The sequence below is a fragment of the Hypomesus nipponensis genome, chromosome 9 (assembly GCF_054491055.1).
Source record: "Hypomesus nipponensis isolate SF chromosome 9, ASM5449105v1, whole genome shotgun sequence".
NCBI lineage: Eukaryota > Metazoa > Chordata > Actinopteri > Osmeriformes > Osmeridae > Hypomesus > Hypomesus nipponensis.
Genome location: NC_140369.1, coordinates 16,961,458 through 17,077,282, shown reverse-complemented (window position 1 = coordinate 17,077,282; position 115,825 = coordinate 16,961,458). Strand labels below are relative to the sequence as shown.

Genomic DNA, 115,825 nt, shown 5'->3' with positions numbered 1-115,825 from the left:
AATAAACAACCGTAATGTAAAGAAAAAAGTTGCGTTTTGAAAGTAAGGCTCATGAACTTTGCAATGGTTTAAGTTGACATCTATCTATATTGCCTCAAGAACGGTGTGCACTAACATGTTGAAAAACTGGGAAGTTTCACACATTTTCATTGGCCTAATTGGCCTTTTTTTGTTTACATTGTGAGATAAACAAATGACGAAAGGGAATCTTAAAATCAAGGCTATATGTGTTTAGCGTTGAAGAAATTGAAGCAGCTGTCAGGCTGTGACTGACATTCCTTTTGATCGGTTGTGATCAAACCCGATGCAATGTCAAATTGATTAGGATGACGTGCAGTCCTTGGAACTGTGTGGGGACATACTGTAGCGGTAACATGGTTTTCGTCACGTTACTGATCTCTCTTACTCAGATGCGGGATCACTGGATCAGTGCGCTTGCTTGCTCTGTCCACTCTCCTGAAACTTCGGGCACAGGTAGGACACAAACACATTATAAATACCCAGTTATGTGTAGATGAGGGCGGATGTACCCTACTCACTGCCTATTAATGTGGCACTGGCGTTTTTAATCGCTGTCATATGCCAGATAACGTAACAACGTATTCAGTTCGCCAATATGGCAATTCACTGTACTAAACGACGAGATTTCAGAATGTCATTTTAAACATAGGCATACTATAGCAATACTGTTCCCATTTGGCATGTTATAGCCTATCTGTTCTCGGACGAAAATGTTATATTTGCACGCATCGAGCCCAGCAACATGTAGACGATGCGCAACAGCTAACTGCCCTTCAGAAAACTGAAGAGATGCTTCATCCAAATGAATGTAGGCTATATGGACATTAGATTTGGGAATTTATCAAACCCAGCAGATCCTTATAGCTTTCGAATTGGCTACTCTCTCTGGAGTCATTATCAGTAGAATGATTGGAAATCCTTAATGAACTTCGCTGTTAGGCTACTGCCTGATAAGGCTTGCTTGTGTGTTGGGGTGAGACGTTATGCAAAAGCTGCACAAAAAATCAAAGGTTGGTAAATCCTCAGTTAATTAGTCAATGTAAACATGGATTGGTAATAGTAAACAAGTCATTATTAACATGTGTTGTATATTTGGTATACTATAGACACAGTTTATACTGTAGGCATTTAGTTCTAAAATCTTGTTTGAGAAACAACCAGACTGGATCACTGGGGGTGTATTAGAACTCACAAACCCTTAAGTTTCTAACAGTTATGTAATTCACACATGCAGTAATAGCTTACTGTAATTAGCTATGGGCCAGTGGACAAGGGTGTTGAGAGGTTCGTAAGGTCCAAATGAGTCACTGAGTTTTTATATTGGTTTGTCTAGTATAAAATAATGAAGTTGATATCTATTGTAAACACGGACAGGCTATTGGACTTTAATCCTATGTTGAAGTGGGACCAGTACACTTGAGTCTTGCACATGACTTCTACATTGTATGATGACAGCTGATATCCTTCAGAGAACTTTGTTGATCATTCCTCTTTTATAAAATTTGATCTGAAGGATAAGCGTTGTGATGCTTTGAAATCAACAAAAGGTTTAACCAAGACCTCTACTCAACCACCCTCCTTCACCTCGCTTTTTCAGTGGCTTTTACACAATAGCACTCAGTAGGGCGAGCGGCTTGGTCACCACAGCAACTTGGTTCTTATTCGACCTAATTCTTCCTGAAGCCATAATTTAATCGGCTAACCAATTTGTTAGTTGCCTTCTGTTAACTGCTTCGATAGAAGTTCCTCTATGCCAGTTTGGTGAATAGATTGTTGTCTTGATGCATTGGAATTATTATTATTCAAAATGATCTTTCATAATATGAGAGTGGGTCATGCATTCACTTGTCTAACCTTGAGCTGGATAGCTCAGGAAACAATGGTACATTCCTAATTTGAGTTGTGTAGGGGTCTTAACTCAATCTTGATTCAACTCAAAAATAACTTTGAACGACCTCACCTGGTCTGTTCACACGGACGAGGTGTTCAAAGCGGCCCGTAAACGCCTCTTCTTCCTGAGGAGACTGAAGAAGTTTGGTATGGACTCAGTCATCCTCACTAACTTTTACAGATGCACTATAGAGAGCATTCTGACTGGTTGCATTACAGTGTGGTATGGGAGCTGCACAGACAGGGACTGCAAGGCCCTACGAAGTGTGGTCCGTTCTGCTGAGTTCATCATCGGCAGGAAGCTCCCAGCCCTACAGGACACCTACCACACACGCTGCCTCAGGAAAGCCGGCAGGATTCTAAGAGACTGTTACCACCCATCCTTCAGCCTCTTTACCCCGTTGCCTTCTTGCAGGCGTTACCGCAGCATCCGGTTGCGCACCCGCAGACTGGACAACAGTTTCTACCCAAGGGCCATCAGGCTTCTGAATGGTCACTGATATGGACATTGATTTACTGCACACTAGTCACTTATACACGGCCCCTTTCAGTACTGGTTGCACTATCAGTAACATTGCACTACTGTACCTCACTGTACCTCGCCATCAGACTCCTGTAGGCTCATTGACATAGTCACTGATCTGCAATTTTGCACTATTGTACTGTACTCCACTTAGGTTAGAATAGGTTATAGGGTTGCAATTGGTATTATGTGCATTTAGGGTTAGTATAGTGTATTATTTATTGCTATCTGTATATTTAGGAAGTTTCACTTATTTAAGTTCAGCATAGATGTAAATTATGTTCTGTGTACTTATATGTTATGTTATGCCAGGTGCTTGCGTTGTCTTGTCTTAAGAATTTCAGTGCCCAGTCTGACCTTGTTCTGTGTACCGGACAAATAAAAGACTTGAACTTGGACTTGAACTTCAACCTGTCCCGTGAGTGACCTTGACACAAAATGCCTTGTACAGATTCTTAGAGGTACAGTCAGATTCCAGGAAAGTAAGTGTGACCTGAAACAGTATCTTAGAGGTCCTAGTCTGATCGTGTTCAGGTATTATTTTGTAGCTGTCGCCTGTTTCCAAGGTTCTTTATCAATATGCATGAACTGCTGGGTCCAAATCAATAATGTAGGCATGTGGCTCTAGGAACTGTGGTTTGTAAACACAGTATCATTTTGGATGAGTCTGAAATACCAGGATTAACTTCATTTTTGGCACGAGCCCTGACATTGGATTGTATATTCAGTATTAGGTTGATACTATTATACTATTAGTTGGCAGGCTTTTGATAGGCAGTGGTGTGTACCAGCTGGAACCTCTTGACATGGGCATTGTTTGTGGCACACTTTTCCACTGCCTCAAGTGCCACCAAGGTGACATATTTCTTGTCGCACTCTATGCTAAGTTTCATTAAGTGTTTTTTGATTGATGAGACAGACGCCAAATGTGTTTTCTGCAGCAGAGGCAGGATCAGACGCCTTTTTGCATTCACTTTAGTGAAGTAAACTCTTTGATGTTAAATAGTGAATCGTGTTCATACATTTGAATAGGGTTAGGGTGGCCATTTTCCCCTCACCTTATGCCAGAATCAGCCAAATTTGGTTATTGGCTCTGTCAATTCTCACAGCTAGCAGGGCTTCATTGTCTGACATGTAAATAATTGATTTTTTTTCAGTTTAGAGAAAGATTAAAAGATTATTGTTTCTCATAATTATATCAGTGCAGTCAAATGATCTTTGTTTTGTCTAAAACCATATAGTCGCTTTCAAACTACTGAGTAGAGGAGCTGTAGTTTCATTGCGTCAAAGGAACAGTGTCTATAAGGGAAGAGCAATCATGTACATTTGACAGCCTATATAGTCGAGAATAATTACTGTCCTACATACTGTGGTTAGTGAAGTAAACCTAATTACCTGTTCTGAAACAAGCAGATTTGTCACATGAAATGGATTCCCCCTTCTGAATAGATTGCATACTGCCGACCCTCACTTCATTAGATACAAATCTGCACATATATGATTGTCTCAGCGTGAGATTCTATATTTAATCCCATCAATGTCAGGCAAATGACATGGTTGGAACCAGAATGACAGCTCCTTATGTTCCTCGACAACAGTGGAGGTGTGCAGGTGAGCACACCTGGGGCAGAAGCTGGGGAGATATACTGGTCAGCATGTCTCACAGAGATAATAGCATACGCCTGCGGTAAGGGTTCAGTTGTTGTTCTTTGTCATATTCTGACCTCTGGACCCTATCGTCAATCCACTCTTTGTTGACATTTTCTGGAGTTTGTGTCTTCTGTGCGTACCGCATCACTCCTCCTCAGAGGAACTGTAGACAGCCAGGTCTCCGGTCGCTAGATTAAGCTGTTTATCGGTGAGCACAAGTCTCTCTCAGGTGGTGTTTGATCTCCTGTGGAGAGGCGGAGTGCTCTGAGAGGTAGCTCTTGTTCCCCCAGCAGGGTAGGGGTGAAGCAGGGCCGGGGGGGGGGGGGGGGCGGTCAACCTGATGTGCCTGGAGAACAGGGTCACCGGGCCACAGGGACCAGAGAACTCAATCGTTCTTAACCAAAGGAGATCATTGCTTGCTAAAAGTATATTTTCCGATGAAACCTGATAATACATCAACAGGTCAAAGTAAAGGATTGTAATGAGTCAAAAATCAACAAAGCATTCCCCAAAATAGAGAACAAACATGTTTCTTCCCAGGGAGAAAGACCTTTGTGGGTGGGATGGCAAGACTCGACGGTTATTTCATTGAAAGGATCAAGCATATGGACGACACGTGATGGATAGGTGATCAGGGAGAAGTTATCATAAATCAGCTTGGATACAGCTGTTGCATTCTGGGTTATGTAAGACAGCTGTCAATCACAGGTCGTTCCAGCTTGAAATGAATGTCAGTTGCAGGAAATGGGTAAGTGACGTGTTTAAGGCATCGCCTCTGATGTCATGACCTTGGCACTGACCAATGATATTGTCAGCAGCACGTCCCTGAGAGGTATTGAACTGCTCTGTCACAGACCACAGTCGCCACTTTTTGATAAAGTGTTCTGGAGACCGGTTGGTTCTCTGCTCATCGCAGTTTCCACAGGCACATTCTTATACAAGTCACTTTCGTCCAGTACAACTTGGAAATTAACAATGTAAAGACATGTAGCAAACATGCTTATTTCCGTTTCTTTTCTATTTTACAAAGAAATGAAGGATAAGCTTATCAAACATATCTACTTGATTAATCTATAGTAGTAAGTATAGTAGACTGTATAGTAGACGGTCAAAGGTTAGTGACCTTTCCATATGGTTTTACCTAGGTCGATACATACACACTGTTTGCCATCAATGTTTATTGTCCACTTCAATCAGCTTCCACAAGCCCACACAAAGTGCTCCAAACATGAATGTAAAAAGGGGTGGTACATTGCGAATATCCATCAAGCAGACTTTTCCCCCTCTCTCGTTAAAACATGAAGGGCGGAATGGGGGAATGGGGGGGGGGGGGGGGGGGGGGGGGGGTGGAGGTAGGTAGGTAGGCGATAGAAGGTGCCATGGTCCTCAGGGATTTCAGTAGGGGGCAGTGTTCTCCTGCAGCCCAGTGTTGGCTGTCATCAGGCTGGGCAGCCAAGGCTGCAGCCCAAGCTTGCCCTGGCACTACCAAGGTTGGTGTCCTGTTTACCTCTCCTGTCCAGTTGCTTGGTTTTCATCATAGGTCAGGACGTTTTAGAATTTCATCTGAATCCAAATCTGTCTATTCATTATTGGGTATATATGTCGGGGGATTCGGTAAAGGATACTTTGGCCATGTTGAAGTAAAAAGCTAAGCATTGTGTGTCACCCTGGACATATTTGTACATGCATGATAACCTAAACCGACAAATCACCAATATGGTCAATTTAGGATGCTGTTCATCCCGATGTATAGACTGGATTTTAGTCTCACACATGCTAATGTTTGTGGAGCGTGGGAGCAGAGGAGCTCACACTGAATCAATGTGATGGCTAAAAATAGTGGCTGATCATTTACAGCATGGTTCACTTCCCTGGCCTCCTCTCATTAAGAGGGGTCACAATATTGGATCGGTTGTTTGTTAATGGGTACATCCCATCAATGCTACGCGAGTAGACGAAAAGTGCTAACATGTTCTCGATTAACACGTGTGATAGCGGGTGATAACGCAAACCACTAACGCTGCAATCCGTCAAGCGAGGCTGCAAACCCCTCGCTCTTCCCAGAAGCTCCTCGCTACACGCAACCTGGTGGTTCTGTACAGGCGCCCGCGGTCATTCAAGGCACACGCGTCTCTTCCTTCCCTCTATTGGTTTTTCCATCGAAAAAGGCGTGTGTGGAACTTAAGAGAGATCCTTGTGGGCTGTAGTGGACAGATCAAGGAGACGGACCCTCTCCGGGGTCTCTGGCTCACGTGATGTCACAGCGAATTAGCGTCTGTGCGCTGATGCCGCAGCGATGCGGCTATGGGGACCAATTACCAGCCCCCTGGAACGCTATATCTGAACACAGCCACGTAGTCACTGTACACAGCTCTGAGCTGCTTTAGGTTGACAAATTGCACCATAAAACATGGTGGTGTGCTTGTGAAAGACCCTCCTGGCATTTTACGAGCTATTACAGATATATGTTTGGACGTGTAACTATTAAGGATATGGCCCGGGCTGACCATTGTTTTCTGTATTGGGGCCTCATTATGACTGTGCTTTGTCAACCAGAAGCAAGTTATGCAGTCACAGTAGCCTAGTGTACCTCGGTTATTTCACATTCTTTCCAACTATACCGTATGCATGTCTTACATGCCACAATCATAATAACTTCCATCTATGACATCCACAGACAATTACAACGCGTCTTTGTCGTAAAAAATGTGACTGAAAACTGTGGTAAATGCGCCCCATCGAAACACGTCGGATGGGCTAACCAGCATATGGTGGCAGCTATGAATAGAAGTGTTTGAGGGTGCTGTCTATTTAAAGTCTTCTCCTGTGGAAGATGTCCAACTCCAACTCAAAGGGCACGAGGGCATGGGAAGTCCTTCGCTACAGTTGCCTTCACATATCTTCCCCGCTAAGACATGAACCAGTGGCTGTGTTCTCATTCAACAACCTTTACCACAAACACACTTTTCTTTGCCACAGAACATTGTCCTTTCACTATGTCACCATTGGAGAGAATATGAATCGAGCTCTAAAACCGCTTTGCCTAATATTGTTGGTAGGGGTTATCACTTTTTGTCACGTTCGTCCTTGCCATCTTTTTAGGCTCAAGCCTCAACCTGGTGTTGTATACAAACTGCTTGGGTGGTGTAATGGCTTTTGAGCACAGATTATTCTGAAATGTGTGGGGATAAAGGGATTTGCCTCAACTGAATGCACCTGGGAATACTGGCCCCTACAGGCACATTTACTAATACATACCCTATTACCATTTGTTACTATAGAGATGGCGTTCACCCACACAGACAGCCCATAATTCTATCCTCAACGTTTTGCGCCATCTTGTTACTTTTAGTCGGTAAAAACCAGGAAGTGCCGTCCCGTCAGCGTCAGGCCCCAGGGTCCGTCTCTTCCTGCTGCGGTCACCTTGACGACAGCGCCGGGGATGATGATTGGAGCCCACGCTCCACAGCTGTTCCCCTCTGACCTTGTGCGATCTCACGGCCCCTCCTGCCCGCCTGCTCCGCGTGCTGTAGGTATGTGGCTCAGCTAGCCCAGCCCAGCCCAGCCCCTGGTCCTCCCATCCCCTCACAGAGCCCCGGGCCCCAACCGCACGGCCGCCGCTGCTGCTGCTGCTGCTCTTTCAGCCCTCAGAATGAACATTCTCATGACAAACGCATTATTGTCTGTGTGGAAAAGCTGCCAGACCTGGCTTGGCTGCTGCTGACTATTTTTAGCTGGGGGGCCACCGCCGCTACCGACCACTGCAGGGATATTTGGATACGTTTCTGGTGGCTGGGAATCTCAAAGGCTTCATAGTAAGTAACTCCATCAACATCCGTGTTTGTTTTTTTTTGGTAAGAACTACAAGTGTAGTCTCTCGGTGTTGTAGTTCCTTTTCAGGTTCTACCCAGAGCAGTGCTGTTGACATGCTGCTTGGTTTTTTAACATTTTGAATCTTTGGCATGTTGCTCTGCGAGGTTTGTTTAGGATAATACAGGTTTTTAGTTGTTTAGAAGATTTGACCCGATAAAGACAGAATGTCTCATCCTCCAGTCCCAGGGATGCCAGTTAACTTCTCTAAACAGTAGTATTCACGGTGAAATCTAAACATGTGTCATTATTAATCCTAAAAATAACTCACTATCATAAAAATGTAATTCCCCGTATTCCCAAACATGATTTGTTCAACAGTAGCAATAAGGATGGTAGTGTTTCCCTTATTTGACAGAGAACTGAAGCACACGGAAACTTTCAAAGTAAGCTCATCTCTAAACATGGAAAGTAGATCTGCTAACTGGAAGACTGTGATGGTGAGAACATCTGGAGGAACAACCACACTGCCAAACCCAGAAACATGAAGGGTCTCAATACTCCCCTGGGGAAAGTTGAATCACAAGGCTAAATAAAGCAACTGTGTACCTAGGACTTCCTTTACTCAATATGGACATAAGCAGAGTACTTTGGGTTACAGGACCCCTTTAATTGTCATAATCAAAGTATATATTTGGGTTACTGCAATCTGTATAGCACAACTTATTGTATATTTTGTACCTGAATCTGTATTGGATTGTGATGTACTCACCTCTGTCTGTCTGTCTCTATTGCTTTCTCTCCCTCTCTATCTCTCTCTGTTTATCTCTATCGCGCGCACACACACACACACACACGCACACACACACACACACACACACACACACACACACACACACACACACACACACACACACACACACACACACACTGAAGGCCGTGAGTGATGAGTGTAGGAGTGTAGGAGCCCATACTGCAGCTGGAGAGTGATGGGTCTTGGGTGAGCCAGTCCCATACCCACTGGTGACCTGACAGTGTAGCTTCCATGACACCAATTATCCTGAAGAAGAAGGCTGCTTCAGAGATTCAAGCGCTCATTCTTCACGGCTTGGCAAAAAGGAGCTTAACAAAGCACCTCACCTTCACCTCGGGCTCAGAGGTGGCCCGGTGGAGGATTTCAGTTATCTGAGTGTTCCTGAAGGCACCCCACAGCATGGATGGTGCATGTTTGCATGTTGGCGGGGATCCTTTGCCTTTGCGATCTGTTTGTTATACATTCTCGATTGCAAACAGGGAAGTAAGCTGGGCATGCGTCACATACAGAGTGACCACTCACATTTGATGTATTATTCCCATGTCTTGACAATTGGCCTGTTTATTTAAGGGGTCAGTTTCAGCTGAAGTTATACAGCCGAAATACAGAAATACAGCTGACCATGTCAAATGTGTCATTGTAACATGGGAGTGCAGGACCACTGTCCAGTAATGTGAGCGCTGACTGTGTGTTCCAGCCTAGTTTGCCTTCATGGCCTGAGGCATGCTTCAAATGGCATTCATCTGCATTCAACTGCCTTTGGCCTTGCATGCATTCAGTATAGTCAAACTCAATGGGCCAGTAAAACGCCTGCACCTCTGTGGCTAACGATTCCAACTGGCCCTGCGCTGGCTGGCTGTAGGGTTCATGTGAACATCACTAAAACACAAATCTTTCGTCAAATCTTTAAAATAATAATTTTTCAACGGTAGTAAAAGCCGCTGTACTGTATTTATAGGACGTCTGGGGGGCCTTTATTTGAAAGAGGCAAATTGATCCAAGTTTTTGGTACACGGCACTGTAGTTGGGGCGGCCAAAGTGTTACATTTCCCAATACGTTATTTGTTAATGCAGCCACTTTCTTAAATCTCGCATCACCCCAGCAGTGTTGAAAATCATGGAAAATCCCATCTAGGTGTTTCTTACACTTAAAGCAATGGAAAATACGGGCTGGCCAAGTGGAAATAGCCCCTGAGAATAAATAACTTGATAATGCAAATGGCAGACTCAACGAACAGCTCAGAGAGCCATTAAAGTGCCTCGCTAGATATTATCAATGAAACCATGCAGACAGAACAGGCCCGCTGAGGAGCTACCTGTGCTGTAGCCTTAGCAGAGACTCTGCTTCCCCAAATACACAGTAGCAGTGGCCCACTAAGCGGGGTTACTCAGTTCAATTAGAGAGCATAGTTAATTGGCTCTTTATAATGATTACGACGAGGAGGAAAGAGCTGCCCAGGGGACATGGCTCAATACTGAGCATGAAATAGCTTCAGAGTTCCCATGGGAGCTGCCGGGCTGCCTGTTTTTTTGGCATTCGGCGTTCACAGTTTATTCATGCCGTTTCAAATGCCCGCTAAAGGACAGTCGCTTTCCTTTGACATTTCTCAGTTTGCTCTACGAGAGGGATTTGGTCAAAGCGAGTTAGACAGACCTACCTTCCTGTAGGTCGTTTTGTGTGTCTTCAAACGGTACTGCGGTACTTGAGAGCAGTTATTTTTATGAATTGTTGTCTTGTATCGTGTGGCACCTTTACTTTTCTTGTGAGTTATAGCAGGCATAAGTGCTCACAAGAGAACTGACAAGCTAGCTACCACTGATACCCTCTGATATAAGGGGGACAGATGGCTGAGCGGTTAGGGAATAGGGCGATTAATCAGAAGGTTGCCGGTTTGATTCCCGGCTGTGCGAAATAATGTTGTGTCCTTGGGCAAGGCACTTCACCCTACTTGCCTTGGGGGAATGTCCCTGTACTTACTGTAAGTCATTCTGGATAAGAGTGTCTGGTAAATGTTATGTAAATGTAAATATAAGACTTGTATACAGTTGTAGAAGTGGTACTTCTACAGTTCCAAAACATGACATCTTGTTTAGGACATACACAGTCAGAGTACGGTTGTTTTTTTTAGACAGCTGAAGAATAATGAGTCAAGTGTCCTTCTGATAATAGCTGGAGGACCAAACTGTTGCGCCCAGTTCTCCAGACTGGATGACTCAACAACACTGCAAACATGCAAACAACTTATTACTGTAGATAAATCATTTGTACTTACAGTATAAGTTGTTTGCATGTTTGCATCATTTGTCAACAATGAGTTTGTTCGGGGCACCTTGGGGGCTCACCGATTAAGAGCTGGTACCACATACTTTCTGCAGGGCTCCGGGTTTGATTCCAGCCCGGGCCTGTCCTCCCTCCCCTTTTATCTCTTCCGTGTATTTCCTGTCAGTTCATGCCGTCAATATCCAAATAAAGCAGAAATGCCCCTAAAAATATAAAAACAAAAACTGTTCAAATTTGTGCAGAGTACTTCTGACTTAAATTATCATAAAAAATACAATGGTGATGTACTTTATCTTTATGTTCGAATGCCTAGTTCTCCCCTGTTTCTTTCAGGGACTGTGCAGGATGAGTTAAAGGACCTCTCTCTCTCCACACCTTGAATCATTGAGTAGAACAGAGAGGTAAGATTGACCTTAAATTAGTCTTGGATAACAATGTGTTTAAATGATGGTAAGGTCTACAGGGACACTGAGACAGGGGGAAGCCTTGGTCATGAGAGGGGAGATATATCACCTTTTGCTCGGCGCAGTTGTGTGTCTGGATCGCAGCCCAGCTTTTTTATGACCTGTTTGTTCAACCCTGGTGGGATGGGGGGCTATTACTTACTTATCCAATCTGCCCTCAACGCCGCCCCGCAACAGAGAACAATACTGAGGCAGCACTTTGACTGTTTCTGGTCGTTCACTGGGCTCCGTTTGGAGAACCAAGGAGGCAAAGCCACACTCAGACACGATGTGCTGTAAGCTGCTGGGAGCTGGGGAGACACAAGAGGCCTTGGGGTTTACCGATGCCGCTGTTTGATGTGGACATTTCGAAAGGGAACCAATCCAAAGTTGTTATATGCCTGCGGTGAGAATAATGTACTTTGTACATCAAAGGGTTTATTAGTTAACATACATTTGCATGAAAAATGTGCTTCCCCAGCTCCTTAGAAACATGTACTGTATAAAGACCTTTCTTGCCAACCATTTTGGAACAATTGGCTCTATGGCTGTTCATTATGAGCAGAAGGAGTTGACAGCTTATAGTGCTGTAGAGTTCTCTTGGACTACATGTGCCAAAGATGTAGCATAAAGTGCAGCATTTCTACTGTATATACCGTGTCATGTTCTCATATGACTCACAAAGGCTGCGTTACCGTTAACCCGGTCTTAGATGCACATCATTTGGCTTATATATATTGGCCCTAGCTGTGATCATTTTAGAATTCTGTCATGAAAGGGAATACAAGTATATTTAGCTGCACCAAATTGGTGATGTAAAAGACGCCAAACAATGAGGTCACAGCACCTTTAAATATTTCAGTTAGCCTCAGCAAGCACCTTATGCATAGAACTAGACGAGTCAAATCATTTTGTATTTTCTGAAGCAATGAGATATAGCGTTTCTTATCATGTTCTGAAAGACATACTTAGTCATCTTGTTATGTTGAACATCCTTTTATGCCAAGGAATTTGGATTAAAGAGCATTCGTTTTCATTTTTAATGACTCACATCCTCACTAGCCAATTCTACTGTAGGTATTTAACTGGGTCAGGGACACTGGACCTTCCTTACTGCATAATTCCATCACCATACAAGTTAGCGCTCGGTTTCTCTCCTAATGTAGGTCAAACAAAGTCATTTCAATAGAAGGCACTGAGCTTCCACAGGGTTACTGGAAATGGGAAATCTTTCTGGAAAGATAGATTAAATCGGATGGTTAAACATAAAGCCAATAAAAAAAACTCTCCTTGAATATACCTTTAATTTTATTATAATGTGTTAGTTAGTTGATTTAAGAGCATTTTACAGTTAATATAAATGTAAAACAATGCAGTCATTGCCTAGCAATTCCCTGCAAAATCTCCAGTTTATTACTGTGTTGTATTCCGGCAAATGTTCATTGTTAGCATCACTCTAATTTTATCATCATCGATTTATCATATGCTAATGACTGCATTGCACAAGCTTTGTGCTGTTGCATCATTAGACCATTTTCACTCTCTGATCCGATTCTTATTCCTTCGACGGATCCGCTGCTGCACTGCATCAGCACAAGCCAGCTGTGAACTGTTCGAATGATCGCCAAGCAACAGTCTTTCCTCTCCTCCCATGTTGGGAAAAAAAGAAAAGAAAGAAAAGAGCCGGGGCAGTCCTCGGTGGAGTCTCACCTCCTTCAACACATCCCGACGCTAGAGGCCCCTGCTGCCCCGCATAGGCAGCCCTGCACCGCGGGACTGGATGGCCTTCAAGTGACCTTGAAGGGGAGGCAGGCAGGCTCCGACGGAGACTCAGGCTCTGCAGCTCCCAGCTCGCTAGCCAGCTAGCGGCCTGCCTGCGCTGCCTCCGTGTGCGTGCGCGTGCGCGTCGGCGCCGGCCGGTGTTGATTGCGCAGTGAAGCTCAGCCGTCCCTGGTTAGCATGCAGTCCAGTCAGTCAGGACGAGCCAACCAGAGACGCTCGGGGCCACCCCGGCTCCCTCTAATCACATGCTTCGCTGTCACCTCAGCGGGCCCTGCCTCCACCCCTGCTCGCATCCCCTTTTCTCCCCTCCTCCTCTCCACCCCCTGCCCTCCTCCTCTCCACCTCCTCTCCTCCTCCCACCAGCTCATCACTCCCCCTCTCTCATCCCCTTTTCCCCCTTCTCTCCTGGCCTGACAGCACCTCTTTCCCCCTTTCCTCTCTTTTCCTCCCCATGGCTCCTGTTCCCCTCTCCCTATTGCCCCCCCCCCCCCCCCCCAGTGGCCCCCCAGTGTCAGTAGAAGGAGCGGACCCCCAGGCAGGGTCCAGGAGGAGCACCACTCTGCTCCCCCCCTGCCCTATCATGTCTGAGGATGAACTATCTGTCACTTTCACACCTCCATCTTCCTCCCCCACCTCAGTGACCATTGCTGAGAACTAACTGGTATTTGACGAAGAGGCTGTTGTTGAGATACATGGGTTTCATTTGAGATCGCCTACGTTTCATACGGTTTCCCTGTGCTCTGTCACTCTGCCAAGCAAGGCTTACAAATATGCAGGACATACTCTTCGAAATGTCCATTTGGAGATAGATATGATGTCAAGAAAATTGGATTGGTTTAATGGATTGGTCCTCTCGTCTGGTTCCTCAAAGACTGTGTCCTTGACCTTGATGGTGTCCTTCAAGGCCTGCATTCCTGCACAGCTTAGCTGGGCTAATATTAGACTCCAGGGTTGGCTACCCCCAGTGATTGCTGCTAATTAGACACTGTACGTGTTGCCAATATGTGGGTAAAATAGTCAACCATCATGGCGAATAATATCAGGGGTTTATAGAGATTAAGATGTTTGGGAAGGAAAGCTGTTGTTTTGACAGCGTGTACAGTAAGACAATTGCCGTTGCCGAGCAGACTGTAGTGTACAATGACTGTAGGTTTAATCCAGCAATGCAGCAGGTTTCAGTCCAGTATAGTACTGGTGACATGACTTCAAACATCAAATATAAGGGAAATCAGACACTGAGCAAAGCAATGGGAATGACTTATTTAGAAGTGAGTAATGCAGATTTAGGAATGTTAATGCTGGGTTTATGGACACAACTGCAGTATGTGGGTTAAGAGCAGTGTGAATGTGACCTAGCAGCAGTGGGGTTTTGCCTTGCTAGCTACAATCATCATTCATACTGCCTGGCGGATCTGTTGCATAGCAACTGGAACTTTTTGAGAGGAGGAAATCTTTCACCAGAGGAATGTGTCAAACCCAGTCTCTAGCAGGGATGAAAATGCCCTGAACTGAGCTTCTGTAGTGGGACAGTAGATCAACCCTGTTCAGACCAATCAAGATATAGATTTGGTTCTCTCAACATGACAAGAGATGAGGTGTCAGATTGAAAACATACCTCCTTTCATGCCGTCGGTCATTTTGTCCGGTCATTTTGTTGCAACTAGGTGTTGCGTAGCAATAAACACCCCCGCATTGTTTAGCACCGCGGGGGCGTGTGGGGTGAGAGGAGACATGCTAATGACCTCTGGTGGTGTTGATTCAGCAGTGTGTGTCTTCTACAGAGGCCCGATGATAAAATCAAGTTATCTCCGTTGCCCTCTGCAGGTGTGTGACACTGCAGCCAGAAGGATCCAGAACTCCTCCTTCCTGCCTCCTCTGCTTCCACCCTAACCCCTCCTCACTTCCTGCCTCCTCTGTTTCCATCCTAACCCCTCCCCACGTCTTGTCTCCTCTGTGTTTCCACCCTAACCCCTCCCCACTTCCTGCTACCTCTGCTTCCACCCTAACCCCTCCCCACTTCCTGCCTCCTCTGTGTTTCCACCCTAACCCCTCCCCACTTCCTGCCTCCTCTGTTTCCACCCTAACCCCTCCCCACTTCCTGCCTCCTCTGTTTCCACCCTAACCCCTCCCCACTTCCTGCCTCCTCTGTGTTTCCACCCTAACCCCTCCTCACTTCCTGCCTCCTCTGTTTCCATCCTAACCCCTCCCCACTTCCTGTCTCCTCTGTTTCCACCCTAACCCCTCCTCTCTTCCTGCCTCCTCTGTTTCCACCCTAACCCCTCCCCACTTCCTGCCTCCTGTTTCTACCCTAACCCCTCCCCACTTCCTGCCTCCTCTGTGTTTCCACCCTAACCCCTCCCCACTTCCTGTCTGGGTGACGGCCGCTTTCCCTCAACACGGGGAACTCGACTTCAACTCTCACAGCCCCCTGGTTGTGACGTTTTCTCCACTGCCATGTTAACTTTGTTAGGTTTTAACGATCCTCCTGGTAGTTCATTGAACCGTACGGAGGGACGGTGCGTTGTGTTATTATAAGAAGCTCATCTGCGTTCCCCAGCTCTGTTCCCTGGGAGGAACCCGGTTCCCTCCACTGCTGTGGTTACCCAGACCTTTGGCCTCCTGCTGTTTCCCTAGTCAGTCAGTTACCAAGGAAGTGGCACACCAGACGTCACGGATCGCTTCTTACCGAAACCTCTGGTTTCTCATTCGACATCTTTGCTTTTGTTTTCTTAGGTTTGCCTGATAGATCCTGTGTATTAGTTAGTGGTGTAACAGAACCAAGTACATGTCTAATCCCGAATGGAAATAGTATCGTGCAACCGTTCAGAAGTGCACTGTAAAACAGTTACAGAGCGCTAACAGCTTGAAAAGGACGTCCCATGTCAAACCTCTAACACTAGTTTCCACATGGTGACCCAAACCTGTGCTTGCGCGCTGCCTGGATCTACCTACCGCTACCTCGGAAAAGCCACCTGTTTATCTCCCTTGCCGCGCTGTCAAAGTGCTGAATGTTACTGTCGGCATTGTTTTGGGGGAATAATAATGAGGTTTTTAACACGTTTAGATGGAACACCGGGAGCCTCAGCCTGGGAGCTGTCGCTCTGCCCTCACTTCCCGTTGGGCCGTGCGTGCAGCCGGAGCCTCAAAATAGAGGTGTATATTAGCACCAAAGTCACCATGCTATAGGGCCTCTGGAAAGAGAGGCTGTGTGTGTGTGTGTGTGTGTGGGGGGGGGGGTTATTTTGCTGTATCGTGATACCCCAGTGGTGAGCCTCCCTAAGCACAGGGCACGAGAACAGGCGGTACATTGTCAGTTCCGTGCGACAGTTGTTTTAGAGATTCTCCGAAAGCAGGCGTGTGAAATCCCCGTCACCGCCGCCATGGATACGGTGCCCTCTCGGTCTCCAGGGAGAAGGCGCTGCTGTTCCAAACAGGACCGGAGATACGTCACTGGATCATTCAAAAGCAACGCTCACACATCTGTCCTTGTCACAGATGATAGACAGCACCGTGTTTTACATGACTAATACATCTCAAAGCTCTTTTGATGGTAATCCATTTAACGAGGCCCATACATTTTACAGCAGAGTGGAGCTGTTAGGAAGTGGACCGGAGTTGTACTCTGGTTTACCTCTGCGTGTGTTTGTGAGTTTTTTGATGATTTGTCCTGACCTGACTTGAACTGTGACATGATTAGGGTTCCTAGTGTTCCAGTGTGGAACGTCAGTACTTTTGGCTGCCAAGCTGTTCTGGTAAAGCAGCTCAGCTGGTGTCTGCATTTTGATCATTGCAAATTACAGGCTTTGGTTCACGGGGGAAACTCACTGTAGCACCAAGGAGCTGTGGAGAGCTGGGAAAGTACAGCGTGACAAACCAGTCGCTCCGTAACGCGGGGTTACAACAGGTTGCCTCAGTTCAAGTGGAACAAAACAGCCCTTTGAGACATGTTGTCTTAGGACATCTATAGTCCATGGCAAGTTTTTTTAGCTACTGTACAGTACAATATGTAAACCTGTTATTGTCTTTTGGCACCCCTTACTTGTCTGTAACATACAGAAAGTTCTACACTAATCTGGGGTAGTGTAATGCAGGTTGACCTAGCCCCAAATGGCCAGAGTTTAGGACAGGACTCTGAACTGTAGACACGTCTTCAACCTTCTTTACTTTCTGTCATATTCATACATTATTCTTCCTATCCTTACACATTCTTATATAAAAGTGTCCTTCTGTGGTTTTGTATATATTACCTCCACACTCCGAAACTGCATTCTTTGTGTTTGAAACTGCATCTTAGTTTTCAGAACAGCAGTAATGACGTTTTTATGTTGAGTGTTATAGCCATAGTGACATCCTGTGAGAGCCACTAGCTAAGAGGTCAGGTTGTGTATCTGTACCCCTCCTATCTGTACCTTCCCCAAACTCCATACTCTTAAAATCAGTGATCGATATGTGTCTGTGCTTGTATTTGACTAGGTAGACAAAAACAGACCCAGAATGGAGATTAGGAATATGGGCTTGTAGGCGTTAACGAGGGCCAGTGGAACGCTGCAGAAAATATGTTAACACGTCTAATTTTTTGGAAGGGAATGCACAAGCACAGCCATTTATTAGCAACAGCTTTTTGCTGGAGCCTTCCATCGGATTTTAGGATCGGACTGAAAGAAATGTGTTCGACGGGAGGCCAGTGCATGTTGATGCTCTGGTGACGCCGGTTCCGACAAAACCAGTGACCAATGTGGAACTCGATCGAACATCTCAATATGTAAACGCATCACGTTTCCTTCGTGTCAGTTGCAGAAGTTATCCGAAGGGTGCAAGACCGAGCAGATGCGATTGTTAGAGATTCCAAACCCATGTTGTGGTCACGTGTCTCTGTCTCTGTGACATGCATGCTGTCCCCCGCTCGGCCAGGGAACTCGATTGTTTCCTGACACTGAAGGAAATTATAATATATATATATATTCCTAGGCCTTCCCAAACAGAGTTGGTTTTCAAACACCTCTGACAGTTCCCAGTGGGGAAGCTGATGAAGTGGCAGCGTTGGTTTGCTCTGTGGCGTGAGCCTGCAGCTGCCCGCAAGGTCATCGGACTTTTGCAGGGATAGTTATTGTACCCCCTCCCCTCCCCGCCCCTCCCCTCCCCGCCCCTCCCCTCGAACACTCTTGAGGAGCTGTACATCCTGCAATGTTGTGTGATGTTTTCAGTTCAATACTTTATCGGGCCTCGGTATATAAAATACACTGTGCGTAAGATAATTGGTTGAAAAATGGCATTGCCTGTACATTTTCATTTGGTTGACTTGTTTATATTGTTGCTGTACGGTTTGTTTTCTTCACTGGTCAGCAAAAGTGGGTATTAGTGTACATAGAACACAGTCAGGTACCTAACTCTGTGGGACAAGAAAGCCAATAGTGTTCTTTCTATGATTGACTTGCCCCTGGTTGTATCTTAATAAAGGATTGTTTGTGAAGAAGTTATTAAGATAACCTACCATCGAAAGAGCACCATCCTCTTCATAAACCTTTAAAGATCTGTGTGGAGCAATGTTATTTCTGTGTGAAAAATGCAACAATCATCAAATTCTTGCCTACCAGTAGAAATGTATTAAAAAAATATATTCTCTTGCAGTGCATGAGGGCTCATTCAACTAATTCAGAGAAAGGTGAAGCAGCAACCATGTCGTAGCTTTGAGTTTGTTGAAACATCCTGTTTCTTCAAAAGATATTGGGGCACGATCCATGTTAACTTATAAACTCAGCCATTTCCTCAGAGTACGTCATTCCAAATGGAATTTTCCCTGTGATTGAGTACATTAACCATTGACAATATGGAAGGCCAGGGGAGGACGTGTGGGAGTTACTTTAGAGTGATGGAATGACTGGTTATGGATTATTGGCAGGCTAGATAATGGAGCTGACAGGCTAGCCGCAGTCGGCTCTCCCAGAGCAGAAAACAAGGACACACAGACCGACCACAGGAATAATAGCAAGTAAGTTCTTTACTGTCTCTCCTCCAATGTTAGTGCATGCGCTAATGCATATAATGGTTCCATAATTACATCATGCCAGTCTACAGATGTTCACTTGCCGATTATTTGCACTTTATGTAACGCACGTTTGCTTTACGTAAGGCATGCGCCAAATGTGATAAGCTTAATGTGCACTAAACCATTTCAACCTTTGACTGTTGACGCCAGTATTATCTGATGCTTGTTTAAATGAGAGGGGAACACACAGTAGGGAGGTCCCGTGCGAAGACAACAGTATGTGCAAGCTTTAGATGCCCTGCTTCACGACAGAGAAGATGCGTTTGATGAATACTGTGACGAGGTGGAGGGGTGACCTGTCGAGGGGAGCGGGCCTGGGAGATTAATGCGCCCTGCTTCAGAAGCAGAGTTGCTAACCTTCCAACCAAGGTCATTGTCTGTCAGGGTGGCTCTGAAGTTAACTTTTGGGGGGGGGCAAGATAAATAGGGACTGTGTAAATGATTCCACTTTCTTCGTCGATCCTTTTTTGGGGGGGGCAAGATAAATGGGGACTGTCTAAATTATTCCACTTTCTTCGTCGATCCAGTGGCTTGAACAACCCCCTCGAATTTAGACTGCTTTTGTTCATTTGTATAAGAGACCAAGTGAAATGCAATGTGCAGTGTAAATACATCCAACCATGGCTGCAGCAGTCTCAAGTCAGATTTATAAGGCTGAACAAGAGAAGGTTTATACTCTTTGAAGCCCCAAAAAAGCCTGGACAGGTTTCTTGGTGCACTTTGCCCCAGAATGAGAATAATGCTTCTGGCACAACAAAGTCCTCATCTGGGGTAGCAGTGAATTAATGTGCCTGGTGTGTAGAAAGAAGGCTAATCCACGAGTATCTAGGAGAGGAGAGGAATGGAGAGTAATGGTTTGAGACAGCCTCTGCTGCAACTCATTGAATGGCGCAGGCTGATAAGGTTTTAGAGACAGGCTTCTACGTGGGAGTATCAATACTGTGTGGCAACACAAAGAATTAGCACACATCCCAGGAGCGAGGCAATTAGTAGGACTGAACTGGGAAAACAACAATGTCCTTTGATGCCAGATGCTGACATGTCATTATGTAATCAGTCCTTTACAATCATATCTACGTTTTTATTTTTGTTTTTTTTTACACAAACATCTTCCTGTTTTAGTCTTTACCAATCAAACCAATTGATAACACTGCCTTCAGACATTTAGACACAGACATGAGATTGTATTTACACATCTAGCAATAAGACACATGCAAGATTGTGTGCAGCACTGGTTTAAGAAAACACACTCATGTTAGTCAGTCAAACTAGCATGACACTCATTGGCAGCCTGTGAGGAGGATTTTCCATCTCTTCTTTCTACATAACCTATAATCAATAACTTCCTATCTGGTCTTTCCGGAAGAGTTAGCTTTTAACTCGGTCTTAGCTTTTAACTATGTGGCAGGATCCTTCTTTGGAAACGAATGTTCCAATCTGCAAAAAATACTTCAGTGAGACCGATGATCCCACGTCTTCCCAAAACGGAAGCGACGGTCCTACACGCTCACGTCAACACAGCAAGTCGTCACGTATGCCTTTCGATCAACACACCTCTACAAACAGAGCATCCGAGGCTGCCAGTACACACCCCGTGTAATGTCCCCTCTCCACGCGGCCCCCCCGCGGCTCCACAGAGTGACAGTCGGCGTGTTTGTGCGTCCAACGGACACACCCAGACCTGAGCGTGCGGCCCAGGGAGACTCTCGTTAACACCGTGGTTTATGGCCGTCCTTGGGCGGGTGGGTATGGCCGTACATCACTCCGGGTGGGGGGGAACATCCTTGGGTTTCTGTGCGATGTAGCGGGAGAGTCGCGGTGCAGGCGCCTCCGTCCTGGTGACGCGAGCCCAAGTGTCAAGGACCAGCTGAGAACACCACCGGGATTGAAATCGCCGTCACATACATCCATCGTCAAATGAGTCACGAGGCACCCGAGTACAGCAGCTCCGGGAACCGACACCACGTACTGAAGGGGTCTCAATACCGGAAAGGGCTAGAATTGGGTTCAAACAGACTGTATGTGCGGATGCATTTTTGTTTCCTATCCCATGAGTCATTTGGCTTATTGGTTATTTTCCCAGGCGGGTAAGAGTGCGGTTCAGTTCAGTTGATGTTGTGATCTGTGTCAGCTAAAGGGAGCTGTGGTGAATTATGATGACAAATGCTTAATGCAGCCTAAGTGATGACAGCAAGTGACCCTCAGAGAGAAATCCTGCAGACCTCTGGGAATCCATCCAATTAACTAAAACAGGACCAGTCCCTTTTTATTACACAATGCACTCTGGAAATGTGTTTCAGGTTTCCTCAATTAATAATGTTAATGGTTATTGGCTCAGAGGTAGTGACCATGCTGTGACACTAGGCACGATTGGTCGGTTATCCCCGACCCCTATAAATGCGGGGCTGTACTGTGTGTTATACCATTCCCAATGAGTGGAATTGATATTTTATGCTAACCCAGCCATCACTGGTTTTAATCAGAGCCGGCAGAAGGACATTCTGCACTGCGAGAGCTTCCCCTGAGCATCATGCTAATGTTGCTAATGGCTTTCATGACTGAATGTCATTTAATTAGCAAGGGTGGTATAAATCAAATACTTTCTGGGAGGTGAGCATGCGCTCACACACACGCACACACATACACACAGGCATGGATAAACACAAATATGCACACACACTCGCACACACACACACACACACACACACACACACACACACATACACACACACACACACCAATAGAGAAGACAGGAAGCAATAAAGCATTGGCTAGTGACACAAATCTAGTTTGTCTGTCTTAATGAAGAGCTTAGTTGTAAGCCCCCCCCCCCACACACACACACACACAAGACACTTAGGAATGGGTGCTGCACGTGTTTTCACACTCACTCAAAAGAAGTTGTGTTACCCCACTTCGGACAGGATGATTGGTGTTTTGGTGTCGGTGTTTTGGTGCGCGTGCGCCTATGTTTGGCGTGTTGGGCTTTCCTCTGGGGGAGGGGTGCGGGGGGGCATGGGGGGGGCGTGATGGCTTGTGGTCACGCCTGGAGATGAGCCTGTCAGGGGACTCTGTCAAGCAGGTGACTCTGGGGATGAGTCATATATCGGTGAATAGAGAGGTGGGCTGGGTGAGGGTGGGGGGGGGGGGGGGGGGTGAGGGGCCGTAAGAAGGAGGAGGTACGGATGGACGGGGAGAGGGGAGGGTGGGGTTGTGTGGTGGGTGCTGATGAATGTGGCGGGGACACAGAGGAAGAGGAAGGGCCGAAGGTGGAGACGTCGTCATCCGGCAGATAGAGCTGCCGGTGGGAGTTACTGCCTCTGGGATTGATGTGGTGTGTGTGTGTGTGTGTCTGGATGTATGTGCGTGTGTGCGTGTGTGTGTATGTGTGTGTGTGTCCTGCAGCAGTCCTCTCCTGTCCCTCTCACTGCCAGTCAGCAGGGAGCTGTTAGAGCCACTAACACCCCCTCCTGCCTTCCCCTCCTCTCTTCCCCTCTCCTCTCCTCTCCTCCTCTCTCCTCCCCTCTCTTCCCCTCTCCTCTCCTCCTCTCTCCTCCCCTCTCTTCCCCTCTCCTCTCTTCCCCTCCTCTTTCCTCCCCTCTCTTCCCCTCTCCTCTCCTCCTCTCCTCTCTCCTCTCTTCTCCTCCTCTCTCCTCCCCTCTCTCCTCCCCCTCCTCCACTCTCCTCTCCTCCTCTCTCCTCCCCTCCACTCTCCTCTCCTCCTCTCTCCTCCCCTCTCTTCCCCTCTCCTCTCTTCCCCTCCTCTTTCCTCCCCTCTCTTCCCCTCTCCTCTCCTCCTCTCCCCTCTCCTCTCTTCTCCTCCTCTCTCCTCCCCTCTCTCCTCCCCCTCCTCCACTCTCCTCTCCTCCTCTCTCCTCCCCTCCACTCTCCTCTCCTCCTCTCTCCTCCCCTCCTCTCTCCTCTCCTCCTCTCTCCTCCCCTCTCCTCTCTCCTCCTCTCTCCTCCCCTCCTCTCTCCTCTCCTCCTCTCTCCTTCCCTCCTCTCTCCTCTCCTCCTCTCTCCTCCCCTCTCCTCTCCTCCTCCCTCCTCCCCCTCCTCCTCTCTCCTCTCCTCTCCTCTCCTCTCTCCTCTCCTCTCCTCTCCTCTCCTCTCCTCTCCTCTCCTCTCCTCTCCTCTCCTCTCCTCTCCTCTCCTCTCCTATCCTATCCTCTCCTCTCCTCTCCTCACTCTCCTCCCCTCCTCTCTCCTCTTCTCCTCTCTCCTCCTCTCTACTCCACCTCCTCCTCTCTCCTCCCCTCTCTTCCCCTCTCCTCTCTTCCCCTCCTCTTTCCTCCCCTCTCTTCCTCTCCTCCTCTCCTCTCTCCTCTCTTCTCCTCCTCTCTCCTCCCTCTCTCCTCCCCCTCCTCCACTCTCTTCTCCTCCTCTCTCCTCCCCTCCACTCTCCTCTCCTCCTCTCTCCTCCCCTCCTCTCTCCTCTCCTCCTCTCTCCTCCTCTCTCCTCCCCTCCTCTCTCCTCTCCTCCTCTCTCCTTCCCTCCTCTCTCCTCTCCTCCTCTCTCCTCCCCTCTCCTCTCCTCCTCCCTCCTCCTCCTCTCTCCTCTCCTCTCCTCTCCTCTCTCCTCTCCTCACTCTCCTCCCCTCCTCTCTCCTCTTCTCCTCTCTCCTCCTCTCTACTCCACCTCCTCCTCTCTCCTATCCTCCCCTCTCTTTCCCTCTCTTTCCCTCTCTTCCCCTCTCCTCCTCTCCCCTCCCCTCCCCTCTCCTCCTTTTCTCCTCCCCTCTCCTCTCCTCCTCTCTCCTCCTCTCTCCTCCCCCTCCTCCCCTCTCCTCCTCCCCCCTCTCCTTCTCCCCCCTCCCCTCTCCTCTCCTCCTCTCTCTTCCTCTCTCCTCCCCTCTCCTCTCTCCTCCCCTCCCATCTCCTCCTCCCCCCTCCCCTCTCCTCCCCTCTCCTCTCCTCCTCTCTCTTCCTCTCTCCTCCCCTCCCATCTCCTCCTCTCTCCTCCCCTCCCCTCTCCTTTCCTCCTCTCTCTTCCTCTCTCCTCCTCTCTCCTCCCCCTCCTCCCCTCTCCTTCTCCCCCCTCCCCTCTCCTCCCCTCTCCTCTCCTCCTCTCTCTTCCTCTCTCCTCCCCTCTCCTCTCTCCTCCCCTCCCATCTCCTCCTCTCTCCTCCCCTCCCCTCCCCTCTCCTCTCTTCAGACCCCGCTCCACCCAACCCCCTCTCACTGACGTGTGGTCAGCTTGTTGACGTACCTCGTGAGACACATGGCTGTGGATTCGAGCAGTGAAGAGCCGTAAGAGCACGCAGTTTGAAAACCCTACATATCGATTCAGTACATATGATGGCTGCGTGATGCATGGTGTTGTTAATGGTTGTAAAAGTTAGTCAGGAGTTAGTACCTTATTTTGGTGCACTGCAGCCCTGAGCCCCGTGGTTGCATTGTTATTCAGAGACTGCCTCCGAACCCCATCACTGCCTAAGATCTCTCTCTCTCCCTTCCTCTCTCCCTCTTCTTATCTCTTCTTCTCTCTTCCTCTCTCCCTTTCTCTATCTCCTCATCGTTGCCTTCACTTGTTTCCCTCCATCTCGTGTCCTCTCTGGCGCGTGCCGTGGCACACAGCCTTTACAGTGCAACAAACCCCTCGGACTCTGAGGCTGTGCACAACAAACACCTACTTTCAGACCAGGACAGAAACACCCCGACGGTAACCTTGGAGCACCGATCTGCCACTCTGTCTGCGCGCGCGCGCACCTGTACCTGTGTGTGTGTGTGTGTGTAGGTGAGGGATCGGCAATGCGTCTGGCCATCTCAGTTGTTTTGCTGAAGCTGCGTGAATGCTTATAGTCCTCCTTCACTAGCTTTCACTCAGCCATTCCTGTTTGACGCCGTTTAGTTGATCCGACTGAGAAATGACACATCACTCCACAGAGAATGTTGTTGTGGCTCGTCGGATATGGGTCCGGAGGAGACAAGCAGCCCTGTGACACACACATACACACACACACACACATACACATAGTGCATTCTGCGTTGATGTCTACAGTACGTGGCGTATACATGTGTATGCGCTTGTAAGGAAGTTAGTAAGCATGTTAGTAGAAGACAGGTTGAATCCATCCTGACGATGTGCATGTCCTTGAAAACCCCCGTATCTCCTCTGCGTCCTTCCCTCGGTCCCTCCCTCCCTCCTTCTTCTTCCTCCCACTCCCTCCTTTCCTTTCTATCCTTCCCTCCCATTCTCTCCCTCCCTCTCAAATAAGATGGCATGTTCTTGCCGGTGCTCCTGCTCTGGCAACCTGCACCCTTGGGAAGTGTTGTCACACAGAGAGAGAGAGAGAGAGAGAGAGGGAGAGAGAGAGAGAGAGAGAGGGAGAGAGAGAGAGAGATAGAGAGAGAGAGAGAGAGAGAGAGAGAGAGAGAGAGAGAGAGAGAGAGAGAGGGAGAGAGAGAGAGAGAGAGAGAGAGAGAGAGAGAGAGAGAGAGAGAGAGAGAGAGAGAGAGAGAGAGAGAGAAAGAAAGAGAGAGGCGGAGGAAGCAAAAGAGCAAGCAACAGTGAGGGAGCAACAGAGTGAGAGAGAGAGAGAGAGAGAGAGAGAGAGAGAGAGAGAAGACAAGGGAGAGAGGAAGGAAGCGAGCGAGCAACAGAGAGCGAGCAACAGGGAGCGAGAGAGATCACCTATGTGATCCCTCTCTCGTGGTAGCAGGCAGCCGTAGCCCCCTCCTCCTCCTCCTCCTCCTCCTCCTCCCTCTCCTGCTTCATCCCTCCATCTCAAGCTCCGTCTGTCTAGTTGGTGAGCAGCCTTTCTCTGCTCTGCAGCACTGCTCTCTCTCTCACACACACACACGCGCGCGCTCTCTCTCTCACACACACACACCCCCCACTGCCTCCTGACATGGTACAGGCTGTGCAGCAGATCCTGTAGCGTGGCTTATCAAGGCTCCACAGATACCCAGGAGTGATTACATCCCAGCTCTGTAATAGAAATCATATTTGGGAGGATTTTTTTTCCAGGTGCTACCGTCTCAGTGCTGCCAAGTAAGTAACCGCTTCACGTTATCTCCTTGCATGGGATTTCCTATCCAACCCAAATATTGTTCCTCTGTTTGACACAGATATTCTTTACGGGTAGGGGCTTTGTAAAGGGCTGGGAGACGGGGGGGGGACTGTTTGAGCCAGTGCTGTGCGCCGTGTGCCGTAAGCCGCTGTTTGCCGGTACGCTGGCGAGGAGCATGGCGTGTTGCCGGTGGGGAGGGGGGAGGGGGGGGGGCAGAGAAATCCGGTGAGGAATGTGTCCTGTTGTGGCGGCTTGTTGCTTTCGCCGGTCGGGGAGGCGCGTTAGGTTTCAGCTCCCAGCCCTGTACAGTGGCTCTCTCTCTCTCTCTCTCTCTCTCTCTCTCTCTCTCTCTCTCTCTCTGTTTGTGTGTCTTTCTCTCTCTCTCTCTCTGCCACACTAAAAATAATTCTCCTGCGGTCGGAGGACGCTCCGGTGACGGAGCGGTGCGCCTGCTCAGCCGCGAGCACGGGGGGGGATCAGGGCTACCTCGGCTCTCTGACGGCCGCTCACGTTACAGAGGGCTGCGGCAACACCTTTATTAAGCAACGGCCTCTCTCTCTCTCTCTCTCTCTCTCTCTCTCTCTCTCTCTCTCTCTCTCTCTCTCTCTCTCTCTCTCTCTCTCTCTCCTCTCTCTCAGTTACCCCCCTCCGAGTGGTGCAGATTCCAAAATAGCCTGGGGGGCGGCGGGGGGGTGGGGGTGGGGGGGGGGGTGAGGAGGTGTGGAGGGGGCCCCCGATCCTAAACCTCGCCGTCTGACTGTTGCTTTCTACGTGGCGGCGGCGTCCGCGGGGTCTGGAGGTGTGTGCCGCGCTGTGCTCGTGTGTGAGGGTGGGGGTCGGGTTCCCGGCGTGAGTTTTCCCCGGGGCGTACGGGTCTTTTCTTCCCCCCGTGGCAGATTGATTCTTCCCCCCGGGAGGGGGGGATGGGGGGGGGGGGGGATGGATGGATGGCGGTGACCTCTAGAGTGGGGAGCTTCACTGCGTCAAGAGAGCTGTGAGGCAGCAACAGCTGACGAGCAGGAGGAGGAGGAGGAAGAGGAGGAGGGGAGGAGAGGGAAGAGGCGGATGGAAGGGAAAGGGAAATTAGCAGCGGGAGTGTTGTGTTGGAATTGCTCGCTCCTCAGAACGGCTGAATGCCAGTGCTCCTGGTTGTACTGTACTGGTCGTATCTTAGTGCGCCGTTGCCCAGGGTGACGGACGCAGCCGGGATAGAATGACTCAGGTCTGATGTTCCGCTGTCAAAACCCGTACGTGACGGATTTCCTTCAGTCTGTCGGCGGTTGCCAGGTTTTTGAGGGCCGGTAGTGGACCTGGCGTGTCATTGGTGAGAGGTTAGTGGCATCTCCGTGGTCACGGTTGCTGGTCGTCAGACACAGATTAGGGGGCTGCCGGAGCGCTCTGAGTCTGAGTCATCATCTCTCAGCACCTCCACGCGTTCTGATCTCACTGGGCGGGAGAGGATCGGCAGCACCGCCGCTCACTTGTGTGCATGCCGACCCGACGTGGGTTGCGTCGCGGTTCCTGTGGGAAGAGTCAGGAGAACGACCCCGAGTGTTAGAGTAGAAAAACCAAAAGCACGAGGTCTCCACGCAACAGGTTGCGGTCCCTTTCCGTCGGGTCGGTGGGCAAGGTTCGACCGTAGGTGTTTCTGATAGCCGTTTCTTCGGCGCTGTCGCTTGCGCTTGGACCTTGGCATGGGCGTTTTGAACCGTGGATGGTGTACGGGCGGCAGACAAGGAGAGGACATGGAGCTGGCTGTGTCACAATGCGGAGGAGCTGCAGCTTGACCTTCTCGCCATTCATCTGGGTCGTAGCGTAGAGCACCTGTCACTGTTTCAGTCGCTGCTTTTTTTCTCTCCTCCCAATAAGGTCACTTTGCGTTCAAAATAGATAGTGGAAAATGCATTACCTTGGAGCATGGTGTCCTGATAAATAATACACCTTTGAATACAGATATACACATATTTAAATGCAGAGAATATGGACATGCAGGATGTCGAAAGGTTTAAAAGAAATCCTAATCCTTGCTGGTCGTGGTGGCTCGTCGTCAGTCCGACAGTTCAGGGGTTCCATTCTTGTCACATCCTGCAGAACACTCTGCTGTGTCATCCTCACTGCATGCAGGCTTCAATACGTTGCAATTGGATTTGGCACTTCAATGTTTTCTTACAAATGATTGTTGGAGAGGAACAGATCGGCCTTTATCTTAGACAGCGGTGATGGAGGATGAAGACAAAGGGGCCATTGTCGTGTGTAAAGTACCGTAACAAAGCCTTGCTGAACATTCCAGATTGAAGGCTGGCTTAGAATTGGGTAAAGTTGGAGAGATGCAGACGACAATAGACGAACTGAGGATTCTATGTTTGTTTATATGTCCTTACACAGGAAGGGCCTCACTACTGGATTTGTCAGACTTGATCCTGAGCAAGTGGTGCCCTGTAAGCTGTGTCATGTAACTCCACTCACTGCCTGGCAACAGATGTTCTGTTTTTCGACTGGCTTCACCTGAAGTGACACGGGGACATAAGGCCTCACGCTCTGGATGAACAGATCAGAGTTTTCACTTGTTTTCACTTTGTTTATAACTGTGCAGATTAGTCTTGGGATTCCGTGATTTTGAATGATGGGTAAATTGGGATATTTAAATTCCCATCTGTTTACATCCACACTAGTTGCCATCCAGCGTGTTCAACTACAGTTTATTCCAGACATCCCATAATATGAATTTGGACTATTACAATACAGTACTGCTCATAAAAGTCCTGCAAATCCAACCATTTCAAAGGAGTCATCCGTGTCAAATCAACACAATTCAGTGGTACATGCTCGACACATTGTGCACTGCGAGTTGATTCTCAATCAATTTGAATTGAAACTGAAAGAAATCACAGAGTTTGCGAATCTAAGTCGCCATGAAACGTCAGACCTCGCACAAACATTTGATGACATTTCCTTTTCACTCACAAGTTTTTTACTCGTTAGACTTCGTGCTCGTAATCGGAGAGTTGCTGCAAGTAAGCGGCCCCTTCTTTAAATAGCCCTCTCCAGAAGACCTGAGTTTGCAGTGTGGCGTTGACAGGATTTATAGGCCCTGCAATTTATGTGTCTTACAATGTGCTCTAAGCCCTGGGAAATGTTTGCTCTTATGTAATAGTGTCTCCCCCTTAAAAACGACACAGAGCAGCAACAGCGCCTTGATTCATTTCCAAAACCTTGACAATCACGAGGCATTTGTTTTTGCTTCACTCTGTCTGTCCTGCAAGTATACTGCACCCCGGGCTATAGACGTCTCTTCCCTCCAGTGTTCTTATCGAGCGCCCATAACTCCACGCAACACATCCTCTATCTTCCATTGTGTGGCCATACAAGCCCCCCTATTCCTCCCGTCAGCAGGAAGCCCACAGATTATCTTGGTGAAGTACTTCCAGTAGCAGCCGGCCATGTTTATGTCTGAAAATGAGCCCTGACATCAGACTGTACTTTACAGTACAGTAGAAGCCAAGCTTTTATGACTGACCCCCCCCCCATATGGAACACCACCGATACATCGTTGGGTGTATTCTGCACCGTGTCTTTACTGTGAAGCCATATCGACAACAAAAAACGAATCGTTTGCGAGTCTGTCTGTTTGCCTCTGTCCTGTAGCTGCTACTGGTGCATATATTTCCATATTAAACCGGAAGGTGTTGAGAAGCCACTCCAGTGCAGCGGACTGTAACTCTGAGGTGGAACAGGCTGACGACAGTGCTTCCTCGATGAGCAGTACCCATCAGAGACGCTCAATCACTACTGGCCATGCAGTCCAGCTCCTAGCTGTCTACATGTTGCCATTCATTAGCTCCCTAAAGCGCCCAGAGCTAGCTAGTGTCTCGCCAACACAACGGAGCAGCCAGTCTGGGGGGGGACACACACACACACACACACACACACACACACACACGGACACTGCTACACGGCTTGTCGTGTGTGTGTCTGCCCTCTACACTCACCTTCTGAATGTCTCTGTAGACGTTTTGGTGAGCAGTGCGGTTTGTACCACCAATACTTTGTGCTTTTTTTTGGAGGAGGGGAGCTTTGAGCTTTGTCAGAACTCTACCGGACATTGTCTGTACCACCAAGACAAGCCAAAAACCAGACTTGGAGTGTGGGGCCTACGAGTTAAGTCGATCCTCTGTGCCTTACCTTCATCATCATCATTATCTTCCTCACATTCCAGTATGACTCATCGTCATGTCAGCAGAGGTTAGGATGTTGCCAGGAATGTTGCCAGGGCCTCCATCTGTATCTGCTCATGGCAATAACTTTACTGACAATACTAATAATCCTAAAGTGAGGTCTGTAAATATAGAGTGATAGATGTGGAAGTGGAAAGCCAAATCACTTTGAGGCGACAGACACCCACATTGTCACTTTCAACCAAGTGTGAGCGGCCCTTTGGTGGCAGGCAGACTAGCTGACTCATGCAGCTGTTTCACCTGACTGACACCCCAGGAGTTGGTTCTGGTACTGGTTCTAGAACTGGTTCTGGTACCGGTTCTAGTTCTGCTGCTGGTTCCGGTGTTGGTGCTAAAAACTTAAATGTTGTGTACAGTACAGTGTACAGTCCGGGACAGTAATTCTCAGCATCTGACGTAGGAACTCCAGGAACAGGGAAAGTGCTATCTACCATGAGATGTTACACTCCAGGGAGTGCTTGTTGTCACACAGCCTCTCCAGCAGATATGGTATTCATAACAGGGATAGAGGCTTTAGCTCACTCTCTCTCGGCAAATTGTGCTCCCATTTAGAGATGATGCCATGGGATTCCCATTGGCTGAAACCAATGGATTTGACAACACAATGATTTCCATATCTTATGTTGTTAGTCCGGCCTGATGATTTCCCATCCCAGGGTTAATCTCTTCCTCCTCTTGTAGGGAGACTGAGGTGGCTGTCTGTCTGGCTGTCTGGCTGGCTGGCTGTCTGGCTGTCTGGCTGTCTGGCTGTCTGGCTGTCTGGCTGTCTGGCTGGCTGACTGTCTGGCTGTCTGGCTGTCTGGCTGTCTGGCTGACTGTCTGGCTGTCTGGCTGACTGTCTGGCTGTCTGGCTGACTGTCTGGCTGTCTGGCTGACTGGCTGCATCAGCGCAACAGCCTCTCTAGATTTATCTCTGTTACTTCTCTATCATACTTAGAATGTGTGCTGGATTTAATTAGAACAATGGCTCCCCGATGACTTTTACACACTGATCTGTAACAAGAAGAGGGCACACACTCTTCTCTGTGTTCTAATGACCTTGCAGATGTTAGCCACTGGAGCAGTCTGTGTGTGTGTGTGTGTGTGTGTGCGCGCGTGTGTGTGCGTGTGTGTGTGTGCGCGTGCACAGTGCCTATTTTGTGCATGCCCACTACATACTTAATGTTGTTGGTGTAGGATTGTCTGCGTGTTCTGTGTGCGTTTGTTACATGTTAAGTCAGTCGGTTATGCTTCACAAGAAGACACATTTAATACATTGTTTACAAAGTCTTCTTTCAAATGAAAACAATTATTCTTGTCATATTCACAAAGCAGCATATAACCATTTGGCCGCGTTGAAGACAAGAACAATTCCAGCCACGGCATAATTCAGTTTCACGGGCGACGGTAAAATATTGAAATCAGACGACTGAAGAGGCCCCCTTATGTCGTTGTCTTGCGGTAATTTGATGACTATCTCTTTGCCAGATAGTCAAATCAAACAGTGATGTTTGTATGTGCGTGGTTCCCACCCAGCCCCGTCGGTCTACGTACCAGCATCTGTGAATAGCCTCATCCCTCCCAGGCCGGGAGCAGGAGGGGAGAGGGTATTAGAGCAGCCAGATGCTGGGCTCTGCATTGTTATATGACAGATGTTGTGCCTCTGAGGAAAAGTGATGGGGGGGGGGGGGAAAGTGACAGATTGTTAACAAATAGCCCCACCCCCCCCCTTCCAACACACGCCAGCATGATGTCATGAAAGCACCAAGCCAGCCCGATGTGTTCAAATGACTGGATTACCCATTCAGCTCGACGCGTGTAATTATCTGATATTTGTTTCTATATTTATCTTCTAGTACGTTCTATTCCTGGGTCAATGGATCGCAAACAATGGACTTAATGAACGAAATAGTTTCCTGTCTGATCTCCTTATGCCTAATACTTCCCCTCTCATCCTTAACCTCTGTTTAAGCTGTCACTCAACCCATCCTATTTACTTGGGACCTTTGTACATACACACACACATGCACACGCACACACACACACACACACACACACACAAAACAGCTTCCCTTTAAATGCACCTGCTTAGTTGATGAGTAGCAAAGGGAGATCACCTGGCTTGGCTTCAGGCTGCTTACGGGTCATGACCTGCTGACACCCTTCAGGAGGTCACATCCTGGTCAGGAAGAGGAGCTTCCTGCTGGGCTCTTGCATCAGGGCTCCAAGCCTCGCTACACACGACACTTGGGCCATGGAATCTTTACAGTAACAAGGCCATTTGTCAAGAGTAGCTGCATGGACATCAGTAGCGTGTCTGTGACGATGTCCATGCCCACCCCTAATGATCAGCCCAGAGTTCCTGTCCCTCCTTAGGCACAGCAGCGACGTCCTTCCCCCGGGTCGTAGGGGAGTGCACTGGGACTGAGACTCCTCATATAGAAATGGAGCACAGCATCCAGCATGGGCCAGCACAACACAACACAGCACAACACAGCACAGCAAAGTAGAGCAGAGAGAGAGAGAGAGAGAGAGAGAGAGAGAGAGAGAGAGAGAGAGAGAGAGAGAGAGAGAGATAAGGTGACATCAGCAGTCAGGCAGAGCTGTGTTAGGTCAGCCACCCTGACATGTTGTTTAGGCTCTCCTTCCTTCTACATGGAGGGGCCCTTTCATAGGCGTTGTCACTGAAAGACAAGATCCATTAAAGGTTCCCTCTCTGTAACAAAGGCAGATCACTCAAGTCCCGGCCCCCCGGTCAGCGATGTGAGAGACACGGCGTGTAATCTGCAGCACTCGCTGTAAAGGCCTGGCAACCCTGGAGCAATTCTCGCTTGCCTTTCTTCAAAAGCCCCACTATCTCCGAGCAAACAAAAGGGCTTTTCTGCAGGGCGACGCGGCACGCTCTGGCTTCTCTTCAGCCTCCCCCCCCCCCGGACGCCGAAATGACTGCGAGCTCCACTCCTCCGTCCTCTGGCGCCCGTTTCCAAAATAGCCGCCTTTTGTCGGGGTTTGACGTCGCGCTTGTGCCCGAGCGTGACAGCCGCATTCATCGCAATTCGAAAGCCGACGGTTCGCCGTCCAAGGAGCTCTCTGCCGACTTACGCAAGACCTCGCCCCGGACCTGGTTCCAGACCTACTGTATCTGCGAGACGGAGACCCTCTCGGGCCTGCTCGTCTTTGTGTCTTCTCACGGTCACTCCTCAGAGCTCTTGGTTTTCATCCTGAAGCCTTTGCGCCTCCCAGACCTCTGGCATTTTCTCTCCATTAGGAAATGAGCTCCGCACGGCCGTTCTATCCGCTGAACACTCGGCTCCTTCAGATACCCCGCTGTTCAAAGCAGCTGCGGACCGTGGAGTACGGGGGGAACTCCCAGCCTCCTCCCGCTTCCGTCTGCCTTAACTGTCAAGCAGCCATTTTGTTTGGACTGCCTGAAGTTTTCTCCGTTCATTCATTTTGCGCCTTCAAACCCCTCCTCTCGGTCACCGTGCCCCTGAATCGTATTAGAGACGCGCGCGAGAGGGCGACTTGTCAAAACGTCAATTTACGTGTTTAATCGCGTTATGTGTTCCGAGTCATCCCGTTGCTCCTTGGTGGACGCGGTAACCCAAAGCCTGGGCTCCCAGTGGGGTGCGTGCCACTGAGTGGGTCTACCGACACATATGACTCAATACCGTTCGATAGCTCCGCAGTTCTGTTTGTGTCTGCTAGGAGGCGCTGGCTATCAGTGCTCGGCGCAGCGGGCTCGGTGCTCTCATGGACGTGGTGAGTAGGCTCAAGGACATTTAACAGGAGAGACGGGAAGAAAGAGAGAGACAGAGAGAGAGGAGAGAGAACAGCGATTTTGCCCCCGGAGAGCAGACACCATGGACCACCCACTGCTGGCTGCCTGCTGGAGATCAGGCTGCCGTCATCTCGGAGCAAGTAGCAATTATTTTGGAACGGGATGGATGATTAAGGTTTTCTGTGTCCCTGCTGCCGCGTGAAGAGCCAGGCCACTTCCTGGAGTGCTACCCCCCTAACTGGGTTTGGCCAGGGTGTCACATTAAGATGTTCCCTGCACCCTGTCACTGTATACCCACCCAGTTCCTTTTTTTCTCTCTCTCCATTGGACGGACACACACACACATGTGCACACTTGCACACATGCACACACAAAGAAAGAGAGAGAGAGAGAGAGAGAGAGAGAGAGAGCAGAAGCCCCCTCTAAATGGTTCTGCAGTGACTCATCTATTGACTTGGGCTGTCTTTGAATTGTGTTAAAACTGGCTTTGAACCTCCGTGCGGAGCGTCAAAAAAGGCAGCAGAAGCCCCCCTGGTCCTCCCCTGGCCCCCATGTCCCCCCTGGCCCCCATGGCCCCCAAGTCCCCCTGACCCCCATGGCCGTGCCTCCGCTCACTTGCCGGACCTCGCCCACGGTGTGTGAGGATCATAAAGAACGGCAAGGAGGCTTGGCATCGTAATAGCTCGGTTTGTCATTTACATGATTCCAACGTGCACGGCTTCATGTGTTTACGTTTGGCGCTCATTAAAACCCATTAAAGTGCCCCCTTTGAAAAGAGATTCAAAGCCCTTCGTTCATAATTCAAACTCAAACCACCGCATTATTGAACTCGGCGTGTTGACCAGCTTGCCTTTGGAGTTAATGATTTTCTTAATGTGCTAATTGTGGGCCATACACTGACGACTGCTCCCTTGCTCATGTGCAGCGCTGGCCCATGGGAGGAACAGATGGGTGGGCCAGAGCAATGGCACATCACTACTTGGAGATAGGCTTATTTTGAAGTGATTCTCTGTTTACTGTTGTGTCTGTGAGATTTTTGGGTGCCATGAGCTCTATGAGGACCACTGTAGTTAGACGTAGTAGTAGTTTGAACTTGTTTTGGAAAAAGAAGGTAGGTCTGTCGTGTGGTTTCTCCAGTGTAGTCTCTCTCCTCTCTCCTCTTTCTCTCCCCCTTTGTTCTCTCTCTCTCTCTCTCTCTCTCTCTCTCTCTCTCTCTCTCTCTCTCTCTCTGTCACACACACACAACCTCTCATGGTCTCTCTCTCTCTGTTTCTCTCCAGAGCTCTCCATCACCATTAAAGCTGAACTAGTGCAGACCAATCTGCACTTGATACGCTTGTGGTGCATTGTGGGAAAGATAAAAAAAAAAAAACACCTGGCCCTAGGTAGAGGACTCAGCCTCTTGTGCTGGATGAGCCTCTGTGATTGCGTAACATCCGTGACAGCAGCAGCCATTTTTTTTACAGGTCTAATCAAAAGAACAGTGAGGATATTTCTCAAAAGCCACTGACTCACCCATTCCTGTCTCTGTCCCACTCTCCCTCCTTTCTCAGTCCCCCATCCCCCCTCTTCCCCATCCCCTCTCTCCCCCATCCCCTCTCTCCCCCCATCCCCTCTCTCCCCCCATCCCCTCTCTCCCCCCATCCCCTCTCTCCCCCATCCCCTCTCTCCCCCATCCCCTCTCTCCCCCCATCCCCTCTCTCCCCCATCCCCTCTCTCCCCCATCCCCTCTCTCCCCCATCCCCTCTCTCCCCCCATCCCCTCTCTCCCCCCATCCCCTCTTACCCCCCATCCCCTCTCTCCCCCATCCCCTCTCTCCCCCATCCCCTCTCTCCCCCCATCCCCTCTCTCCCCCCATCCCCTCTCTCCCCCATCCCCTCTCTCCCCCTCTACCTCCCCTCTACCTCCCCTCCGTTTACTCCCCAGTCTGTCCCCACACCCCTCCTCCTCTCCTCTCCTCTCCTCCATCTCTCCATCACCTTGATTCTCCCACCCTTACACAGTGCCGTGGCTCTAGATGGCCTCCATATTAGATTCTATGTACCACAAACACACTAATGTGCATCAACAGCGTCCTAGAAACATGAGTGGCTCTGCTCTTGGACCGAGCGCAGCGACGTTTCAAACACCTCTGGCCCCTTGCTGGTCCACATCATCATCAGCCTATCGGCCGATCGCCAATCGAAACGCTTGAGCTTTCGCACCGTCTGCGAGCGCGTTATCCAATGAATGACCCGTGTGCGGCCCGTTTCTCTCCTCGCCCCTTTCATCGCTCCCCTCCTCACCCCTCTCCCCGCCCCCCTCCTCGCCCCCCTCCTCGCCCCTCTCCCCGCCCCTCTCCTCGCCCCCCTCCTCGCCCCTCTCCCCGCCCCTCTCCCAGCCCCCCTCCTCGCCCCTCTCCCCGCCCCTCTCCCCGCCCCCCTCCTCGCCCCTCTCCCCGCCCCCCGCCCCCTTCCTCGCCCCTCTCCCCGCCCCTCCCTGTCCCGACGGGGTCCGTGCGTCGGCTTCCATGTGACAGCAGCTGCCGGGGTTCAGAGAGCGGGGGAGACATTGATTCGTCCTGATGGCCACGTAGGGAGACTGTGGGAGATCTCCCGCCCCCCACCCGCCCCCCCACCCGCCCCCTGTCGTCTGAGCCTATCCAGCGCTGCCCTGTCGACCCCTGGACAGGAGACGCCGGTCTGGGGAACGAATGGCGTGTCGGACTTGCGTGTTGAACATGTGGAGTTTCACCGTTTTCTTGCCGGTTAAAAGCAGCGACCAATCAATACTTGTATTGATGTGGTTGCCATGATGACTGTACTACTGTTGCTCTGCTGCATAACCTCCCATGTTTGATGTGAGGGATTTAGCCCATTTGGAGGTTGGGTAGACTGGGATAGAGTGCGTGGGGGCTGTGCATCCTGAGCACGCCCACAGTGAGGAGGCCCAGCCAGCACAGCTGACAGCCAGGAGAGCTTGCTCTGCCCTTTAATATTCATGAGGAGCTGTATATAGCCCAGGCTTCTGGGAGGGATCAAAGTGTGGCATGCTGGGGCTGGGGCAGGGGATGAGGCTGGGGTTGAGGCTGGGACTGAGTCTGGGGCTGAGGCTGGTGCTGAAGATGAGGCTGAGGATGAGGTTGAGGCTGGGGATGAGGCTGGGGTTGAGGCTGGGACTGAGGCTGGTGCTGTGCCTGGTGCGGAAAATGAGGCTGGGGATGAGTCTGGGGCTGGGATCAAGGCTGGGGCTTAGGCTGAGGCTGGGGCTGAATCTGGTGCTGAAGATGAGGCTGAGGCTGGGGCTGAGGCTGGGGCTGAGTCTGGTGCTGAAGATGAGGCTGAGGCTGGGGATGAGTCTGGGGCTGAGTCTGGTGCTGAAGATGAGGCTGGGGTTGAGGCTGGGGCTGATGCTGGGACCCATCCCCAAATCAATTTCCAACCACATCCCCATTCCTAACCCCACCTCCAAAACAATCTCCTCAGCCCCTTGGTTCTCTCCATTTCTTGAGCCTCTGTCAGCCTCTAACACCTGTATTCTGACTGTGACTATGGTCCTTGCTTCAGCACTGTGACACTGGCACTTGTGACTGTGCACATGTGACACGACCGTGAGATAGCGAGAAAAAGCGTCAGAGAGGGAAAGGGAGAGAGCATGCTCGAGAGAGAGAGAGAGAGCGAGAGAGCGAGAGAGCGAGAGAGCGGAAAGAGAGAGAAAGAGCTAGAGAGGAAGGGAGAGAGAAATCCTCCCAGTAGCTACGCTGTGCTGCTGTCGCTGGCGTCAGAGCCCCGGTGAGCTGCCTGCCTGGCCGTCCTCGCCCCCCTCAGCTCTGGCTCAGCTCCCCTGCAGACAGACAGACGCATCCTCCTCCTCCTCCTCCTCCTCGCCTCACGATGAGGCTGGCCACAGCAGCAACAGCAGCAGCAGCAGCAGCAGCAGGCAGCCCAGGCTGTCCTCTATCAGGACCGCCACACTCTCCTCTGCTTCTCCGTCTCTGAGTCCGCATTCTCATCCTTATCTCCCTCTCCCTCCCCCGACCTTCTCTCTCATCCCTCTCTCTCTATCCCTCTCGCTCTCTCTCTCTGTCTCTCTCTCTCTCTCTCTCTCTCTCTCTCTTCTCTGTCTCCGAAGGAGTAACGGGGAGAACCACCATGTAGAAAGCAGCAGCGAGGACTAAGGAACGCAGAATGGGAAAGTCCACATGGAGCGGCTCTGTACTGCAGCCGTGAGAACGGGGATCCTACTTGCCGGGACCTTTTCCGCGGGGCTGTCCTAACCGTGACCTGGATGGTCTTTCTTCTCCCGTCCTCCCAGACTGATCTGCGCATCGATTTCGCCATATCCTGGACTGGAGGAGCACTCCTCAGACCCAGATATTAGTCTTTTTTCGTCTGTGTTTCCCCCCTCGCCGGTCACCACAGTGGCACCCTTGTCTGTTTTTTTCCCCCCTCTCGATTTGAAATAGTTTTCCCCCGAAAAAGAACGCATCTTCGACCCGGCTCTCGATTGACGCTCTGAGCAACACTACCCACCGCCGTTCGCCATGGGGGAAATGACAAACAGTGATTTTTACGCCAAGAACCAAAGAAACGAGGGCAACCATGCGGCGGGCTTCGGGTGCTCCGTCCTGGAGCTGCGCGCCCTCATGGAGCTGCGGGGCCCAGAGGGGGTGGTCAAGATCCAGGAGGACTACGGGGACACGGAGGGGCTCTGCGCCAGGCTGAAGACCTCTCCCACGGAAGGTGAGTCCCAGTCACCTCCTCCTCCTCATGTTCGTCGGTGGGGGCGGTTTACTGTACCCAGAGGGAGCATGGGAAGCACACATGGGGTGTTTTTTGTTCCTCGTATATAAAAATGTATCGGAAATAGAATATATTTACGACCAGCAGTGGCGTTATTAGAGAGAGCGTGTATGAAGGTGCTGACAGTGCATGCTCTACTTTGTCACGAAAGAGCCGCGAGGCAGTGGCGCGAGTATACGATGAATGTTTGAGGACAGATTTTAAGAAAGAGTCTGGCCAGGGAGACATTTTTGAGGCAATATTCCCCAAAGGCTCTCTGTGACACACGTTCCCCTTTAAAAATGTTCAAGATGGATCTATTTCCTGTGCCCTTCTGGACATTTGAATCCCTTTTCAGTATTTATGGGCTTGCTCCCTGCCACTGCCCTCTTGGTTTTCTGTAAAGTGATAGGACAACAGCGACTGACGATTGTATATCCTGCTCCTCCCCGTCTATACTCCACACCAGCTGACACAGCTGCTATGTTTCTTAGTGTGACTGTACCACACGCAGGAGAGAAGTCGAATAGTATAAAATATGACACAGAAAACTGAATGTACACTCCATGATAAGACAGATACGGCATGAAACTGAAATAAACCTTCTTTCCTTTTACCACCTTCTGCATATCCTTATCTGTCCCACAGAGACTCTGCACTGGAAGGCAACTAAGAGAGATATTATTGAATCCTTTTTTTGCATTGTGACGGTTTATGCGCTGCAGTTTTGTGTCTGTAGAGAAATTGGATGTCCAGGTCGTGGGCATATTAGCATGAGTGGTCTCTTTGGTTTATTGCTCCAGTCAGAGGGGCTTTGACCTGCTCAGTCACTCCATACAACATATGTGACCAACGAAATACGATCGCTGACATTCACAGTGCTTGTCAACACACCGGGTCTGTATGATGTGAATAATCCCCATGGGCCCTGCCTTTCAAGTAAAAGCCCTTTGACAGTAAGTCCAATGAACTCTCTCTGCTAGCCCCTAGCCCCATGCCAGCAACACATTAGGGTTAGACCAGGCCCTGAGATGACCAGGCCTTAGGCCCAGCCATGGTCATAGGGCGGTCTAGACGGTGTAGCTGTGTGGTGAGGGTGAAGTGCGGGGGATGACACAAGAAGTGCTAGGCCTTAATGAAGACAAACGGGCACATCTAGTGGTGTTAATACGCTGGGTGGTTGGATCTACGCTCTCTCTCTCTCCCCCCTCTCTCTCTCTCTCTCTCTACCTCTCTCTCACTCTTTCTCTCCCTCTCCCTCCCTCCCCCTCTCTCCCCCCCCACTCTCTCTCTCTCTCTCTCTCTCTCTCTCTCTATACCTCTCCCTCCCTCTTTCTCTCCCTCCCTCCCCCCCCCTCTCTCTCTCTCTCTCTCTCTCTCTCTCTATATATATATATATATATATATATATATATATATATATATATATATAGAATTTATATATATATATAAATCTCTCACTCATTATCTTCTCAACCCCTCCACCCCTCTCTTCCCCTTCACCACGTTCTCAGTTTATTTCTGTCCAATCATTCTCCCGTTGACTTTCCTCCACTTCCTCTGCCCCTTTCCTCTCACCTGCTGTATGGTGATGGCGTTTCACAGGCTCTGCCTTGCCAGCGGAAGAAGCCCTATTTATTTGAAGAATCAACACATAAAACAATATATATGTATATTACATTAAATGTAATATAGAATTTACATGATGTAGAATTCCTAATTTGGGCCTGTATTCCTAAACCAAATTCTCAATGAACCGAAAACAGAAGTTTTCAAGGGACCTGTGTTTTAGACCAAGAGTTTGGTCCTTTGAAATATCCCGAACCTATTAATACCCCGCCACACATGTATGTTTGCATCACTGTGTGTAAAGTATGCCGCGGGGGTCACGTACGGATGTAGTTACCTCTCTCCTGTTCTGTAGGTGACTTCTGGGTGAACCAGCTTATGTTTCCCAGAGGCACCAAGAGTCTTTCTGGGGGTAGCTGGGAGCCTTGGGCAGGACACAGTCCACATGGAGGGAGGTTGGACATATTCCAATGCTGGGGGGGGGGGGGGGAACACAAGCTTTTTTATTCTTTTCCCATCTGTTCACGCAGCACTAAAATAACCTGCACCTTTTTCAACATGAGTCATATAGAACAAAGGCAGTGCTTCACCGAACCCTTTTCCAATACTCTGCCCGTCACCCTGTGTCCTCTTGTTCTGCTCCCCTGTCATCCCCCCTCCCCCCACACTCATCTTCCTGACTGTCTCTCTCGTCATGCTCCCCCCCCTCCTGCTTCCTCCTACCTCACATCTCTCCACCCTCCAACCTGTCTCCTCTCCTCTCCTCTCCTCTCCTCTCCTCTCCTCTCCTCTCCTCTCCTCTCCTCTCCTCTCCTCTCCTCTCCTCTCCTCTCCCTCCCTCCCTCCCTCCCTCCCTCCCTCCCTCCCTCCCTCCCTCCCTCCCTCCCTCCCTCCCTCCCTCCCTCCCTCCCTCCCTCCCTCCCTCCCTCCCTCCCTCCCTCCCTCCCTCTCCTCTCCTCTCCTCTCCTCTCCTCTCCTCTCCTCTCCTCCCCTCCCCTCCCCTCCCTCTCCTCCCCTCCCCTCTCCTCTCCTCCCTCTCCTTTTCTCCACCTCGGCTCGCCCCTCCTCCTCACAGCCACCCTCTGCTCCCATTTCTATTTCCGTTTGATGACCCATTATGTCTCAGTGGAGCACACGGCCTAGCCTAAATGGACCTGCTCTACATGTATAACCTTCATTCCCGCGGCGCACACTTTTCCTTTTCGACCGAGAACAGTCTGAGATAGCGGTTGCATTCGACGTCTGGAACAAGGTTCGCGGTTTGATTGCCACGGAGAACAATCCAAAATACTGTGCTTCAATGAGTCGACCACAACGATCCACATCATACCGCTTTTCTGTTGTGGTTTTCCCAGTGCTCACCAAAGGTTTCCTCCACAAATAACCTCAATTAAAAAACAACAACATGCAGAACAGATAGCAGTCGTGCCCATGTCCCTGGCCCGGCATGAGTGGGCACTTGGACTTGGCCTCAAATCAATATGGCTGATTACTGCCCTCGGAGTAAGGACTGGAGGATGCAGAGGAAAAATGGCATTGGTGGACATTCGAGTGTGTGTGTGTGTCGCCACTCCCAGCATGACGTCCAATCACGTGACCAATAAAGGATTCCTTCTGAATCCAGTATGTGGTCCGGAACCGGTGATTTAGATGCTTGGATCCATTTTCGTCCCAAACTGTTTGGATCCTTTCTGACATTGTTGTCAAGGACAGCGTTTCTCTTTGGCTGTCCGCGGTGCATGGAGCCGGAGAAGCTACGAAGAGGAGGGGGGCAGTTGAAGGAAGGTGGAGGAGGAGGAAGAGGGGGAGGAGAGAGGGGTAGAGAGTGGCTACAAAAGAGCAAGGGACGTGTGGCTACAGCTCCACACACCGGTTGACTCCATTTCCTGTTGCGAGGCCCCTCCGCGTGCCGTTAAACATCGTCCTCCTGAAGACTCATCCCTCACTCTTATTGGCTCTCCACTCCCCCAACCCCCCACCCCCACTCTCACACTAATCTAGTCCTCAGCCCGTGCATCTCTCGTTCCCCCCTGACACATCCTATTTAATCTCAGCCCCACCAGGAATTGCTCGGATGGAGCACAATCTCTTTTAATAAGGACAATTTCTCCCGCTCGCAACTTACGCTGTCCTCGTTCCGCCAGCGGTTCTTCAAAAGGAGAGCGGGATGGGAGCACTGGGGTGAGGGGGTGGGGTGGCTCTCGGAGGACACATTACAAAGGATATGTGGCCAATTTTCGACGGAGAAAGATGACGCTCGCATGCAGAGATGACCTTGAGGGTTCTGGGGGGGGGGGGGGGGGGGGGTTTCGGGGTTCCTTCTCTGACACAGACAGCACCGCGACCTGGGCTTCAGCGCTCGTGGATAGGAGCAGACACGCTGCTGTGTCATATGGCAGATTTATGAAACGCCGAAGAAGGTCAATGGTTGATCCAATGAAATGCGAAAACACGAGGCGCGCGCGTGTCCACTGGAGAGATGGGTGGATACATGTTCCTTGGATGCAAGTACAGTCATTGTAATTGAAGTGTTGAGTTCAGCCCAGTGAACAATACTCAGAAAACAATATCATTCAGATTTCATGGTTACACACACCCATTAAAGCGAGCGAACCTCGTGTTATCTAGTTATCGTCCCACACTTCAATTATGGAGTAATTATTATTAAAACAATTGCGAAAATAAAGGCGTTCAGCAATTTGTTAGTAAGTGGCGCCTAATCCACTTAATGGGCGACCTCAATGCTGCTGATGAACAGTGCTGCGCTTCCTATTCATGGTCCCATCAGTCATCTCTCCCCAGTCTTCCTGACTGGATCCCTTTTAGTCATGGTGGAGGGTCTCTCCCCCGGGTGGGACCGGCCACGCTCCCCAGAGCGGAGGAGCATGAAGGCTCTGGTGGGACTCTGGGAAGCAGTCTGGACAGAAGCATGCACAGTCCCTGGGAGGACTGATAACTGATTCCCCCCTCTGCACTGCATGGCTTAATCCTCTTCCTCGCCTCAGTGTTCCCATTCATCCCCACCGGTCACCATGGTACCTACTGCTGCCCGTCGCAACTAGCAGAAGTGGGACTGGGGCAGTATGTAGAGGCTGGGGCAGTATGTAGAGGCTGGGGCAGTATATAGAGGCTGGGGCAGTATGTAGAGGCTGGGGCAGTATATAGAGGCTGGGGCAGTATGTAGAGGCTGGGGCAGTATGTAGAGGCTGGGGCAGTATATAGAGGCTGGGGCAGTATGTAGAGGCTGGGGCAGTATATAGAGGCTGGGGCAGTATATAGACGCTGGGGCAGTATATAGAGGCAGGGGCAGTATATAGAGGCTGGGGCAGTATATAGACGCTGGGGCAGTATATAGAGGCAGGGGCAGTATATAGAGGCTGGGGCAGTATATAGAGGCTGGGGCAGTATGTAGAGGCTGGGGCAGTATATAGAGGCTGGGGCAGTATATAGACGCTGGGGCAGTATATAGAGGCAGGGGCAGTATATAGATTCTGGGGCAGTATATAGAGGCTGGGGCAGGGACAGTATATAGAGGCTGGGGCAGTATATACAGGCTGGGGAAGTATATAGAGAACCAGCATTGCGGTTGACCAACAGGTTACTTCCTGTTAGTGAGTAAAGACAGGAACGAACACATCATTAGCAGTAGCAGCCTGTACCCGTATCGCACCTGTGGCTACAGGATGTCCAGGTGACCGCCCACTCGCCTGACAAGCAGGGGTTCTAGGGATACGCTCTGGACTTCCTTTATGGCAGCCTTATCTAGTCAGTGTGAATGTCATGTAAACCGCTTTCTCCATGGAGGATCCTAGTACATCACATAAAAGTGCAATGCCTGGCCTCACTGTATATGTTCGTATGCTTATACAGTATCTAGCGCGTCGAAAGATAAGATAACACGTTTATTGCAGCGAGGTCTTTCCGACGATGACGAATCGAAGGTGACCGCTCAATGAGAGGGGCTACGTTGACCTGACTTGACAGCGATGGCATTATAGCTGATATGCAAAAGTCCGTTTCCTCCTCTCAGCAAGATCCCATTCGCCTCTAGCAGTACTGTGGATTAGGCCGACTACCCCTGTTCAACCTAACTACCTAACTGTCCACCCAAACTACCCCTGTCCCAACACAACAGCTCCTGTCCCCAGGACCTGCCCCCTTCAGGCCAGCGCTTGCGTCTTTCAAAGCTGGTGAAAGTACGACCTCGTGGCCTGCACTCAGACACAGGCGGACAAACAATGGAGACCATTACCCCGTATGTATATTTCCCTTACCTGTCCTGATTCTTTCATGAGCCTCTCGGGTCGTTTGCATTTAAATGCCCATCCCCATTGTGTCCAGAGCACAGCGAGGAAACATGATCATGACACCCATATGGGACCACAGCACAGGGCCACGTTCGCTCTCCCTTTCAGCCCGCTGGCTTTCCTCCCAGTACCCAGCGTGTGGGTCGGTGGGGGGCCGGCGCGAGACAGAGTTTCGGTCCACAACAGCTTTCCTCTACGTCCCTTTGCTCTCGCGGCGGTGGGGCCCAACCAGGTTTCACATGAGTGGACCTGACAACGGGTTAGTTAGGAAAACGGCGAGCACTTTGAGGACAAATGATTATTTGTTCATTGCTCATTGCAAAGCGCGATGGATTCATTGCGTGACTGACTGAGGGGTTAACCAGGCTGAGGTTACCGGCTGAAGTTACCGAGGACACTTCAACTTGACAGCTCGACAACCATGCCGACACACACACACACACACACACACACACACACTCTGCACTCAGCACTCACACACTGACGACAGATGTCTCATTAGGCCGCAGTGTGGACATCATCAGCACTACTGGGTCTCAAGCATCAGGGATGAAACAGATGTAGGATGTCTAACGAGTCATTAAAACTCTGTTCTCCTCAATGACCTTTGTTTTTATTAAGAGGAACTACATTCTCACAAGAAAAGAAATGAGGGCCTCATACAGAACAGTACAGAAGAACTTACACATCCTACATGGTATACATATTTAACATCTGAGTAACATAACGATATTGTCATTTCTTTTACCTTACACACAGTATATATACGTATATATACAGAACACGTCTCAGTAAATGTATATCTAAATCAACCTGAACTTTCAACTCCTCAACTCTTGACAGTCGAGCTATTGAATAATAGCTCATTAGCCTACGCTCTGAGCAACGTTTCTCTCACCTTTACTGAGATATTTCTCACATGATTCAGACTACAGCACCTAAAGCAAACACTGCAGCTCACCCACTCATCCATCAACCCCCACACAGCCTCTCTTTCTCTCTCTCTCTCTCTCTCTCTCTCTCTCTCTCTCTCTCTCTCTCTCTCTCTCTCTCTCTCTCTCTCTCTCTCTCTCTCTGTCTCTCTCTCTCTCTCTCTCTCTCTCTCCCACCTCTCTCTTGCTTTCTCTCTTTTGCTCTCTCTTTCTCTCTCACTGTATCTTTTGGTCTCTCTCTCTGTCTCTCTCTCTCTGTCTCTCTGTCTCTCTGTCTCTGTCTCTCTCTGTCTCTCTCTGTCTCTCTGTCTCTCTCTCTCCTTCCCCAAGCTCGTGCACGGGTGGCTATGCTTGCTCTTTCTTGGGCCGCTTCCTCCTCCAACGTCTCCTGGACGTCTCGCTGCTCATTTCTCTGCTGCTGCCGCCGCCGACACCTCCTGATGATGGAGACCTTCGTGCCAATCACCTCCACTCGCACAAAGGAGCTGGAGGACCGGCGTCGCCGGCAGGCAGTCGCCATGTCATCGTCATCATCTGCTCGCGTGCTGGAGACTGGGCGATTTGTTTGACGTCATGCCAGGGTCGCTCTGGATCAAAACGACGTGAATGCTCCAGACAGTCTCTTTCCTGAGCAGCAGAAAGACCAGTAGATTGTAACCCAGACCTCAATTCCTGTACATTACCTCGCCCCTTCGCAAAGCAAAGCTGCCATATTCATTTGTGTCAACTGTCATTTGTTTTTACCATGGCGACCACTGACCCAGTCCCGGCACCGCAGGCTCGGGTGTGCGGGGCGCGTGCGAGGCTCTTCCCCGGTGATTGCACCGGAAATCGCTTAGCGTCACTTTCCAGCCCATTGCATCCAGGACGGTGCTGGGGCCCTGGGGGGGTGGGGGGTGGTGGACGTCTCCGCCCGCACTGCCCTGCCCGCCTGAGGGATCAATTACACCGTGGCCCCGGTCACTCGGAGGAGAACGATGAGCCGGGGGGGCGCAGGGGGGGCGGCGCGATGTGGTGCAGCGCTCGTGACCGGCATGGGCCGACAGCCATATCGCTCCTACAGAGCTGGCTGACTGGCTGGTTGAAGAGGTAATTGTGCCCCAGCCCTCCTACTTCCAGGCTTCTCTTGACAGTGTCAGCAGAACAAAGAGGAGATTTTCACATCTGGCTCCGTCTGGAGACAGATCATGGCCCCACACTGAAATGAGCTGAAGATGCATTGTGGGTGATGTAGTGCATCCCAATGACTAGTGTACCTCAAGCTGTCAAGGGCTGTCCTAAATAATCATCCACAGCAAGCAGACAGCTCCCCCCACCTCGCTAGCCCGAGACGGAGAAGGAATAGAAATGGTTTCCAAAGGACATTCTCAAGGAGACAGTCAGAAATGTATCGGCAGCCACAGAGAGTCATTCTAGAAACTCCTGTAATTAGTGACCTATCAAGTGTGAGATTGGTATTTCTTGAGTTGGTAGGAGGATTTCATGTTCTACCTATCCTGTGCTCTTTTTCGAAAAAACGACGTGGGCTTCACAGTGCAAGTATCGATTCGGGAAAAAAACAACGTCAATATTTTGTATCATCACTTCCCTGTTTCCATGGAAACTAGTTTTGGACATGGCGCCGCATAGTGAAAAATGTGAATCTGTAAATCTGACATTTTGTTCCGGAGACAGCCCACTGTGGTGTAATCAATGCTGTGTTTGTGACTCGTACAGTGAAGGGGCTACGGTTTACGCCATCACCGAGTTAAATATTCAAAGGACACTGCCAGTGGAGAGGAAGAACCCTTACTCAACGCACCCTGCGTTTCCTTCCAGCTTACCCCAGGACTAGTTTAACCCCACGCCTTACCACCATACCTGTTCTAACACGTAAACCCTGTGTTACAGGAATACCTGTGGTTATTTAACGCCTAGAGTTGCATCGCAGTTCCAGATGGTTGCATTGTGTTTCGACAAAGGACATCTGAAGGTCACCTCTCTCTCTCTCCCCTTCACGTTCCCTAACAAATCCCAGGCTCGTTCCCCCAGTAGTCAGAAGCTCGTGTAGCTGTCTCTCGGAGCTAAGCTGCCCCTCGCGCTGTCAGGTTCACGGCTACTGACAAGTCTTTAAATCCAGCCAGCAGGATATATAGGGTTTCCATAGCAATCCATTTTTAGCTCTGAAAAAAAAAAGCACAACCGCTAAAATATGCAATGCTGTTCACTCTCACATTGAATAGAATTTCTCCGCAGCTGTCAAGAAAGACAACTGCTGGGTTTTAAGTACACCGTTCATTACCATTTTTGCTGGTGCGTCTGTGACAGTCACGTGACCGATTTACATACAGTATTATTGCACATAGATGTAATTGAGCAAAAAAGTTCTTGGATTTAGGTTTGGTTTTAAATATTCAAATTGCTTCAAATGGTCGGGGATGTCGGTCTTTGATCCTTCCTAAATACTGCCACCCAGTTCCACAGCTCTCTCTACATCTTCTCATTAGCAGCAGATGAGTGTCCTGGTATTATTACAGGCAGATCAATGAGGGGATTCTGTTGTAGTTTCACTCCCTCAAGTCTAAAGACCCGCACACTCTCTCCCACTCAGTAATGAGGTCTGCTCAACTCCTTCCCTTTTCATTTGATAGTGAGGCGCAAACCAGCACTCTGGCCGACCAATCCTCATTTCCCTGTTTGCTCTCCTCTTCTGCCGACTGCAGAGAGCTGAGGGGATTGGCAGGAGAAGGACATGAACTGGAAGGCAGAAAACGTCCCATCCTTTTATAGTACAGTGTCTGTTCTGTTGGTCCTCCAACCCATCTCTGTGTACTGGAGCCAACTGCTCGGTTGTGGTTATATGGGATGGGAAAACAGCCAGTCAGAGGAGTTGGCTACAGTTTATACACTGCACAGTTTGCGGTCCTTGAAATCTCATGTTCTTGATGTGTCACAAGATGACTAATTGTTAGTGTTGTAGCTCACGTGGTATATTGCAATGCATTCCTTGTAAATTATTGTGCTTTTCGAATTATATTGCAGGCTATAATGCTTGGTACATAACATTGTTTGAAGAGTGTGTTGTTTCATTCCACTGTGCCATAGCCATACAGTACAGTAAGTAATGATTGTAATATGCAGTGATTTTTTGGGATTGATGAGAGCAGAATATATATCTCGAAGCTATTAAAAAGCACAATATATTTCATAGGTTAAAGGAGCTGCAATAAACCTTCCCATATGCTTTCTCAGATGAAAAGAAAGGCTGGGAAAAACAACATGTTGTTCGCAATATGAAATGTTTATTCTTGCACTGGGTAATTTGCATTCAAAACGAACATTCTGCAGGCATCACTGGGCAGATTTGAATAGAAATTGGTTTGGAACATGTGCGTATTTACCGCCACTGTCTATAGTAAGCGTCGTTTTGGAAAGAGGAGGAGAAAAAAAAAGTCTGAAATGAACGCTCATGCCAAAAGGGGGTAGAAAGCCCCGCTTGTGACGTGAGCCTGTGTTAGCTGGTGAGTGATGCTGGTGGGGACCTGACGTCGAGCGCTGCTCGCTCGCTCGCTGCTCGGCTGGCCGAACACAAGCCCGATTACGCAAGCGGGGCTGCGTCCTGCGATGCTGCGCTCAGCCTCCGCCAATGACGAGAGAGGGCGGTTCCCCGAGGCGAGGGCCTGGGAGACACGGTGCGCGGGATCTGACGCTGTGCTGAGGAGATCAATGGGAGAGAGCCTCCATCCTCACACTGAGACAATTAAAAGGGAATTTTTAACGAGTCTATTTATAGCCGTCTGTTTCTATTTGCAACCCGGGGCATTCTTATACGACACGCAGGGACGGTTTCTCTGTGGCCCCCCCTCTGTCCTCCTGCTCCCCAGCACCAGTGTGCTTCTCCCTATCTCTCTCTTTCTCTATTATCCCCCCCGCTCTCTCTTCTCCCTCTCCATCTCTGCTTTCCTCTCTACAGTTTATCTCCCCCCCCATCTCTCTCTCTCTCTCTCTCTCTCTCTCTCTCTCTCTCTCTCTCTGTCTTCCACCTCTGTCTCTATCTCTCTCTTCCCCCCATCTCTAGCCATCTCGCTTCCCGCTGGGCTAGCTGTGTGTCTGCTGTCATAATGTTAAGCATTATCTGTCACCACAGTAACACACCCGCAGCATTCCTTCTTATCATCAGTTTAGGAAGCAAATCAGGGGGAAAATCCTTCCAGTGACTCACCGTGCAGAATATAGTGACATACCAGTTAAGGAAAAGGCTGTAATCTGAGATTTGAAAAAAGCTTTTCATGATTATGATTATGATAATTCATTTCTTAGACACAAGCAAATGTTATCATGGATGCACCGTAGATGACAATTGTTGTCGTGCTTTCCCCTCTAAAGTCGAAGCACTGTCGAATTTGCGTCTTTTTTTCGAGTGTCAAATTGGCCAGGGAGACTACAGTCTATCCCTCGTGTCTGTCTCTCCTATGTCTGATGGTATGTAGTAAAACACAAACGTTACTGAACCAATACCTCGGATCCCTGAGCTGTTAGGAAGTTAGCAGCAGCCCGACATGGATCTGAACTGGGCCTGCTTCCCGCCTCTGGCATCTAGGATCTGGCCCCAGATCAGTAGGTGGTAGGAGGAAACCACCCAAGCAGAACACACACTCCCAAACATGTACACATAGACACCCATACATAGATGTTGCACATGCCTGCACACGCACGTGTACAAATACACGTATAAAGTGCACACACACCTACACGCCAACACACACACACACAATATTTAGAAATCCTGCTAAATCCTGTTTACCCAGCTGGTGGCTCGTATACAGGGCTGGCAGTTGGTCTGGAGATCTGTCCCAATATGGAAGGCTACTGGGCCATGTCACTGCTGTTTTCATCAACAAGTGCCAAACCACTGGCATCATTGTATTACATTCGTGTGGACAACAGTGTGCTCCCTGGTCTCCAATTACAGGAAATGACATTCAGACATAGAAATATAACAATTTTAGCAAGTTATTATAGACAATCCCTCTGTCTCTCCTCTACGGGTGCTGCTCATGAAAGTTAGAACACTTGCTTATGCTGCTGGCTGTACTGTAAATGCTGCACTGTTCAGTAGTAAATGAGTCCGTTTAATTGCTGTCAGGACAGCATCTTATTGTAGCATAGCTGCAGTGTTCCGAAAAGGAACATTGCTCCCTTGGTTCTGTTACGTTCTGTAAGGAAACTGGCAGTGATAAAGTCCCAGGGTAAGAGTACAATACAGAACCTTCTAGATGTTCAGGTTAGAGCTAATGAACGGATGTTTTCTTCCATGCGCAGGCATGGAAGAAAGGAAGGCGTTCACCATGTTGCTGCTTGTTTACGTCGGCTCATTCATCTTCCTTCCAGGAGGAGTAATCCTGGTTTATTGCTAAACAAATATTTTAAAAAGCAAAGTGTGGAATGCAAAGCTTGCCGGAAACAAGACAATGATTTATGCTACACTGCATTATAGTCCTGTGGCAAGCAGAGCCAATCTTACGTTCGGATAAATGTCTCAATATTGACGGACTCTGTGATTTTCGATGCCTTTTCAAGATGAAACAACATTTGCGTAATAGCCATCATCCCCTCCTGGAAAATAGACTATAACACAACCACAGTGGGAGGGAGAAACAAAGCATAACAGCCGTACAACATGAACAGAGTTGGTTCTGACCATCTGAAGGCGAGAACGCAGCAGCAGACAGTGTACCGAGTCGATGCTTGTCACCTATGCTGTCAAATCAGCGTGTGAAGATTTCTAGTATTTTAATTGGATTGCCAGTCAGGCACAATGTGTGTCCCTGGCACTATAATGATGCCTGCAGCTGACTGTCAGCTGTGTGCTTTGAAGTTCTATCGCCTCAGCTGGCTTTGTCCATTTGTTGATGTTTGGATGATAAACTCGAGCTATCTACATCTAAATCGGCTGGAGATGGGGGAAGTGTGCAATATCAACCTTCCATGAATATACAGGCAAACTGTCTTTGAGGAAGGCCCCCACTGTATGAAAAGAAGCAACAACAAAAAACACTTTGTTTGCACGCAGCCGTTATATATTCTGACATTTCTCGGCCATTTTGATCCTATCGATAAAGGCTATTTATTTTGCGTCGGAGCGTTTTTTTTTCTTCTTTTTTGATGCAAAAGGTCAGCCTAAATATATAACGCCTCCCTTCGGAGGCTCTGCCTCTGTCTTTGAGGGATTACTCTGCCATCGCATTGGCACATCATCAGTAAAGTAGCCGGCTGGTTCTGTGGTTGCCAGCGAGGACGGCGTCGGTGCGATGCGTCTGTGTGTCGGCCTCGGCACAGGAGCTCTGGCTGCAGCCTGCTGCCGGAGTCTGGAGAGCTCATGTCAGAATCATTTGCATGGTGCACGGTGTGTGGAGGAGTGGAGGCCACAGGCCCGAGGCCCACTTCTCTACTAAACTGCCTTACGTAAGTTGGAAGAAGGCCTGTCAGTGACTCAGCAGAGTAATTGGAGGCTGTGGGGGAGGGGGGGATGGAGGGGGGGGTTCTGAGTCGAGAGAGATGTTCCGGGTTGTTCTGTTGTGATGCTCCTTTCTCCGCCTCTTCCCCTTGCAGGAGAACGTAGAATGCTAGAACACGCGAGGCCTGTTTGCATGGAATAGAGGGCGCCATTTTCGGTTCATCTTTTCCTTTTTTTGTTATCCCCCCCGTGAACAAATGATTGAATGAGTGAATGACAATTGTCTCTTCTGTCATTGTTTTCCACAGGTTTGGCAGGAGATCCGGCCGACTTAGAAAAAAGAATAGAACTCTACGGGCAAAACCTTATACCTCCAAAGAAGCCAAAAACATTCTTACAGTTAGTATGGGAAGCCCTACAAGATGTGACCCTCATCATCCTGGAGATAGCAGCCATGATCTCCCTGGGGCTGTCCTTCTACCAGCCTCCTGGAGAGGGCAGCGAGTGTGAGTACCACTGACATCACTTCCTTTTACCCAGCCCCTCAGCTTCCTGTTACGGTTCCAACACGGTAAATGCTGGTAATTATGCTACTATGTTATCGATCTTCAATAAGATGCCATTGGCCCATACCATATCATAGAAGGCCTGTACAACGATCTTATTGTTTTTAGCCTTGTTTATCTCAGACGGAGAATTGAACAGGAAAAATCGACTCCTTCAGACGGCAGGTGATGAGTCACATCCCCCGCCGTCCCGCCGCTGCCTCTTGGAAGACGTGACTTGTTCAGCTGTGGACATAATGAGCGCGTGCATGTAGACATCCGCCTCGTAGGAGCTAAACAGCCTCACTAAGGGTCCTGTTAACAAGAATGACGGTGCAGTCTGAGCTGCATCAAACGAGGGGGTACCCAGCGAAGGAGTGGTTACCGAGGGGGGGGGGGGTTTAATGAAGTGTGCCGCAGAGGAATAACCTTTAGGGGAGGGCCATACATCAAGCTGCTCGGCTGTAAAACGTGAAATGAAGACACAGCCATTAAGCAGGGGGTGGAGAAGATGCTGAGTAAGCCGTATCCATCATCATAAGCGTCGTGGAATTCAATTACACATCCGATGGAAAATGATCTTTAGATCTCAACATATTTAGAGGGGAGCACTTTCAGGTCGTCGTCCCCCCCCCCCCCCCCCCAACCCCACCCCCGAGCTTGGGGGGGCGAGAGTCTCCTCCCCCAGCTCTCCCATCTCTCTCACTCGGTGTGCCTCTCCAGCACAGCTGAATCCTGCAGCGAGTGGCATGAATTAGCTCCACGGGCCGCCTAAATAAAAGAGCCAAATGCCAATAGAATCGTTATTATGCAAATCGCTGCGTCCATCTGCGGATGGATAATCACAGTTCCATTTTAGCGAAGCGCGACTAACGCCGCAGAGGCTGTACTCCTCACATCGGAATCGAAATCCCCCCCCCCCCCTCCACCCCATATTTTAACACGGAAGATTTTCTCAAGGCTTCGCTCGTACCAACGGGGAACGCGTTCGAATCGTCCAGTGACGAACATGAGTTCTTCCGTCGCCACAGGCGTGAACATCACATTTGGAATATATCCCGTTTCACTGTCGTCGTGAACAGTTCTCGGAAACGTGTGAGCCTTGGGCCCAGTAAACGTCCAAACCATCTCTAAACACGACAGGCTGTACCAGCGTTTCCGTTGTGGCATTGCGGTCGCTGCCGGTGTTGACGCAGGGTGTCTGCGGCCCTGGCTCCGAGTGACATCGTCTTGTGTCTCCAGAGACAGATTAACGACAGTGTCTGTCTGGGTTTCCAGACCTCCCCAATGTTGTCAAGATTGAATTAGAGCCCTCCACATCTCCGGCCTCCAGCCTGCCGCCACAGCGGGCCAGATAAACGGGCCTGGCACCCCTGCACCAGCACTAGGAACCCCAGCTGAACGCTCTCTCCGCACGAGGCCAGCGGGGGAGGGACGACGTGTGGGGCAGCCTCCAACCGCACGCTTTCAAATTGTATTTATAGGTCAAAAGCTTGTGAGGGTGAGAGAGAGGGGGATGGAGTGGTGGGGTCGGATTGATTCCGATTTGCATATGAAAGGACTGGCTGTGGTGAAGGGGCGCGTTTTAATTGTTTTCATATCAAACGACGCGGGGATGAAACCGCCGCAGACAAATAGCCAAATAACTGTAATGTTGATGAAAGCTCAAACAAGTCTCCCCTGTCACATTTGCATTTCAGTGAGCCAAATGGCTGCCAGCCCAATACATTTTGTTACTTACTTCAGACATACAGCATCAGTTGCTCTGGCTTGTTCCATTTTATAAAGGGAACGCCTGCCTCTGTGCGACACACTGTGTTTCATCCAAATGAGCAGCCATATTTAGTGCGTTTCAGTTGCTTGAGTGCGATGCCATAAAACTTCGAAAGCGGTTCGGGTTGGCAGTTCAGGACCACGGACAGCTTCAAATCATCTGCATGGCGTCGTACACAGCCCATGTGCCGCAGGTGATGAATCGAAACCATCGCATCCATTTGAATTTGATTCAACCGAGAACCAAGCCGCGTGAAGTGAAGTAGATTTCGGCAAGATTTGCTAGATCGATTTTCATCAGGTGGCATAGTTTGTGTATCGACTTTGGCAGAATAACAGCTCCCTCCTCTCTCCTCAGAGAGTTGCTGCTTTACTGAAAGTCAGTGTGCATCCACTCTGCTCTAGGACCAGCAGCACACCAGCCTCACTGCTCAGTGGATTGGTAAATGGTCTGGCCACCAGCTCCATCTCAAGACAAAAACATTTACAACATGCAGCAATCCACCATGCAGCTGCAGCCAGCAGCCAGCATAGAGAACCAGAACCGGTTAAACCCAGGGGGTTCTCCCTGCTCAGCTAACACCGGGCCTGGGTCTTAACAAGCCTCTCCCTCACCTCAGTGGTTCCCCGCCCTGCCGAGGCCCATTAGACCCTCCAGAACAGGCCTGCAGGGAGCCGACACGTGGTCGATCTGGCTGATGGCAGAGGCATCCAGTGGAGTTCTAGTGCGTTCTACTGAGACGTAATGGCTCCACTGAGGGCTGTAGGGCCTGTTCTGCCTGTGGGAAGGCAGAGAAATAGAGGCTTTCCGGAGAAATAGATGGAGCAACGTTAGCCTGTGATGAATGTTTATCCATTACGAAGTAGACTGCAATCCCTCAAGCAGGACTGAGAAGAGTTAGGGGAAGGATCAAACCCTGAAGGTCTTTCCTCTGCCGGGCAACGTCAAAATGTTTGGGACCAGTTTTACAGTATGTCATTGGGGGGGAAATATATGTTCAACCATTTTCTCTCGTAGCCTTGCAGAACAGACGTGTGGGTGCACGCGTGTTTCCCCCCATGTGACCCCCCATGTGACCCCCCCATGTGACCCCCCCATGTGACCCCCTTGTGACCCCCCCATGTGACCCCCCATGTGACCCCCCCATGTGACCCCCCATGTGACCCCCCCATGTGACCCCCCCATGTGACCCCCCATGTGACCCCCTTGTGACCCCCCCATGTGACCCCCCATGTGACCCCCCCATGTGACCCCCCCATGTGACCCCCCTATATGACCCCCCATGTGACCCCCGTTGTGACCCCTGTGTGACCCCCCATGGGACCTCCATGTGACCCCCTTGTGACCCCCCGTGTGACCCCCGTGTGTGTCCCCACAGTCTGCGGCAGTGCCGAAGCCGGGGCGGAAGACGAGGGCGAGGCGGAGGCCGGCTGGATCGAGGGCGCCGCCATCCTGCTGTCGGTCGTGTGCGTGGTGCTGGTGACGGCCTTCAACGACTGGAGCAAGGAGAAGCAGTTCAGGGGGTTGCAGAACCGCATCGAGCAGGAGCAGAAGTTCCAGGTGGTGCGCGGCGCACAGGTCATACAGCTGCCCGTGGCTGACATAGTGGTCGGGGACATCGCCCAGATCAAGTATGGTACGTGTGGACGGGATCTCCAAATGGCTGGCGGACGATTCCCAAGTGGAAGATTCAGTCCGTCTGCTTAATGCTGCGGTAGAACTGTGGAAAGTTCTAGACACGGAAGAGTCATACTTTCATGTTAGGATGTCCCTCACGCGTCCCTGAACAGATGCCAGGCATGTCAGGAGCAGCTCTTCCTCTCTTGTTCCCCAGGTGACCTGCTTCCCGCCGATGGGATCTTGATACAAGGGAACGATGTGAAGATCGACGAGAGCTCTCTGACCGGAGAGTCGGACCACGTCAAGAAGGCTGCGGACAAGGACCCCATGCTGTTGTCCGGTAGGTTCCTGCCCTTCTGGGCTGCAGAAGAAAGGAATTTGGTGTTCTCTTGAGACACACTGGACAGTACAGGCAAGAGGGAAGGAGGAGTCAGTAGAGGGGGAAGTCAGTGTTTCTAATGCTCGATGAAGTCTATTATTCCAGCCTGTCATCTTCATGGTAAAGAAGGTTCTTAATTATGATTTGAATATCAACGCAAAGAGAAACATGCTTCATCTTGAAATGCTGTGTTCTATTATTTTTTTTCTCGCTTTGTTGCTTTCCCATATACAGACAGATAATTATTGTATGCCGTAGGATTCAGGGAAATTTTATTTGACATCTGTCACCAGTTATTTTATTCTGGGTGATAATTTTCCTATCTGCCATGTGCTCTAATTGCATTTTTTTTCTTCTTTTTTTCAATCTGACATCGGTTAGCCTTCCAATTCATTATATCTTCAGTGTTTGTTGGGTTTGCATTATTCAGGCTGAAAATATTTGATCCTATTAGACTTGTGTCAGTGTTTTGACCGGTTTTCTCTTCCTATCTGCCCCTCCTCCCCTCCATCCCCTCTCCCCACCGCCCAGGTACCCATGTGATGGAGGGGTCAGGCCGCATGGTCGTGACAGCCGTCGGGGTCAACTCTCAGACGGGCATCATTTTCACCCTGCTGGGCGCAGGAGAGATAGGGGAGGAGGAGAAGAAAGAGAAGAAAGGTGTGTGTGCTGTGCTCCAACATGACCTGCTGCTGAGACTGTACACACACACACACACACACGTCTTCACAAGCAGGAACGTGTACACCATCACTCGCACGCACACACAGACACGCACACACGCACAGAGACGCAACAAACGACTTGCGTGGGTTCGAAAAGTGTGTTTCTCCAAGGGGACTGCGTTGTATCTGCACTGCTGTATTTCTAACCGAGATTTAACCGTAGCGTTTTCTTCACACCACCCTGTATGAATCTGAAAAGACGACGTCTAAATTCACCCACCGTCATTATAGACACCGACCTTCTCCACGGAACAGTGTTTCCAGAAGGTCATCATCGTATCACGGAACCACACGTCGGAGCCGGTTCCCTTTGCTCCAGTGTACCACTGTGGGGCTGTGGGGGGCTGTGGGGGGCTGTGGGGGGCTGTGGGGGGCTGTGGGGGGGCGAGGCCAGGTGGCCGACAGGTGGCTTCTTCTCCTTACCGTCTCCTCATTCTGACGATCACTATGCAGGTCAGACAGCGGAGGATGGCCACCTGAACGCAGGTAGAGTATGACGCCCGCTGTCGCTCAGAAGCAGCTCCTCGTTTCACCAGGAGAGGCTCTGTGACCCCCTCTACTGACCCTACTAAACCCCTCCTCCTCCCCCGCCGCCCCGACCGCACCCCGCACCCCACACCCCACACCCCTCCCTCGACCCTGCACCCCAGCCTCTGCCAGGGCCCCTCGGGCCACGATTCACTTAAAAAGAGGAGCTTGAGCCCCACGCATCTTTTTAAGTATCGAATGACACATCTTTTATCCATATCCGACCCTTACATAGACATGCTGAGCGGGGCTGGGACTGGCAAAAGGCTACGCTCTCTTCATAGAAGGGTAGGGTTTACCCCAGAGGTTAGCAGTAGATGTGGGTATGCGAAGACAGCTCGCCGAATCGCTTATTCCCACCTTAAACGGAGCGTCTGTGTACTGCCTGTCCCAGTTCGAGCTCTTTGAACAGCGCTTTTAACATGCTGCTAGGCCAGACAGCCTCCTCCAGGGTGCTGCATTATGGATAACAGAGCCGCCTGCAGTCTAAACAGTGTTCGTTTGAGGCTTTTTTGAACCGCACTGGTTCTTCTGGCCTGTCATACCATACTAGGTTGGTTCCATGGACCCTAATCAGGCTGAAGACGAGACCAGGTCTTTGAGTGCCGGATCTGATGATGCTTGTCAGGTGTGGGCTTCATCCGGGAGCCATGAAACATGACGATCAAATACACTTTACAGCTAACTGGTGTGAAGTGTATGCGTATGTTAACTGCCAACTAAACAAGCAGATAACCACAATGCTGATTTCTGTTCGAATTACAAGACCTCGGTTATGATTTTCTAATGCTGAATGACATGATATGAATAACATGGTTGAGATAAACGCACCTAATCGATGTACTTTGTTGATATCTCTTGGTCGTACTTTAAATGTGTCAGATATACTCCCATGATGACATGGAGTTGTTTTCTTTATTTAAACCTTACATTTTTTCACTTTAATTAATCTCCGCAAAATTTCCTGTTTTTGTTTTTTTGGGGGCGGAAATTGGTAATCATTATCTTTCTGATCAATTGATCATTGTATTTGGGGTATGGGGATTTAAATTAACTTTTTGATCATAAACCTTTTAATTGTTGCATATTGAATGTTACAACATAATACAGTACCTTGCATCCCTCAGGCCCACACAGCAGGAAGCAGGGTGCTACAAAAACACTAACTGTGGTCTCACTGAACCATGTGATAACCATGTTATTTATTCACTGTTGTGCCCTGTATTTTTATTTTTTTTACCCATTATGACTTTGCTAGACTCCCATCCCTCTACCAACCCCATCGCCACTATAACTACCGATGGTGCGGCAGGCGCAAATGCCCCTGGTAATGCCAGCCTAGTCAATGGTAGGTTGACATGACGACCTGAGCTCCGTTGTCACCTTCTCCATGGGTGCCCACTTCCCTCTCCGACTGTCTTGACCTCCCTATCTACCAACTCTATAAACCTCACCTAAATGCATGTCTCCCTCAGGTTGTGAACAATCCGCTTCCTGTTTCCTGTCCTGTTCCCTGTCTTATTTTCCTCCTTTTTCTTAAGTCTGAATCACTGAGTAAGGGATGTGGTAGTGGGGAACCAGAACTGAACCTCTGTTGCACAGTGTCACAGGCTTTGTGATGTGCGTTTGTGCGCATTATTCATACGGCCTTCACCGATGCTCGTCAGGTTATTTGATTGAAAAACGCATGTTTGTAAATCATCCCTAAAGAGCGGCTAACGTGTTCTTCACAGACTGTGTTTGTGACAGGGAGGGTTTGCTGTCGTGTGCGTTACCTAGCACGTTTGCTCACACACGATATTCTCCCCTACATGTGGAGTGTTTATGGACGTGTCCATAAAGTGACGGTATACATCGCTCAGAGTGGGGATTGCATTTGCTGTTACGGACATCCTCTGTTGATCTGACGCCCGTGTGCTGTGTGTGGGAGTGTGCTGGGCGCTGGGGGCGGGGTCATTTGAGTCTAGGGTCAGCGGGGGTTAATCCAGCAGATCCGTGGGCCTCGACAGCGTTTCGTGACTGATAACTAAAGGGGAATCATCCGCTGTGCTTGCCCATTGGGGCCTGTTCAGCAGGCTTTTGTAAGCCCAGGGAGTCATCTTATAAAGCCCTTTAGAGGGTCAGTGACCGGTCGTTGTTTTGCTCAGAACACCTAGCGATGTGTTACGACTGTTGACGGACAGCACGTCGGCGACAGCGCCGCGCTAAACGTAACGCCGTGACTGGGCGGATCAAATGACGCTCGCACGGCGTGAGCTCGGCGACGAGCGTCGACACGTGCTCAGTCCGAATCCCCAGTCGTCCCTCCTCCAAACTCAGACTTATCCGGTCCCCTGTGTTCCATCCAACTGTCGTCCCTCTGGCTTTCCCCCTGACAACGTTTACATTCCAGCCTTCCTCCCTAACCCTGTGTGTCCCTCGCATGCCCCATTCTGACGTGCGTGTGCTCCTCTGCATGCTGCGTGTCGTTACCGTGTGCGTGTCTGCGTGCCTGTAGCGCTCACTGTTGGTGTGTTGACTTTGTGATACTGCTGTACCTGTGTCTTGATACCCCCGTGACAATGTTCAGTGGGTTTTTGTGTACTGTTGACGTGTGGAATTTTCCTGTAACCCATTCATGTGAGTATGTCACTGACCTCCTTCGTCTGAAGGCCTGGCCAAAAGAGCCCAACCACACGTAGAACACATTCAAATACGACCGTACATTATTACAGTAACTGTAGAGGGCTTCCGACGCACAAAACTTCACACGCACACACCCATACAGGGAGAGAGTAGAGAACGGCATAGCACAATGTCTCACTGCAGCCTAGCTGTATACAGTCTACGACATTGGAAATATGACTTCCACTAATCGTATGTTTAATGTTTCTCTAAACATTTGCCAATCACATGACTGTATTTACTCAGTTTGTGAGTTTTTATCGTTTTCTAGTGGTAAGACGCACAAGTGCAAAATACTCCTACACATATTATAACACTGCATTCCAACAAACAGAGTACCAGTATGTGCAGCTTCTCTGTTATGTGACTGTCACAGAGATGTTGAATAAAACTCATTTTTCTGTCTTCCTTTTTTATTTTTGATTTGACTGTGAATGTCCTTGTCATGAATGTTTTTTTCTGTCTGCTTTGTTTATTTGTGTTATGTGTCTTGTATGTCTCCATCATAGGTCAAATGCAGGATGGCAATATGGAGAACAACCAGACCAAAGGTAACCAACCCACTTTCCCTCTTCCCCCTCTGGTTCCTCCTCTTCCTCGTCCTCCTCCTCCTCTCTGGTCCGGCCCGTAGGCTAGCTCAGACCACAGTCCCACCATCCGGCCTGATTGCCTGTCTGTCCACAGTGTTGTCACTGTTGTGTTGTGGCTGTGTCCTGTTCACTGTGAGCTTGTCTTAAGTCCCTCAGCTAGCTGCCTCTCAGGCCCCTCCCCCACCCCCCCCTCTCCCCTGATCTTCGCTTGTGTTCCAGGGGTAGCGCACCACGCCACAGCCTTGGTGTGGAAACCATTTATGTCGTGGGGTTGGAAGTGTTTATCGGTGAAATGGTTAAGTAAAAGGGCTGACACCACCTTCATTGCGTTTATCCAAAACAGGGAGGATTACTGTTGATAATGGATTGCGGTCATGAAGCTCTCTGTGTCTGATATAGGTTTGTATTGTTTACGAGTAAGCGAGGGCAAAGTGGTTTGTGACTGTTGTGCATTTGTGAACTACCCGAAGGTAACTGAACGAACATAGAAATTTAGACGCGACAATTGAAGCGGGGTCATTAAAATGTGAAGAGTTTAGCAAAACAACCTGTAGAATAGTCAATCCCAGAAGATACGGCAATCGAAGCATGGTCATTAAAATGTTAAGAGTTGAGCAATACAACCTGTAGAATAGTCAATCCCAGAAGAGCCTCCAGTATGTATAGTCATGTTCAGTAGAGGGCTCAGTGATGTGAAGATCTATAGCTGTCAGATGTGGTGCACATATATTTATTACAGTTCATTACAGTTGTGGGGAATTGTTTTCTGGCTGAATGCTGAGATGGACTGTTAACTTGACCACTGGACCGTGAGATCCAGAGCTGTTTGATGGATTTTCACTTTTCTGCACAGGACTCGTCTCTTGTAATATACCATCCCTCTCCCAGACTGTAACGTTAAGGGCAAACATATATAGTAGTCTGTTAATGCCCCTCAAGACTCAGCTTGGTTTTATATGTCCTTGAGATAATCGGAAATAACATTTTATAAAGTATACAAAAAAGATAACAGGCTTTGGGAAGTGGGGATGCTATGGTACCGTCTGACAGGATCAGCCAATCAGGATCCAATGATACGTCCGCTTCTTCCTCTTTCCCTGTGATCCCGACCCCCCCTCGGTCCACCACGGTACGTTACTCCGGAGCCATTCACAGAGCCAGGGCGTGTGTCTTCTCCCTTGTTGCAGTCAAAAAGCAGGACGGCGCTGCCGCCATGGAGATGCAGCCCCTGAAGAGCGCCGAGGGCGGGGAGACGGAGGAGAAGGAGAAGAAGAAAGCCAACGTCTCCAAGAAGGAGAAGTCGGTCCTGCAGGGGAAGCTCACCAAGCTGGCCGTCCAGATCGGCAAAGCAGGTAAAGGGTGGTGTCCTGGAGGTTGTTTTTTTTTTACTAAGAAGGTCTTTGAGAGATAGATAGAGACAGATAGAGAAAGAGGAGATAGAGGGATGAGAGAGAGAGAGGTGGTGAGAGAGAGAGACACAGAGAGAGAGAGGTGGTGACAGAGAGAGAGAGAGAGAGAGAGAGAGAGAGAGAGAGAGAGAGAGAGAGAGAGAGAGAGAGAGAGAGAGAGAGAGAGAGAAGGGGTAGAAAGAGAGAGAGAAAGGGGTAGAAAGAGAGAGAGGAGGAGAGAGAGAGGAGGAGAGAGAGAGAGAGAGAGAGAGCGAGAGAGAGGAGGAGAGAGAGAGAGAGAGAGAGAGAGAGAGAGAGAGAGAGAGAGATATAACTTTGTAGTATGGGACTTGGGTTCCTCATTTATGACGCTCTTCCGAGACATCCTTTTTTTCCGAGGTCACATTTGCACCATTTTCCCCTCTCCGCCCCGAGCTAAGCCTTCCCTGTTTGGTCCTGGCAGGTCTGGTGATGTCGGCCATCACGGTCATCATCCTGGTGCTGTACTTTGCCGTCGACAACTTTGTGCTCCAGAAGAGACCGTGGATGCCTGAGTGCACGCCGGTCTACATCCAGTACTTTGTCAAGTTCTTCATCATCGGTGTCACCGTGCTGGTGGTGGCCGTACCTGAAGGCCTGCCACTGGCTGTCACCATCTCCCTGGCCTACTCGGTCAAGGTGCGGCGCCTTCAGCCTCTTTCTGCACACACACGCGACCGTCATCACGCCCATAATCCATTTGGGCCTTTTCGATTTGCATGAGCGGGCAAGCAACCGGCTTCACTTTTGACGTTTAACTCTCTCGAAAGGGATCCCATTTGATGCATTCACAAGTCTATCGTCCAGTTTCACCTACGTTACACACAGCCTGCCTCCGTCGGCCCTCCTGCCTCCAGCAATCGAAGGAGGCGGGGCAGGACGGCCGACTCCTTCGCGTTTGCGCCGTCGCTTCAAATTCATACGTGTTCTGTCCTTCTCGTTTCCTCCCCAGAAAATGATGAAGGACAACAACTTGGTGCGCCATCTGGATGCGTGCGAGACAATGGGCAACGCTACGGCCATCTGCTCCGACAAGACGGGCACCCTGACCACCAACCGCATGACGGTAGTCCAGGCGTACGTGGGAGATGTCCACCACAAGGTGGTCCCTGACCCCAGCAGTCTGCCGCCCAAGACACTGGAGATCCTGATCAACGCCATCGCCTTGAACAGCGCCTACACCACCAAGATACTGGTCAGTTGAATGGTCCCTTCATTACTGTGCGTGCTGTGGATCCATTTGTACTGATTTGGATTTCTCGGCCCCAGTTTCCCAGAGATTGATTCAACTTAGTCCTGCAGTAAGAGAACATTTTCAGTGAATCTCCTTTGAAAACGTTTTGAATCTAGGACTAGGCTTAATCCAGGTCTACTGAAACTGGGCCCTTATCTTTAGAATATATCTAGATCCTATGAAGAAGATCTAGATCCACTTGATGTGCTTAGTAGTGCTGTGTGTTTCAGCTGGGGCTGGAGCTGGAATATCTTAAACAGGGTCCCAGCTGGACTGCTCCAGTCTTGTCTTAATGAAATAAACCTTGTTTGACTTCCGGAAGGCATGGATGGAGCCACTGTACCACCACACAACTTCTGCTAACCACAAGTCCTTCATTTAGTTTTAATATAAGAGTCACTCCTTAATTAAACATGGATCTTTCAAAATCACATTATAAAGTCAAATGTATGTGCAGATGCTAATGCGATTAGGCCCCAGAGCTTTCGAACGTTCGAACAGGCAGTAGATGAAGGTCTAGCGCAAGCCACGATGCACCGAAACGAGCCACAAAATGGAAGCTGGCCTACATTTAGCAGCCGGCACAAAATGGTGCTAATTGGAGTGATGGTTTCCTCGCCATCTGCCTCCCAATTGAGAGTGTCAAGTCATATAGTGGGGAGGCAGAAGTCATTAAAAACCCATCGTCTTAAATAGTCTGCGAGTTCCATGAATGCTCAAAGACATTCATTCGCTGTTCATTCAGTTGCCTTAGTGTGAATGTATGTCTTGAGACTTGCTGTAGGCTTACGTTGACGATTCTGACTGGAGACGTCACTAATGCCAGATGCAATTACTTCATCTTCTTCCAGTGGGGAACAGGTGTTTTGCAGCCATGATCCAGTAAATTAAATATGAGTTAAAATAGACGGAGATTAAACCCGAGCAAAGGGACGCTCGACAGAGAATGGAACGCGTTGTGGTGGAAGACAACAGAAGGTGTGTGTGTGTGGAGGCCTGCAGGTTGGCGGAGTCTGACTTCTCCAGCTGGTCTCAGACAGGTAAGTCCAGGCTGACCAGCGAACTGGCTTGCCAGAATGAAGACCCTCACAGTTCACACGTAGTCAGAATAATCCTCTTACTGGCACTGCCCAAATACAACGCACACCATCTGCCTGACCGGCACCCGCTCTACCTTACCTGCTCTAATACCTGGGTGAACAGTACCTGCTTGCACGTTCCGTACTGTAAGTTGGTTGAGAGTGACACCAGCGATTGAGTGCACTCTTCGAGATCAAATGGATTCACTTTACTCTACCTCGTATTTATGTTTCTGGGGGAATGTTCAAAAGAAAAACAAGATATTCAGTGTCGTAAAGTCACAGAAACATTCTAGGAAATATCTGTTATATCATGACACGGGATTGTAACTGCTGAACTGGATGGAAACAATTGGCTCGGATCAGAGTAGCAGTAAAGAAAGCAGCTTAGACCAGAGAGAGGGAAAAATGCAAGTGGGTTTAATGAAAGGATTTGTAATTTTAATCTCCTTATACTGTACATACAAAAAGATGTTGTATCATGAAGCTGAGTGGTCTAGCCAGTCCTACAGTAGAGGTCTGCACTCAGGCACAACCTTATGGTTATAACATATACAAACTTCTGCATGCGCTACATAAGGTTTGCCACAAGGAAACATTTGAGCCTTTTAAAATACGTTCAAATGCTTGGTGTGGGTGTTAACTGGATTGTTTTGAGTGATGAAGCCAACTGGAAGAAATTGCCACCCTCTCCGTGCAGAATGAATCTGTCTACTGTATGTTTTGGTGTCGCATATCTTAGCTGTGTTTTACGTGTTGTGTAGACTCTGGAACAGACGAAATGGAGAATCTCCTTAAGGTGTCCTCTACTCTACAAGCCCCAGCCCTCCATCTCCCTCTCTCTCAATTGCTCTGCCTCTCCCCCCTCTCTCCCTCTTAGTCCTCCCCCCCCTCTTCTCCATTACTCTCTCTCCTTTTCTCCCTTTTGCATCCTCTGTCGTCCTCTGTCTCCTCTCTCTCTCTCTCTCTCTCTCTCTCTCTCTCTCTCTCTCTCTCTCTCTCTCTCTCTCTCTCTTTCTCCCTTTGTCTCTCTCTTCCCATCTCCCCCTCTCTATCCCGCTGCATTGATCCGTTTTGGCTTAAGAAGTCAACAGCGGTCTCCTTAACACCCCCCCCCCCATCCCCCATCCCCCCAGGATCGCTGGGCTGGGATTACGCAACACCACTGCACTCCTGGGACCGCCACAGAAGCCTTTGATAACCAACAAACAAAGAAAGGCTTTGATATCTATCTCATTTCAGTTTCCCTCTCATGGTTAATGGAGCCGGACCATTTCTGGGCACGTGCACCCCACGTGTGGGATTGCAGCACATGCGATCCCACACCCCTCCCTCCCTCCACACACACACACACACACACACAGTCATCAATCCCACACCCCTCCCCCTAACCACACATACACACACACACACACACACATTCTCTCTGTGTCTGTCTCTAATTACTGTGATCCTCTGCTCACACACAGCTCTGCATGAGCCCCATGGTAGGTAGTGCTACCTTAGTTAGCCTCACCTGTCTCCTCACTGGCCTGCACGATGGGCTGTACATGACTACGCTAACCGGGACGACGGAAATGGCACAAACATTTCTCCCCCCCCCCCCACAGAATTGGGTCTTCTTTCTCATCTCACTGCCCATTTCCTGTCTAACATAACTCATGACCTAGAACCCGAGACAGTAACCGGACCCCGGTTCTGAGACGGAGGGATGGTGTGGATGTAGCTCAGCCGGCCACCGCGCGTCGTGTTGTCAGACATCACCGATGCCACAGGAGATGGTATCCAGATCTGGGCTCTGTCTTCCTCCAGGGCCACTCTCATGTTGCCTCCGCCACCTGCTCTACTGACCTCCGTGGTCACAGGCCGGAAAAGGTCATTGGTTCGGACACCGGCGCGTGCTGCCCTGGACCCTATGACTGACTCGTGACATCAGGATGGCCGGTGCCACTGTGTGCACGTGGTAACAAGGAGCCATGTTGGATTAGTGCTGTTTGACACGATCACTGCACTTTGGTAGGGAGGGCGTGTTTTTGTGCCGTTACCTGAGAGGTGGCTCAGGCTTGGTTCAGTACGGCTGCCTCCCAAGCTCAGGGAGATAAGAGACGGGAGAGGCAGGTGCGAGGCCGGGGGCAGGGAAGGCAGTGGGCAGGAGAGGCAGGCGAGACAGGAGGCAGGAGAGAGAGGAGAGGCAGTAGAGGCTGAAGGAGGCAGTAGAGGCTGGAGGCAGGAGAGGCTGGACAGAGGCTCATCAGTGTGCACCTAGCTCGTCTCAGACCGGAAGACTTACCGAGGCTCCGTGTGCCAATGGCCGGGCTTAAGATCAGCAGGCTTAGCGCAGTCTCGCGGTGTTTAGGATAGCGCTTTGTCACCCCGCTGAGAGAGAGCAGGCGGGGGAGAGGGAGAGACCCCAGGCTCAAGAGGAAGTGCGGATGCCAGATCTCCCCTCGGCATATGTCCCTGCCCGTGGGAGTGGCCAGTGTCCAGGGAGACGGCGGCTGTTTCCCCGCCTCAGCCACGCCACAGTGTGCCAGCTCTGCCGCTAGTACGCAACGTCCACGTCAACACTCATACCAGAGGGGCCTCCGGAGGACTCGAACTTGATCTTGAACTACAGAACACCACGTCAACCTTCCAGTGCTAAGCTTACCCTCTGGTGTGGCTAAGCCCGAATGCTTCCAACACTGTCAAAATATTATGACATGGACTTGTCAGGCTTCCCTCAGGTATTAAAGTTGCAGTTAGACCTTTTTTTTTCCGTTAATAAAACGAAGCATTGGGACCAGTAGTTGACATAACCTAACAGCATTATCACCTTATCGCCTAGGTCTTTGGTCACAGACGTACACCAAAGCAGCCAAAAGAGGACACATAACACATGCCGGTGTATGAAGCCTGAGAATAACCCTGATTATTCAGGTCGTGCACACTGCAGCCAGTGAAGCCTCCGGGGCAGGTTTTTATCTGTCTATCCAGCCCTTCAGGGGCCAACGGGGGCCCACTAATGAAATAACCATGGACCAAATGGTCCAAGAAATCACATCTGGAAATGGAGGGGTAATGACAGCAGACAGGAGAAAACATATTTTTAGAGTCGGCTTCCTGGACTTAGATTATGCATTATCCCTGGGCTAAAAATAACCCCCTGACTTCTCATTGGATGCGGCCCAGGATTGGCTGTGCGTTTCCATTTGTTTAATGATTGGATTGATGTCAGTGTTCAGACTGGAGGGCATTTCTCCATCTCTGTCAGGTAGAACCCCCGTCCTTACCCACAGTGTCTTGCATGTCCTCGGGAAGGGGATGTTTTGAACGCTGGCTGTTGCTAGGAGATCCTGCCTACTGGGAACCATTTAGGCGGCGTTCAAATGAGGCCATTAATATGATACTCTCATTAAGGAAAGACAGGTAATGTCTTAATGTAATGCGCTCATTAAGAAAAAGACTGCTTATTCTATTTGCTGCCGCAAACATGTCGTTAAGGATGTGTAATCCTGCCGGTCTGTTACGTACGTACATTCTAACACTATCCAGACATATCTCATTATAAGACCAGTTCGCAGATGATTCGATTTGAATGATTAATGGCATTTTATACAACTCCTCTACTTTCTTGAGCTGGACCCAGCAGCTCGAAGAAGAACTTTTTTTAACATCAGCGACCGGCATATAGGCTTTGAGATCTCCAAGCTGTTGGTATTCATTGGATATTAATTCCAGTTAGGCTGTGGCTACATCCTGAGGAAATGCTCTTTTGAAATCAAGGAAATGAACTCATCTTATATCAGAGTACAAACTTTCTGTCAATATTTGGGGGGTTTGTGTGATAATCCTTCTAATCAGTTGCTAGGTGCTGTTGTTTCTCTTCATATCTCTCACTACAGAAGTACCTGTGGTGTGTGTGTGTGTTCCTGTGTAAGTACGTACATGCGCTTGAGTTCCCCCTCGTGTTTATCAGCGAGCAGAGAGCCCACGAAGATGTTTATGAGATACTCTTTCGAAGTTCCTCGAATAAACCTCGTGTTGACATGTACCATGCAGTACAGTAAATATTTGCCGGAGCGTCTAAGAGAAAGTAAGAGTGAGCAGCCAATGAGCTCTGTTCAAACCGCTCAGAGCGGGATCCCTTACTTCTCACTTTCTGTCAACCACCAAACATTTACAGTATTATTGGAAATTCCAATTTGCAAATTTGTCGTGCCGACTGAGGTTGGTTTGCCCAGATTCCTTTTGAGGTTTGTGGTTTGTCTGGTGACATGATGGTGTGTCCTACAGCACTCAACGTCTATTTTAAGGCCCACAACAGCGGGGTTGTCCTGTTAGCTAGCAGTACGTCACAACCGCACAGCTCGCAGAGCTGACAGGCTGCGCTGTGAACACAGGTGAAAGACACAGGCAATTTGGTGGAGAGTCTGCAGTAGAATGGTACGGAGAAAAACATGTGAAGGGAAGGCAAAAAGAATCCCAGATCCGCAAGCCACTTGCATCTGTACAAATGCATCGCACACGCCTGTGAAGATAACTTAACGGGATTTTTCATGACAGAATGTCACATGGGCTGCATTATATGATATCGCCCCAATAAGAGAAAGGTAGTATGGCCCTGCAGTGTTATAATGCCACCATGCAATATGATGATAGGATAAGAAAGAGATAAGAGCATCTTATAAGAGTATATGTGATAGAGTAGAGATTCAGGAAAATAGGTGAGATGAATAGAGGGCGCGAGAGAGAGAGAGATGGTTGAACAAGAAAGAGGACAGAGGGAGGACAGATACAAAAAAAGAGAAGGCGAGAGGAGAGAGAGAGAAACCTTCTCTCGCTGGAGAGCCCCCCTCTCTTCTCCACGTCACTCTGCGGTCGGCCCGGCGTTTCCACGGCAACGGCGGAGTCAGAGCGCCGTTCCACCGGCTGGCCTAGTGGAAGAGCCCAGGAGAGACTGGAGTCACATTGTCCACCTCCAGCCTCGTCCCCGCCTCCTGATTGGCTCCCCTTCCCAGCAGACGCTCCGTTTGAACATGTGGACGTACAGGAGATAGATGACAGCACAGCGTTGCTACAGTACAATAACCATATGGGTGAAATGAATTCAATGACCACAACGGTTTCTTCTTTCACTTCAAGGACACACCACATTTTCCAGCTCAGAGTCGCCGCTCCCTCCCTTTGTAACTCACTCCCCAAACCCTTCAGAGACGGCACCAACCTGTCAACTTTTAAATCATTAGTTAAAACGCACCTTTTTCGATCTGCTTTTAATGTGTACAAAAGCTGTGATTTTACATGATGTACTTGTTTTATGTTTATTTTAACCATGTAAAGTGACTTTGAATATTTTGAAAAGCGCTAAATACATTTCATGTATTATTATTATTATTAGAGTTCCTCCTCCTCCTACTTACTCCCCCCACTACTCCGCAAACCTCGCCCTTATTGGTCCATTGACACATTGTGGAATGTCCTCTTGTGTCCACAGCCCCCCGACAAGGAGGGAGGTCTCCCCAAGCAGGTGGGCAACAAGACGGAGTGCGGCCTACTGGGCCTGATCATGGACCTGAAGAGGGACTACCAGCCCGTCAGGAACCAGATCCCGGAGGAGAAGCTCTACAAGGTCTACACCTTCAACTCCGTCCGCAAGTCCATGAGCACCGTCATCAAGCTGCCCGACGGAAGCTTCCGCATGTACAGCAAGGGAGCCTCCGAGATCGTCCTCAAGAAGTGAGTCGACCCCCGCGCGTGTCCACATTCAGGAACCCCCCCTCCCCACCCCATGGTAGACGTCACTAAGCCCCTTCTCCACTCCTCCTCCGCCCCCCCCCCCCCCCCCCCTTCCAGGTGCACCTGGATCCTGAACGAGGTCGGCGAGCCGCGCGTGTTCCGCCCCAGGGACAAGGACGAGATGGTGAAGAAGGTGATCGAGCCGATGGCGTGCGACGGCCTGAGGACCATCTGCGTCGGCTACCGCGACTTCCCCGCCGACCCAGAGCCCAACTGGGACGACGAGAACGGCATCCTGAACGAGCTGACGGCCGTCTGCGTCGTGGGGATAGAGGACCCGGTCAGACCAGAGGTAAGACAAAGCCCGGCTAACACAACGCCCACGCGGAACGGTGTCGTGCCCTACAGCGCGGCCTTCACATAGAATTTTTGGAGGGAGACAGAGACTCGGCGTCGCCTTGACAGGTACGGCGCTCAATTAGATGCTTCACGTCAAAAAAACGACGCAACGGCGAGAATGTACTCAATGGAGCCACTTCAGTCCGGTGCGTGCTGAGGAAGGAGAGAGCAGCTGTGTTGGTGATGCTATAAATAGATTTTGGAAATCTATTCAAAATGTGTTTTTTACATATCCATGACAGTCGCTGGTGCAGGAGATAGTGTGTTCAGGAAGAGGCGTCCTTAACTGGCAGTTATTTTGCACCCAGCAAGTAAGACAGAAAAAAAACCCAACCTCCTGCATTAGTCAACCAGCTCATTTGATCTTCTTTTTCCATTTCCCCTTACCTCTCTCTTTCTCTCTCCCTCTCTCTTTCTCTCTCTCTCTCTCTTTCTCTCTCCCTCTCTCCCTCTCTCTTTCCTCTCTCGGTTTTTCTCTTTCTCTCTGGGGCAACATTGTAACACTGACAGTTTGTGAAAGGCATATCCAGGAAACAGCTCCTGAGCATGAAGTACAAGAAAATAGAGTCCCTATGTGTCTACCAATTGGTGACCTTTACACAGGAAAAGTAATCACGTTTCTAAAAGTCTTGTCCCAAATACCACTAGTTGGTATAACTTTGCAACAACACATTTGCATAGATGGAGTTGGATAGATAACTTTTTAAAGCAGAGAGGGAAATACCAAAAGGACTGACAAAGATACAGATTGGCAGAGACAGATAAAGAAAGAGAGAAGAGATAGAGGTATGAGAGAGCAACGAGGTGAGAGAGAACCCCAAAGTTTACCATAAAAGGAGACTTCCCTCCTCCTTGTGTATTTCATGAAGTCAACTTTTCTCCCTTTGGCTATCTCTGATCTGGTGGATAAACATCTCTCAGAGATCGCCTGGGAGACGGTCTACTGAACTATCCAAAGATTGCCTACCATCTCCCCCAGCTCCTTCTCTTTTCATTTTCTCTTCAAAACCTCTTCATGTGCAGGAGTGGGATTCAGCGGCTATTTGCATGAAACACAGTCCTGGTCTCCATGGAATACATTATACATGTTATTACACAGAAAACGGGGTGAACGTCAGTCAGTCAGTCACCCTGCTTCCACCTGTTGTTGAAAGTGTTTTCCGAGTCAAGCCCTCTCAATCTGGACGTCTCCTCTTATTGCTTGGCTGGTTCCAGATGCTCCCCCCCCGGCTACAGCATCTCAAAATGATTGTTTACTTTGTAGATTCATTAACTTTGTTTTCATGCTAAGGTAGTCGAAGCCCGCCCAACCCCCAACTTTATGGATCTCATTGTGTAAACCGCCCCCTCGTTCTGTCTCTCAACGTGTAAATGAGTGTGTGTGTGTGTGTGTGAAACATCTAGCTGTTGGATGTGTTATGTATGCATACGCATTGCGGTGGTGTTCTCATTTAGCGGTGGATCGTGCGACGGGCCCGCCGAGTTGCAGGGTGTGCGTGGGTTTGGAGAGCGAGCTCGCCCACGTTGACCTTCGCATTCAGAGGAGCGACACAGCGCTCAGAGTGAATGCCCCGCTCACTCACTCCTATGGATCCATGCGCAGCCCTGGGCCGGGAGCCGTGACGCTGCACTGCAGCAGAAACGACGGCCGTCCCAGATCCGTGTTCCTCAAACGCTTCCGAGAGCTGCTCCTCGGAAACGGCTACGGATTCATGGGCTGTGTTTCGACGCTGCCATTCAAGTTAACAATGGTACTATGCGTGTGTGTGTTTGTGCCCCCCCCTCCCGTGCGTGCAGGTGCCCGATGCCATCAAGAGGTGCCAGCGCGCGGGCATCACGGTGCGCATGGTGACCGGCGACAACATCAACACGGCTCGCGCCATCGCCATCAAGTGTGGCATCATCCACCCCGGAGAGGACTTCCTGTGCATCGACGGGAAAGAGTTCAACAGGAGGATCCGCAACGAGAAAGGAGAGGTAGGAGAGAGACGCGTCCGTCCCCGTGGACTCCGTTCAGACCTTACGGACGCGCGCCGTTGAAAAACGTCGCGGGCGGGCGGGCGGGCGGGACTAAAACGTTCTCTCACCGTCCTCTGCAGGTTGAGCAGGAGCGTATTGACAAGGTGTGGCCCAAGCTGCGAGTCCTGGCCCGCTCCTCTCCCACTGACAAACATACGCTGGTCAAAGGTGAGCCCGGACACAATAGTCTCTCAGGACGACAGCATATACCACTCCCTGTTCCGATTTCCGATTTCTTTACGACTGTATGCGGTTATGTTTGGTGTGTTGGCTTGTACTGCAGTAAACACGGAACAGAAATGACCTGTGCCATGCCATGAACTGAGAGTCGTTCTTCTCCCTCACGTCACACAAACTTGAATGGGGGACGTGTGTGTGTGTGTGTGTTTGTGTCAGGTATAATTGACAGCTGTCTGGGAGACCAGAGGCAGGTCGTAGCTGTGACAGGAGATGGGACCAACGACGGGCCTGCTCTGAAGAAAGCGGACGTGGGCTTCGCTATGGTAGGAACTTGACGACCACACGGCCACTTCACCCACAACACCGGGCACATCTTCAATGGTGAAATGGGAAAATGTACCATTGCAATGCTTGCGTTGCCATTCCTTGCATGTGATGTAGGGTTAGCAACGTTCTCCCGTTATTGTGGATTGTAACGTATTTTTCTTCAGTGACACAACACTATAGGTGTGCTGTAGTATTACAGTAACCAACCCATCCAACTTGAGTGCTTTTCAGTCACCACTGGGCAACCTTCAATGGAACAAGGTCGCCCCCTAATGCTCAAAAATGGTTTACAAAATCTCTCACACTGAGTCAGCCAGTTAGCGTAAATGAACTCAAACCTATTTATTAGTGCAGAGAAAGGGTAACATTTGCATTGTATTCATTTAGCAGACGCTTTTATGATTTCCCCACTCCACTAGATAGCAATTGTTCTTTCGTTTTAATTAAACGGTTTGTGTTAACGCATACATTAACACATACTTAGTCACAAGTCTGGATATAGCTTTATTCTGACACTTCATACCGTACTCATCTATGTTCTATTTTTACAAGCCTGCATTGAACCTTGATTCAAAATACCTGTTGTCTCTGCACTTCAAACACATCTTCTTTGCCTGAAGCTCCTCTCGTGAGCAGAGCCGTATGTTGACAAGCTTGCAGCCAGCCAGGTAGGCAGGCAGCAAGCAGGCAGGCAGGCAGGAAAACAGTCAGAAAGGCGGACAAGTAGGCAAGTGGCAGACAAGCAGGCAATACCGCGGGGGAATGAAATCTCAAAGGCGAGTCTTTGTTATTAGGAGAGAAGCTCTGGGGATTGACTTGAACTCAAAAACACACAAACACACAAACACACAAACACACACCAAAGACACAGGCTCTGGCGTGGTCCTTTGAGCAAGGGTCTGTTTCTCCTTCCTGCCAAAAGGGAATTGCTGGGACAGACGTGGCTAAGGAGGCCTCGGACATCATCCTGACAGACGACAACTTCTCCAGCATCGTCAAGGCCGTGATGTGGGGGAGGAACGTGTACGACAGCATCTCCAAGTTCCTGCAGTTCCAGCTCACCGTCAACGTGGTGGCCGTCATCGTGGCCTTCACTGGGGCCTGCATCACACAGGTATAGGGGCTGTTTCACTGGGGCCTGCATCACACAGGTACAGGGGCTGTTTCACTGGGGCCTGCATCACACAGGTACAGGGGCTGTTTCACTGGGGCCTGCATCACACAGGTACAGGGGCTGTTTCACTGGGGCCTGTATCACACAGGTATAGGGGCTGTTTCACTGTGGCCTGCATCACACAGGTATAGGGGCTGTTTCACTGGGGCCTGTATCACACAGGTATAGGGGCTGTTTCACTGGGGCCTGCATCACACAGGTACAGGGGCTGTTTCACTGGGGCCTGTATCACACAGGTATAGGGGCTGTTTCACTGGGGCCTGCATCACATAGGTATAGGGGCTGTTTCACTGGGGCCTGTATCACACAGGTATAGGGGCTGTTTCACTGGGGCCTGCATCACACAGGTACAGGGGCTGTTTCACTGGGGCCTGCATCACACAGGTGTAGGGGCTGTTTGAATGTGGTGTGTGCTTTTGTATGTTGTGTGTGTTTTAATGTGGTGTTTGTGTGTTTGTATAGGGTGTGTGTTTGTGTGTGCGTGTTTGAAAGCGGTGTGTGTGTGTGTTTGTATGTGGTGTGTGCGTGTTTGTATGTGGTGTGTGTGTGTGTTTGAATGTGGTGTGTGTGTGTGTGCTTTTGTATGTTGTGTGTGTTTTAATGTGGTGTTTGTGTATTTGTATGGGGTGTGTGTGTTTGTGTGTGTTTGAAAGTGGTGTGTGTGTGTGTATGTTTGTATGTGGTGTTTGTTGGATTGATTGAATGCAGTATGCAGTATTCACCAGCTCAGACTTAGTTGACAGCCATAGGCAAAGTTGCACTCTTTGAAGACGGCGGGCGTTGAGTGAACCTATCGGAAGGGTGTCCTGGCGGTCTAACAGTACGATGTTGTGTGGCTCTGCAGGACTCTCCTCTGAAGGCAGTGCAGATGTTGTGGGTGAACCTGATCATGGACACCTTCGCCTCCCTGGCCCTGGCCACTGAGCCCCCCACAGAGTCTCTTCTAATGAGGAAGCCCTACGGCCGCAACAAGGCCCTCATCTCCAGCACCATGACCAAGAACATTCTGGGCCACGGAATCTACCAGCTCACCATCATCTTCACCCTGCTCTTCGCGGGTATGTATAGTACAGTGCCACACCGCTGCCGGACTTTCAGAAATTCAATAACTAGACAGCAGGACTGCATTCGAAATCAATACACACAGTTCACGGCCCATAGGGACTGGACCCGCGCTTCTCAACCCACTGTCCTCAGGGCTGGCTGGTTCAGACGTGTAGACGTCTGCAGAGCTTGATGACAAATCCATTCATTTGAATCAGGTATATTGGAGCAGGGAAACCTCTTGCACATACGGGACTAGTGGGCCCTGAGGACCAAGGTTGAGAAACATGGGACTAGAGCAACCTATGACCGTGGCATACACCGGGACAAAGACACTGAGTGGCTTGCTGTTGCTGTGCACCTCCCCAGGCGAGGTGATCTTTGACATCGACAGCGGCAGAAACGCCCCCCTCCACTCCCCGCCATCTGAGCATTACACCATCATCTTCAACACCTTTGTCATGATGCAGCTGTTCAACGAGATCAACGCCCGCAAGATCCACGGCGAGAGGAACGTCTTCGACGGCATCTTCCGGAACCCCATCTTCTGTTCCATCGTGTTCGGAACGTTCGCCATCCAGGTAGGGCCGCGCAAAGAGGACGCGAGTCCACGGGACCGCGAGCGGTTTAGACAGGCGGTCGCCAGACGCGATTCGTGTTTTCTCTCCGGTCGTGTGTGTTCCGAGTCTCTCTGCGTCGACGACTTTTTCTGACCTTCTTATTTACGATAACGGCTCGGCAAGAGATGGAAGTATTTTCGTGGGGGGGGGGGGGAGAAGGGATTTGAAAACAAACAAAGAAAAAATGAGACGAAAATGAAACGTTTGATGCCGTTGGGACAGGTGAGCGAGTGACTTGACTGCTGCGTTTATGTCTCCCCCCAACCGCGTTTACAGATTGTCATCGTGCAGTTTGGAGGAAAACCGTTCAGCTGCTCCCCCCTGAATGCGGAGAAGTGGTTGTGGTGTGTGTTCCTCGGCCTGGGAGAGCTTGTCTGGGGACAGGTAACACAACCTCATCACCTGGCCCCCACACACAGCAGTAGCGACACCGTGTATCCTATCCATGTACACATCAACCACACCACAAAGGAAGACAATGAAAACAAAATACGACAAACAATCCCTTCCCCCTGTCTCTTTCCCGCTTGTCAGGTGATAGCCAGTGTACCCAACAGCAAGCTGCGATTCCTGAGGGGGGCGGGCCGGCTGACCCGTAAGGACGAGATGCCCGAGGAGGACGTGAACGAGGACAACGAGGAAATCGACCACGCGGAGAGAGAGCTGCGTCGCGGACAGATCCTCTGGTTCCGCGGGCTCAACCGGATCCAGACTCAGGTGAATCCCCCCGGGCTGACTCCTACAGGGAGGGACATAGAGACCCCCCTCCCAGGCCCACCTGACAGACTGACGGTCGACAAAAACCGTCCGACCGACTGACTTTTCATACGGTCCATATTCTGCATGTGAATGTTCCGAATGCTTTAACAGTCACTCCCGTTTCCCCCCCCCCCTCCTCCGAGTACGCGACGGTAAAGAAAAAAAAGAACGAAATGGATTACGGCGGAAAAATAGGTTGTGGTGATTGCATGTGTACAGACTTCTACAGCCCCCCCTGGTGTGTAGATACTGTGGACTGGCCATCAAGGTGCGGGGAGGAGAGCTCCAGGCTAGCCCGTCCTGCGCATCCTGTCTCTCCAGAGGGAGACGTGCTCTGAGGCTCGAGCAGCGACCGCCCACCCGCACCCCACCTCCAGGGGCTCTGCAGGGGGCCTGGGAGGCAGTGCTGCGCCCCGACACGGTTCTTCTTCTCTGGCCTTCTCTGTCGACCTCTGTTCCCCCCTCCACACCGACCGTGACCACTGTGACAGACTTCCTGTACTGTAGGTTGTCCCTCGGCGGACCGAGGCCGCGGGCTCCCGCTGTTCGACGGGTCCTCTGAGAGAAGCTGACCGAGGGGCCCGTTCACCCTGCACTGGGATTGGGGGTGAGGGTGGGGTGGTGGGGGGGGCTATCTCTCTGTATCTGGGCCTGGTGGACCGTAGCGAGGCGGGTCCTGCTTACTGTCGTCTAGCCTGGTGGAGTGTCCCTACCAGCCCGATGTCATTCTGAGCCCCCTCTCCCCCCCTCCCCCTGTCCTGTTCTCTCCCTCCTCTCCGCAGATCGATGTGGTGAACACGTTCAAGAGCGGCACCTCCTTTCAGGGGGCGGGGGCTCTGAGGCGCCAGTCGTCCACCACCAGCCAGAACCAGGATGTAACCAATGTTTCTAGTCCTAGTCACGTGTCCTTGTCCAATGCCCTTTCTTCTCCTACCAGTACTGCTGCTCCTACTGGCCGTGAGTCAGATCTCTGTCTGTCTTCTCTGTCCGTCTGTCAGTTCCCTTCAGAGATGCCTCCCCCCCCCCACACACACGCACACACACATTTTACACAGTAACACCCAAGTAAGGACGAGCACATGTTTCACATGAATACTTTAAACACAAATACATCTAATTACGATTCGAGTGTGTTCAATTTAGTAGAGACAGCATGTATATTGACCACTAAACTTAAACATGCTGGGGTATATACAACGTACAACGGGGGTTTCACCAAGCAAAGTCTAGATCTCGTTCTCTTTTTTGTGGCACTTATTATCATTATTTGAGCGCTGTTGATTCTGCAGAGTGTAGTGTCCACGTTCAGGGCTGGCATTTCTGAAGTTTCTTTTTCTTGCTCTCTGCTTCGTTAGTTTCCTCTTACACGTGTCAGTTTACACATTGTGGTCATCACCCCGGGGAGAGGACTGTTGTCTCATTGTTCAATGTGTTTGTTTTTCTCAGAGTGCTAAGAGCCCTGGACAAAGGGTGCAACCCACGGAGTGAAATTTCAGGTTGTGAGTCCTCTGACATTTGTCTGACAAAGATTGATGTAAACTAATACAACCAACTCACCAGGCTGGGTAAACATTCAAGTATAAGCCAATCACTCGTATCTCTGACGGTACCACAGAGTGTGTGTACTGTCTCTGCTACACGCTGATGCCTCCCATGGCCACAGAAACTAGCGCCACTCCTCCGGGGGGGGGGGGGGGGGGAGGGAACGTCTAGGTTTTCTCTCTGCGCAGCGGTGAAGACGGTGGTGGAGAGACGCCCCCCCCCCCCTCTCTCTCCCTCATCAGTCTGTGTGTTATCTGTTGTCTGTCGGGTGTGTTGGGGCTCCCGGGGGGGGCTGTGCTGGGGCCACTCGTCCCGGCTCTCCTCGCGGTCGGACACGATAGCAATGAAGTCGCTGACTCACCGACTGTGGATGCCCGGCCGGCCCCCCAATCCCCGCCTTGCCCCGCCCCCCCCCCCTCCCCCCATCGATGTTACTTGTTCAGACATCTCGTCTCATTCGTCATTCTGCCCAGTACAACTTTATTTTATCTATGTTGTTTTTTTCTGTGCTATTATTCTTACTGAAATGATAAATAGGCAGGTGAAAGATAGGACATTTTTAAATGGTGTTAGTGTTTTGTACTTTTTACAGTAATATTCAGATAAAATACTTTATTTGCCGGGCTTAAACATTGCGTAATTTTTTTTATTTACTATCCTGAATGTACAGTAGCTGATTACTGTACGGATGGTAGTTAGACCACTGGTAATCGACTGAATGTGCCACATAATCACTGGGTTCCTAACAAATGTATACAGATTGCACATTAAACTATACAGTATATTGTCACTGATAAGAGATGCAGTTTTTAACATCACAGGAAATTATCCTTCTCTTCTATGAAACTTAATCTAACCTTATTAGATTGCAAAGACTAGAATAGGTTCAAGTTTGAGACATTAATGTACTGTACACCTTGAGGATAGTACTGGAAGCATCAACATCAGACAATAAAACAAACATACATACCTAATGTTGAGGAAAACATCTTGGGAAAAGAAAGCATCAGGGTTTAATTTTAATCCGTTCAAATCAATTAATCTAAACCTGTTTTTAACTGTCCGCTTTTACCCGTACAGTGTATTTGACAGTTCTTTGATACCTTGAACTGAAGAACAAATCAATAAAGGGTCACAGCTCTTTGGGGGCTTATACTTGAGTGTCTACCTAGATGTGCATGGAGTTGAGCTTGCTCAAAGGAACAGACTTTTGCCAAAACTCTTGTTCTGTTGTCTAGCTGTCCGTGTGCCTGTGCTCATCACTGCAGCATTCCGTACATGGTCTTTGTTGCATGTTCCATGTTGTGGTTTATCGTTGTCCGGTTGGCTGTGTCAAGCTTGTGGTCTGCCTCCATTGGGTTGTCGAAAACACTGTGCCTTGTGGCAGCACCAAACACCCCTTTTACCCATCGTCCTGTTTGGACCATCCCAGCTCCTCGCCCTGTGCTCTCTGTGCCCATACACAGTCTCTGTGGGTGTCCAGTCTGGTACAGCAGACTGTCTGTCTGTCCTCCCCATCCACCCTCATTGGTTCTCCGATATAATATCTTCCTCCTATACTGACCTACCTACCACGAGACCTCTCCAACCTGCATGTCTTATTTTGGTGTGAGTGCATTTGGTTATTAACGTGGCTTGTTTCTAGGTATACAGCAGATTGGACCCTACCGTATACTTACAACGAGCGTTTTCTTGAGTTGCTTTGGAACCGTTTTGGTTGACCTTTGTGCGTGTGTGTGTGCGCGTATAATTGTGTTTCCCCACAATGTTTCAATGCACGCTAGTTGAGTGAGTAGTGTACTGTACTTGTCTCGTGAAGCAGACCACAGACTGCGGTTTAAACTCCTCCTCCTCCTGTGTCCCTCCATCCCTCTGCCTCTCTGCCTCTCTCGCTCTCTCGCTCTCTCTCTCTCTCTCTCTCTCTCTCTCTGTGTCTCTCGCTCGCTCTCTCTCCAACTCAGAGGGTCCCCTCACGCCCTGACGTCGACCAGCCTGACGGAGCCTCTTACTTTGTCCTCCATTTTGTCTTCTTGTCCAGATCCGTGTCGTGAATGCATTCCGCAGCTCCCTTTATGAAGGATTGGAAAAACCCGAATCCAGAACCTCCATTCACAACTTCATGACGCACCCTGAGTTTAGGATAGAGGACTCCACGCCCCACATCCCCCTCATCGACGACACAGACATGGAGGAGGACGCGGCGCGCCGGAAGAATTCCAGCCAGCCGTCCTCGCCCAACAAGAACAACAACGCCATCGACAGTGGCATCAACCTGACCACCGACACCAGTAAATCCGCTGCCTCCTCCAGTCCTGGAAGCCCCCTGCACAGTCTGGAGACCTCCCTCTAGCCCCTAGAGTACTCCCCCCCCCCCCCTCCCCCTTATCTTGTACCTGGAGCCTCCCTCGAGCCACAACCCTCTAGTCCCTATCCTAGCCCCGCCCTTTCCCCATCTGATACCTGGAGGTCCTCTGCACAGTCAAAGTCTCCTTCGAGCCCCCAGCCCTCAACCCCTACAGTAGCCCCCCCCCCCCCAGCTGGCACCTGGATGGAGAAAATAATACATAACGAAAACTATACAATCAAAAAGCGCTACAATGCCAACGCACATGACCGTGTGTGTGTGTGTGTGGTGCGTGTGTGTGTGGTATTTGTCCTGCCAACTGGGCATAACGTGTTCTGAACTGTACCTTTAGAACCGAGAAGTGGAGGAGGAGGAGGAGGAGGAGGAGGAGGTGGAGGAGGAGAAGGAGGAGGAAGATCTCTGATGAGTGACTTGGCAAACAGGACAACGTACATAAACCACCACGCCCTCTGCTCCCCTCTCTTCAGAATAACAATGACTATATTGATAATAGTTTAAATGAAATTGAAAGCATTATTATTATTATTATTATTATTATTGCTCCTGCATGAATGTACATTACCCACGTTTTTATTTAAATTGTTTTACTTTTATTGGAATTATTTGATTTGATTGGGTGGAGAAATGCCGTGGACTGCTATTTTAAGACAAGCTTATCCGATTCACTGGTCCTGTGAGTGTCCTGTGTGGCATGTCATTAACTGTAAAGATTTGTTTGATTAATAAATGAAAAGTGTAACAAGGTTGTAGGGCTCAACTTGCACAGTAGATTGCACCTGTTGGAAAAGAGGAACCCATAAATTATAGAATTTAATAAATATATTATATATAAATACATATAAATATATACAGTATAGAGAGAGTTTATCTTTGTTTGTTGGCATGTTGCCTTGTTTCTGCTTCAATGGCTCTATCTACTTTAACTTATTTATGTCCTAAAGAGAATGTAATTTGTTTACAAATCCCGTAGATTCTTCCTGGTTTATTTGTAGGGTTCAAAACCACACAGCAGATGTGGGTAGATGGAACATCTCCCGTCGGTGTTTTATTACAGACTGTGTGCTGGAACTTGCCTGCTATCATGTCAAATATTGTAGATATTTTTAGAGGATAACAAAAAGAAACCAAAATATAATGGGATATATAATAAATGTGGCATCTTAGTATTATACGATTGTTGGGATCAACTCTGAACGGCTTCCTTTGTTTCCAAACAGAGATCTTAAGAAGAAGGGGTTTTATTTCTTTAATTACTCTTTCTCTTTTTTTATTTTTATTCAATGCTTGAAATTGACTTGAGGTCAGTCTCCAAACTGAGAGGGCCGTTCAGGACTTCTATGATGAACTGTCTTCTATATAAAACTGCTTGTTTAAAGGAAAATGTTTTAAATTATGTGTGACCATCAAAGGCTGCGATGGATTTATATTAGAAATTGCAAACTAAGTTATATTTGGCTTATCTGTATGGAAATCAAAAAGTTGTGTTGAAATCTTGTGATATATTGTGTTGATTATTTTTTTATTTCTTGATTTTTGTTTTTCCTTAAAAGAAAGAACTTTCAGCCCCAAAAGCTGTTGGCATTTTGAACAACTAAAACAAAAAAAAACAACAAAATGGAATGTTGCTTTGACTCTTTTTCTATATAAAAAAGATGATCCTTTTCTGCACTATCCGGATATGAATGAAAAACTCTGTGGTGTAATTCTAGATGTGCTTTTGTGTGTTTTAACCAAGCTTGTCTTCCTGCTGTCACTCAATATACTCAAGCATCTCAACAGTATTCACTAGTTGTTAACTATTTATTGTGCTTTGAAAATGAGGGGTTATCAGAGAAGCGGATACGGAAGGCACGTCCACACTCTAAAGACACATGGATAGCAATGGCCCTGAAATCCTACTGTATTATTATTGTTATTTCTATAACCAATTGGGAACATTGAAAAGCATGATGTAAAATGCTCAATATGCAAGTGAAACCAATCCAGTTTTCTACTCTAAATCCTATATCTCAAATTGTTTTACCTTTTTCTCGTGTCCTTTATTGAGCAGATCTTTCATCACGACAGGGTGCACATGCATCAGCAGTTAGCGTTAGGCCTGTATAAAAGCTAATGGACCATTTTAGGAATCTCTTTATTTAATGCTGAAATGATCTGGATCCTGTCGTTGCTTAGATGCTTTTCCCTTGACGTTTTACCTTGGCGTTCTGTAAGCATTGTTTTTTTTTTTCAAACGACTTCAGCCAACATTCTCATAGCATTTTGACATTCACACAACATTCAACTTTAAGACGATAACCAGTGAACCAGTAGAGTATTCTTTGTAAATACAGGAGCAGTCCTTCATGCAAGTCCTGTGTGAAACAGAAACTCTCGTGACTCCTCTAGACTCCAAGCTCTCATCCCGGAGGTCATAGTTCAGTGGTCATGTCAGCTTCATCATCACCAGAGGTTTTACTGCCAGCTCACTTGTCTGTCCAGTCGTGGGCACGCGCATCGCTGTTCCATCGAAACGACTACAAAATGGAAACAAACAAATAACGATGATGATGAAAATGATAATGATGACGATATTAATAATAATACTTCTTGCAATATATCACCTGCTTCTATGTACTGTACTTAGCAGCATGCATTTTTTGTGGAACAAAGAAAATGAGAGATGCCAACAGAAAATGTGGCATTCTAGCCATCTATGGGTAAATGATGTGTTCATCCATCTTGTTTTTATGAATTTTTTTATCTATACAATAATTGTAAATAAAGAACTCAATGTCTTTGTTCATTTAATACTATGCAAAAAGTCATGCTTTCTGATTGTTACCCACCCCTCTTAGAGTGTGTTGCCGGAATGTTTGTGGTCTCAAAAGTCAGTTAACGATGTGATGTCAATTATTTTCTAGCTTGACGAAAGTTATTTGATGAACTGTGACTCTTGCTGCTTAACTGTCCCATTACCCAAACTCCAGACAGGAGCGCAAGTGAAAAAGATAATAAACAAAAAATGAAAAAGCACTAAATAAATTTCCCAGAGCAGCATGACCCAGAATGGTGTCTATTGACCCGTGTGGCGTCTGTGTTTCCTTTGGTCTCCAGCACCAGTCTCTGAGCAGAGAGACCCGTCCTCTGCTAACTGTACCACTATGCACATGTGCCACAATATCACTGCAAAGCGAGGGAGGTCCACAGCAATGGATGGATACATCTCGCCGAGTACATCCATCCATTCATTCCTACTTTTCAGTAAAAGATGCCTGGAGAGCACACAACTACTGTTCTTTCCTCTGGTGACCACACAGTCAGTCCCATTTCCTTTGAAGGACCCATGCTATCAGCTCGGTTATGCCCTGTACATTTAAACCCCAGCCTGTCCATGTGCAGGGATTAACAAGAGATTTGGCGTTCATTTGGAGTGTCTATAGTGTAGTAGTTTTCCATAACAGACACCAGGGGGAGCTATATGATTCTATTTGGAGCCATTTGCAATGTTCAGATCATCAGAACACTGGTTTGTGGGATAGGCAATGAAGGTGTTGAAGGCCAACAAAGATTTTTATGGCAGCAAATGATTTCAAAGCTGTACTCATAAAATGAAACGGAATTAGGCTCCAGTGCCCCTGAGATGCTATGATTTTGTTTTCCACAGATACTGGTTCCGTCCCGAGCTGATGTTAGACACGTATAAGACGGTAACATCCTCCGGTGGAAACCTTCCCTTGATTAGACCATTGACCCTGTCATGCAGCTGCAGAGGAGTCCTAACGTGTTTTCAGTTCACTGTGGATTTCAGCAGGATTGTCTCACAACAATCAGCAGTTCCAATGTGTGTTTTTCAAAACTTGCAGTAGTTGATCAGGCCACATTATAGCTACTGAGGAGGTTGAGCATCCCCTCCAGCACAGTCAGGATGAGATGTGCAGACAGAGGAGCAGGCAGATAGACAAGCAAGCAGACGGGCTGATGATGGTATCTGACTTGGCTTCGAGCGTCAACCTTCAGTAACACCGTGTCCCGGTCATAATTGACAGACAAAACAATGAGTTGTGAGAAAAGCACAGTCCCAAACAGGTGTATTTGGAAGGAACCTGACTGGATAATAAGGACAACTCTGAAGGTTCAACAACTTCCATCTCTACGGCGTGAGAGTGTTTCTTTGGGATGATTCGACGTGTGCTAACAGTTCTGCTCTTTAGTTTCTGTGGGAAAGTGGATTCTCTCTGCTCCGGGGATTGACTGGATGTCAACACGTTTCGTTGACTTTGAGAGGTGAAAATGAGCTCGCAACCAAATGTATGTCAATAAAGCTGTTGTCTTTGTACAAAGGGACCTGGAGGAAGGCTGGGGAAGGGGTTGCAGTTGAGACTGTCCTCTCAAACAAACTAGCATCCCTGACTTTCAGACTGTCCATCCAAAAAAGGCCAAGAAGGATGAGTTACCAAGACAAGTGTTTTCACGTTGAACTGACACCTAGTACAATTTGAGACAGTTGAATTGAAATTGAAGAAGTGGCACAGAGAGCATTGGCAGATAAAGGCTTGCCGACGTCAGGAATGTGGCATTAGCATGCGGTGATGTGCCTGGTACGGCTGATGAATATTGAGTGGGCTCCCACAGCCCTGCTCAGATTAATGCAGAATGAATTCAGGTCCATGCGCGGGCTGATTTCCCCAAAGAATGGCCCTTTATTGGGGCCCAGTTGAATCATGCTGCTTTCCTTTCAGGGAATAGAGGTGGAGGTAATTGACAGTCCTTTAGAAACAGCCAACACTGGTGGAGTTTTTTTTTAACTTAAGGATTGATTTTGAAATTACTTTGCCCCCGGGTCCTTAAAGATGGTAGAAGAAAAGCAGTCTTTAGTAATTGTTCTAATGGGATCAGAGTACCTATGGTTGCTGTTGGGAGAGAATGGGTTTGGGAATGACATGGGAATCTTAGGGAGAAACCACACACACACACAGACAAGCACATGAGTTCTCATTTTAGCTCACCCAAAAACATTTGATGAATGATATAGATTACGGTAAGTGGTCAAAGGGGCCCCATGTGGGTTTTCCATCCCATGTTAGTATGAGAATAACCTCAGTAGCGGGCCTCGGGGTGAAACTCTCTGACTAACACTGTCACTTCACTGTTGTAGAGGTCAAACCCACACATAGGGAGGGCTTTGAATGTTAAATAGCGAGGTCATGGAATGCCACCACAACATAAACATACCTTTTTATCATCTAATTCTGTGACAAAATGTGTCGCTGAAGGGTGAATAGGATGACCTCTTTCCGTTTATTAGTGGGATTAAGTTCAAACTCGTATGGTTTTATGTACAAATGTGATGTGAGGTTCAGATGTGTTACTCTGGGCAGCCTGTCTCTGGACGATTGTTGAAGCCGATCACACCAGTTTACGACGGCAAAATCTAGAACATACTGTGCATTCCAATACAGTATTTACATTTTACTGTTAGGCCTTGACATTGAAGTCTTGGTTTGGAGTCAAAATATCAAAGGGCAAAGGGTCAATCTACATTTTGCTTTATAATGCAAAGTTCAGTGGCACGCCCTTGCAATACCTCTGTACTATGGACATCAGAGACATGCAGTTCTTCTCTCATGCTCAGGACAGCAAGAGGAGGAGATCAAATGAAGCTGGTCAGGCTTGACTATTCACTCACAGCTGTGTCGGCTCATTTGTACAAGGACGCCTACTATTTGTTTTTGCTTTCCACTTCCTGTTGCCGCAAAAAGCTCCCATTGGCAGCGGCTCCATGATAAATCCTGCTTTTCTTCTGCCTCTACAAACAACATTCAGCTGCTCCTCTACATGACTAATGAGTCCATGAGCCTCTGGTCCTTCGGCCACCATGAAATATGACTTTCCTGAGAAAGAGGAAAAGATTGAATTATTTTCTATCTGTTCACAAGTTCAGAGACCGTGCCAGCTGAATACGGTTGGTCGTTCCACCTGTAGGAATAACGAGACTGAATAAACGGAAGATTGAATGAATGAGTGTGTGAGTAAAATGATCAACGACTGCATCCAGGCACGGAGGTCTGGGTGAATCCTGGAGCACAGCAGACACCTGTGGTGCCTGGAGAGCAGAGGGGGAGACAGGGGGAGACAGGGGGAGGGGAGGGGGTGACAGGGGGAGGGGAGGGGGTGACAAGGGGAGACAGGGTGAGGGGAGGGGGTGAGTGGGGGAGACAGGGTGAGGGGGTGACAGGGGGAGACAGGGTAAGGGGAGGGGGTGAGTGGGGGAGACACATAGTAGAAACACATGTGTGACAGGTAGGGCTGTTTTATGGGTCATCTACTGACTGGTCTCAGGTGCTTCTTGAGATAAGCAGATGGGACTCAGGTGTGTCATCAATGTGACTGACTGGTAATCTGGTGAGTTGTCCTGAGAAAACAGGTGACAGTAATGGTGTGGTCTTCTCCTTTCAAACATGGGCTCTAACCCCATTAAATGACATGCTATTACTTGTAATAATTATATTTTATTTCCTTGTACATGCCAGGAAGGGTCATACAAACCATATCTCATGACCAGCATCATGCCATGGTAGACTTACATTTTTATTGATGAACCAAGACATACCACTGTTCCCACAGTGTAAACATACTTCTTTTGACAGGCACATAATGCACTGTAGGGTACAATGTAATTCTAAAATAACCCTAAACCAATGAAGAATTGCTTGAGGAGAATGAGTATTATGCATCATTATCAGACAAACTTTCAGCCATGAAAAAATGCATTTAAACATAGAAAAGACCACTGGAACATATTAATCAGTTAGCTACTGCCCTCATCACGATGAATACCACCATGATAACAGAGTATCTCTATGACACATATTAAAGCTGCATGTCTATCCAATATTACCAGAAGAAGAGCAGAATATCAATGGGTTTATTTTAATTATTAATAAAATGTACATAACCTGATGTGCATCAATTCCGTCCCGCAGTACATACAGGAGCATCTCTTGTTGTCTATTGCCAGTTGACAGAACCTGCTTTGGGGAAGGTCAGTCGATTCCTCACATGGAACAGTCTAGACAGCTGATGTCCAGGCGTCCCTCCAGTGGACAGGCTGCTTCCCTGACTCTATAATGAGGTACCCACTCAGGGCTTGTCTCAGCATGTCCTCTGGGACAACACTGGGCGACGGCCAATACGTTCATCTGCTCTTCCCTCTGGCTACGGCCGAACAATGCCTACTCACTGTTGGCAGCGGGAGATAGTGGAAACTGGACATCTTGTCGTTTGCTGAATGGATGCCTAACAGAGTAGTGTCGGGCCGAAATCATTTTTTGGTATGAGGACTCGAGGCCCTACAAAGTACGGCTTACTGGTCACTGAGGCGAAATTGACTGTATTGCAGTCAGTGTTTCCAAGTCACCTCTCAGCGACCATTCATTTCTTAGAACCTTCATTTAAGGTACAGTTTTAAGGTTTTGGAGGCAGCGGGAGGGGGTGGGTGGGTGGGGGGGGGGGGGGGGGGGGTGGCAAATCCTGCCCTGGCAAATCCTCCTTCATGTATTTGAGGTCATCTCCTAGGTAATAAAGAAGGGAATGTCTTGTTCCTTCCCCGTTAACAAGATGTGTCCTAAAGAGATAACACTGGGTAATGGTGCCACAGAAAAATCATTCGCCAGCAACCACCCCCACACACGGACGCACAAACACACTCCTGCATGCATGCACACACACACATACACCCCCCCACCCATGCACACACACACATACACCCCCCCCCCATGCACACACACACATACACCCCCCCCCCATGCACACACACACATACACCCCCCCCCCCCCATGCACACACACACATACACCCCCCCCCCCCCCATGCACACACACACACAAGCTATCCCCACATGACCGTTAAAGAAGACAGGTTTTTGATTGCTGTCACACCTTCCACCACAATGGTAATGGCTTTCTTACCACTGAGTGTGCTTTTAGCCCTCTCATTTTTACTTTGTGAATTGGGAGATGTCAGCCTCATAAACGAAATGACAGACTCAGAAGAGGAAGACATAGGGCCACATTTCCTGCCTTAATAAAGTGCCAATCTACAGAGAGGCAGAGATGAGAAGGGGACATTTGATTGATTGCAACAGGCCCCTCAGTCCAGAGACAGCAGACCACCAACCACCCAAGCAGCACTTCCTGTTTATCTTCATTACTCTTGTCCAATGCTTCCAGGGACAACTAATAGCTCATGCATCAAAATACATTTGACCGCTCAGTTCGGATATTGAGATCTATGAATGGTTAACTGCATAATTGCACATCAGTTATCCCACTTGTGAAGTATTCCCAAGGTGGAATACTGACAGAATTTCAAATTAAAACACCCAGAATGCCTTGCTGCCAGTATTATTGAAAGATGATACTGGCATGATTTCAATAAATCCATTGAAAACTATTTGTGAGCCACTTAGTAACTACCGGTATATTTGGAGGCTAATGAACTCAAAAGTTGTCACTTCAGAAAGCCTGTCCTAACAATTCTTATGCTCATGTACACTAAGTCACTGTTTGTTTGCTAAATGTTTTTGCTACAAATAGACATCATTCTTGATTGACAAGTTGAACCGTATTGTCATGTTATATCTGTGGCAAATCATTTCAGAATTGCAAAATTTCCCAATTCCCCCCCGAAATCATATATCCACGCATTCCTATCGAGCTTTCCCTTTTTAATTGCACCCTTTATACTCCATTTATTTCTCTCTTTCGTCCCCAACACTTTCTCTCACTCTCTCTCTTTCTCTCTTTCTCCTTCTCCCACACAACAGTGAAGAATGAGCTTACACAAGGGCCAGTTATATTCCCCTCCCTGGAACTAACATTACCATAGAGTCTCCTGCTGTTTGTATTGCTTAACCTTGTTTTCAACTTTGTATCTTTCCAACCATTTCAAAAAGCTGCTTTGCATGCTTAGCAAGGGGCCACCTTTTATGTGTCCGGGTCTATGGTGATGTATGTGCGGTTTGACTTTCCTTCAGACACAGATATGTCGGGGGGTGGGGGGGGGGCGCAGTCTCACTTGTTTGACCCCCTCAATTCATTCTATAGAAAATCAGAATAGTGCATTTTCTAAAGCGCAGACAACACAACACAAGAACAAAATAACTCCCCAAAACTTCAAAAACTTTCCGGGAATCTTTTCCCATCTTCACTAATGGCCAGCTCTCTGACAGCTGACATATTCTGACATTCCATGGTTCAGTGACGTGAGGACATCCACCTTTAAATGAGGTGAGGGTGTTTGGCTGTCTCTGCCCCCGAGGCTGGGCAGTGAGGGGCATTTTAACATGCAGCCCGATCACACTAGTGTTCACGGTTCCCTTGGCATCTTCCACCCTAACTTGGCATGGCTGCACTTACTTGTGGGTGGTCTGTTTGCTATCCACGCAACACTCTCTCTGGCAGAGAGATGCCATTGGCTCCTCTGCAGATGGAAGCAGGAAGGTGGGCTCCGTGTGTGACACTGGGTGAATACTTCATGAGAGGCGGTTCACCAGGCTGGCCTCTGTTGTTTGTTGAAGCTGGGTTTGGGGCTTGTATTGCCACTGTCTTTGTCCCCCGTTTCCTCTCTGTCTTTGTCTCCAAGTTTGCTTTTTTACATAGTTTTCTGAATTCATTCAGGCCTAAAGCATCTTTTTTGAAGTGGCCGATGCTTGATTGTTCTGGAAGATGTTGCGTTGATTTAGAGGGACAAATTGAAAGTCGTGTCAGCCTTGACTGACATCTTCATCCAGTTTAGCTGCTGGTTTCATACACTATGCATGAGAGAATGCGGAGTGAGAACGATTGAATCTATTTTTCAACAACTCTTTCCTCTTTTTTCCTGGGCTCTACGTTGATAATTATTGATAACATGAGATTCATACGAAAAGGGGTATTGTTTAATTTTCACTGCAAGAGGATTGTAATTGAAATGTGGAAAGATTAGAGTAGGACTGATCTAAAGATTTCGTTGCAGTAGATCATTGAGGTGACTCGAGTTATTCAAACAGATTCACACACGCACTCTCTTCTCCCTGTGTTCATGTGATAACTTTAACATGAAAAGGGGAAGCACTGTAAACATGGTAATAACCTACAATCCCATAACGAACACATACAAACCAGTGATGAATTAATGCCTTTTATGCAGCAATACATCAAACACTGATATGCCATTCAACATCAAATCTGATACAGAAATGTTTTGAGCTGTAATATTGATAAATGAGTGATAAGCTGTGAAGACATGCAGAAACAACACACTCTGCCCCCAAACCTCCTTCTGTAGTACCTCGTAAAAGAGTGATGACAGGTATCCTAGCAACGCTTCAGTGTAGCATACTGACTGGACAGCGATGAGGCTCTCTCCATCAGGTATCCAACAGCCAATGGGAACACAGCGGAGGAGGAAGAAGAGCTTCACTGTCATGCTAACAGGTGCTGTAGATTGTCAGAACACCACCAGTGTCTGCTTGGAATGTGTCAGGAGACCAAAACACCAGCCTGACAACAGAGCAACAACGTGTACCTGCCACTGGTAGATTTGCATCGATTTGATCCATGTTTGTCTTTACAAAATACAAAGTTGACTTAGTGCAGGAACTTAAATGATACAAAATCATACATGTTCACCTTAATGACACAATGACACTTCAGGTGCATTAAAGAAAGCAATGTTAACCCCTACACTGCGGTATTATAGGATTGAAATGGTTAAGATTTGTAGGAGTGTAAAATGTTACTCTAAGTAATAATAGAGGCTTGTGTTAGTGACAGAGGCTCAGTGAGTGCCGGCCAGCGACTCTGGTGGCCGTACTTTTCATGCAGAACACTTCCTTTAACTTCTAATGACTACTGACCCCTATGTGAGGAGAAGTTTACAGAGCAGGACACTCATTCACCACCCCTGGGAGTTCCCATTGCATTCAGTCTACCCAGTTAGGAAACGGCATGATTAACTACTCTATGAACAATTGTAAAAAGTAATTAAGTCATAACACACCTTTGTACAGCAACAGCATGAAGTTATTAGACATTATGATGAAGTTGCTCATGCATCATCTCTGTGGAAAAGCCGCCCTGAGTTGTTAGGAGTTTGAGATGTCAGTCACTCCAATGAGTGTAGTCTGACTTTTCAAAGAGCATGAAAGGTTTGTTTTGGTATGCTGTATGCAGAACCCCCAGAGCCCAAGTGCCTACAAAGAGTCCACAAAAGAAACGAGACCAGTGACATCAATTCATAAATCAACGGTCCAGTTCTGTTCTTTGAAGATTAAGACGGACCTTCTACAGACCCCTGGCATAAGGTAAAACACAAATACTATTTCAACTTCAAAATGTGTTGAGGAAATCTGATTCATAAAGCAATTATTTACAGGTGAGTATAGTTGCAGTCTTCATTATGCTACGAGACTTACAGATAAGTATGGTAGCCTAACCTCCATAAGTTTTAACCTGTTCTTTATGTGAGAAATAAGCTGCTAACTACATCATAGACCAGTATATCGTGCAGTGAGTCATAGATCTGGGTTGTTATTTAGATTTAAAATGTGCATTTTTATTTTATTTTATTATGTATTAATCGGCATGTTTTAAACATTATTTTAATAGCGGGTGTGGCAGATGTAAAACTATACCCTGGGTTCATAAATGTGGCAAAACTACAGACAAGTCTACAAGTCTAAAATATTTGATGCAGTTTTGATATGATCTTAATCAGATGTATATTATTGGCCGCCTCGTTCACTCTTTCTCCGTCTCCGTCGCCTGTACTGTGTAGCGTATGGTAAATGACATTGCAAGATGCGAGGTAGTTGGCTACCACATGGCTGTTTTCCAATGAGAGGCGGTTAAGATCAGATTGTGGAGACAGTGGCAGGGCAGTCAGTTGCACGTTATCTATTGCCTTGTGCGAGATAGCATCGCCTCCTCTGGGAGCTTCCTTTATATAGCGAGAGACAAACAAAACAACCACATTCAACGGCGAATAGAATTGTCTTTTTTTCTTCTCTCGCGCCGGGTTAGGCTTAACCATCCCTTGTCTTGTGAAGCCAAGTGCGGATAATCATCGCGTGAGCCAAACAGGTTTACAGTACAACCACATTGGTGAGTAGGTCTTAATCACATTTTCACTGTGTTGGACTTCTACAATCTAGAATCTAGATTTCTACAAGATGTTGTGTTTCTCTTCATCAGAGTAATTTAGTTTAAGGTTTAGCACCTCAGGTGTTTCTAGAGGAGCTCTGATAGTTGACTTTGTAAGTGAGCCCTCTCATGATCAACAAGTGCATTTGTCTACCGCAGTGTGTGTCAATGGCATCTACCGTAGACTGTAGACAAGCAGTAGAAACACTAATGTGTTTGTTGACAGACTCTGTCTACTCTGGACTCTTACTGTCTAATTACAATACAACCATTTGCATTTCCTTTAATCAACTGCCTGAGATGGTCTCTCAGTTCCAATCTTTAGAGGTTTAATGATGAATGAAACACCCTGCTATTCAAGAAATGCTAATGAGCATTCTGCATGGTATTGGCTTCAGCTATAATCTTAACCAGAGGTGTGGGATCCATTTGTTTCAGGCTGTTAAAACGTCATGACAGCCGAAAAGACAATTCCCATTATAAATGGAAAACCGGAGGACGCCCTGGATCCAGAGGCTTCCGCCGTGGTGAGCAGCAAGACGGAGGTGAACGAGAGAGGTCAATGGAATAACAAGATCGAGTTTTTCCTCTCTGTCGCTGGAGAGATCATTGGACTTGGAAATGTGTGGAGGTTTCCCTACCTGTGTTATAAAAATGGAGGAGGTAAGATGTTCCGACAGAATTCGATTTTGATATCGTGGGGTGCAGCAACACCTCACCTGCTGTATTTCCAACACTTCCTTGGTAACTGTCTGCTACAGCACAGCCACTCCATCACTACCTCCAACACCACCAACTACCACCACAGCACCATGACTACAGTACCACTGGTTGGATGGTAGCTTTATCAACCTTGCAACCTTTTCTACCTGTCTCGTGTAACACAGCGCCAGACTATCAAACCTTGTGCTATCACAGAAGTAGCAAAGTAGGAGAATGCCAATGGAGAGCAGGCTCTCACACAGAACGTATTTTGATTCTCTGTTGAAATGGGGAAAAAAGTGTTTTAAGGAGACTGAACTCTCATAAGTGGAACTTAGACTGAACGAACTGAGTGGGACTGAGACGTTGCAGTGAAGATTCAACTCGTTGTTTCTGTCTCTTGGTCAGGTGCTTTCTTCGTGCCCTATGTCATCTTCTTCGTGTGCTGTGGCATTCCCGTGTTCTTCTTGGAGACGGCGCTGGGCCAGTTCACCAGCGAAGGAGGAATCACCTGCTGGAGGAAAGTGTGTCCACTGTTTGAGGGTAACGCTGCATGCTTTGATTCCCCTTGTTGAATGAGCGAATGATTAGAGGTTCTCGCGTGCTGTCTAAGCATCACCCCCCCCCCCCCCCACACACCTCACCATCTCCCATCCATTTTCTCAGGTATTGGATACGCAACTCAAGTCATTGAAGCACATCTAAATGTGTATTATGTGGTCATATTGGCGTGGGCTATCTTCTACCTTTTCAACTGCTTTACAACCGAGTTGCCTTGGGCAGCATGTGGCCATGAGTGGAACACAGGTGAGTGGCATGGTTTCACTTTAAAGGTGCAGTCTTACTGTACCGTTTGAAACACACTTTAATGAGACGATCTGATCTTGGTAATAGCTGGTAGTGTTAGCTGAACGTGGTCCCATGGGCAAAATATTCTTTGCGGTATATCCTCTTGATAACGTTTGTCCACCTCTGTTTACATAGAAAACTGTGTTGATTTCCATGGAGCAAATAGCACCAACTTCACCAACCCCAATGCTACATCACCAGTGATTGAGTTCTGGGAGTAAGTGCATATTTCTTGTCAACTGTAGTTACTGTATGACTGAACAAGTCTCTATGACTGAACAAGTCTCTATGACTGAGCAAATCTATGGTGTACGGTTGTCTTACTGGCTCGGCAAAGGTTTGTGGTCAAACCAGCCCACCTTACTGAAAAGCACTTTGCCCAACCTTAACCCTGCTAATAAAAGAACCCGGACAATTTGTCCTCCCCTTTCAGTGATCTGTGTCTACATGCTTCAGAAGGGCAGTTGCGCAGCCAAAGATGTTGTGGACACAAATGTGGCGATGTCAGCGTGTTATGTTGTGCAGATCCTGTATCACTGCCAAAGGCAGGCATGAAGGAAATGCCTACTAGAGCATCACCATGATTCTGGCAATAATAACTGACCAGTCCTAAGATTGATGCCAAACACTCATTTACTGTACTGTATCTTAGTCGTGCTACTACTGTACAGTATCTATAAATAGGTTATCATATTAGATAACAAAGGCGGAATTCATTTTATATTGTAGTATCCATCAATACAGTTTACATAATGTACAATAACAAGCTATTGCTTACATGGCAGTGTTTTGATCTTTCAATAGACTTGATGTAGGGTGAATTCGGAGATTCCTGATCAACTAGTGCCCTGACCCTTTCTGTGTCACCACACCAATCACGTTTTGTGATTTCAGTTACATAACATCCATGCCAAACCTAGAGTCAAAGTTCTGTGGACTAAACATTGTCGTAGCAGAGAAGAAAACGCTCTGGAGTTTAGGTGTCCCACATTACCCAATGTCCCAGATTACCCAAATTCACCATACTGCAGGAGAGTAAAGATGTGTTCCTTCACATCAACCAGTGTCTCTGGCCCGGTTTACTTGAGCCAGCGTTCATGTCGATTTGGCCTACCTTGTCAGATTTCCCTAGTGTAGTACAAAACAGCAAGGCCAACCCTAACCTAAGTACGCACTGGTACGACAAGTCGACAGGTTCTGGAATAATAAGTCTGGAATATTATTAACGTCCCTTAGGGCCGTACACTGGTACTTGTTATTCTGTGAGGATGTGTGGTTCTGGCCCAGACTCAGCTGCTACAAGGCATAGCCCCAGCAGCACTGGCCTGGATAGTAGCTCTTCCTCTCTACGCTGTCCACTAGTAAAAGGAATAGCTGGCCATGCCCAGACTGAGGAACACACCCAAGAACATGTCAGAAATGATCAATGGAGTATGGAGCATTGGGGGGACTTTTGTGCCAAGTGGTTCTGGGTTCTCGTCTAATCTCATGCTGTTGCCTGGTCCTTCGATTAGTGGAAAGTCATGGAAGCTAATTAGGTTCAAGCGTTTCCCTGTGAAGACTTTGTTGTCATGGGGGAAGTAATGGTGTTTTGATATGACATGTTTCACCCAACAGGCGCAGAGTTCTCAACATATCTAGTGGGATCGAGCACATCGGGAAGTTGCGCTGGGAACTTGCCCTATGCCTGGCTCTGGCCTGGTTTATATGCTACTTCTGCATATGGAAAGGCCCAAAATCAACAGGAAAGGTAAAAACACAATTTATTTGGATATTACATTGCTTCTGATTACTCATCCAGTTCAATAAAAGTCAGCACAATAATCCCTTTTTGTGTTGCTAACTTTTTAAAGCCAACTGCCAAGCTAGCTCTAAAAAAAATATACCACTCTTGTGTCTTAAAAATATATAGGAAATAAAAAAGCGAATTTTGTATCTACATACCTAGGTGTCTCTCTGGTAACATAGGTGGCTCTGATGTGTTTTACAGGCACGTTGTGTACGATGCTGAGGGAAAGTGTGTGTGTATATGTGTGAAGACAAAGCGTAGCGTAGTGGACAAAACCAACGCGACACTGACAGTGTTTCAGTTCAAACACTTCTTATTCTCCAAACAACCTTAAAGCAAGCTCTGTGTGTTCTTTCTGTGTTCAGGAACACAAAAGGGGCCCCTGGTTATCCTCTCCATCTGCTTTTTACCCAGAATCCTTCTCTTTAGAGTGTCCCAGGACCGTCTGCCAGCAGCCAGTGCTCTGTCGCTAGTCTTCCCTTCTGGATGCTTCTCGCTTAGCAGTCTTTAAGAAAGTCTTACAGATTCAATGAGCCAGAATGAGCAGGGAGAGAAAGGAAGAGAGATGTGTGAGGAAAAATTAATGGGCTCACATTGTACAGATCCGGGCAAAAAGAATTAGGCAGAGATGCCTATATCTCCTGAAGTGGCTTTTGTTCGGACATGAAGTAACAGGGAAGAATGCTCCTTCATGGCAAGGCTTTAGCAGCCAGTCCAAGATTGATTTCTGCATTCACTGGAGGAAAGTAGAGCGATCATGAGGAGCATGCAGAGTTCCCACTCCAGCCTCTCTCTCTGCCCCGCTAGGAGGAATTACTGCTGTTAGCCAGATGCTTTTCTTCTCTGTCTCACCCCTATACACAGCACAGAGCATTCAGGCCATTTGCTAAGCTGTTTGCTTTTGTGGGCCTGTTTGCAAGAGATTCTCATAAGCTGCCGTGAGATTTATGGTCGGGGAGTTTGATCAGTCAAATTCAGAATGGTTCAACTTTGTCCTGTGGTGAGCTGGAGGGGAGTTTGCGAGTGTTGCGAGTTGCATGGGGAGATGAATCATCTGCCTTTTCCTTCTCCAGAAACCTTGTGCATGCAACTGAGGGTGAAAGCTGGAGTCTGGGCTGTTGGGGTGCGAGAGGGATAACCATAGCCTTGGATGTGTAATCGTTTTATTAGACTAATTGAGGGATATCTGAATCAAAGAGAAAGCAATGGTTCCCACTCTCACACTGTAGCCCATGGTAGGATTAAAGGAGCTTAGTTGAGGGTTTATCCATTTTCAGTTACTCTTGTCAGTGTTGCCTTGGAAATGTTTTTTTCCGGAAGTCGATTGTGTTGTTTTTTTGTTATGGTCGGTGAATTGACTCAAATGAAACAGAATATTCTGTGGACAAAAATGGACTGTTTACCACCTTGGCAACAGTACCCTTTTAAAAAGCCTGACAGGTTCTTCACCATAGTCGTTAGTATCAATTGTATAGTGGTGGTTCAATTAACAAGCTTTCACCATCTTGAAAGTACTTGAGCAGACACCATGTATTTGTTGTACGACAAGCCAGGCCTGTTTTTTTTTTCTTCATTCATGGAGCTGCTGTTGAAAGTACAGTAGAATGAGAAGGGTCACCTGAGAGGCTCCTAGTAATTGGATGGTGGTGTGCTGCACATTTTCCCACACTGCCAACATCACTCAGCTGGGCTCCGCCCGCCTTGGGGGAGCCCTGGCCTGAGGCCTGTTCAATCCAGACTCTGTCTTGTCCTCAATTGGTCTTGACTTGATGCCAATGCAACAGGGACTTACAGCCACCACCCCCAAGAGACGTTTTGTCCTTGGGACTGAAAGGACCTCAAAATGCTAATTTATGAGGACCTTTCTTAGCTCAATCAGAATGTTTTAGCTGCTGTGAGAGATAACTGAAGTGGGCTACCTATTCCACTGTGTGAAGGAGTCCTTCTGACAGTGTTTGAAGAGCAAGCGTTTTACTACTGCATTCAAACAGCTAGTTTGGGATTCTGACTACTTCTGTGTCTGAGAGAAACATTTCCCCCATATCCCAGAGGATTCTGGTCCGGCAGACTGGGGTGTGGGGGACCGCTGATGATCCAGTCAACATGAACATCATTCTGACAAGCCTGGACACAGGAACAGCCACACAATTCTATTTCAGTCCTCTCTCTTGGTGACATGGCTGTGTTCTGCAAGAGGGCTCTCTCCAGACAAACCTCTGGCTTACAGCTCACTACTTCTTCCTTCCCCGAGAGAATAAAGGATTCAATCTGCTTTCAATAAGGCTTTTCAGAACTGAAACCTGGCCACTTGTCAGCGATTCAGACTGATCAGACTGATCGCTCCTCTAACCCCCAAGTTTCAGTAGGTCAAACCAGCAACCTGTAAGCCCAAGAAAATGGATGCAGTCCAAAAAATGCGTACTGTAGCTGGATCCAGATGCCCAGAGGGCTTTTTACATTTTATACGACAGTTTGACCATCGCTAGTTGAAAATACAAATACATAGTGGTGTGTTCGTACAACTGTCTGAGCAGCAATCCGGGTAGAGGCACAGGCACAGGTAAAGGTCCAGTGATGTGTTCTCCCCGTGTGCAGGTGGTGTACGTGACCGCTACCTTCCCCTACGCCATGCTGCTCATCCTGCTCATACGAGGGGTGACGCTGCCAGGCGCATCCGAAGGGATCAAGTTCTACCTCTACCCCGACATCTCCCGCCTCTCCGACCCCCAGGTAAGTTGCCGTGCAGAGCGCCGGGATGACCCTTGATGGGCCGTAAGCTCTGTCTGCCTGTCTGTCCTCGTAGACGCCTCAGAGTGGGAGGAGGAGGATGGTGACCAGACTGGCCAGGTTTGTAGATGGGTGTGAGGGAAGCACGTCGGCTGACAGAAGGAGCAGATGGCTGGCTGGCGGAGGGCAGGGGGGTGCAGAGGATGAGGCGGGGATGAGGCCCGTGTGAGAGATGGGCAAGCAGGCCTGGTCTTGAAGGAGCATGCGCTGTCATCCAAGTGATCCCGAGGCAGCAGATCTCCGAGGTCGCTAGGCAACACTGTTGATCTGATGCCAGCAGTTGGAGGTGTCATGCCGCCATGGAAAGGATGATGTCACACGTTCAAGCGGCCTGTTAATGATGTACAAAAATCTGGCTGTTTGGCACGCTTAGCTGGCGTGAAATATCCAAGCAATGCGATGCGCTGAGTGGAAGGATCCCTGTGTGTGTCGTAGACAAATCACACCAGGCTCCATGCTGACACCTTGACCATTTTTGATTGAGTATCGATTACGTGCTAGTGGAAGTAATATCCTGTTTAAAAAGGCTGATATACGCTGCACTTCCAAGCTTGACTGAAGGAGAGGGTAAATGGAGAGGTCATGGAGAAAGTTTTCAAAAACAGTACCAAGAAAAGAAAAGTTGAGAGAAAGACAGATAGGAGGAAACAGAGTGAGAAGTGAGAGAAAAGGAGAGAAAGAGAACAAAAGAGAGAGATAAAGAGTGACTGTTGGGGAGAGGGAGACATCGCTCTGACACCAATGTGGAATTAGCTGTTGAAGAGACAATCAGGGGTCTGTTCCCCAGCTTCTGTGGACTGTTGTGTGTCACCCACCCTCTCTCACTCTACCTCCTTTCATCACCCCCCCCCCCCCCACGCAACCTCATCCACCACTGCCTCTGGCCTGCTGCCCTCGCTCTCCCTCACTCCATCCAGCTCTCCCTCCATCACTATTCCCTCCCTCCATCCCTCCCTCCTTTAAAAACTATTGGCTCCTTGCTCGCCCTTCCTCGCCCCCGTCCTCTTCCTCCGCCACCTTCTTTCTCTTTGTGCATTCCTGGTCTCTGTGCCCTCCGACCTGCAACCCTGCCAGCCTCCCCCACTCCTGGGGCTGAACTCTCCACCTCAGACCTCCCCTACCTTACTTCAGGCCTCCATTGGCGGGAGTGAACATATATCCCTGGTACTCTGGGTCTGACAATGGAGGAAGAAAAAAGAACAAACTCAAGACCTTGTACATTGTGTGGGGACCGAAGACAGTTATATAAAAGAATATATGTTTTATACTTCAAAGAAAGAAGTTGGATTGAGGTTGCATCCTGCTGTCTCAACATGACCAAACAGGCCATCCAAATTAGACACAACATCAACAGGCAATTTTTGGACCTGGGCCTTCTTCTTCGCTAACGTTCACTCCGAGCCAAAGCGAAAAGCATCGGCTGCAGTCGTGTGTGAAATGAAAGGAACATTAAGGCACATCGCCATAGAAAGGATGTTCTTGGAGAGGGAGACGGGTTTGTGTTTGTGCCGTCACAGGAGTTTCCCTGGAAACTCTCTGAGGGGAGAGAAAACCGTGAGTTGTCAATTGTTTCCCAAGTAAATGAGATTAGTGCCTCAATGGTTATGTGGGAGTGTTTCTAAGAAAGTACGCTGCATTAAACACAAATTCACCTTTGTGCCCGCTCGCTAGATCCTGCTCCAGGGCTTTCTTCGTACTTGTTATAAAATGTTTTCTCACTGATATTAAAATGTGTGCTGGACAGTACTGGATCCCCCACCTGTCAGATGACAGTTTGGGAATGTAGTGCATTACCGGAGTCATTCAAATGTCGAACTACAGTCGCTGTAAATTGTGTGGCAACACTTTAGATTAAGGTGACAATAACTACTGTGTAATCCCATATTAATACCTACTGTAACAGCGTTGGAGTTACATAGGGACGTATATGCAGTAACACCTCAATACATTTTATCAGTAGAAGTTACTACCCAATTGTAACTTGCTATTGGAGACGTTGGGTGTGCGCATTTCTGGGGTTTCACAAATGCCGCTTATCCCCCTTCCACCCCTCCCCCCCTCCCCCATACGTACACTTCTTACACTGTTGTTATAACCTACATCGCCAACACTTCAATCACATAGCAATTACTGTGTACCTACAGATTGAATAGTGTAGAAGAGGTGGGCTTTGAGACAGAAGTTTGTCTGAACATCATAATAACATGATGTACCCCATATGTTTTTACTATATGCATTTGCTATGTAGTTATGTAGTAGTTCATGTAATCTTGATGTAAAGCGTTGCCGGATGTGTTGCCGTACTTGCGTAATACAGTATAATCAATTTGATATGCAGTCAAAATAGTCTGGAACAAGCCCTTGAGTACCACGTGGGAGTTGAAGCCAGGTCACGCAGAGTTGATTCTTCTGTGCTCAATTTACAGATTGGAAGCCATTCTACTGTCAAGATAATGTAAAGGCATGCATGATTTAGCTATCTGCATGACTAGAATCTGGGATGGGGTCCGATGGTCGAGCTGAAACCAGGAAATGCGCTGTTAGGGAGAAGCTGAACCAAGAACATCTCAAACATCTCGGACCTTGAACTTTGACCTTTGGTCTCAGGTCCATTGTGAATGTGACTTGTCTCATCGATGCGTGTTTGTGTGTGTGTATGCCTGTGTGTGTGTGTATGCCTGTGTGTATGCCTCTGTGTGTGTGTATGCCTGTGTGTGTGTGTGTGTGTGTGTGGTGTATCCTGCAGGTCTGGGTGGATGCTGGGACCCAGATCTTCTTCTCCTATGCCATCTGTCTGGGCTGTCTGACTGCCCTGGGGAGCTACAACGCCTACAACAACAACTGCTACCGGTGAGCTGCAGAACCGCTCCCATTTAGCCTAGCTCGGGGGTTTGGGCTTGTGCTAGTACTGCTGGACGCCAGAGTCCATAATATCCAGCTGCCTATGTGACCCCACCTTCTCTTTCTCTGAGTGGAGAAACAAAAATGTTTAAAAAAAAGCTCTACAAATAAGCTAATTATTTATTAGAGCATCTGACTGCAGTCTAAAGGTCTCAGGTTCAAATCCCCCTCTGTGCATCCCTTTGGATAAAAGCATCACTAAATCATCATCATTATGTTATTATACAAACTAGCAGGAGTGAAGTGACCAATGACAGACCTCAGTCAGTAACTCGGCATCCTCTCTCCACCCCCTCAGGGACTGTTTGATGCTGTGCTGTCTGAACAGCGGGACCAGCTTTGTGGCCGGCTTTGCCATATTCTCTGTCTTGGGCTTCATGGCCTATGAACAGGGGGTGCCCATTGAAGCGGTGGCAGAATCGGGTGAGAATCCCAGCCCTTCCATCCATTAGACGGGAGATCCCATTAGAATGACGGTGACATAACTTCCCGCATTGAAGCTTTTAGCCGGCTACAACTCCACCGTATCACTTATTCACCTGGGACATGCATAATGTAGTAGGGCTATGCATGGCCGAGTTAAGAGTTGAATACTTTGTTTCACACAGGACACGCCTGCTGACATTGCAGACAGGATAGGCCTGCTGATATTCAGCCTGCAGTTTTTTGTGCTGAAGAGAATTCTGATTGTGTCGAGTCTAAGTGTGTCTGTCTCCGACCTTTCCCCCTCGATGTGTCTTTGCACGAAGGCTTGTCTTAGCAAGGCCGAGCGCCCCATACATATCAAATGTCGATTGCTGTGATGTAAGCTGGCGAAACAGAGCCTTCGCTTGGTGACGTTTTTCCGTGTGTCCAACAGGCCCAGGCCTGGCCTTCATAGCCTATCCTAAGGCTGTGACCATGATGCCGTTGTCTCCTCTGTGGGCCTGTCTCTTCTTCATGATGCTTATCTTCCTGGGCCTGGACAGCCAGGTAAGGACAGCCCCTCCACTCAGGGAGGGATGGAAGGGCATCGGCTCAGTGGTAGAGCAGTTGACCGCAGATCAGGAAGCTGCAGGTTCAGATCCCTTTCCTGTACTCTTCATTGGATAAAAGTATCTGCCAAGTTAAAACAATGAAACAAGAGCGGGTGGAGACTGAGGGTTAACAAGATGGTTTGTTCCGACTTCTTGCCCTAACTCAGCACACAATGCGAAAGGATATCGCGATTTGTGACGATGTTTCAACAAGCTGTTTGTGACCGAACTGGACCTAACTCAGCACCTAATGTGAAAGGATATCGCGATTTGTGACGATGTTTCAACAAGCTGTGTGTGTGTGTGTGTGTAGTTTGTGTGCGTGGAGAGCCTAGTGACTGCCGTGGTGGACATGTACCCCGAAACCTTCAGGAGGGGCTACCGCCGAGAGCTGCTCATCCTGGGCATGTCTATCGTTTCCTTCTTCGTCGGACTCATCATGCTCACAGAGGTACCTTCAGGACTCCTGACCGTCTATCGACTGCATCTCTCCCTCTGACACTAACCCTGATTTAAGCTGTTGTATTCGCTGCGAGATACTCTGTTGGTTCATCTTATTTTTATTTTTATTGTTGCTTGCTTTTTCTACAGGTACACTTGCACTTAGAGATTCATGTTGTTTAATTGTAACTTGCTTAACTGCATGCTCTTATGGTTCTTCCCTTTGGCACTTATTTTTTGGGTTGTTTACAATGTATGCTTCTTGTTTTGGCTACCCGCAATGCTTTGGGGCTATCTTGTTGTTGTTATTATCAGTGACCTATGCACTGAGCTCTCTCTTGGAAATCGCTTTGGATAAAAGCGTCTGCTAAATGAATGTAATGTAAATATAACCCTATCGTGTAGCATCGGTCGACATCTGCTTAGGGTCCATAGTCATTCTGTTTTCTGAGCCAATAATTGACACTCTGCCATAAAAAAAATCTGTGCCAAAGTTTCCTACAAGGAACGCGAAAGAGGTCATCGTAACAGGCATCCAAATGTCGTGTCCTTGGCAGATACTGTACTGCTATGCTAGTGGTAAACACCACTGAGTGGTATTGAAGTGGCTAACCTGGACCCTGGGAAGCACGTCTAATGCTTCGTTCTTTATACATGGACAAATTATTCTATACTTCCTGAAACAACCACACATGCCACTGTTGAAGTACAGTAGGACTACCGCTGCCCCGCTTGGTGCTCTTACAGAGTGGGCTTTTAAGTCCTATCAGGAAGGTGTATTAATAGGACAGGATGCTGCTTCACATTGGCCGAGCAGGCTGTCTCCCTGCTGAACCCTCTGAAAGCTTGTTCTGGTGGAATTCCTCCAACCAATGGTCCATCATGAATAAATCTCCCACGGAGCTGACGGTGAAATGTTGTCATGGAGCAAACCACATCCTGACTTCCAGAGGCTTCCTTGGTTCAGCAGCCTGTAACTAAGGCTGGTCCACCTATGGAAGCTCTACCATTCCCAGGAAGGTATTATAACCCAGCAACTGGGCCGACAGACCCATTTAGCTGACCTTGGACTTCCTAATGACATTTCTCACCCGTGATTAAACCCTTCGGTAAACTGGCCAGGCGGGGCTCCTTGCAGACCTTTGTGTTAGCCAGCCCCGGGGATGATGGGGGTGGTGGTGGTGGTGAAGGGCTTGATGTCAATGTACTGGCTGATGTGTAGTCACAGTAACCAGGACCCCCTCTCGTCTCTTGCCAGGGTGGTATGTACGTGTTCCAGCTGTTTGACTCCTACGCGGCCAGCGGGATGTGTTTGCTGTTTGTGGCCATCTTTGAGTGCATATGTATTGGCTGGGTCTACGGTAAGTACACGTCCATCGAGCAGCTCGTCATATGATAATGGGTTGTTCTCGTGAGCTATGTGGCAGCAAGGTAGGTACAGTCCATCTCCACTGGGACGAGGGGACGGCCGGTTCCGGCCATGGGGTTGTAAGTATTGAACAACCAGCTGACTGGAGAGAGAGTTGACGTGCGCCTCGACAAGAACGATGACCCCCGTTAATACACTCTGCGGTCGTAGCAACGTTTCTCCCTCTGAGGGATGTCAATGGCATTCATCGTCACTGGAGCAAAACAAACGTAACAGACAACCAGCAGATGTTCAGCAGTATTCTCAGGCCGACCCATGACCGTCATCAGTATGCAATATACTGCAGGCTACAACAAGAACACCCACAGCATATAGGAGTGAGCAAGATAGAAAACATGAACAAATGATAGGGCAATAGTTGATCTACTGATAGTGATAAGCATTAGCACATAGATAATCCTCCACCTCTCCCACAGCTATCCCCCTGTACTATAGTGTGGGAGCTGTGTCATCATGGATTTGCAGTACTTTACTCTGTCTACCAATAACCCAGACAAATTATTATTACACCTGTGCCCCCTGCTGGAGATGGACCTCCAGCACACACTTAGAGTCCCACACTGTAGGTACAGGACACACTGTAGGTACAGGACACACTGTAGGTACAGTACACACTGTAGGTATTAGTACACACTGTAGGTACAGGACACACTGTAGGTACAGTACACACTGTAGGTATTAGTACACACTGTAGGTACAGGACACACTGCAGGTATTAGTACACACTGTAGGTGTAGTACACACTGTAGGTGCAGGACACACTGCAGGTATTAGTACACACTGCAGGTATTAGTACACACTGCAGGTATTAGTACACACTGTAGGTATTAGTACACACTGCAGGTATTAGTACACACTGTAGGTGCAGGACACACTGCTGTGTCATAGGCAGGCCTTGGTTTAGAGTAGCACACGGTGTCAGCATTCGCTCGGTCATATGATACGTTTGGGCTTCTGCGACATTGTGATATTTACCTTGCTTTCATGTTTGAGGGTGGGCATAACAAACCCACTGATATCATGTGTTTGACCACCTGGCACGTTTCGTTTCAGGAAGTGACAGGTTCTACATGAACATTGAGGATATGATTGGCTACAAGCCTGTGTTCTTCATTAAGTGGTGCTGGATGATTCTGACCCCAGGCATCTGTGCAGTGAGTGGCCCATGAACAACACACACACACACACACACTACCACAACACTGAGTGGCCCATGAATAACACACACACACACTACCACAACAGGAACAACATCTAGCACAGATGACCACATCGAGAAAAAGATGCACTGATACAAAATGTTGTTTCAATTTCATCATGTTTGAATTCTCACGTGATCACTTTAAAGGCTCGGGTTTATCCTATACGCCTCCCGACACTGCCATGAAGCAACACAACCCCAAAGTGTCACTCTAACCCTGCCTGTTTGTCTGTAGGCGACCTTTCTCTTCTTCCTGATCAAGTACAAGCCCCTGAAGTACAACAACGTGTACACCTACCCAGACTGGGGCTATGGGATCGGGTGGATGATGGCCATGTCATCCATGGTCTGCATCCCGCTGGGCATCATCGTCCAGGTCTGGAAGACAGAAGGCACCTTCACTGAGGTACGACCTGGGAAACGACATCACTGAACGACATCACTGCCCACCTGCACTGCTCCCGGGCTCTGTAGCTCAGAAGACACTTTGCCTTGTTGCCGAAACGTCACACATTGTACTGTATTCATTCAGCAGATGCTTTCGTCTCATTATAACGCAGTGACGCACGAATAGTGCGTCTAGAAAGGGCAAATATACGTTGCGAATGATGTTGTCGCGTCCGCCTGTCTCTGCCCCAACAGAGGATGAAGAAGCTGACCACCCCCAGCCCTGACCTGAAGATGCGAGGCAAGCTAGCAGGAGTCACCAGCCCCTACGCCATCAACGACGCCAAACTGAAGGCTGATGGGAAGATATCAACCGTCACGGAAAAGGAGACACATTTTTAATCAGGCACTGAGCGAGCCGTCACGGTCTACAAACCACCACCACAAATGGAAGATAAATGACTCCAGTGTGTCTTGTAAAAAAGGAAAAGCTATCACCTGATTGTAGTGTTGCTTTGGTTTGCACAAACTATGATAACACCTTCATTTTTATGTTAACCTTGTGACTAAAACTGCTACTTCTCCGCATTAATATTTAAAACTCTATACTGATGAATGAAGAAGCTGTGTTATCACGTCGATATGTGTTATGCTAGTGTTCTAGAACAATGCCAATGTGTCATGTGCCGTAAACATCGATTCTGTACTTGGATTGGCAATGTGCTGTACTCGACATTTTAGGTACTAGGTACGCACTGTATATCGATCTAATCTGTAGCAGTTTGGGGGGGTGACCTGGAGTAGGACTGTGTGATGAGAGAGGACCCTGGAGAAGGCTGGAGGGCAGTATGTTGTCGCATGCCTGGTCACAGGCTCAGTGCTCCCACAAAAAGCTTGGACTTGCGGGCCGAGTTTCAAGGCTTCACCCTGTCTCCTCCGAGTCCTCGCGGAAGATGTGGATCTTCGTCATTTCCCTGCAATGACTCAGAGTCTGATCGGGAGTGACAGATGTGACGGCGTCCTTTTTCTCATCTGCTTCAGCTGCGAGGGGAGGTGGACATCCCACCCAGTGTCTCCGAATCCTCTGTCTCCCTTATCCTCCTCAGCCTTTATTTCTGGTCCATCCTGTCTTGGTTTATTGTCAGAATACACTAGCGTTCTGTCGCTATCCAAGGGCTCGTGCAGCTGTGACCAGCGTTCCCCGGATGCTCGTTCTGATTAGGCTTGTTTTCTGGCCTGTGGTCCATGCTGTTCTTCCCAGGGTAGCGGGGGCCAGCGATGGTCGCCTGTGAGGAGGATGCCAGGAGCTGGGTGCTTGGAGTCCAGGTGGCTGTGGTGTGAAGTAGGGGCAGAGTGAGCTGGTCTCATCCTCACTATCTCCACCCCTAGCGGCTCATCCAATCAGCAGGCATCACGGCCCTGTCTTTTACAGAGTGAAGCCGTCACCGCACGCGCGCACGGTCCCCTCCAGCTCGCGATCTCCTCACTGCCACTCTCCAGTTTGTGCCAGTAAATCTGTGCATTTAAATAGCCTGTTTAACATTTCGAAATTGATGTATATTTTTACATCCTGTTTAGAGATTTTTTTGTCTATTTCTTGAGATGAAAACAAAAGTGTTAAAAATGTTTTTTTTTTTTTTAAGATTCTTGTATCATTGAGGAATTTTGATATACCGCTCATCCAATCGTGCTAGACGTATGGAGAAAGTGTGGAACTATTATGAACTGTTTTACACTGATGTTGGTATTCACAGAGCACAAGAACTGTCTGCTTACTCATTTTTAAAAAATAAAATATTGTAAATTGAAGAAGCGAAGCCTCTGACTTTTCATGGAGCATCAACATTACTTTTGACAAAGAGTGTAACACTTTTCTCTGTCACGCTCCAAAAAAGCTGCTTTCTTGGCTCGGAGGCAGTATCTCGCTCTGATCCGATAGATGACATGAAATAAATCTGCTTTGTAGTTGCATCAGCTATTATCAACGCCGCTGGCTGCCGCTGCCCTCAACATTTCCAGCAGAGGCAGCCTCTACCCTGGGGTCGAAAAAAAGGAAGGCACAGCATAGTTAGGGAATCACATGCGAGTGAGCTGTGCTTCAGGACAGAACTAACATAGACACACGCAACATGAGGCCACCCAAAATCTCGGATTGCCCCAAAGACCATTGCAACCTAGATTTTGAAACCTGATCTTTTTTTCCACAAGGGAAACATAATATACAGATTGCATGACTTTATGTAACTGTATCGATGGTGGCAGAGAGATTCCCACTCGTTGGCCATTTGGCAGAGGTAAATGAAGGCCATGGTATTGCTTGTCACTATCAAACGGGTGCAGTCTTGTGGTTCCTGGTAAGGTTTGGTCCTACTTTGGCTTTAGAGCTACAGTCTACTACAGCATGCCAACAGCACAATGAAACTCAATTCAAAATTTATTTTTTTTGACAGTGTGCGTGTGTCTGTATGCGTGTCTGTGTGCAATGTATGTCTGTATGTATGTATGTATGTATGTATGTATGTATGTATGTATGTATGTATGTATGTATGTATGTATGTATGTATGTATGTATGTATGTATGTATGTATGTATGTATGTATGTATGTATGTATGTATGTATGTATGTATGTATGTATGTATGCCTCCAGTCTTCACGGGCGAGGCGGTCATTTGCAAGCAGAATGAGAAGGCACGGGCACTTGCACTGGCACTGGCACTGGCACTGGCACTGGCACTGGCACTCCGACTGGCAAGATGGCACAGCCGGCACAGCCAGGCTGAACTCTAATAGAACGCAAATGACAGCTAGCAGAGCTGATAAGGAGAGCCTGAGGCAGCTCGGGGGCCAGGGAGGAGGGGCTGGCTCACTGTCAGGGCCTCGCTCACGGGCCCATGTGACTCTGAGTCGTGTGATGGCCCTCCAGCCAGAGCAAAGAGACTGGGAAGAGAGAGCGAGAGATAGAGAAAGACCGAGATAGACAGTAGATAGAGACAGACACAGACAGATAGACGCAGAGAGATAAAGAAAAAGATGAGGTGTTGTGAGTTTGAAGCCAGGATTTGCAGAGATAGTGCCCTCGGAGATAGGGGTTCCAGTTGCTTAGCGCAGGCCAGGCCGACAGATGAAGAAAGTGTTTTGTTGCTCGGCGAAGAAAACTGAAAGACGATTAAAACGGCGTCCTTCTCGTCTCAGAGGAGTTGTTTATTTAACATCACCATTATTCGGCGTTAATCTTATCATGACAGACAGTCGTCTACTCTGTCACGTTACAGCAAAAACGATTATTGATATTTAATATCTCACACTGAATGTACGTAGTATATTGGAGACATACATGTTTTCACAATACATGTCACATTTAGCAAGTAGCCAATATGTGACATCCAAGTTATTGAATATAGCAGCAGAGGGCAGCAGAATCAAAACGACCATTTCTGCAGGAAGAGGAGATAAGGATATTCCACACAGGAGGCTGAAGGAGCCTGGAAAAGGCAACATCAAAGAATCCAATTTCTATTCTGTTGCCATGTGACACTCCTGGTATGTATTCTATTTGGCTTGAAAGGAAGTCTGGACATACAGCACACTCCTAACATGAGACACCGCACACCGCCGTGCAAAATGTGGGACCTGGCCCACAATGTTGCTATAGAAACCACTCTCTGTTGTTATAAGTAGTAAATGCTGCAAAAACACTTCAGTCCTGAACTGATCTAATCTAGCCTTCTACAGGGGACTGACCGACTCAGCCCCTTCTCCTATATCCAATGTCTCAGTTGAAGTCGACAATATCACTCTATATCTCCGCATTCAAGCTCTCAGTTTCAAGGTGTCAGCGATGGTTCTATGTAGGATCGCACGGGATCGTTCGATCTAAGGAACATGTATGTTTCGATGCCGTGAAACACGGCTGGGATTAGCTGTCGTCTCATTCCAGTGTGGCTCCTGCTGGCCTGGAGCTTATCATATGTTCTCCTGGGTCTGGTTTCTATAGTAACAGTAGAATGCCAGAGGGGGGACAGAGGAGGCAATCTACGGGGTAATGGAAAGAGGTTAAAGAAAGAAAATAGTTTCGAGAACCAGCGAGAAAGCACCTGGAAAGGACTATGAAGGTCAAGAGAGCCGCCATTGTTCCTGGGAGAGTGGAAATGGATGGAAAGCCAATTTTCAAAAAGTGGTTGATTTGCTGCTTACTTGTCTAATAACATTCCCGAAAAAAAGATGACTTCCCACTGAATATAACGCAGCACTTCCCCCCCAAATCTGCTTGCATACACTGTATTACAGTATGTCTACAGATGTCTACAGCATCTGCCTTTTGTGTTAATTCTCTGGTCGACTGTTTATTTTGCCTTTCAGCTAATGAAAGCTGTTAAGCATTCATCTGAACCCTTGGTGCTCGTGTCAGCACTGTGGCACATGAGGAAGACTGAATGCTTTGGCCCATTAGACACCAGTGGTGGCACAGCTGCCTCTCTGGTATGGGGGTAGGGAGTTTGGGGAGGGTGGGGACTTGGCCACCCTCTCAGAGTACTTAGTTCATGGGTCAGAAAGGCAAAAGGCCCCCAGGATGTCTGTATGCCCTCCACTGCAGCGCTTTATCATGACAACTAGGACCCATTATGAAAGAAATGATGTGGGCTGGCCCTGTTCATGTGATGACATGCAGCATTGCTACATGTCAATAAGAACAAAATGATTATTATTATTTTTGTCAAATCATGGACATGTGAATGATCACCAAGCCACCAAATGATCAGGCGGTCACACCGGTTACATGAGGCTCCTCTCCAGTCCAGTGTCCTGACCTTAATGGAGCTGAACAACACCACGACCACGACTGTAATAATATTAGCCACTCTCGAGTGCCTCCGATACTCCCCAGAGACCACCACCACTCTGTGGAATTGGCCAAAGGGCAGAGACCCACGGATTCCATAGAAGGGATGAGATTCCTTCTCTTTTCAGTGGGGGAAACGGTATTCTAAGGAAGGTCGTTTTGTCTCCTAAAAATAGAAGCCCTCGAATCGTCTCAGTCTGGTAAGGAATGTGACAATGTGTGTGTGTGGCTTCAGGAGCAGGTTGTTGATCTCACTGAGGTCGTGGGTGTGTGATGTTTGATAAGCCTGTCAAATTCAGAAGGCTAAAATAAGTATGATGACATTTGACATAGACCTGTGCTGCCAATGCAGAAAAGTACACGGTTATCACATTTTCATTACAGAAGGTCTGCTCTTACGTGATATAGAGAAGAAAACTGCCCTCTACAAGGTGTATGGTGTCTACAGTAATCATACAATAATAATACATTGGCCAGATTATCAAATAGATGCCCTGTTGGGGTTATACACTCAGCCTGGTTGGAAGATAGCAGCTCTGTAATAAGCAATGTCATGGATTTAATCCACTATTTATAAAACGTGTTTGATTTTTTACAGGGTTATTTGGGAGTTTTCTTCCTGGCACTTTGTGTGGGGGTGTGTGTGTATGCGTTTGTATGTGTGTCTGTGTATGTATGTGTGTGTGTGTGTGTGTGAACGTGTGACTGACGGTGATAGGCACGGTTGTTTACCGTCGAGGTGGAGTAATGGGCTTTGGCAGCTGTGTAATTTCTGTTGATTTAGTGCTGACCTTGGATGCCTCTTATTCAGAAGGGCAGGTGTCTCGCTGCACTTCACCCACACTGACGTCGCAGTGGTAGACGTCCCAAATCATCCTGTGAGAATCACCCAAGACACACTCCATTTGCTTCCTGCGCATGCGCCGACGACATTTCTAAGCCGTCCGTTTCGTTTCTCCTCCGTCGGACCAGATTATTCAGGTGCCCCCCCCCCCCCCTTTCTCTACAGATAGGATAGCAAAAGGTCTTGGGCCCTGGTGTGACCCCGAGTCTGATCCTCACCCAGGGGGGCTCTGTAACGGTGGTGGCCGCAACACTGTCAGCGCCATGGGCGAGACCCCTCCACCTCTTTATCATAATGGAGCGTCTCACTGGGGCTTGGCCTGTCACAACCCATAAGACCACAGCCAGAGGAGCAGTTCTCACACACACACACACACACACACACACGTACACACACACAAACACGCGAGAGGCTGACAGCACAGATTTCCATGAGAAATCATTGTTGCCCAATGTATTTTTAGGCTGGCATTTCACAAAGCTCCATTGGAACTGCTGACTTCACTGTCAAGTTGAGCCAGTTCTTAGTTCTTGATATGGGTTGATAATAAGCATTTCAAAGGCACTTGAAATTGAAAGACGGGAGAACTGTCTTTGCTCTGTAATCTATGGACCACACAGCCAGTGTGAAAAACAGGCTTACCACACGGTCACACTTTCACTGTCAAATGATGGGTTCACTATTCATCCTCCTTTACTAGCCTGATTCTTAGAATATCATTATTTTAGCTTTTTATCTAAAAAAAAACCAAAGATTTTTCCCTTTGTGTTTCTCACAAAAATATAGCTTGACACCCTTTGCGACCGAAACGCGCCGCACTCAATACGTTCACGCGTTTGACAACCCTGTATTTATCTCATATCGCACCTCTCTACGCTCTAATGGACTTTATGGTCCTATTCAAGTGCCAGGGCTAAAGCCACCACAACGGTGAGGAATACGACGATGTTGCAGTAACTCTCCCCTATCCCAGGCCTTTATATATACAGCCCATCCTTTAATGACGTTTCACCCTATAATTGATTATCTCTGCCACCCAGATGCATATCTGTGGCTGTAAGGTGCCTTTTGCTACCTCTCCAGCCCGTGGCTTCGTGTGGAGGGAGCTATGAGAACTGAGGGTTAGCCTGGGAGCTGATGGGCTGCGGTTGTCTCATCCGTTGTTCCTGCGTGGCACTATTGTGCTCCACGGCTGTTTACACATCAACCACCCGGGAAGAGAGGGATTGATTATTTCGTTTGCAGATATCAGTCTTGTCAGGTCAGGTGGGAAGGAACAAAGAGCGATGAAAAGGCGACGGACTGGGAAGGAAAGCGTTTTCTAAAAATCTCCCGGGAGAGATACAAAAAGAGAGGGAAAGGATTAGAAAGAGGGACAGAGGGGGGTGGGGGTGGGGGTGGTAGCAATGACTCATGTTGCCCGACCACCACAGGGTCCATAGCTATGTAAAAACTGAATTTTTCATCATGCCAACGACCTCTTGGGCACCTTGTAAAACAGGGGTAATTGAGGTTAACAGTCAAACGTGACCTTTGAGTGTGTTTCCTCTTGATAAGTTAAAATGGCCGTGGTGTTTTTTACTATTCTTATCTCATGCTCTGAAAAGGTTGCTGTTTGACGGAGCATGTAAATGTGACGATTCGCTTAAATTATATACAAAATGGAACTTCACAAATCGAAAGGACTACACATCTACTCTCGCTCTTTCTCTCTCTCTCTCTCTCTCTCTCTCTCTCTCCCTCTCTCTCTCTCTCTCTCTATCCCTCTCTCTCTCTCTCTCTCTCTCTCTCTCTCTCTCTCTCCCTCCCTCTCTCCTTCTCTCACTTTTCTATTTCTGTCTCTCACACAAACAACGTAGCTACTGTAGATAATGAGGCTATGTCCATATTACACATTTCAGGGTTTGCCACAAGAACTGAATGCCAAAGGGCTGCAGCAGTGGAAGGCAGGAGGCCGTGAACAATATGATCAAGTCTCCAGGCCCCCGGAGACCAACATCAGCTTAGTGGCCCTGGGCGCTGAACACCCCACCCCGCTCCTGGGATTGGACACGCATGTTGATGGGAGACTCCCCAAACTAGCACACCTTCAGTTTAGTCACAGCAGTGTAGTATCAGGCAACCGATGAAAGGTTGCAGTAAAATCAACAGCAAGAAAAACCCATTAGCATTTTAATGTTTTACTGCTCTTGGAGGGTTTAAAGGGATCTAGATTTTATTTTTATGAAACCATAACCTACAGATCAAGAGAACAGAGCTGGTGTAAAGCATGTGCAGTGTTGTGTCATGTTCAAAAGATCTTCACAATGTAATCAGTTCTTTTTTTACAAGTTCTTTTTTTTTTTACAAATAGCATTATAGATAGATTGTCTTCACTCAGTAGAATTTTTAAAGGATTTTTGATTTTATGGTTTGGACAGGAACCTACTGTACAGTAATAGTACACCAAGCCCTTTGTGTTTTATATATCATAACAACATCGTAAGTTTTTACTACTAAAGGAAGGCACCGTCAGCATTTTAATTTTCTTTTGCTTGGTAGGATTTTCAAAGAGATTTGGATTTCATGGTTGTGACCAGAACGTTTCATATAAGTTTATAGCGACATACCCTGAATGTTTACAACTTTTCACAACATCATAAACCCATCTTTAACAACGAAAGTAAGAAAGTGTCAGGCATGACGTGAACCATTTTTTTGAAGATCTTAAAAGTCCACCCAAAACCTCCCTGCGGAAATGTGTTTTCTAAGTCCCGCAGACAGTATTGAAAACCACGTGCTGCGCATAATCTCACAGAGTGATTAACTCCATCACATTCCCTTTTTCACGTGTGAAATCAGATTAGTATCACAGAGTTTCAGTACCAGAGGCGGGAAGATGAACAACTATATGAAATGGAAGACTTTTAGGAAATTGAAGTTGAACAGTATGGATCACAGGAACCATACCCTTTGTTTGACCTCCCAGTAGCATTTTAGCCACATACTACTGTAGGTCACATGAGCACTCTAAGACTTACATAACGCTGTACACCAACCAACTAGTTCTTTAGAACGTGCCACACATTGTACGAGACCGCACATGTAAAGTCGTCCTTTCCTGATGGTGGGCTGGGAAACTTAATGCGATTATGAAGTTACATTAGGTCAATACTCCCAATAAACTTTTAAAGGGATTTTTTTTTCTTCAGAATATTAATCTTGTCTTTTGGGATATGGAAAATGATCTAAACCTCAATGTGCCGCGTCTATTGTCCACCCACACTGTCTGTAATCCCTGTGTTATCTGGTCTGGTATGAGGTGGCGTTCTCAAGAGCCTCCCACCACTATTTAACGTAGAGACATAAGGACATTAAAGCATCTGCATCCTTCTGATGCATAAGAACGTTATACAGTCAGTGGAGTGTCTGTTGCTGCTCTGCTCAGGAGCCTGACTTCACGTGAGCCGGTAAGCTCAGTGAAACAACTAAAGCCTATAATTCGGTGGA

At 48.3% G+C, this 115,825-nt stretch overlaps 2 protein-coding genes across 10 annotated transcripts; both read left to right on the top strand.

Moving 5' to 3' along the window:
* The first annotated feature begins 26,114 nt into the window (after nt 1-26,114).
* Nucleotides 26,115-81,351, top strand: atp2b2 (ATPase plasma membrane Ca2+ transporting 2). Of its 9 annotated transcripts, none has more exons than XM_084704585.1 (25): nt 26,115-26,254; nt 38,379-38,989; nt 52,581-52,778; nt 55,970-56,227; nt 56,426-56,551; nt 57,122-57,250; nt 57,769-57,801; nt 59,102-59,191; nt 61,017-61,058; nt 62,285-62,449; nt 62,949-63,163; nt 63,477-63,719; nt 70,314-70,555; nt 70,673-70,907; nt 72,752-72,931; nt 73,054-73,141; nt 73,370-73,476; nt 74,403-74,594; nt 75,499-75,712; nt 76,068-76,279; nt 76,595-76,702; nt 76,853-77,035; nt 77,860-77,952; nt 78,524-78,576; nt 80,658-80,798. In XM_084704585.1, the coding sequence occupies exons 2-24, from the start codon at nt 38,791-38,793 to the stop codon at nt 78,563-78,565; spliced, it is 3,594 nt and encodes a 1,197-aa protein (XP_084560711.1). In that variant the 5' UTR covers nt 26,115-26,254; nt 38,379-38,790; the 3' UTR covers nt 78,566-78,576; nt 80,658-80,798. The 9 variants fall into 9 exon arrangements, with proteins under 9 accessions (XP_084560711.1, XP_084560710.1, XP_084560707.1 ...); XM_084704584.1 differs by having other exon boundaries at nt 78,524-78,573; nt 80,658-80,792; XM_084704581.1 differs by having other exon boundaries at nt 77,860-78,034; nt 78,524-78,573; nt 80,658-80,748.
* An 11,335-nt stretch (nt 81,352-92,686) lies between these two features.
* On the top strand, nt 92,687-108,417 carry slc6a11b (solute carrier family 6 member 11b). Its single transcript, XM_084705192.1, has 15 exons — nt 92,687-93,110; nt 93,588-93,812; nt 94,260-94,394; nt 94,518-94,658; nt 94,836-94,917; nt 96,318-96,450; nt 99,085-99,219; nt 102,023-102,126; nt 102,476-102,600; nt 103,037-103,149; nt 103,507-103,644; nt 104,893-104,995; nt 106,117-106,217; nt 106,500-106,670; nt 106,907-108,417. Exons 2-15 carry the CDS (start codon nt 93,602-93,604, stop codon nt 107,051-107,053), a joined length of 1,839 nt encoding a protein of 612 aa, XP_084561318.1. The 5' UTR covers nt 92,687-93,110; nt 93,588-93,601; the 3' UTR covers nt 107,054-108,417.
* The last annotated feature ends 7,408 nt before the right edge of the window (nt 108,418-115,825 follow it).

Coding starts and splice junctions, on each gene's coding strand:
- slc6a11b (XM_084705192.1), top strand. CDS start 93,602: ATGACAGCCGAAAAGACAATTCCCATTATAAATGGAAAACCGGAGGAC. Junction 102,601..103,036: donor TGAAGCGGTGGCAGAATCGG/GTGAGAATCCCA, acceptor TGTGTCCAACAG/GCCCAGGCCTGGCCTTCATA. Junction 103,645..104,892: donor GACTCATCATGCTCACAGAG/GTACCTTCAGGA, acceptor GTCTCTTGCCAG/GGTGGTATGTACGTGTTCCA.
- atp2b2 (XM_084704587.1), top strand. CDS start 38,791: ATGGGGGAAATGACAAACAGTGATTTTTACGCCAAGAACCAAAGAAAC. Junction 62,450..62,948: donor CGTCCAGATCGGCAAAGCAG/GTAAAGGGTGGT, acceptor TGGTCCTGGCAG/GTCTGGTGATGTCGGCCATC. Junction 63,164..63,476: donor CCCTGGCCTACTCGGTCAAG/GTGCGGCGCCTT, acceptor TTTCCTCCCCAG/AAAATGATGAAGGACAACAA.